The sequence below is a fragment of the Dendropsophus ebraccatus genome, chromosome 14, assembly GCF_027789765.1.
Source record: "Dendropsophus ebraccatus isolate aDenEbr1 chromosome 14, aDenEbr1.pat, whole genome shotgun sequence".
Classification (NCBI taxonomy): domain Eukaryota; kingdom Metazoa; phylum Chordata; class Amphibia; order Anura; family Hylidae; genus Dendropsophus; species Dendropsophus ebraccatus.
Window position 1 is genome coordinate 36057892 of NC_091467.1, and position 144179 is coordinate 36202070.

The following is a 144179-nucleotide window of genomic DNA, read 5'->3' on the forward strand; positions in this document are numbered from 1 at the left end:
AGTTACTCAATGAATAGAATTTATAGCATGTTGTTATGATTTTTGGGGCATTAGTTCACCAGCGTTCAGTTGTATTTACATTCCCCAAATATTTCACGGCTTTGTCCCTTTCTCTACAAAATGTGGCCATGGCCTGAGAAGCAGCATCTCAGGCATTCTCTACATTTATCACTGTACAATGTTTTTTAGCCTTGTGTTGTGAGAAGATAGCGCAATAACAGTGTCTAAAGAGACCCTTCACCCTAAACTACTAGTAATAGCAGGGCTAGCCTACTCCGGCTTGTTAACCTGGCACCACAGCTCAGAACCACAAGTCATTTTTGTATCGCAGTATTAGCCGCATATTGTAGTTTTGTTGTTTGGCTATATGGTGGAATTTAAGCACTTTGTGTGGTACTTCTATGTAGCCACTATAAAGTACAATGGTACCTTGATTTAAGAGTAACTTGGATTAAGAGCGTTTTGCATGAAGAGCTCACAGTTTAACAAAATTGGAACTTGATTTAAGAGCATTGCTTTGGTTTAAGAGCTCCCTGTACTGGGTGGGAGGGGGAGTGGGGGAGGGGCATGGTCTGCACAGGGTGGTCTACAGCACTGTACTCTGACCCAGGAAGTCTCTCTCACCTTTCAAATTATGGCAGATTTGTCAGCCCTTGTGTTTCCCATCCTCTCCATTCCTGCTATAATGTGCCTGCACTCACACTCAGCTATACACACTGCTACTATAATGTGCCTGCACTTAAACTGAGCCATTCAAACTGCTGTATATAAAGTTTCTGTCTCTGTCATATGACAATACAGACCTCTGACAGCAGCTCTGCTTTTACTACGCTACTGCATTATGCAGATCTGCATCGCTTACCTGTATCTACAAACTGCTGCTGTTTTTCAGGTTTATGCACTTACTATACATTATACTTCACATGCTGATTGCTATACTGTACAGTAACTTATAATATCACATATTCAGCTGTTCCTCACTGTTTGTTTCATCAGTTCTACATGTTATTCAGAATTCAAAAACCAACTGTCTGCATTTCAGTGATTTCTTATGGGAAAATTTGCTTTGGTTTAAGAGTGGATTTGGATTACAAGAGCGGTCCCGGAACGAATTATGCTCGTAATCCAAGGCACCACTGTATAAAGTTTTGCACAGTTTGGTGATAATAGCCCTGCAGTGTTATTTAGGCATACTTATGGAAGTTTTATTGGTCCAAAGTATGACCTGTTATTTTGGGCATCATATAGTATATAACTTACAATTGGACAATGTGTTTGTGTGAGAGTACACCATGTGAGCGGGAGGAACACCAACAAGGGCACCAATGATAGGAAGCTAGTTCTTTCACTTCCGGTATGGTATTGTCTCCAGCTCCCCAGTTCCTCTCTTACTCCAGAGACAACACATCATCCTCTGGGGTCAAAGCATGCTTGGCTGGATCTAGCCCCTGAGCAATGCCACAGAAAGACCTGACAGGAAATAAAGGCAGCAGGTGCTGCAACCACACTGATTATGCAATAATCTGCTGTGAAATGGGATGTTCTAAAACAGCTCTGGGCATGGAACTGGCAGGAGTGCTGGTAGAAGGTAGTAGGCAGGGTAAAATTACTGTAATGAAGTACTGAGAGAAAGCAATGTATTTTGGGGATTGTAATACTGAGCAATTGGTCAACCAGGAAGCACAGCTATATCTGTATATACACTACCGTTCAAAAGTTTGGGGTCACATTGAAATGTCCTTATTTTTGAAGGAAAAGCACTGTACTTTTCAATGAAGATAACTTTAAACTAGTCCTAACTTTAAACAAATGCACTCTATACATTGCTAATGTGGTAAATGACTATTCTCGCTGCAAATGTCTGTTTTTTGGTGCAATATCTACATAGGTGTATAGAGGCCCATTTCCAGCAACTATCACTCCAGTGTTCTAATAGTACAATGTGTTTGGTCATTGGCTCAGAAGGCTAATTGATAATTAGAAAACACTTGTGCAATGATGTTCACACATCTGAAAACAGTCTAGCTCGTTACAGAAGCTACAAAACTGACCTTCCTTTGAGCAGATTGTGTTTCTGGAGCATCACATTTGTGGGGTCAATTAAACCCTCAAAATGGCCAGAAAAAGAGAACTTTCATCTGAAACTCGACAGTCTATTCTTGTTCTTAGAAATGAAGGCTATTCCATGCGAGAAATTGCTAAGAAATTGAAGATTTCCTACAACTGTGTGTACTACTCTCTTCAGAGGACAGCACAAACAGGCTCTAACCAGAGTAGAAAAAGAAGTGGGAGGCTGCGTTGCACAACTAAGCAAGAAGATAAGCACATTGGAGTCTCTAGTTTGAGAAACAGACGCCTCACAGGTCCCCAACTGGCATCTTCATTAACCCCTTAACGACATAGGGCGTATATTTACGCCCTGATGCTGTTAGGGACGTTCAGAGCGGGGCCGCGCGGCCACCCTGCTCTGAACCGCGGCGATCCCGGGTGCCGCTTGTAACCCGGGACCGCAGGTATTAGCGGGCACGGTCCGATCGCCGTGCCCGTTAATACAGTAATCAGATGCAGCTGTCAAACATGACAGCTGCATCCGATTACCGGACGCAGCGTCATCCCTGGTGTCTAGTGGGGAGATCGCTCCTCCAGGATGTTATCCCGGAGGAGCGATCTCCGTAACTGCAGTCGGCCGGGGACTGCTCCAAGATGGCGCCGTCCCTGGCTCGGCACTGCAGCAGCCGGAAGTAAACAAGTGCCTATCTCATGGATCTCTCTATGAGAGATCAATGCACTTATACTAGAAGTCCAGGGGGCTTCTAGTATAAGTGTAAAAATAAAAAAAAAAAGTATTGTTATTAGTAAAAATCCCCCTCCCCTAATAAAAGTCAGAATCACCCCCCTTTTCCCAGGTTATTAATAAAAGTAAATAAATAAATAAATAAACAAACATGTTTGCTATAGCCGCATGCGTAATCGCCCGAACTATTAATTAATCACATTCCTGATCTCGCACGATAAACGGCGTCAGCGCAAAAAAATCCCAAAGTGCAAAATTGCGCATTTTTGGTCGCATCAAATCCAGAAAAATTGTAATAAAAAGCAATGAAAAAGTCGTATATGCGCAATCAAGGTACCGATAGAAAGATCACGTCATGGCGCAAAAAATGACACCTTACACAGCCCCATAGACCAAAGGATAAAAGCGCTATAAGCTTGGGAATGAAGCGATTTTAAGTGACGTATATTTGTTGACAATGGTTTGAATTTTTTACAGGCCATCAGATACAATATAAGTTATACATGTTATATATCGTTTTAATCGTAATGACTTGAGGAACATGCATAACAAGTCAGTTTTACCCCAGGGCGAATGGCGTAAAAACACATTTCCCCCAAATAAACAAAATGAAGTTTTTTTTTTCAATTTCACCACACTTTGATTTTTTTTCTGGTTTTGCAGTGTACTTTATGCAAAAATTCAGCCTGTCATTGCAAAGTACAATTAGTGACGCAAAAAATAAGGGCTCATGCGGGTTTCTAGGTGGAAAAATGCAAGTGCTATGGCCTTTTAAGCACAAGGAGGAAAAAACGAAAACGCAAAAATTTAAATTGGTTGAATAGTACCCGCAAAACACCAGTGTCAACATCTACAGTGAAGAGGCGGCTGCGGGATTTTGGGCTTCAGGGCAGAGTGGCAATGAAAAAGCCATATCTGAGACTGGCTAATAAAAGAAAAAGATTAAAATGGGCAAAAGAACACAGACATTGGACAGAGGAAGACTGGAAAAAAGTGTTGTGGACGGCTGAATCCAAGTTTGAGGTGTTTGGATCACAAAGAAGAACGTTTGTGAGACGTAGAACAAATGAAAAGATGCTGGAAGAATGCCTGACGCCATCTGTTAAGCATGGTGGAGGTAATGTGATGGTCTGGGGTTGCTTTGGTGCTGGTAAGGTAGGAGATTTGTACAGGGTAAAAGGGATTCTGAATAAGGAGGACTATCACTCTGCAACGCCATGCCATACCCAGTGGACAGCGCTTGGTTGGAGCCAATTTCATCCTACAACAGGACAATGACCCTAAACACACCTCCAAATTGTGCAAGAACTATTTACAGCAGAAGCAGCAGCTGGTATTCTATCATAGGTAATGGAGGGGCCAGCGCAGTCACCAGATCTGAACCCCATTGAGCTGTTGTGGGAACAGCTTGACCGTATGGTACGCCAGAAGTGCCCATCCAACCAATCCAACTTGTGGGAGCTGCTTCTAGAAGCGTAGGGTGCAATTTTTCCAGCTTACCTCAACAGATTAATAGCTAGAATGCCAAAGGTGTGCAATGCTGTAATTGCTGCAAAAGGAGGATTCTTTGACGAAAGCAAAGTATGATGTAAAAACAATGTTATTTCATATACAAATCATTATTTCTAACCTTGTCAATGTCTTGACTCTATTTTCTAATCATTTCACAACGTATGGTGGTGTGCAGTGTCCCAGAACAGGCTGTCTGTTTCTCACGTCAAGTTTACTTTTACTATAGCCATGCCTGTCCTGGAAACTATATGCACTGCAACTGTTTACTGTGTAGTCCCTATTACTCCTAGGTTCATGTATATCTTGTGTGCATAACTATGTGCAGTGGTATGCAAAGGCTGGTGATCACGTGACCGTGCCCCATAACCATGGTTCCTCCAATGTTCGTCTAGCTTTGGCCAGGGGTACCATGTGACTTCCCCTTGCTGCGCAGTTCCGGCCCCTGCTCCCAAGCAAGGAGGTCGTGTTTGTGTGTTTGCCTCTTCACCTTCAGAAGAGTGGACTCGGTGCTCTGCTGTAGCAGTTCCTGGCTGTCAGCCTGCTCAAGTGCCTGGAGTATCCTCTCATCTGGGTGTCGTTCCTGTTCTCTATCTCCTCATCAACTCAAGATATTCACCGCAAGTACTCTGATCCACCCAGCCTCTTTATTCCTCTATCACTACTACTCCCATCATCCGGCATGCTTCACCTCAGCCTATGCAGCACCACCTTTGCTCTGTCTGTTCAAACCTGCTATATACCCGGTTGCATCCGGAAGAGACTGTTGCTACCAGTTACCTCAGTTACAATAAACTTGTAACCACCGCTGTTACTGAACCCTGGCATTGGTGTCCCTTATCTGGTGCCCCGACTAGGTACAGCGAAGAATCGCGTGCCCGGTGCCCGGCATAGTGCCCCAGACCGGTCCCCAGCTGTGCCACCCTTGTGCCATTACCGTGACAACTCTATACCCTGCAGCTGCCCTGGTTCCTGCCTGCTAGTAACACCTGCACTGCGGAGTGGCCCCCACGGGTCAGGGCATCGCAGGTGAATAAGTGTGACTTTTCATGGAAAACACAAAATTGTTTGGGTGACCCCAAACTTTTGAACGGTAGTGTATATGTTATATATAGTGGTGCCTTGGATTACGAGCATAATTCGTTTATCAACCGTGCTTGTAATCCAAATCACTCTTAAACCAAAGCAAATTTTTCCATATAGACCCCCATATACAAAACCTGCCCCTCCCCCACACCACTTTCCACCCAGTACAGGTAGCTCTTAAACCAAAGCAATGCTCTTAAACCAAGTTACAACTGTGAGCTCTTCTTGCAAAACGCTCTTTATCCAAGTTACTCTTAAACCAGGGTATCACTATATATATATATATATATATATATATATATATATATATATATATACACACACACAGTGGTAACTTGGTTTAAGAGCATTTTGGTTTAAGAGCTCACAGTTTTTAAAAATTGTGACTTGGTTTAAGAGCATTGCTTTGGTTTAAGAGCTACTTGTACTGGGTGGGAGGGGGAGTGGGGGAGGGGCAGGGTCTACAGCTCTGTACTCTGACCCAGAAAGTCTCCCTTACCTTCCAAATCATAGCAGATCCACTTCAGGCTGGGGCTTACATCAGGGGACAGGACTGTGGAGGTATTCTCTCCATAGCTGTAACCCCTCTCTCTCCGGACAGAGAATGCTGCATGTATGTGCCCACATCTGCCCTGCTCATTCCTTCATGCTCCCTGCAGTCTCTGTCCGCCCTCGTGTTTCCCATTCTCTCCATTACTGTACAGAAACTTATAATATCACATATTCTGCTGTATATACAGTGTATATATATCTATATCAGAGTACCCCTTATGGACAGCCCTGCATACAGGACATGTGTTGTATTACAACTCAACTCCAGTAAATATGTAATTCTAAACACAATATGTGGAAAGGTGGCCATATTGGAAAAAGGCAGGCGTGTTCTCCTAATCCTGGACCAGCTCTTTTTATGAGAAAGCATTCACTAGTAAGCGTTGCATCACAGTTGTAGTAGTTTCCACGAGGCCGGAGGTTGGCCATAGCAGTAGAGCCACCTTCAGAGCCAGTGCTCTTTGTATATTACATTGTATCTTTTTACAGGTACTTAAATAAATATTTAATAATAAATATTTAATAGGGTTCATTTCATGAGGATATACTGTAGTAGCAGCAGCTATATAATGGGGATCTGACACAATGGCTGACACTAGACTTCCATCAGCACAAACACAAGATAAATAGACTGTAACCTGCCAGATGTTTCCTGTGTGTTGTCTATGGGCACAACAGTAATGTAATGTAGACAATTTATTTAGGGCAGTCTGTGTTTTATGCGAGCGTGTGCCAAGGACAAAGGCTTGACTCTGGCATTGTAGAGCACGGCCGTAACCCGGCTCTACAACACCAAAGGCAGCAAGACAACCTTTATTCTCTCCCGACTTGAAATACCAGCCCCCACCCCGATACCCAGGATAACACGCCGCCCCCTGCCCAGTTGATCCGTTTTCGACTTCCGCAACCAAAATTCCAATCTATCTGGATACAGCACCACATCTTCCCTCAGCAAACCGCCAGCCACCCGCTTACTAGGGGCCACCAGCTCACCCACCCGCATAGCCCCAAAAAACGCAAGGGAGAACGCCACCCTAAACAAAACGGCTTCAAAGGGCGAGCTGCACACAACATCGAGAACCCCACCCAAACGCTCCAACAACAAAAAGGAAACAGGTCTACGAGAATCCCGCGTCACCCTACCCCTCCCAAAACCTCTAAGCGCTTGTCCAACCACAAAATCCTTAGTGATATCCCTCATCCTCCTCAACTTAAAACCGAACGCCAGCCCTGCCATAACTGTATTCAGCCTTGCCACCGACCAGCCTTCCCCCGACACATGCCCCAACCAGCACAGCAGAGCCACCACCCTCTCTTCCTCACTATCCCCAACACCCAATGACCGCACCCATTTAGACCACAAACCCCAAGCCGCCTCATAAGCTTCCCACGTACTCGACGACAAGGAATTACGAATCAATCCCCCTGCCGCTCGAAGGCCAGACTCCACAGATGCCCCGAGCACACCATCCCCTTGACCTCCGCGTCGGGCACCAGCTGACGAAAACGGTCGAACTGTAACCGAGAGAGAGAGTCAGCTATTGAATTCAGAACACCTGGGACATGAACAGCCACCACCCATGCATTCAACCGCAGGCATTCCAACACCAACTGTTGCAGCAAACGTATCGCCGGAGGCGACGAGGCCGTCAAATTATTGATAGCCATAACCACTGCCATGTTGTCACAATGAAAACGCACTTTCCGGACCCGAAAACTGTCCCCCCACAAGGACACAGCCACCAGAATCGGGAAGAGTTCCAGAAAGGCGAGGTTGCGCAACAACCCCACGCCCTCCCATTCTGGCGGCCATGTGCCTGCGCACCACTGTCAGTGTATAAATCACAGTCCGCATTCTCCACCACACCAGTCAGCATTATGGATCGGCCATTATATCGTTCAAGGAAACTCTCCCAAACAGCCAGATCATCCCTATGTTCCCTGGTCAGACGCACAAAATGGTGCGCAGCTCTCACCCCCGAGGTTGCCCCAGCCAACCTCCGGCAAAAAACCCGACCCATAGGGATGATCCGGCATGCAAAGTTAAGCCTCCCAAGCAACGACTGCAAGTCCCTGAGCATGATCTTTTTGAGGCCACGCGTCCGTCTCACCTCATGCCTCAAGGACACCAACTTGTCCTCCGGCAGCTGACACTCCATCCTTTCAGAATCAAGAGTGATTTCCCAAAAATTCAGGGACGTAGCAGGCCCCTCCGTTTTATTGGGGGCCAGAGAAACCCCAAACAACCCAGCCACCCATTCCACCATACCCAACAGCGTGCGACACACTGGGGAGCCGGCAGGACCTATGCACAAGAAGTCGTTCAGGTAGTGGATAACCGACTTCAACCCCGCTCTGTCCCTCACCACCCACTCAAGGATAGAACTAAAAGTCTCGAAGTAAGCACATGAGATAGCACATCCCATAGGCAAACACCGATCAGCATAGTAAGCCCCATCCCAGTAGCAACCCAGCAAGCCCACGCTGTCCAGATGGACCGGTAACAGCCGAAACGCCGCTTCCACGTCGGTTTTGGCCATAAGCGCCCCTCGTCCATAACATCTCACCCATCTCACGGCTTCATCGAACGATGTATAAACCACGGAGCAAAGCTCCGGGTTAATGCCATCATTAATCGACTTACCCCTGGGATGTGAAAGATGATGGATGAGCCGAAATTTATTCGGCTCTTTCTTGGGCACCACACCCAAGGGAGATACCACAAAACCCGCCACCTGCGGCGCGGCAAAAGGCCCAGCCATCCTACCCAATTCAACCTCCTTCCTCAGCTTGTCAGACACGACCTCTGCATGCAAATAAACAGACTTCAGATTCCTAAGCGTAGGCGGCACCACGTGCTCAGGGGCCGAAATCACAAACCTATCCCGAAAACCCCGTAACAACAAATCTGCCTTGTGCCTATCCGGGAATCTAAGTAGATGCGGGAGCATCGCGGCTAGATTCACCGGCGTCACCCCCTTTTTCAGCACTACCTCCTCCAACCCTCCCCTTGCCCTTTTTAAAACATCTCGCCGACCCGTGGGAAGAGGCATTACATGTCGAGCAGGCATGTTTGAACTTACAACTGGCGCCAATCTTACACTGCCCGTCATTGAACTGCCAACAGAAACCGGACTTCTGTCCGCCCTGCTGGTCACTCTGCAAGGTTGAGGTAGCGGCTTTGCCGGCCGAGCCCGCCCCCGCTTGAAAGGGCTGACCATACCTCACAGGAGCAATGACTCTCAACCATAGCCCTATATCCTTATGATCCCACTTTATGTCTGGCCTAATCGCCCTCCGCTGCCTGAACTGCTCATCATAACGGAGCCAAGCCTGACCTCCGTACACCAGATGAGCTGATAGCATCCATGTAACAAAAAAGGGGCGCCTTTTCCCCAATGACGCTCGCCATAATGGCAAATGCCTGGAGCCAATTCATAAATGTTTGTGGAATAAGCCTCCACCTCCTCTTTTCCTCCTCCTCCTTCTTACTGTCTTCCTTCTTCCCCTTATCAAGATTAAATTTCTCTAAGGGCAAGAGGGAAAAAATTTCGACGTATTCATCATGCCAAATCTTTTCCCTCACTTCCTGTTTCAAATGGGCACCCAGCGCGCCCTCGAAACAGACATATACCTCACCCCGGGCCCTGTCATCTAACCTAACCATATCCCCTGCCAGTTCCTTCTCTGTCTGCACCGAAACGGCCACCCCAGCAACACAGGGGCCATGAGGCCGGACCGCAGAACCTCTTCTCCCTCAAGAACCGCATCATCACTGGCAGCTGGGCTCTGGGAGGAAAGAAGGCCCTGGGGATCAGCCAGGCCATGGGGCTGGTAAAACTGAGGTGGAGGGGCTACACAGGCTTGCACCCCGCGATCCTGCTGCACCACGGACCTCATGGGCAGGGGGATGGGGTGAACGTCAGCCGCCACCTGTATCATCTATATGTCTTGTATCTACTGCATATTGTGACTGTTCATTTCTCCCCCTCCCCATACTCCCTCTTTCTATATACCAGCTCTGACCATTTATAAACTCCCACACATATTTGATACCATATCCATATTTAATTCATTTCACTGTATACCCTATACATTATCTGTTATAACATTGTAGTATATATTCCATTAAGCTGCCACATACAATTTGACCCTATTCAACTGCTTATATAGCTGCACTCACCTTATCTCTCCTGATGTATTCAAAATACCCTTTCCTTCCATTTTACCCCTGTCCAGTTGCTCACCCACTTCTCTATGCTACATCGAATCAGCTCAGCTATATCCTCTATTGAGTTCACTCATAGCCACTCCCCCCTCCCTTTTTTTTTCTTATTTCCAGTGTCCCATCTACACCATATTTTGTCGTCCTCCTCATACTGTCTATCCTCCTCCTTCTCCTCCCATTATTTTTGCTCACAGAAACTTCAATTATTCACTGTCAGACCATTTTCTTACCCACTCCTCTCCACTACTCTGAATCAGCTCTGCTACATCCCCCTGCTTGTTCTCCATTGGTCTCTCCATATCATGTGACCAGACCTCTGAGCACACCACTCAGGGCCCGCCTCCTGTTACTAGGATACGGGACACTCACTCTCTCCATTGGCCAGCAGGAGCAGCTGCTCAGGACTTAATTACACTGTTACTGCTATAAACATTCATTCATTTATTTATTTATGTTTCAAACCCCCTTTTCCTGCCTGTTTATGAATGAATACATGTTTAACCACTCATGCTGTGTAGTGTAAACCACACTCTTTTGGTCCACCTTTGATGCATTATATTACTATTGTTCACTGTTTACTATTGCTTAGCCCCGCCCCCTAGGCGGGATTGGCGCCTTTTTTGGCACATGGCATACATGCAATCTGATGAAGGGAGATGCAACTCCCGAAATGCGTAATTGCTTATTTTATGTACATTTTTACTGATTTTATGTTTTATACTCTACTCGTTGTGAAGGATTTTTTGGCAGCGCCAGGATACCTACCCAGGTACTTTTTTCTTCTGTCTACTGCATCAGGCACATCACCAGGCACCGCCGCTGGGGAGCTGAGTGAGGAGAACGCAGAGGCGGAGGCCGATCCTCCCCTGTGGCTGGGAGGAGGAGGACGGGACACCGCCGCGAGGCCCGGCCGCCGGGTTAGATTCCTCCCAGCCCGGGACCGGCGCCCGGAGGCGGAACGCCGATTACCCGGAACCGGAGGGTCCCTATTGGGGCTCTGGGTGCGCCGCCGGGACCTGGGCACGACAGGCTCCGGACTCAGCCTGACAGGAGGCCGGGACCTGCGTGACGAGCACTGAGGCACCGAAGACGGGGGATCGGGGGCAGAAGGTGCCTCAGCCAACAGACCTTCCAAACGCCGCTGCAGCCATCCTCGGTCGCTGCCGGCAGCAGCCCGAAGCTGCTCCAGGAGAGCATCGATCTCCGCCATGGCCGCTCTGCAGGGGAAGGTAAGGGGAGGTGCGACTTGTCACGGCTCCCGCTCAACTGAGGCCTGAGGCGGGAAACCGGCCCTTTTATTAACTCTTCCCCGCCCCCAGGCCCCCAGCTTGTGACCAGGTCCTGGCTACAAGACCCAGTCATGCCGGCCTGCACGCAGGCTTGCTGCCACGCTCCGGCCCTCCTATAAGACTGCTACTATATAGTATATGCTATTACATTAGGGGAGGGAATGAGTGCAGCACAATCCCCATATTATTGACACCCGTTTATTGGTGCTTTTAAATTCTGTATTCTGTGGGCTGACAGTAATGGCTATTCAGTTTGTATCAGGACCATCTGCAGCGGGCATCATCACCATACAAATGACTGCCGAATAGAGATGAGCGAACCGGGTTCGGGTTCGAGTCGATCCGAACCCGAACGTTCGGTATTTCATTAGCTGGGGCTGCTGAAGTTGGATAAAGCTCTAAGGTTGTCTGGAAAACATGGATACAGCCAATGACTATATCCATGTTTTCCACATAGCCTTAGGGCTTTATCCTACTTCAGCAGCCACCGCTAACCAAATGCCGAAAGTTCGGGTTCGGATCGACTCAAGCATGCTCGAGGTTCACTCATCTCTACTGCCGAACCTCAGAGTCCGCTCACACAGTATACACCTCTATCTGCTTCATACAGTTTTATTGTCTATATCTGCTTCATACTGCTTCAGATAGTTATGAGATAAATAGATATTAGATAGGAAAATATTAGATGTGCAATAGATATGACATGAGTTAGATATTAGATAGATGGCTGGTGCAGGCTTGTTTAGGGCCCAAATATCCAAATCCGACAAAAGGACTGCAGCACTCCACGATTGTGAATACTGCTTGAAAAAGATCCTGAGAGAGGACTGGAATGCCACTATTGTTTTTGCTGTTTTGATAAATTCTCTTCTCACCCTTTGGCTGGGTTCACACTACGTACAAAAAACGGTTGTTTTTTATAACAACGGCCATATTTGCTTCTTTGACTATCTTGTTTTATTCTGGGCTTTGGTTCTCCTTGGCGATGTCCTTGTACAGGTGTACAGCTCTTAAAGAAGCACTCCTATTTTTGTTTGTTTTTTTGTTTTTTTTGACACGGTATACTTACCAGTGAAGATTGGATTCCCCAAGTCACAGGTTGATTTCATCAATATGGCACCATTCAAATCCCACTGGCACCTACTTGACCTCTTTTTTGGCTGGCCCACAGCTAAGGAGGTTGGAAGTTAGACTCTTTAATAAATCTCTATGATCCTGGAGATCCTGACTTTTAGCCTTAAAGCCAAAGAGAAAGAAGAGGCGGTCGCTGAGACCCGAGCAGTGCCATAGCACCAGAATGAAGCTGCGCTGCAGGAAAGCTATTATCACTGGTAAGAATACATGCCTGTCTGCAATAAAAAAATGGAGCACTTCTTTAATAAATCCTGTGGTGTGAATAAAAGTTGGTTTTATTTAAGTCTGCACCAGTTATTATAAATCTCCCTCTTATGTGTTAGAACTACAAGTGCTTAAAGCACCTTATGCTGCAGTAGAGCAGTGACAGACTGGGGACACATGTTATACCATCACTGTATGACACTGCAATAGAGCAGTGACTGACAGGACAGGCTGAAGATACATGTAATACCATCACAATATGCAGTAGAGCTGCAGTAGAGCAGGGATGGTCAGGACAGGCTTGGGACACGTGTAATATTATCACTGTATAATGCTGCAGTAGAGCAGGGATGGTCAGGACAGGCTGGGGACACATGTAATATCACTGTATAATGCTGGAGTAGAGCAGTGACTGACAGGCTTGGGATACATGTAATATAATCACTGTATAACGCTGCAGTAGAGCAGGGACGGACAGGCTGGGGACACATGTAATATCACTGTATAATGCTGCAGTAGAGCAGTGACAGGCTGGGGACACATGTAATATCATCACTGTATAACGCTGCTGTAGAGCAGTGACAGGCTGGGGACACATGTAATCAGGGGCGGTCTTGGCATTTCTGGGGCCCCAAGCGAAGTTATGTCTGGGGCCCCCCCTCGACACGCGTTCCAAAACAATAGACCGCTGTGTGTTGCCCCCAGTAGTATATACCCTTTGTGCGCTACCGCCAGTAATATATACTCCTTGTGTGCTGCCCCCAATAGTATATACCCCTTGTGTCCTGCCCCAAGTAGTATATACCCCTTGTTTCCTTCCCCTAGTAGTATATAGACCCCTGTGTGTTCCCCCAGTTATATATAGCCCCCCGTGTGCTCCCCCAGAAGTATATAGACCTCTTGTGTGCTGCCCCAGTTGTATATAGACCCCCTGTGTGCTGCCCCGAGTTGTATATACCCCCTGTGTGCTGCCCCCAGTTGTATATACCCCTTGTGTGCTCCCCCACTAGTATATAGGCCCCCTGTGTGCTCCCTCGGGTATTTAGCCCCCCTGTGTGCTCCCCCACTTAGATATAGACCCCTGTGTGCTCCTCAAGTAGTATATAAACCCCCTGTGTGGTTCCCCCAGTAGTATACATACCCCTGTGTTCTCCCCCAATTATATATAGACCACCTCTGTGCCTCACAAGTAGTATATAGACCCCCTGTATGTTCCGCCAGTAGTATATAGACCCCCTGTGTGCCCCACCAGTAGTATATAGACCCCTGTGTGCTCCCCCAGTAGTATATAGCCACCCTGTGTGCTCCCCCAGTAGTATATAGCCCCCCTGTGTTCTCCCCCATTAGTATATAGCTCCTCTGTGTGCTCCCCCACTTGGATATAGACCTCCCGTGTGCTCTCCAAGTTGTATATAGACCCCATTCTGCTGCCCCAAGTAGTATATAGACCCCCTGTGTGCTGCCCCCAGTAGTATATAGACCCCTCTGTGAAGCCCCAGTAGTCTATAACTCCCCTGTGTGCTCCCCCCATTTATACAGACCCCCGATGTGCGCTCCCCCAGTTAAACAGACCCCTGTGTGCTCCACCTCCCATATAGTATATAACACAATAAAACAAACACTTATACTCACCTGGGTCCGGGCGTCTCCTCTCCTCTTCACTCTTGTGGCCGCAGGAAGGGTTTTCCCTGCGAAAACAAGAGGCCGCACTCCCCTTGTCCCTGTGCCGATGCTCCAGTGATGTCACTGGAGCGCCGGCACCACAAGGACAAAGCTGCCACTTGTGACCGCAGGGAAAACCCTTCCTGCGACCACAAGAGTGACTGACAGGAAGGGAGCCAATGTCTGCCGCCCTGTCAGTGCTGCTGCATGTAACTATGAGCACTCATTACGAGTGCTCATAGTTACAGTTCATATGGCAGCAGCGAGCGGGGCAGCGGCCCTGTCCAGCGGTCTTGAGCACAAGAGCGGGGCGTGGGGGCCCCCCTGGATGTTGGGGGCCCCAAGCGATCGCTATATCACTGTATAATGCTGCAGTAGAGCAGTGACAGGCTGGGGACACATGTAATATCACTGTATAAAGCTGCAGTAGAGCAGTGACAGGCTGGGGACACATGTAATATCACTGTATAACGCTGCAGTAGAGCAGTGACAGGCTGCGGACACGTGTAATATCATCACTGTATAATGCTGCAGAAGAGCAGTGACAGGCTGGGGACACATGTAATATCATCACTGTATAATGCTGCAGTAGAGCAGTGACAGGCTGGGGACACATGTAATATAATCACTGTATAACGCTGCAGTAGAGCAGTGACTGACAGGCTTGGGATACATGTAATGCCATCACTGTATAATACTGCAATAGAGCAGTGACAGGCTGCGGACACGTGTAATATCATCACTGTATAATGCTGCAGTAGAGCAGTGACAGGCTGGGGACACATGTTATAACATCACTGTATAATACTGCAATAGAGCAGTGACAGGCTGGGGACACATGCAGGGGCGTAGCTAAAGGCTGATGGGCCCTGGTGCAAAATGTTAGCTTGGGGCCCCCCATCTCACCCGATCAGGCAAAGTCATATCTAATGTTATATCCAATTACTCTAATGTGCCACCATGTTCTAATGCATTGTCACTGCCTCCACCTCATGTGCTGCACTACTGCCCCCTATAATTAATGGACTGTACTGTGTCATTGTCTAACCATTGTATTCCAATCTTTGACTCTCCAGCTGAATAACTACAACTCTCATCATCAACTGCCAGTTGGAAACGATGGGGGTTGTAGTGCTGCAACCTGAAGAGCCAAATGCTGCAAAACTCCCATAATAAACTATCAGCAGGGCATGATGAAGTTTGAACTTCTGCAACCTGGAGAAGTCACCTGATATCACTTGCAGTCCTATGTAACACCACAGATAACAGTGATATCCCTCTGAGTACAGATAATGTAGTGGTCACCTGCAGTCCTATGTAACACCACAGATAACACAGTGATATCTCTGAGTACAGATAATGTAGTAGCTGTCACCTGCAGTCCTATGTAACACCACAGATAACACAGTGATATCTCTGAGTACAGAAAATGTAGTAGATGTCACCTGCAGTCCTATGTAACACCACAGATAACACAGTGATATCCCTCTGAGCACAGATAATGTAGTAGTCACCTGCAGTCCTATGTAACACCACAGATAACACAGTGATATCTCTGAGTACAGATAATGTAGTAGATGTCACCTGCAGTCCTATGTAACAGCACAGATAACACAGTGATATCTCTGAGTACAGATAATGTAGTAGTCACCTGCAGTCCTATGTAACAGCACAGATAACACAGTGATATCTCTGAGTACAGATAATGTAGTAGTCACCTGCAGTCCTATGTAACGCCACAGACAACACAGTGATATCTCTGAGTACAGATAATGTAGTAGCTGTCACCTGCAGTCCTATGTAACACCACAGATAACACAGTGATATCTCTGAGTACAGATAATGTAGTAGATGTCACCTGCAGTCCTATGTAACACCACAGATAACACAGTGATATCCCTCTGAGCACAGATAATGTAGTAGTCACCTGCAGTCCTATGTAACACCACAGATAACACAGTGATATCTCCGAGTACAGATAATGTAGTAGCTGTCACCTGCAGTCCTATGTAACAGCACAGACAACACAGTGATATCTCTGAGTACAGATAATGTAGTAGCTGTCACCTGCAGTCCTATGTAACAGCACATATAACACAGTGATATCTCTGAGTACAGATAATGCAGTAGATGTCACCTGCAGTCCTATGTAACACCACAGATAACAGTGATATCTCTGAGTACAGATAATGTAGTAGCTGTCACCTGCAGTCCTATGTAACAGCACAGATAACACAGTGATATCTCTGAGTACAGATAATGCAGTAGATGTCACCTGCAGTCCTATGTAACACCACAGATAACAGTGATATCTCTGAGTACAGATAATGTAGTAGTCACCTGCAGTCCTATGTAACAGCACAGATAACACAGTGATATCTCTGAGTACAGATAATGTAGATATAGACCCCTGTGTAGCCCCCCCATAGTATAGACCCCCTGTGTAGCCCCCCCACAGTATAGACCCCCTGTAAAGCCCCCCACAGTATAGACCCCCTGTGTAGCCCCCCACAGTATAGACCCCCTGTGTAGCCCCCCACAGTATAGACCCCCTGTGTAGCCCCCCCACAGTATAGACCCCCTGTGTAGATCCCCCACAGTACAGACCCCCTGTGTAACCCTCTCATAGTATAGACCCCCTGTGTACCCCCCCTCCCATAGTATAGACCCCTTGTGCAGCCCCCCCCCGTATAGACCCCTTGTGCAGCCCCCCCAGTATAGACTCCTTGTGCAGCCCCCCCCAGTATAGACCCCTTGTGCAGCCCCCCCCAGTATAGACCCCTTGTGCAGCCCCCCCCAGTATAGACCCCTTGTGCAGCCCCCCCCAGTATAGACTCCTTGTGCAGCCCCCCCCCAGTATAGACCCCTTGTGCAGCCCCCCCAGTATAGACCCCTTGTGCAGCCCCCCCCCCAGTACAGATAATGTAGTAGCTGTCACCTGCAGTCCTATGTAACAGCACAGATAACACAGTGATATCTCTGAGTACAGATAATGCAGTAGATGTCACCTGCAGTCCTATGTAACACCACAGATAACAGTGATATCTCTGAGTACAGATAATGTAGTAGTCACCTGCAGTCCTATGTAACAGCACAGATAACACAGTGATATCTCTGAGTACAGATAATGTAGATATAGACCCCTGTGTAGCCCCCCCATAGTATAGACCCCCTGTGTAGCCCCCCCACAGTATAGACCCCCTGTAAAGCCCCCCACAGTATAGACCCCCTGTGTAGCCCCCCACAGTATAGACCCCCTGTGTAGCCCCCCACAGTATAGACCCCCTGTGTAGCCCCCCCACAGTATAGACCCCCTGTGTAGATCCCCCACAGTACAGACCCCCTGTGTAACCCTCTCATAGTATAGACCCCCTGTGTACCCCCCCTCCCATAGTATAGACCCCTTGTGCAGCCCCCCCCCGTATAGACCCCTTGTGCAGCCCCCCCAGTATAGACTCCTTGTGCAGCCCCCCCCAGTATAGACCCCTTGTGCAGCCCCCCCCAGTATAGACCCCTTGTGCAGCCCCCCCCAGTATAGACCCCTTGTGCAGCCCCCCCCAGTATAGACTCCTTGTGCAGCCCCCCCCAGTATAGACCCCTTGTGCAGCCCCCCCAGTATAGACCCCTTGTGCAGCCCCCCCCCCAGTATAGACCCCCTTGTGCAGCCCCCCCCAGTATAGACCCCCTTGTGCAGCCCCCCAGTATAGACCCCCTTGTGCAGCCCCCCCCCCAGTATAGACCCCCTTGTGCAGCCAACCCCCGGTATAGACCCCTTGTGCAGCCCCCCCAGTATAGACCCCTTGTGCAGCACCCCCCCCAGTATAGACCCCTTGTGCAGCCCCCCCCCAGTATAGACCCCTTGTGCAGCCCCCCACATCGCAACATTTATGTAAAAAATGAAAAAATAAATAAATAAACTCCCCTCACCTGGATCCTTGATCTCCCTGCCAGCTTCTCTTCAGTTCAGTGAGCTTCCGGGTTGCCGGCCCTGGCCAGAAGCTCACTGATGCAGGACCGCGGCGCCCGGATTTCTCCTCTATACTGCACGGCGGCTGACATGTGACGTGATGACGTCACATGTCAGCTGCCGAGGAGGAGGAGAAGTCCCGGCGCCGCGGTCCTGCATCAGTGAGCTTCCGGCCAGGGCCGGCAACCCGGAAGCTCACTGAACTTAAAGAGGTCCGGCGGCCGCTGTCATTTAACTGCACGGGGGGACCCTGCCGCGGCCCCCCCGGATTGGGGGAGCACAGGAGGAAGTGGCAAGGGGGGCCGTGCGGGCCCCCCTAGCGTAGGGGCCCGGTCGCCATGGCGACCCCTGCGACCCCTATAGCTACGCCACTGGACACATGTAATATCACTGTATAATGCTGCAGTAAAGCAGTGACAGGCTGGGGACACATGTAATACCATCACTGTATAATGCTGCAGTAGAGCAGTGACAGGCTGGGGACACATGTAATATCATCACTGTATAATACTGCAGTAGAGCAGTGACAGGCTGGGGACACATGTAATATCATCACTGTATAATGCTGCAGTAAAGCAGTGACAGGCTGGGGACACATGTAATACCATCACTGTATAATGCTGCAGTAGAGCAGGGACAGGCTGGGGACACATGTAATATCACTGTATAATGCTGCAGTAAAGCAGTGACAGGCTGGGGACACATGTAATATAATCACTGTATAATACTGCAATAGAGCAGTGACAGGCTGGGGACACATGTAATATAATCACTGTATAATGCTGCAGTAGAGCAGTGACAGGCTGGGGACACATGTAATATCATCACTGTATAATACTGCAATAGAGCAGTGACAGGCTGGGGACACATGTAATAACATCACTGTATAATGCTGCAGTAGAGCAGTGACAGGCTGCTGACACGTGTAATATAATCACTGTATAACGCTGCAGTAGAGCAGTGACAGGCTGGGGACACATGTAATAACATCACTGTATAATGCTGCAGTAGAGCAGTGACAGGCTGGGGACACATGTAATATAATCACTGTATAATACTGCAATAGAGCAGTGACAGGCTGCGGACACGTGTAATATCATCACTGTATAATACTGCAATAGAGCAGTGACAGGCTGGGGACACATGTAATAACATCACTGTATAACGCTGCAATAGAGCAGTGACAGGCTGGGGACACATGTAATAACATCACTGTATAATGCTGCAGTAGAGCAGTGACAGGCTGCTGACACGTGTAATATAATCACTGTATAATGCTGCAATAGAGCAGTGACAGGCTGGGGACACATGTAATAACATCACTGTATAATACTGCAATAGAGCAGTGACAGGCTGGGGACACATGTAATATCATCACTGTATAATACTGCAATAGAGCAGTGACAGGCTGGGGACACATGTAATAACATCACTGTATAATGCTGCAGTAGAGCAGTGACAGGCTGCTGACACGTGTAATATAATCACTGTATAACGCTGCAGTAGAGCAGTGACAGGCTGGGGACACATGTAATAACATCACTGTATAATGCTGCAGTAGAGCAGTGACAGGCTGGGGACACATGTAATGCCATCACTGTATAACACTGTGGCTCAGGCACTAAGACTATAAATACTGAGCAGTGCTCACATTGATCCCTGTAGGTTACTGCACTGAGCTCATTATCTCTGTCCAGGATGGGCTGTGTTATATGGAGTCCATGCTCCATAGGCCCAGCACTAGGGGGGGGGGGGGGGCATGTCTAGCAATGCCTACAATGGGCTGGGCCAGCACAGAGGAGGGAGAGCTGGAGAAACCTGACAGTATTATCAGTCAGGCAGCACAAAGGGAAAAGTCTGCTAGCAGCATGGAAGGCAAGGCTTACTACATGAATAAACCCAAGGTAAATGCATTGCTACGCTGTATCTGCTTACATAGGTCTGCGGCAGGAGACCCTGATACGGGCTCATAATACAAAGCGGGTGTCATTGCAGTGTGATACAGAGGTATGAATGAGAAAGGCATTATCCCTGATAAGAGTGCATGCTCTGTATTACTACCTTCATGAGAGCCCATAAAGACATTGGTGCTGAAATACCACCACTCACTATGTATTACTATGATATGACTAGGATCCTTTCAAACTGAAACCTTTGCAAAGTTATAGCAAGTTAAAGCATAACCCTTTAACCATTACATTATTCGCTTAGCTCTTTGATGTATTGTGATCTAACCCTGTGGTTTTAAATAGGACTGCTGCAGTGTCTGAAAGGGGTTATCTATTAGCAGACCCTTTTCATTCCCCCTCTATGGCTGCACCAAAACGGATAGGTGGAAGGGTCCCGATCTTGACCCCACTCTCTGTTCTGCAAGATCAGCAACATCCATTGAAATGGATGGATACAGGCAACGGTTCATGCTGCCCTGAGTTTTTACATTCTTTGCCTTGGGTTTCCTCCAGTTACATCTAATATTCTCATCCATTTATTGGCTTTCTATGAAACTGACCCTGCAGTGTGCGGGATAGAGAGATTATACCGGGAGGGATTACAGTTTGTGTACAGAGCTGTGCAATTTGTTGGCGTTATTCAAGCAACAGAATAAGAATTGCTATCGGAGGTGGTGATCCCCAGGATCGGCATTAGTTTACTGTCATTTTAGTAAAGTATTAAGTTTGTTAAATGAGAACCACAGAAAAAGAAACTTCTCATACGTGTGATGTTCTTTAGTGGAGTTTGGCTGGAAAAGGGTTAAAGTTACATTATAATGAATAAATACGTAGTATATAATGTAACATTTGGCTTGGTGGTTAGTTTTATTGCAGTTAACTGTATATTGACAGAAGGGGTGATGTTATAAGAAATCCTAGGAGGGGGATAAATTAGAATATATATCTATAAACTGATCAGATATAATATTTGTAACTATTAATGTAGTGTAGGTTCCCCCTGCCACCCAAGAGCTATGAACCATAGAGACATGGACTCTATGAAACTCCTGAAGGTGTCCTCCTAGCACCAGTCCCACTGATGCTTAGTCAGATTGACATCTGGTGAATTTGATCTCTATGTCAGGTACAGCGTCTGCAGTATGGCCAGGGTATTATCCGCTGCAGTTGTCCCGCTGCCATGATGGGAGATGTGGTGTGGACAATGGTTAGGTAGGTGGTACATGTTACAGTAACATCCACATGATACCAGGAAACAAGGTTTCTAGCAGAACATTGCCCATCACACTGCCCCATTTATTTTGTCTTCTTCCCATAGTGCATTCTGGTGCTATCTCTTCCCCAGGTAGGTGACGCACATGTACATGATGGAGAACGTGGTCAATCGCACCAGATACCTTCTTCCCATGCTTGGCTCCCATGCTTCAGTTCTGATGCCCATTGTTGACACTTTTGGGGTATACAGGGGTCACATGGACCTGCGGGCCACATACACAGCAAGCTGCCATGTTCTGTGTGATCTGACTCCTTTCTATCATAGACAGCAAGATGCTTTTTAGCAGTGTGCTCTACAGCAGCTCTTCTGTGGAACTGGACCAGATGGATTATCCTTCACCCACCAACACACATCAGTGAGCCTTGGGCTCCCATAACCCTATTGGCGATCACCACTTGTCAAAGTCGTTTACATCCTTAAACTTGTTAAAGAGGTTGGCGACTTTATATTAAAATAGTTCAGTGTATAGTATTAGTTAGTGTACTCACAGCACTTACTGACAGCAGCTCCCTGTGTACCCCATAGAGATAAACTCAGACTCCCCTGCTCCAGGCTGTGCTGCCCTGCTCTGTGGTGATTCTGTCCATAAGATGGCCAACATAGAGGAGCATGTGACCATGCCCCGCCCCAGGTGTTCATGGTCTCATGCTCCTCCATGTCGGCCGTCTTATGGACAGACTTACTTCAGAGCAGGAAAGCCTGGAGGATGGGAGTCTGGTTTTAGTTCTGAGGTACACAGGGAGCTGCTGTCAGTAAGTGCAGTAAGTTCACTTACTAAGGCCATGTTCACACAACGTATGCGTTGTATAAATCACGGCCGGTGTTGCAATTTGCAACAATGGCCATGATTTATACAACACATACAGTACGTTGTATGGGAATGAATGGCATCCCGGTTGGAGTGTATACACGTAGTATACGCTCCGGCCAGGATTCCTTCCGGCCCCACGACAATTGAATAGCGTCCACAGAAGACATGTCAGTTCACACAATGGAATTGGGGTGTGCCCGCATCTGCATTCACCAGAAGTGAAGATCATCCGGCCAGTACTGCAGTACTGGCTAGGATGATCTTCAGTAACACCAGAGGTTCTGTCACCCGGCACAGAATGGCCGGTGTTATACTTAGTGTGATCATGGCCTAATACTGTACACTGAGCTGTTTTACTATAAAGTGGCCAACCCCTTTAACTTGTTCACTTTCAAGACCTGACCGGTTACTTGCTGCCTAATATATCCCACCCAGGAAGCACTGCCACCAGACCAGATGGTTTTAATGTTATGGCTGCTGCCGTATATATAAAGACATGTGACTTGCCTGGAATCTATCCCATGTATTATCTGACCAGGAAATGACTGCCAGCAGAACTATCTACAATTATACTCATTTTGTGGATTCTTGCGGATATCTGAATTAGCTTTTTCAGGAAGCGATTAAGTAAATCTGAAGAAGTAATTTAAAGCAACAAAACAACATGGCAAAAATATAAGATTCCTCAGCTATTAATACTGAAAGTGTTGCCCATAGCAACCCATCACAACTTGGCTTATATCTGTGGTGGAAATATAAGCTGCTCTGTGATTGGTTGCTGTAGGTAAGAAGGCCTGCGGAGGTGAGATTTTAGTCACAGCTCTGCTTTTATTTTACCAGATCAATATGGGGAATGAAAGCTGAGTTATGATTATAAGTATTATAGGTTGGGTCAAATAAGACATTAGCTCTAACAACCTTTATAATGTATTGATTGTCTAAAGTTGCATAATAATTCAATGAACGTTCCAGACAATGCTTGTGTGTTCAGTGCAGGGCCTAAGGGGGCGGAGCATGACACAGGGATTCAGAGCCATATTGGAGAGTCAATTATTTTGGCTTGCTCCACCCCCTTAGTTCCCGCACTGGAAATGGCATAGTTTATGATACCAGCAGTTGGGACCTTTTAGTTTTTGCAATTTTTCTCCACAGATTTTACCAATTGTTGCTGGGAGAAGTGCTTGGCTGTGCGCTTCACTCCCCAGCTCACTGCAATCTCCGTCTAGTTGCAGGAGCCAGCCCCATAGACTTATAATGCAGTATGTCTCCTCGTGGATGGGGAATGCAGCAAGCTGGGGAGTGAAGTGCACACCCTGCTATATCTTACCATCTGTAGGGTCTGATCACCTAGACATGGACAAATTAATAGAAGAGGAAATTAAGCTGCTACCGACATGGCTGAGACCACTGATCTCTACTAGACAACAAGTGATAACCAAAATTTTTGCATCCTAACAGGCTTTACTAGTCACCGATCCTGTCCATTGTTGCCAGGTCATCCTTCCCTGTTTAAAGAAAAATGGATGTAGGTAGGAAGAGAATTAAAGGGCTATCTAGGTGCCTATTCAGGACTATGCTTTGGTGGCATAATAAAAATATTTTTTTTTCTTTGTCTAAAAAAAATGGGCACTGATATCAGCATCAGAGTTCAATGGGATCTGTGGACTTTATTGGATTTCTTACCACAGCTAATCAGAATTTAGTAGGACTGGTGGTGCCTATTCATTCTCACCACAAGCTCTATTCATCATAGCAGCTGGGGAGGAGAGAAAGATGGAGGTAAGGATTCAGCGCTGATCTCCTGGCATTTCTTTTAGTTTTGGTGGGGGCCCAGGATGAGGTAGTGGGGATTTACTTCTTCAGTTTTGGAGTTTCTGAATGCAGTCTAGTGATGTCTCCAACTCCATTTTACCTTCAAGCTCCAGTCTTGGGTATGTTTTAAGGCTATGACCACACTTTGTAAGATAAAAGCATGAAAAGGTACATGTACATTATATATATATATATATATATATATATATATATATATATATATATATATATATATATATCTCTATATCTATATCTATATCTTTAATTGTTTTAGGCTATGTTCCCACTACAGGATTTTATCAGGAAAAGGTAGCTGTCTATTAACAATGACAACCTCAAATAACGATAAGGATCATTATTTTGCAAAAAAATATGAAATATGAAATTTAAAAAAAAATTAAAAAGCATCTTGTTCTCCTAGTGAAAATGTAGCCTAAGAGTGCAATACAATATGCTCAGAAGACACAAAAAAAACTCACATTCAATTTCTTTTTATGCTTGTAAAATAAAGTTATGTGAACCGTAGACGTTCACAGACATAAAAGTGTATTGGGTATATGGATATTTTATACTTCAAAATATACCTACAGCTGCACCTTGTGGACAGTACCTTGGATTTTTTTTTTTTACGTGTTTTTTTTTTTTTTACCATTTTTTTACCATTTTTACCATTTTTTTACCATTAGGAGCACTGCCAACCCCAATAGCGCTATTTTGTTCTACCCACCAGAAGCCACCCTGATGACTTGTGGTTCAGGCAGCTTGAGAGTGATGAGAGTAAGGGTGCGTTTACACAGAAAGATTTATCTGACAGATTTTGGAAGCCAAAGCTAGGAATGGATTTGAAAAGAGGATAGATCCCAGTCTTTCCTTTCTGACCTGATCCCTGTTTATAGTCTGTTCCTGGTTTTGGCTTCAAAGATCTGTCAGATAAATCTGCCTGTGTAAACGCACCATTATACACTGCGATAGAGAGCAGAACTGGAGCAGTTCTCTTGTAGACATAGTGGGGGAAGTTTATGAAGATTGGCCGTTCATATATCAGTCTGAAACTAAGTTTATTCAAGTAAAATATCAAAAATGTATGAAAAAATGCACAGGAAATTAAGTCTATATCTGCTGAGTAGTCAGAAATGTACTTAAAACGGTAAACACATCGACTCCTGGTAAAACCTACCCACTTTTCTCACTATTTAATCTTCTAACACATCTTCAGGTCTTACGTCTTGTGCATTTGTAAAAGATGCTTTGCAAGCAAGTCAGAACATATCATGGTGTATGGGATATCCCATCTTTAACTTGTACTATCTTCCTTTCCTATGGTCCTGTATTTAACTGCAAAAAGTTCCTTTATAACAAGTGTTAGGAGAAATAAGCAGAGGTTGATGCCTACAAGGAGTAAGGGTGACAGCTGTAATGGTGATGACGAAGCATAATAATATGAAACATGGGGGGGGGGTTCTTACTTTTTAAAAATTGTGCTTCCTTTACATTGTCGAGTGATATGTGCGTTACCTCCAAATCATTGTAATGTTGTGTCTATCATCACTGCAGGAACCTGTATGGTGAGACCTCGTGTTATTGTGCTCACCTGCCAAATGACTCTGTACTTACCACAAGAACAAACAGCAAGTGTTTATATCAAGGCACTTGTTAAAGGTATACTATGACTCTCTCTTATGTTATACTGCAGAGTCTGGGGGAACACAGTTGCTCTTTGTACACACCTGTCACTTTTTTGTTATATATGTGTAGACCTTAGCTAGATAGTAACTTCAGTCAGGCCTGATAAAAGTCTGAAGAGGCTCCAGGTAAACATGTGGAGGCCTACTTTACACTTCCAGTCTTTCAAAAAGTTAAAGAAATACTATCTACAAGCTGCTGATCATGCTTCCTTTAAGTGTCCCTGTCAAAAGTCTGAGTCTGGTTGCTTGGAACCCCACTCCTGCATGCCACAACCTCAAGTTGCAGGAGACATGCTCCATTATAAGTCTATGGGCCTGGGTCTTGCAACTGGACATAGATTGCAGCAAGCCGGGGATTGAACAGCACAGCTACACACTTCTCCAAACTCATTCTAATGATTATGGGGGGTGTGAAGACCCTTACAGATCAGGCCATGATAGAAGTATCTGGGAGTTTGGTATACCTAGGTTTCCCCACCCAAATCTACAGCATTTCACAATTAAAACTTAGTTGCTAGTAATGAGGAAAACTGTCTGGATTTCATGGTGTTCTTGGTTCAGAGAGTAGAACACTTCTGAAAGTCTCCCTTTAAATAAACCCACCATATAGTGCCAAGTAAAATCACCATAAAACTACCATAGGAAGCCAAATAGCTGTATCATATGTTGAACATTCATAGCTAAAATATGCCCAAATTATTAATAATAATGATCTTTATATAGTGGCTACATGTGCCCTAGCGATTTATAATTCCAAGGGTACATAAAAGCACAAAATCAGGCATGACAAAGCAACAAGCTACTTATGCCACAACTAATCTGGATTAGCATCAGAGCATTGGGAAGCTTCCTTGGGCACCATGAGCTGCAACATTGAAGTCTCCAGGATGAAACAATGACACTTTTGCGAACTGATTGGTTTCTTCAGGTTATTCATAAAGAGTGTCTGCGGGCAGCTAAGAAGGTCCCCCATAGGTGCATACGTATTTAGGAACCAGCATTGGACTTGGTTTGGCAGTCAATGGTGGTGTCCAGCCTGCTTCCTTGTAGCTGTTGAGAAATTACCCATTATGCCTTCCTATCCAAGCATGATGATCATGATTGTAATTTTGCCACAGCTATAGGGCTTCAAGTTGGACCCAGTCTTCTTATAAGGGGTCTGACAAATTCTGTTTTAATAGAGCTGCATGGAAACAGTACGAACCTTTGCCTGGGATTATTTTTCCATATGGCTTATATTATAAATGGAAGCTCCTGCTCCAACATACGAGGTGTGGGGAGCTGCCTCAAATATTTGTAAGATTTTTCCAGAAGTTACTGTCTATGAATCTTTAATTCACAATTGGGGTTGCAGCCGCAATGCAGAGTACTAACCACATCACTGCCTGATATAATGGCTTCTCGCACCTGAGACCAGACATGACAGTATGTCGGAACCAGGTTGATGGAGTGAGTACTAACCACTATATGATCACATTATACCTCTGCTCCGTACAAGGCTTTTTTAGGGCTAGAGGTGGCAGAATGATTGTGTAGTGTATATGCCCAGCATAAGAGTAAATCGGACATGTCATAACCAGTATTAGAAGTTGAGCGCTGCAGCCATAATGCAGAGTACTAACCACTATGTGATCACATCATGTACCACTGCTCAGAACAATGGCCTCTTACCCCTATGGTCAGAGATGACAACATGTCACTGTGTAGCCTAGGGTTTCTTTAATTTTTCAGTATATTCCATTGTGGCTATGTTCCTTAGTGAACCGAATACACACCCTTAGTTGTGTGCTTTTTCTGTTACTAGAGCATAATGTACCCTTATTACCTAAAATCTACGAGCAGTTCACAGGAAGAGAGATTTGTCAGAAGCCGAAAATTACAGGAAACTATTTCCAGAAGTAGGTGACAACAATGATTAATGCTTCTATAAACTTATGTGGTGATGTGATTAATATCCTGCATGTAAATACATAATGATAGTGATATTATCCTTGTAATTATAGTCTGTAGTGTGTGTATCTTTTCAGTAGACAATTACAAATTTATTGTAGTCTTCTGGGGTTGAGAAACTTGCTGGATACATCTCACTCAAGTGAATAGCTACTGTAGGACATTCCACTTACATATATCGTAGAGCAGTATCTAGAGCGTAGAACTACAAATCCCAGCAACTGGGAAGAGCAACTACAGCTCTAGAAACCCATCCCCCCCCTCCCAATGTGTACCCTTCTGCAATGTTTTCTCGCAGCTATCACCTGGGGACGGAGGTCTTATATGCAGTCACCAAGCTATCTGCAGGAAACCGCAGGAGCTCCTATGGGAAAACATAGTTGCTCCACCACAGTGGGAGTGACACTTTGTCAAGGCTCTTTATAGGGGTCCCAGATGGGGGATCACATTCAATGACATTGATTTTCCCTAATTAGACAGATATACATTCCCTCTTAGCAAATTATTAATCTATTATATCCACGATATGCTGAGCATTCATATGTTAAGTTTACTACTTTTGCAATCTTTTTCTCTGCAAGATAGTCTGTTAAAGTCATCATAAAGTTGTTCTCTAAACATGTCCTGAAAGTGATGATCAAGGACAATGTTATCTCATGTGATTGAAAAATGTTTCCTATTTCTCATCTTGCTGTGGTTGGAGCGCTGTTTCGTCAGCAGGTTGTTGTGATGGCAACATTTGAAGTTGGCGAAAGCAGAGGAAGGTGTCCCTTAGCTCAGTAGGGCTGGCTGGGTACTTCAGTGACATGCTATGCTGTAGGTCTTAACCTCATATTAATAAATGAATGGACATCCTGAATGTCCTGGGACTGATCACGAGGGTCACCAGGGTCTTAAAGCGACTCCTTACCATTACCATTCACCATTAGGAATGCCTCTGGCAGGATTATTCTAACCATCACCTGTCTGAACACAGCACATGTGCTGGATTGTTAAGGCACATGTGCAGTGTTCAGACAAGTGATGAATAGGAGAAATCCTTCTAGGGGCATTCCTTATGATGAGGAAGATGGGGAGGAGGGATGGTGAAGGGATTGTTTTTTAGGATAAAAATTGTATCACCTAACAGACCACAGGACAGATTTTGGATTTAACTCAGCTATTTGAAGGTACAAGTGGTTGGGGCGGGGTGGAGATTGTGGATACAGTGTCACTATAAAACACTCACCACTGACACCATTGTCTATAAAGGAAGACCTGTATCCACCACTAGTGATTATAGGACCACAAAGCTAATAATACGCATGCATAACACCACTGGTGAAAATCTACATATGGTATCCGCCAACACTAGATAACCAGGGACGTGACTGGACACCATTGAGTCACCTATCACTAGTCGATGGTCATGGCACCTCAGGGTTATTAATAACACAAAACCAGTTAGTTGGAAGCAGTCAGTACTTTACCAGAACCTCTATCATCAAGAGCCAGGACACCCAATGTTTCAATGGCAATCCCTGTGTGTATATGCTGTCATAAGGGATGTATGTGGAAAACATAAAATTTTTTTTTGTATCTGTGGTGTATGTTTACTAGCTTTAGCTCCTAACAATTACAAGGCAGGAGGTTGAAGGAGAGATTTCATTTCATTAAAGGTCATGCTTGTGTATGGGGGTCTGAGCCTCCAAAGTGCGGCTATGTGTTTTTTGTTTGTTTATGCTCTCGGATGAAGACACGCTTAGAGGAACAAAGACAGTAGGTGATATTTGCTTAGCTGGGCTGTTTCTGAACATGCTGACCCTAACGTGCATGACAAGATAAAGCCTTCAGTTTTCCCTTTTACTCATAAAGCACTTTTGCCTTTCTGGCTTGATTCCCATGTAAGAGCCTCTCAGTCCAAATGCCATCTCCCACAATGCTGCACCTGGAACAATGCAGGGGACCAAATTATGTTTAGAAGGCTGATTTTAAAGTGAAAGTCTTTTTTTATCTGTTCTGCAAAATTGAGTGAGGAGAGATGCTGCACATACTAGTTGGTCAGGATGCCAAGGCAACTGTATGGAGCCCAGAGAGTTTTATGCACAAGCCCTGTTCTAACTAATGGGACTCTTTGGGCATTGGTATGGTTGCCTCGATAGCCCAATCACTGAACTTGTGCCATAGTGGACACAGTAAACTTACGGTTTAGATGGTCAGTAATACCGATTAGATGCTGTTTTTTAACATGTCCAATCCTTTTGTTTTTGGGGGACATAGGACGCCGCCAAAGACATCTGGCAGTGGTCTGGCCTCGCTCTCCCCAGTAAGAATACATACATGTTAAGCCAAGCCCAGCATGCATATGGGAAATCTAGCTGGCTCCAGGTTTTTGCGGGCCCTTGGGCGAGAGCCTCCGGGGGCCCCTCATCCATCCACTATCCACAATCACTTCAGACACCACTAACATACACAAACATACATTATTGATACATACACTAAATGACTGACTGACACAAACTGACTGATTGACATGGACACACAGCACTTACAGATCAGTCTTCTCCCTCATCCTCCCTGTCAGGCCGCTCTCCACACTGTAAGGTTTAGGACCTGTGGGTCATGTGATGAGGTCCTTCACCCTTTTCCCTCTCTCTGTGCAGGTCCTGCTCCCTCTCCTTTGGCGTCTGATGTTCAGCCCACTCACTCTGCACTAGAGTGAGCAGGCTGAACATTAGAACACCGGGCCCCTCTCCCTCTCTGTGCCCCTAAAGGTGCTGTGGGCCCCGGCACTTGCCTAGGTAAGCCCTGTGCTAATGCCGGCCCTGACTGTCAACCAGACGTTGTTTTGGCTAATAGCTCTCTCTTCCGATGTCCCAATATACATGAATGTTCCGCGTTTCAATCACTTGATAAAGATGCCTTCCATGACAGGATGGTTCCAAGGAAAACAAGTATTGCTGTTATTACACACCGCATTAGCTCAAAGCCTTGTGATTCCTAGAAAATCAGGGGGGAGTAATAGGCACTAGACCCACACCACCACACCCATCTATTAGTTGTGTATTGTATTGCACATTTGCTCCATTTATATAAATTTGCATCTTTCAGAGGTATGGCAGGGTTCCAAAGACCTCTATGGGTTCTATATTATGGCTCTGTACTATTCAAACATTGTCCTGAACCATACTATGGCCGCGTGCACGAGGCCTTATTCTGAGGTTATAATGGTAACTACAGAGCAGGGTTAACTGTGTCTCAGCTCTTTCTGTAGAAGGCCCTGCACACACCACCCATAGGTCAAGTGTATCCCTTACCTAATATAACTTTGCAATTTGATGGAAAATGTCCAAGAAGGTGACCAGGATCTATGACTGAGCATGACATAAGAATTCCCTATGTGACCCTCTGTTACCACCGGTGTGAGTAGTAAATGCATTTCAAGTAATTGATTGAATAGTTTTCACTTCCCATTTTGACTAATATCTTGAAAATGTTACTATCTGCTTCTTGGCCAGAGATCACAGACAGGATGTTTCTAAAAATATAGGAACGGATCCCCTGTCAATCGACTTCCAAGATTTGGTATCATTGACAGGGTCATGTTTATTCTGCTTATATTCCAGGTACAGTGCCACTCCTGTCTACAGACTCTAGTCATTTTTTGGCAAACCCATGTATTGGCACTTTTATACATGTAGGCCTCTTTTATTCTTATTGTCGACATTGTTATTGCTATGTCATTATTTTATTACCTGTACACAGGATAGGTGTGGCCAGTGCTCCATCCATTCTCTGTACTGCCGCCAAACATTTCTTAGCAAGTGCAAATGTTTTTATTATACTTTTTGTCTATGTTGGTTCAACTCTTGGTTTTAGTAAGAAATGCCAACCAAAATAAGACCCAAAATACTGTATGTGCACAGAACCTACAATGCATGCCCTATTCCCCTTCTTCAGACTCTGGGTATGTAGTTGTCGATCTCCCATATACTGAGAGTGAATGAAAATGGCAATGTTAAGGAGTATGGTGCCCTCTTTATTCTGGTGTTCCCTGGGGCCATAGGACACCACGCCCCCAGATTTTCATTTATTTATTATCATTTACCCTTTGGTCATGATCGATACATAATCTTCTATCAATCTTTTCAACAGGCAGTAATGTGTTTTTGAATGTCACGGGGATCATAGTCCACTGCAGTAGGAGGCTGTCTCAGCAAAACCAGGCAGGTTCCTTATGGAACATTTAGTGATTAGATATTAATGACCAATGTTACCTAATGTAATGATCTGATTTCTCATCAGTTGCATGAATAGTTCAAAGAATCGTGTTCATCTGTAGCTACATACATGGGTGGTGCCACCATTATCCAGGGCAGGAGGGCTCACTCTTTTTCCATAATTCATAGGAAAGATAGCTGGCACAACACTAGGGGTGGCTCTATTCCCTTAAAATTGCTGGGTATGTGGTCATGGAGAGCCCTGTCCATGTCCACCAACCATCCATAGTGACATGAGAACCTGAGTACAGAACATCACAGAATCCTTAGCATCTAAAAAGGCTATGTCTTTGGTGGAGCCACCTGCAAACCCAATAATTTAGCCAGTTTTCCCTTCTTCAGGAACCTGTTTCCCCTCACATGAAGGTAGACCCACTACTAAGGACCTCAGCACCAAAGTGATCTATAAAAATAATAATAATTGTATATGGTAAATTCGGAAATAACACCGCCTGGTTGTTTACAAGCTCTAGGGATACATTTTTTTTGCTTTAGAGGAAGCCAGCTGTGTCTGTTACTGAAAAAAACAATTTGACCTCAGGGTATGCAACAAAGCTCATAATGGAAAGTTAGGGGTCCCAATGGACTGAATAGTCTTTTTCCTCTTTGGGAGATGTCAGTGTAATTATTATGGCAGAGCTGTATTCCCTACTGAGAAGGTGGACCCAGAGCCAGAACACAGAATTTGGCAGTCAGTGGCCTGAACAGCTGCATTTATATAAATCTTATAGGCAATAAATCTTTGTGAAGCAAATCGGAAAAAATGTTGTTCCACCAAAATTTCCAAAAATGTGTCATTTGTGTTGAATGGATGACTGAGGTGATATTTTGTTCCTGGAAGTCGTCCATCACCAGATTGGTAGAGCTGGATGATGACTCAATATTACTAAGTAAATAATTGATTTGGTGGCTCATATCTGGCCTTGGTATTGGTGACCACTCCCCCTAATGTCCTGTTTTCCATTTGGCTCTTCAGTCTGTCACTGCCTCCATTTATCTACTTTAAATATCATCCTTTTCTTCTTTTCCCTTTAAAGTCTTTCATATATAATTATATATAAAAAGTAACATATAATTTAACACCCTTTGGTATAAATAACATAGCAAAATACAAAAACTAACAAGGGAATTGACGTCATGGTGTGTTTATCTTCTTCACATGTTGTGGCATGAATTGTCTATTCATACTGTGTGAGCCCAGTGATAAGGTCCCTGCTGATCTAGGCAAAAACAAAAGGGCGTCAACTTAGAGAAATCTCACTACCAATATACATTCTCTATGTATGGGAGGGGCATTTACATTCCAACAGGAAACTTCTTCAAATATTTTTAGTCCAGCATCTTATAGTTCCCCAGTAATTGGGTACCATTATAAGCAGTTCTAAACCTAAAGGGTATCAGTCATTGAAGGTCTCTAGTGTCTAAACTCCAATCCTAGAGTGTTCTTAGAAGGTCATATACCCAAAATTAGCGGCTTACATTGAACAGCAAACCTGACGGTATTTTGTCTTGATTATAGAATTTGTGTTCAGGAAGTGCTTGATTTTGACTTCTATTTTTCTCCCCTTAGGTCGAGCTTCACGTTCACCTAGATGGAAGCTTCAAACCAGAGACAATCATCCATTTTGCAAAGTAACTAACAACCATATGTTCCTTTTGTAAAATGTTTATTAAAAACTAAAAAAAAATTAACAATGGAAAAAGAAGCTGTTGATATAAGTTTACTTATACAAAGAAATAATATACAGGTTGAAAGAAATAAAAGAAATAAAACAGGTTGAAAATGGGAACGCATATGTCACCTCCTAACTCAAGTCACTAAAATGGCATAGAAATGCCTACTTTTGCTTGTCATTTATGGGCAGTCCTATAAAAGAAAATAGACTTTAGACAGAGACAGGCATGACACAGTATTAGTCCAGCTGTGACCAGTTACTATGCATACACTAGCCAGTATCTAGCAAGCAGTAAGGCCGGGTCTACAATTGTAAGGTGGTCTGGCATCCTTCTTTTACGGAAACCGACGCCACAAAAATGCATCAGTTGTCATTAGTTGTCCTATTGGGTCATATGGCAGAACGCTGAAAAATACATTCTGCTGTATGAGCTGTCCAGCAATCTGGCGGTACAATTAAATCGGCGGATGCGTTGAAATGTTCCATTCAAATGAATGAGATCAGTTCAAAGATTTATTTCCCTCCGGAGCTTTGCTACTGCACCAGAGAGAAACGCCTTACAGGTAAAGGTAGGAGAGCTGTCAGTGTCTGTGGCAGTGCAGTGTCTGTATACACAACACCAGGGCTGTCAGTGTACATAGAGGAGACTGCCACAGTATATACAGGCTCTGTATATACCGTGGCAGTGCAGCAGGTCTATATACAACACCAGGACCAGCACAGTGTAAATGAAGGAGACTGCCACATTATATACAGATTCTGTATATACTGTGGCAGTGCAGCAGGTCTATATACAGCACCAGCGCTAGCTCAGTGTATAAAGACACTGCACTACCACAGTACATACTGACTCATTATATACTAGGGTAGTTTCCTTCATGATTACTGCTGGGCCTGGTGGTTTTCATAGACCTTCGTCAGGTATACCTTGAATACCCTACAGGTTGGCAGCTGCTGATAGGGGTGCCAGCAGCCTGGAGAGCCTGCATCCCGACAGCAATGTCCCTGGCTATGGGAAGAGAGGCAGGAGCGAAGGCAGATGTTGGAGGCAGAATTCAGGAAGGGTGACAGGGAGTGGCAGGTGTGGCTGCGGCAGAGCAGGGTGGGTGACGGCTGGGCGGGTTGCAGCAGCATGTTGTCCTCCTGCAGGGCCCCGTAGCCGACGTGGGTCGGCACCTCCTCAGGGTCCTGCATGTCTTGAGTGGTGGCAGAGTAACCCCCTGCAGGGAAGAGCTGCAGCTCTGGGCCCGCACTCACTGGATGTGTGCATCACCTACTGCAAGCTGGAGGTTAAATTCCCAGCCCTACTGTGATCTTATAGTTGTCCATTTGACTTATGTATTTTTTTTATTATATTTCTCCTAATCTACAATTTTTCTCCATCCAGGAGACGGCAGATCAAGATTCCCGCAGACACTCCGGAAGAACTCCTTAAAATCATATCATACGATGAACCTCTCAGCCTTACAGAATTTCTCGCCAAATTCAATTATTACATGCCTGCCATAGCGTGAGTCACCCACCCGCTCCATCATTACAAATTCTCATTTCTCTTTCAGTCGAGCCCCATGTGAAACCATTTATAACCAGATGTTCCCAGATCCCAGGTCTACGAAGAGCACATGTCCTCAGGCGATTCTTGGTCCGCTTTTCTGTATATTGTAGGGTTATTTATACAGAAGTAAACATAGGCGATGTTAATAAGGTCTGGGCCGGGACAATGCTTTAGCTCTAGGCTTGGTATACATAGCAGCTGCTGCACTTTATGATGTGTAGTACATGGTCTGCATTGTCCTCTATGGCTGTATCAATTTGAATCATATTTGGATCACAAAGTAATGTTAAAGCACTGGCCGTCGATGTTTGGTGGGCGTCCGACCTTCTAGACCAAAGATGTCAAACTGTTGCCCTTCAGCAGTTGCAAAACTACCCTATCATGCCGGACAGCCAAAGCTTTATCATCACCCCATTAAGGGTTCTTTTATAAAGATTTCTCAGGCACCGGTAGCTGCAAACTGGCGAAAGCTGTGTGATCTGGCTTTTCCGCCCTGCTATTTCCGGCCACCAGCTGTATCTCCATCCCTCCCCGCCTCTTTTGACTGTCAATCATGCTGAAGGAGGCAGCAGCCTCAAGATGCAGCAGTGGACAGTTGGGCAGCGGGATGCCAGATCACACAGCAGCACAGATTGTATGTATACACTGCTTGTCTGATTTGGAAACTGATAGCACTGATATATGCATATACATGCTATCAGTTTCTATTTGCTATTTGCCGCACATTTCCTGTTTACACAGGAAGATATGTGGCTGATAACAAGAAATTTCAAAGCTAGCTCAAAAGATACAATCAGCCGAGGATCGGGTGAATTTTCAGTCCTTGGCTAAACGCTGTCACTTTTACACAGTTTAAAGAGAGCATTTTCAGGAACGCTCCTGGCCGATGTTCAGCCCGTGTAAAAGGCCCTTTAGTGTTGCGTCTCCTTCATTGTTTACAGATGCACAATAGCTCCTCCATTCAGTTGACTACACCTCACACTGCCGTTTATTCCATTCACATGAATTCTGATTCTGAGAATATCCGCCCATGATGATAACTGTCGGAGATTCACATTAACCCAATGTATACAGGATTTAGCCAGTAACTTTACACCACGTGCTGGTTATCAGTGAAGGCCGAGCATCTGCCATGTGATGTAGTAATGTAGTGTTTCCCTTGAGGATGTGAAACCTCCAAGATTATTAAGTGCAAACAAGGCCATAGTACAATCTGATCTGTGCAGACCTGTCTGTAAGCCATATTAGGAGTATTTTCTGATGTCTACATGTGCAGTATTTCCCTTGGCTGAGCTCAATCCGTGTGGGGCTAATAATCTTCTTTTATCACTGTTTAGTTTATAATTGTCGCAATCATTTTGATGGATATCCACACTCAGAACAAGCAGAGTTGCAGTATAAGGGTATGTGCACACGGAGCAATTCTCCATAAAAAGCGGGCGGAATCCGCGTGGAATTCCGCCCGTGTAAATGCAACATTGCTCTTTCCATAGAGAACAATGGGATTTCCGACTGCCCGTGCACACAGAGTAAATTTCCGTCCGGAATTCCGCGCGGATTCCGCCGAGAATCCGCATTCCGCCCGAAGAATGTACATGTCAATTCTTTGGGCGGATTCCGCTAGAGGAATCTTATAGAAGTCAATGGGGTTTGAATTCTGCTGGTAATTCCGCTTGCATTCCGCTTGATTTCCGCGCGGATTCCGCTCGAATTCCGCTCAAATTCCGCTCGAATTCCGCCAGAGCAGAATAGGCGAGGAATTTCAATCAGAAATTTTTCAGCTACAATTCCTCGAGAATTGCTCAGTGTGCAAGGGCCCTAAAGCATGGTGGTAGGAAAGAGCAACAGCCTGAGCCACTGATTAGGCGGTGGGTGGATGTTAAGGCCCCCATACACACTGATTGCTGAGGACACTGATTGCAGCAGGACCAGCAAACTATATAATGTGTACTGGGGTCTCCTGACTCACCCCTACAGACAATAATAGGGAGGGAAGGATCATACAAGTTTAAATACAAGCACCCTATCATTTTGTTCTCTAAGGGATAAGCCACCACCAGAGGAGTCTGGCAGCGTTTACACCAAGTCTTAATATAAAACACGTAAACACTCGCTGAACCATGGCTAGCCTTCGAATACCAATTTCCCCGTCAACTAGGTTTAGAGGTTGGCTAAGGACAAATATATTCTTTATATATGGTTGGGAGGTTATATTAAATATAAAAAAAAATAAGTCCTACTGACCTACCTTGATTCCCTGATACCAACCATTTTGGACCCTTGTACCTCTCACCACTTCTTTCTGGGTTCAAGTTGAGTCAGCTCAGCAGGAACTTCTCGCTCAGCCAATCATTAACTGAGGTGGGACACTACTGTGATCAGTGATTGCCAGAGAATACAGACCCTGCTGAGATGACTAGGACGATGCGGTAAATAACAGGGACTGTGTGTGTGTGTGTGTGTGTGTGTGTGTGTGTGTGTGTGTGTGTGTGTGTGTGTGTGGGGGGGGGGTGCTGTTGGTATGGCAGCTGCGAAGGGTCAGGGAAAGTGACTATCCCTTATTCTTAATGTGAAGTCCTTTTAAGTAAGTAACCTGCTGTTCTGCACTTTCTACTTAAGGTGTTGTCTGAAATTAGGAAAATGGTTTCATTTCATGGACTTTCTAATCCCATATAATCCCTTTTTAAAAACTTTTTACCATGCTTCGTATGATAATTGATTGGTTTGTTTTTTCATTTAGAGGTGACAGAGAAGCCATTAAGAGGGTCGCTTATGAGTTTGTAGAAATGAAAGCCAAGGAAGGGGTAGCGTATGTGGAGGTCAGATACAGCCCTCACTTTTTGGCCAACTCCAAAGTGGACCCAATCCCATGGGAACAGGAAGAGTAAGTAATGTGGTTTATGTATGTAGACCCATCCTATAGTGTGTGGGCTAATGTTATGTTACTAGATGACAATATACATTTCTCACATCAACCCATAGGCCCATAGATTCATCTTATATTGGAATCTATTGGGATCCAGTTCATTATCTATATTAATCAGGTTATATATTATAAACTGGGGAAGTATATGTATGCTCTTTGCACTTGTTGCTTTGTTTGGATTTGCGCCCAGGATCTCTGAAGAAAACAAGCAAAGCAACGCTGTAAACCTCTGAGCCTTGGCTGTGCTCATACACACAGATATTAGTACTTAGGGTACTATTAGACGGGCCGATAGGGGTCCGATAATAAATGTAAAGGAGCGTCGATCAGCTAGATCGTCGCTCGTTTACAGGGCCTATTACACGGCCCGATAATCGTTTAACAAGGGCTGCAGGGACATCGTTACTGATGTCCTTGCAGCCCTTACTAAACTGGTATACATTACCTATGCCGGATCCAGGGCTCCTCCTGCTTCTCTTCTCCCCGGGTCCTGCAGTTTCAGAGCGGTCTGTCTTAGCTGACAGGCCACTCAGCCAATCTATGGCCGCGGTGGTCCCGGCCTCCCTGCTGATCGTTGTGTTTATTACACAGCACGATAATCGGCGGGATAGGGCCGATTTGGCCTATTATCGTTCCGTGTAATAGTACCCTTAAATCAGTCGGCTAAGGGTCTTCCAAAAGAGATTGACAGAAAGCTAAAACCATTACAACTAAGCCCACTGGGGCTCCAGTAAAGACATTTGCATTGCACGTACGACATCACTGACTTTTGTTGTAAAGGTGGCATCATCTTATTAGATGATTCTCGCCCTGTATATGCATACAATGTACAGGTAACACAGGCCGATCCATTAAAAAACGTAATTAATAGAAATAAATTAAAGACTTAGGCCAAACTGGTATAGAGCAGGGTGCTGGTTGTCTGGGCAAGGCATCATGATGCCCTTTTGTTATCATTGTCCCGCTCTTATCTCCACAGGGGGGACATCACTCCGGATGATGTGGTTGACCTTGTTAACCAAGGATTACGGGAAGGAGAAAAAGCCTTCAACATCAAAGCCAGGTCTATTCTATGCTGCATGCGGCACATGCCAAGTAATGTATTCCAGCCCCCGCTGCTCTGTTTTATCTTCTATCCTGGTATAGATTGTATTGTACATATAAGAGAAATTCATTGTATGCCAAAATAAGAGAGGAGAGACTTTAGTTTTAAAAGTGCTCTTGTTTATAGTTTTTTTTTCAGATGTGAAATCACATACTATAAATTTCAACTTTTCAGTGGTGACACCTTTATCTAGGAGTCTATGAACAAAAGAACATACATAAAACAGATAAGTACATGTGATACAGATGATATATACACGGTAGAGTAGAATAATAGCAAGGCTATATGGTTATACATGAATATATCATAAAGATGAGCCTCAAGAGTTAATGTAGAGAATCTATCTTGCATGTAGACGGAAACATGTTTAAATCAACATATATAAACATCATTGGGAGACAAAGATCTAGTTCTAATGATGATCTAGCAGAGACATGGCAGATGGTATACCATACAGTATATGGCCGCTATAAATAAAAATATCCAGGTATTTGTATCTTTAGGAGTAAGGTCACATGTAGTCCAACTTATGACATGATTCATCAAGAGTAGCAGGAGATGGTGTCAGTTAGAGGCCATAGGGGCTGTTATAGGAAAATGTTAGGTAGGGTCAGCGAGGAACCTGCGTTGTAGACCATAATAGACAATGTAAATCCAAGGCGATATTGTGGGGTAGCAGTTGGCTGGGCTGCTGGAATGAAAACAAGTAAGGATTGGGTCCAATTGAGTACCATGGTCTGCAGTTAGGGGAATAATATAATTACATGTCTAACGACAGTCAGCTGGAGTGGAGATTGAGAGCATGTAGGCACACAGTAGATGAAGCTGAAAGGTAAAATTAAGTAGGGTAAGAGATGGGGTGATAAGCGGAATGGATGGGAAGCCTAGAGGTAGCAGGATCGGGTAGTTACCAGTCGAAGCGACATTCAGGGCATATGTGTTCAGCGATGCTGGGTCACAAGTTGATGATGTAGCCTCCGGACTGTCAGGACACTTTAAATGGGTTATCCAGCCCTTCAAAAACATGGCCATTTTCTTCCAGAGAGGGCACCACTCTTGTCTCCAATTTGGATGTAGGTTTCGTAACTCAGTTCCATTGAAGTGAATGTAGCTTAATTGCAAACCATACCTGAACTGGAGACAAAAGATCTGTGTTGTCTCTGGAAGAAAGTGGACCATTTCTTGTAGCGCTGGATAACACCTTTAAAGGGGTTATCCAGCACTACAAAAACGTGGCCACTTTCTTCCAGAGACTGCACCGCAATTGTCTCCAGCTTGGGCGGGGTTTTGCTGCTCAGTTCCATTGAAGTGAATGGAGCTCAAGGTGTAGTGCGGCACTCAGCAATTATTCACAGAATAACACACATTACAAAGTTTGTAATGTATGTTATGTCTGTGAATTGCCCCCTTCCCGTGTCCCCCCACCCCCGCACGTCTTCCGGGTCCACATGCGGGGGTGGGGGGGACACGGGAAGGGGGCGATTCACAGACATAACATACATTACAAAGTTGTATAACTTAGTAATGTGTGTTATTCTGTGAATAATTGCTGAGCGCCGCACTACCCCTTTAATTGCAAACCACACCTGAAATGGAGACAAGAGTCGTGCTGTCTCTGAAGAAAGTGGCCATGTTTTTGTAGCACTGGATAACCCCTTTAAATAGGGGCTGACCATGCACACTGGTGTTTGATGCTACAGAGGGCGGAACGTAGCTTCGCCATAGGGTGGGGAGAAGGTGGGAGGACTGGGAGATGCGATTGCTGGGAGTAACTGGGATATGGTCTATGGATATGAAAAGGGATTAAATAGAGTGGCAATGATAGTGGGATGGGTAAAGGTGAGATAGTGGCTAAGTATGGGTAGATATATGTTAGTATAGATAGGTTGAGTGGGGGAGGAATGGAGCTGTGTGAGAGGAGGAGTGGGTATATAGCAGCATCAGAATTTGTTTATGGTACCAATACTACCTGTCGGCCTCTGGTTCAGGGGTGTCATGGTCAAACCTTAGAAAGAGTGGAAATACACAATACTAAATCACTTATAAATCATAATGCAATTGTGATATAACATTAGGAGTATGTTAATTCATATTCTCTATGCAGTCCATTAGGTTCCAAGGTGCCAAGGGTGTGGATCCAGGAGGCTTCCTGTCTCTGGATCCTATTGCCTCCACGGCGTGCCGAGGGGATCTGTTCGGACACTTGATAGTGTAACTGTGAAATGTTATGTTTGGCAGATATGAAATGTGCCAGGATGGGTAGGAGAGTTTTGAGGTACATGATCTTAGATTTATGCTAATGCAATCCCTAATATGTGTTATTTCACCCACATATCCGAGGCTACCGGGGCCTTTGATAAAGTAGACCTAATATGCAGTTATATGCAAGAGCACTTCCACTCGAAAACTACAGTCTCTACTCTCTTATTTTGGCATACAGTGGATCTCTCTTATATGAAGAAGTCCTGTTTCCACTTAGCTATTTCCAAGTGCTATTCTTTCCACTATATTATAGATTGTATTGTAGATGTCAGCAAATGTACAGAACCCTGTATTGGGTACATGTTGTGTAGAGGATCACCTGTCTGGGACTATGTGCATTTGCTATTTCAGTTTGATAAGACAATGTTGAAAGGGTGTGTAGACATTTCCAAATACTTCAATTGCTCCAATGCATCACAAATTATACAACCGGTAACTTTGTTTATATTGTTGTTGCTTAAACATAGACTTTCTACAGTTTTATGTATGCAGCTCCTACGCAGACCTATGTGTCCCCATAGTCACAGACTAGAACCCTGAGGTATAAGAGTAACATACAGTGTGACCTCTCGATTAGAGTACACAGGGATTGTTTCTATACTGCAACCATCAGAGCTGTATACATAAGGATACCAATAACATATAGATGACTAAGAATATTCTGATTATAAATAATGAATAAAAAAGACAGCTGATCAAAATCCCCCAATCACAGGTGATCTGCCTGGTAACTATGGCGACATTTACCTCTAGTCTTGAAGCCTATAGTCTCCCAGGCTACGCATTCTGCATTTAGTAGTCTCTATATAAGGAGATTTGTCTGGATACGTCCTGCTATTCTGGTTCCATATCATCTAGAGTGCTAATGCTTAAAGGTGCAGCAACCACCAACAATAAAGGGCATGTCATCCTATATCCTGTATACATATGATGTGAATATAATTTTTTTATACCTCCCCTTCCCAACACATAGTAAATGAGTTATAAATAAAGGTAAAGCCAAGTGCATAGGCACTATGTATAGATCCCAGCCTGTACACATCCTAAAGGACTGCTGTATGGTGCCACCATGAGATAGTATAATCCCACCTGAAGGCAATATTTGTAGGGAAAACACCTTCTTCATATACAACTTAAGGGAACGTGCCACAATGTAAGTCCCTAGTTCAACATCTGCCTTTAGTGCCTAAAGGGATGTATAAGCACAAAAACTACAACGACTTCCTGGGAAAATATATAGGAGATCTTATAGGAGATCAGGACACTGACACTGCACACCGGCAAAAACTAAAATATCCATAGAAAGTCGCAGAGTTTTTTTTAAAGATTAATTTGATCATTATTAGAGATGAGCACAACTCCAGCGTGCTCAAGTCTGATCATTTGGCCTTTCAATACCACTGGCTGAAGAAGTGGGATGCGGCCCTAGGGAGTCCTGGAAAACATGAATACAACAATAGGCCATAGGCTGCATTTATGTTTTCCCAGACTCCCTAGGGGTGCATCTAACTTCTTCAGTCACTGGTTGCAAATGCTGAACCAGATGAATTATGCATTGGCAAACCCTTGGATACCTGCCCCCTAAACCACAGCACACTAGAAGGGACCTAGATCAGGTGTGCTGCACCATAGTCACTTGGAAAGTAACAAGAACGTACTGAACCTTCCAAAACAATGCCCTTATTCTACCAGATCACCAATCTGGGCCTACCACCAAAACAACCAAAAATCAAACTACTTCCTCTAATCTTCCTTTTGTGTCCAAACCCAGGTTTTATTAATATCATACTATCAGCTTACTATATGACGTCTTTATTCGCCAAGTCTTTGTCAAGTATGCCTGGTGTCATGTCGAAAGATATTTTTAATGACAGGTACTCTTTAAGCTACCCTAATGACCTAGCCCTAACCACTGAGCCTACTTGCTGCCCACATAGCACTACCACTCAGTTGTAATAGCAAGCCTGAACTTTATAGCCCTCTCATAGGTTATTTCAGATAAAGCTTCACACCACATCAATGTTATATTTATTTTATTTTGAATTCTATATTTTTTTACTGAAGACTGAAGGGTACAATAGCATTACATACTGAAAAATCTAGCCTTGTACAAATATGAGGTAAGTTGCTATAATAGCAGCTAAGTAAACAGGTTCAACAGACTACAATGAAAACAAGGCACTTGTGGTAGAAAAATGTATGTTATTACCGTGTCAGATTTCTAGATAATCCTGGCTACGTATTAGGTATATTGCAAATGGAAACAGTCAGGTTGTCAGGATTGGAAGCCAAGTAGCTGATGATTCTTGAAGGAAATAGCATTATTTTACTTGCACAGTACATGTGACAGATGGAACCCAAGGAAGAGGTTAATTGAGACTGTAACATAGGGAGTATAATGGTTGGATAGAGAATTAAGGGAAGGGGGCCTTGGCATTTTTATTGTTTGTTTAAACCCATTCTGTCTGATCGTTCTGCTGTCAGGGGGATAGTTGGGAGACTCCCGTGCAGATTGGAGATTTGGCCACTGAAGTCGGTACATTCAGTCAATGTTTTAGGGCACCAATTATTGGTTATATAATGAACCGGTTAGAGCTTGGTCATGAACCACATACCATCACATTGCCTGGGCACATTCTCATTCAATGTGTGCTGCCCATGATTGTTCAGTACAAAATTACAATACGGCGTGTTGAAAAGTTGTATTTTTATTATACAATGATTAAGCTTTATATACTGACACATTGATATGTCTTTCAATGACTTTAAACCTCAGTGGGATGTTCTGAGAATAGTATAAGATAAAACAGATAGGAACTTGTAGGTGACAGGTAGAGAGCCTGTCTAGTCCATTGTTTGTAATTCGAATCCTGGGGCTGACAATGCACTGACTGACCCGCTCCACCTTGCAGTGTAGAATACAAGGTAAACAACAAGTGCCTAGGTGTCCTTTGTGGGTGATGCTCCATGTCAGCAGCCCTAAAAAACAACAACACTGAGTCATTAGTGCTGTCAAGCGTGACAGTCAACAGGTTTAACTAGCAGTGGGAATTAGTTCTTATGTTATAGTGGAGAATTGAGATCTTAAAGGGGTATTGTTATTTCATGTCATGTGAAGACAGTTTACTGTATATGCACAGCGGTACCTTGGCAACCTGTGCAGGAAAATGCAGCAGTTTTTTTTACAAATGAGAGGGGTTTGCTGCAGTTACCTTTACAGCCAGTTGTCCATCGTGGCATTCTAGTGGTTATCAGAGCCAATTCCCACTTTTATTGTTGGCCTATCCACACACATTCACATTAGTGGGGATTTAGCTGCAGTAACTCAGCACAGCCACTACACAATGTATGGAGCTGTTTGTTCCTAGCTCTGTTCTCTGTATATATGGGCATTATAGCTCTACCAAAAAGTTGATCGTTGGAGGTGTCAGGTGTCGGATTCCCTATATAATGGAACCTTTTGACAATTCTGTCTGTTGACCACCGCCGCATGTTATCACTGCAGCATATATGCCACCTACTATACTCTTACTCTGGAGCACAGTGGCCATACCACCCCAATCCCACATGACGGCCACCATGTTGGCATGTAGCTACAATCTTCTTCCGGCTGTCTATAGCCCCACACAGATGGCCATGATAACATCCTTACATGACGCCAGCCTGTATGCAAGAGCTTGGGTAGGAGAGGTAAGTAGGGGAAGCCCACTAGGTCTTTGATGTAGACATACCCTGTGTGCCCTTCATATAATGCAGCCCCGAGGTGACTCTAGGATGTGATACCTGTTATGTTTAGTCTTAGTAGTAGAGGGTGATGTGTGTTATATTGTTTCCTATACCTATACACTGAATATTTCCTTCTGATCTCCTTACAGACTGGTCCTTAGAGGTAGTGGAGCTATGTAAGAAGTATCAGAATGACACCGTAGTAGCCATTGATCTGGCTGGTGATGAATCTTTGAACCTTGAGGCGGCTCCAGGGCACCGGATGGCATATGAGGTGAGCAGTGCGCAATAGGGTGGATGTTACTATGTGCAATATCCTGAACACATAGCTGTATACAATAGGGTGATACTATGATTTCTTCTATGGTATACAAAAGAACAGAGGATTGGTGTCATTGGACATTAAAAGAACCCCAGAATGAGCTTCTGTGTAATTTTGTATTACTCCCCTCCTCCCCTCACTATAATCTTCCATCAGCATTGTCTGTAACCTGTCAGCAGGTTTTATCAGGGAATTGATAGTGGGAGAGTAGTCTGATAAGTGGAGGAATACGTATTTATTACTGCTACAGCATATATTACAATGTTTCTTATCTCCTATTGATTTTGGTAGAAAATTTAAATGTGTCTTATTGCCTTTTACTGTGTGCTGATGGGACCTGGACAGAATCAAATACTTGTGAATGTCCCAACAATCATATAGTCCTGCTGTGTCCTTAAGATCTATATCCCACCATGGTCATTATATGAGAACTGGTTTTGCAGCTCCTTACATTGGCAATGACCTCCTGACCATAATGATTCTTAGAGGTTCCCTAACATGGCATTTCCGATGGTCAGGCAGTAGACTATGAATGAAATGTTTGGGTGGGTATCTGTCCCATCAGAGGTAGGTAGGCCAATTTAATAGTTGTTTTTTTTTACAGGGATGTCTGTATAAAGGTGAAATAGATCGTTATTAGCTATTGTTCAGTCAGCTCTGATGGTAAGGATGTCATCAATGTAGCGGAACCAAGCTAAGGGTTTAAACCAAGCAGGAACAGAACAAGTCATTTTCCAATTTAACCATGAAAAGGTTGACTTTTTGCAGCACCATTTTACTGTCCACAGCAGTTTCAGATAGATATGGATATTTTTATGCTGAAAGGCAGATAATTATGTGTAAGGATAGACATAGTGAATTGTAGCAAAGACTCAGAAGGGAATACTGTAGTAGTAGGAGACCACTGCTCCATTGACTTTTGCAGTGCCCTCTGCATTTGGGGCTTCACCTCTGTGGTTTGTAGGCATTTCCATACCTCTGTACATTGAGTTCTTTACTATGGCCATATTGTGTTTGTGTATATAGTCAGTGCATGGTATAGGAACAGTAGAGCTCTGTTCTATCACAGACCTGCACTTTGTTCCTTGCTTCAGACCTTGAGCGGTTTCATATTCATAGCCGAGTTGTTTGCAGAAGGAATACTTTGTGATAGGAAGATCCTAGATGACTTGTCAGGACTGGTGTATATATGAAGGGGAGTATACGCCCCTAACACACATCCTCCAGTGATGAATATCTTATAGTTTTACATGACATCCAGATGGCTAGTTTAGGCGTTCTTCGTGATCAGACTGCAGGCAAGGTCTCAATTTGGCTAACTGAAGAAATGTTAAGGTGGCCACATATCAGATGAATGGGCGTTTATAAAATACATGGCCATGTAGAACCCTCCACAATAGTATCTGCTATTTCCAGTGGCCCCCTGCTCTGGTTTATAGTTTTAGGGTCCAAGGGATCTGCTAGGAAGGTGTGGTCGTGATGTGACAACGTCATTAAGGTGTTATTCCTGAGGTGTGGATAGGACTTTATACCACTTCAGGTGTAGTCGGCATCCACCCTTCTAGTGCTGGATCCTCCCTTGTATATAGGAATGCAATAAGGTTACTGTAACATCTCCACCTAGCAGGAACATTACAGTACAGTGAGCCATGAATATAGGCGTGATCGGAAGGAATATGACACTATGGATTAGTAAAGTATACTGTACTCGCAAAAGTACAGTCTATTGGAACGCAGAAAATACATACTGAGAAATCTAGGTTGTTACAGGCAATGTGAGGGTGTCATGTAACTTCTTGGGTAACATCTTTTTACCAAACCTCTGCTAGCTGTTATAGAATAGAAAAAACGCTTCTCTCTCCATGTCACTTCTGGCTATTCCTGCTCACACAGCTGACAGTATGTATCATAGGTGCAGAGGCTGCACTATACTGCATACAGTTTATTTCTGGGGTCCTGGAAGCTAAAGCTTTTCCAGTGGATGGAGCTTTTCACATTATGTACTGTGAGTCTAGCAGAATCTAGAACAGCTGCCGGCCTTCCACGCAGATCATAACCAACGTGACGGGTGGGATCCTCCCATAGTGGAGGCGGTTGTTATCCATTCTGGAGAAAATCCCGGGGCAGCCTGATAACATTGCTATCCAGCTGTTAGAAAACTATAACACCCAGCATGTCCTGACAAGACAGAGCTGAGATCTGTGGGGCTGGTGCTGGCATCTCCCTCAGTGCAGCCTCTATGGACATGTCTGCCCACAGTATACAATACTGCAGCTCTTTACAGAGAATGAACCTCTTCTATGGGCATATCTGCCCACAGTATACAATACTGCAGCTCTTTACAGAGAATGAACCTCTATGGACATATCTGCCCACAGTATACAATACTGCAGCTCTTTAAAGAGAATGAACCTCTTCTATGGACATATCTGCCCACAGTATACAATACTGCAGCTCTTTACAGAGAATGAACCTCTTCTATGGGCATATCTGCCCACAGTATACAATACTGCAGCTCTTTACAGAGAATGAACCTCTTCTATGGACATATCTGCCCACAGTATACAATACTGATCCAATACTGATACCACAACTTATACTCTCACTAAATATTACCAAAAGTCACAGGGTGGAGTATATCAAAATACAGTTTAAAAATTAACTTTTAATAATTTAGAGTTAAAATTTATATCCAAAAATACCAGACAAACATGAAAATAGGTAACCTAGGAAAGTAAATTTCTTACCACTCAACGGTGACTGCTGAGTTGAAGTGTAATGGAGTGGTTGTGGACCATTCAAATCACCGAATTTTTCTTTAATCTCGAATGGATTCCACGCTAGGCGGCTGAGGTCTTCTAGTATATAATAAAAGATAGAAGACAAAACAGGGTGCACACTACTTGGGAGATAGGACAGCCGGTCCCCGACACTATCCTATTACACCCTAAGTGTTCTGTCCCTCCAGACAGAGCTCCCGCCCTAATAAGGGCGACTCCGCCACTCTCACTCCTAGGGTCCCTAGTTAAACCCTAATAATCGCTTGTGGCTGTGTCCCAATGCATTTCATCTCCCGTTGGGGGAATCATCAGGGGATCAGATAAAAATTTCAGTGCCACTTGAACAGAATTTATGAAAGGGTAGAAGCTGCACGTATGGTGCCTGCTACGCGTATGGCGTCCCCCTACTAGTAAGCAAAACATGCTGGCTTAAATATACAAAACTCCGCCCATAGATGGTTGCGGATACACACCTGATGCAAATCTGTCTCCAAATACACATAGCGTTCAATGTCGCTTTTTCACGCTTCCGTATACCGAACCCATCACTTCACTGTCATGTGATACATACTATTTCCGGGTCAAGGTACTAGGTGTAGTCAGTGTCACAGTCAGCGTCACAGTCACGTGGACAGTAGCGTCATAGTCAGCGCCACAGTCACGTGGACAGTAGCGTCATAGTCATGTGCTCGTCATGTGATTAAACACAAGACGTAACAGTCACATGTCTATGAGTCATTCCCTATCCGTCACAGTTGACTCGTATAGGATTGAAACGCATAGTGACGTCACTTGGAACGCAAGATGATACTGGCCATATGCTGTATTTACTTTATACTTTGTAGCGATTCAGTAAGTCGCAGCATAGGTCGGGGTGTGTGATGTTTAAACAATATCAGTAAATATCAGAGTACATAGTTTATTGGATATTATGCTCACCCCAATTAGTAAAAACCAGTGTAAACACTAGGGGGTTAGTAATCAATTAGTTCCTACCCCAGTGTACAATTACAGTACCTATCAGAAACCTTCAATAATTGCTAAATTTCTACCGCAATGTACAGTTACAATGCCAGTGGAAAACCTTAAACTCTGATCAATCATCACAACAACCCAAATCTGATCATAACAAAACTATCAGATACCAAGTGTACCTATATAAAATAGAAAAGAGAGAATCAGAACAAATAAACACCTAGAATGCGACACTATAGACTAACAGGTAGACAGACGTGTGTATTTTAAACAATAATAATACGTGGTAAGTCATGGTTGGTTAGGTCAACATATATGTAGATGTCTAGACATAGCAAAACATAAGAACAGTATTTTCTCACTACTCTTGAGTATTTATAAAAAACAGGCATAACTAATCTGTTCGTTAAGACCTAGCGGGGTGATGGTTTTCAATTTAAATGTATACAATACTGCAGCTCTTTACAGAGAATGAGCCTCTATGGACATATCTGCCCACAGTATACAATACTGCAGCTCTTTACAGAGAATGAACCTCTTCTATGGACATATCTGCCCACAGTATACAATACTGCAGCTCTTTACAGAGAATGAACCTCTTCTATGGACATATCTGCCCACAGTATACAATACTGCAGCTCTTTACAGAGAATGAACCTCTTCTATGGACATATCTGCCCACAGTATACAATACTGCAGCTTTTTACAGAGAATGAGCCTCTATGGACATATCTGCCCACAGTATACAATACTGCAGCTCTTTACAGAGAATGAACCTCTTCTATGGACATATCTGCCCACAGTATACAATACTGCAGTTCTTTACAGAGAATGAGCTAACGCTGGTTCTTTAGATCATCAGCTCTAAGGCTACGTTCACACAGAGCAAAAGGGGCGGATTACGCGAGGAAATATTTCCGCCTGAAATCAACTGACGCTGAATTCCGAGCAGAATATAAGCAGAATGCAAGCAGAATCCCTGCGTATTCAGCTAGGAAAGTGTTCAGCTCGTAATCAGCTCTTGACAAATTCAGCGCGGAATACTCAAGGAATCCGCGCTGAATCCGCATGCATTCAGCGCTGAAATTCAGCGAGTATTTGGCGAGTAAACTAGACTATACCAGAATATATACTAGAATCCTCCTCTCCCCCTTTTTTCCCCATTTCCGCGCTGATTCAGCGAGTAATTTCCGCTTGTATTACGCTTGTATTCCGCGCTGAATACGCTCGTATTCCGCGCTGAAACAGAAAATTAGAGCCCCATTGGTTTGTATAGGCTTCCGCTAGCGGAAGAATGAACATGTTCATTCTTCTGGCGGAAAGCGGATTAGTTCAGTGCGGAAATTCCACTGTGTGAACTGCAGAGCAGAATTTCCATTTAACACAATGGAAATTAGCTCTGCACCTGCTAGCGGAAGCCTATACAAATCAATGGGGCTCTGATTCTCTGTTTCAGCGCGGAATACGCGCATATTCAGCGAGGAATACAAGCGTAATACAAGCGGAAATTACTCGCTGAATCAGCGCGGAAATGGGGAAAAGGGGGGGGGGGAGGAGGATTCTAGTATATGTTCTGGTATAGTCTAGTTTACTCACCAAATACTCGCTGAATTTCAGCGCTGAATGCATGCGGATTCAGCGCGGATTCCTAGAGTATTCCGCGCTGAATTTGTCAAGAGCTGATTACGAGCTGAACACTTTCCTAGCAGAATACACAGGGATTCTGCTTACATTCTGCTTATATTCTGCTCAGAATTCAGCGTCAGTTGATTTCAGGCGGAAATATTTCCTTGCGTAATCCGCTCCTTTTGCTCTGTGTGAACGTAGCCTTATGGTCAGGGCTCTTTGGATCTGCTTTTTCCATTTACTCTGCAGTATTTTTCACTGCAAAGTGGGCCATTCCATCCAGCATCTGTATAGACATCTACCAAAGCAGTAGTGCCACCTAGTGATACATTCTATGCATTACAGTGTGTATCTCGTCTCTTATGGGAGCCTAACCCTTTTATCCAGACCTGGTTACAAGTGACAGATTTTTAGTTTCACCATTTATTATGCACTGTATATACTCCCCATTTATATACAATGGGAAGAACAAGCTGTAAGGTAATACAAATCAAGGAAGTATGCAGAAGTGCAGAAGTGTGTGTATATATATATATATATATATATATATATATATATATATATATATATATATATATACATACAGATCTGCCACTCACATCCATGGGCTGTATCTGGTATGGTGCTGAGCTGCAGTACCAGGTACAACCATAGACAAGAGTGGCACTGTTTCTGAAAAAAAGCAGACCCTACTTAATCTTCCTGCTGAAGTCAGTACTAGACTGAGGTGTTAACATTGTGCCATAGTGCCAGCCTTCATTCAGTCACGAGGTCACTGTCTCAGGATTGGAAGCCATATCTGCTGACACAGGGATATACGACTCTGCTTTAAACTTGTTTTATGGAACGGCTGTAAATTCTCAGTTCTCAATTCTCAGATGATAGGTTCGGGTATTTTACATACATGGGGTGGGGACGTAGTGGAGACAATGATATAACAACTGAATTTATAATGAACTGTAAATAGCTCAGAGGTCATTGGCGGACACTACACTGTAATACAAGTTCAGTGCAGCTATTTATATTGGTCCCTATGCAGAATCAGTAACAGGCCCACCTACTATGTGATTTTATAATCTTGGTTGTCATATGTGGGAGAAGAGTTCCGAGTGTGACTGATAGCTGTGCATCCCCTGACATAAGCCCCTCGGAGACCACTGTGAATAGCTCTGGGTATCTCATATATTCCTGGGTTGGCTTATGTAATGATATGTTGGTAAATGTCTCTTTATTTTCTCTTTGGCTGCAGGAAGCTGTAAGATGTGGAATTCACAGGACGGTCCATGCTGGAGAAGTTGGGCCCCCAAGTGTCGTCAAGGAGGTAAAAAGACACAGAAGAGAACAGGAAGGTGTATGGGACATATCAGATCTCTTACACATCACACTGACACCATAGACGTGATCAGGAGGACAAGGAGGTGTACAGATCAGACCTGATCCTGTCTATGGTGTCACTGTGATGTGTAAGAGGAGGACAGGAAGGTGTATGATATCAAACCTGATCAAGTCTATAGTGTCACTGTGATGTATTGTATAAGAGGAGGACGGGGAGGTAGATGGGGCATATCAGACCTGATAAAGTCTATAACGTTGCTGTGATGTATTGTATTCCAGGCTGTGGAGGTGCTTAAGGCAGAAAGGATTGGACACGGCTACCACACCATAGAAGACCCCCACCTATACAAGGAGCTGCTGAATAACAATATGCATTTTGAGGTGTGTAATATATAGGGCTGTGGAGTCTGTAAGCCGCAGCTCCGACTCCGACTCCTGAATTTGATTAGGACCGACTCCGACGACCGACTCCAACTCCTGCTTCTTCATAAATGGCCAGTCACATACCAGGGGGGTTATTTATCACACTGGCTCAGCAGCTTCTCCCTAATGTCCTACATGATCCTGGAGTGACTTCTGAGTGAATAAAGGAATACTGTATATAAAGCAGACTCTCCTGTGTGTGCAGTGGATGCAGCCAGTCTCCAGCCTCCATGTCCTGAACTACTCACAACTAGACTAGATGGAGCAGGTGGTCTTTTCCTGCTGACAGTCTTCTATGTTACCTGCCATAGTGATATACAGGGGGTCACACATAGTGATATAGAGGTCACACAGTGATATAGAAGGTCACTGTGGGGGCACGCAATAGCACGCACACAGCCTGCTGCAGCCATAGCACACACACACACAGCCTGCTGCAGCCATAGCATACACAAACCCCCACACAGCCTGCTGCAGCTATAGCACACAGCTTGCTGCATCCATAGTGCACACCACACATACATACACACGCACACACACTCTGCTTGCTGCGGCCATAGCACACATACACACAGCCTGTTGCAGCCATAGCGCACATACACACAGCTTGCTGCAGCCATAGCACACATACACACAGCCTGCTGCAGCCATAGCGCACACACACAGCCTGCTGCAGTCATAGCATACACACAAAAACAGGCTGCAGCCATAGCACACACCCTGCTGCAGTCATAGCACACACACAGCCTACTGCAGCCATAGCATACACACAAACAGCCTTCTGCAGCTATAGCACACACACACACACCCTGCTGCAGTCATAGCACACACACAGCCTGCTGCAGTCATAGCATACACACACCAACAGCCTGCTGCAGCTATAGCACACACACACACCCTGCTGCAGTCATAGCACACACACAGCCTACTGCAGCCATAGCATGCGCACACACACACACACACACACACACACACACAGAGCTGCAGCCATAGAACACTGAAGAAAAACACACAATCTTCTCCCAGAGAGAAAACACCACACTGAGAACAGAGGTTACTGCTACACTACTTATGTCTTCTCCTCCTCCTCTATATTACACCGGATATCTTCATATTACACTGCTGATCATATACAGTCATCCAGCATCCAGGAAGAGAACAGCACAGATCTCCCCCCACACATTGGACTCTTCCAGCACAGAAACAAACTGCCAAATAGTGACCGACAACTTTTCCATGACCACCCTTATGTAATAGGGCCAGTGTCCTATTAGAATGTTGCTCATAATATATATTCATGAGCAAAACTTGTAAAATTCATATCAAAATTCAATTCTACATTTTTTTAAAGATTTTTTTTAAAGCTGGAGTCTGAGTCGGTACATTTTTTTCCGACTCCAACTCCAGCCAAAACTAGCTCTGACTCCACGACTCCGACTCCACAGCCCTGGTAATGTATGTACTACAAATTGTGGGCTGCGATCATTAGTACAATAATTCTTAGTAAATAATTTTTTATTTAAAGGGAACCTGTCACCGTGGATTCGGGCACAGAGCCCGCCTGACCCCCCGGTGCAGCCCTCGGATACTTACCCTTTCCGATGAAGATATCAGCGCCTGAAGCCGTGCGCGCGCGCCGCTGAGAAGAGTCCGGCGCCCATAGAGAATGAATGGAGCGGTCATTCTCTATGGGCATCGGACTCATCTCAGTGGCTTCGGACGCTGATATCTTCGGCCCGGGACCGGCTCCAGGAGCGGGACTTGTCGGAAAGGGTAAGTATCCGGGTCCCCGGCGACAGGTTCCTTTTAAGTCCATTGCTTTAATAAAGTTATATTACTTTGTAATATAACTTTATTAAACTAAATGTATATATATTTTTTTATTTATAGATCATTTTAAGTGGCAGCAGTAAAGGCAGGCTCCTTCACGGTCATGCCAGAAACTGCAAGGCTTTCCTGATTTCCACTTTCCTGTACTGATCCAGCTTTTAACATCAGAATGTATTTTCCCTAGAAATATAATATACAGACATATCAATAGGCAATTTTAATTGACATGTATTGGTATTGCATCAGTTTATTGGGCAGTAATACTGTATAGTCACATATCTTTATATATGTGTCACTCTATAGAACCTTGGAATGTTCATTTTCCTTGTGTTTCTATGTTACAGACATGTCCATGGTCCAGTTACCTCACCGGCGCCTGTGACCCAGACTTTACCAAGCATCCTGTGATACAGTAAGTACTGAGACATCATTCTGACCATATATGACCAGAGATTTGTCACAATCACACACGATGGCTGCAATCATGGATGTTATTGACATCACATCCATTGGTCTCTAGTACTATGTGTGGACCGTGCTGTAATCAGGGCCGTATTAACAGCTGCTGCTGCCCTGGGCACTAGACCTAAAGACGCCCCATTTTCACGCACCGATTGACATCATGATTTTCTAGTTTCTGAATATCATAAGGATATCTGATTAGTGTAAGGCCGCGCTCCCACATTTACTGTATGTCACCACATGCAGCTGAAACCAGACCAATAATCAAGGTAACAGCAAATGGCTACTAGGGAAGAAATGACTGGATAACACCGCCACACCAAACTAAAAAAATAAAAACAAAAAAAAGTTGTTTCCTTCCCCCTGCTCCCTGGTGCTGCCCCCCTGCAAGGTGCTGCCCTAGGCACCAGACCATGGGTGCCTAGTGGTAAATACGGCCCTGGCTGTAATATGACAATATGAGGTAATCCAGGATCACACACCACTGCAACTTTACAGACCCTCTGAGGCAAGGGAATCAATATGTTATTAGAGAAGGACTATTGAAGTATACTACATGGTTGGGTGGGAGTTATATGACAACAGGTGAAAATACCAGCACTATCCTGTAGGGAATTCACTAACACTGCTACATACACTTTACATGGTAGTACATACTAGAGCATATAGGTGGAGCCGGGAGCGTAACTAAGATTCATGGTGCCGCATTGCAAAAAACTATACTGGGCCCCATGAATCTTGTATATGTCACTTGTGTGCCAAGGACCTGGCAGAATGAATGTGGGGGCCTCTTGTAATTAGAGGTGCAATGCTGTCTTCAGCCACAAATCAGACTGGCAGGGCAGTAAGCTAATGGCTTCTTGCTCTGTCAGCCAGAGTGCCCCAGTGTTCATCATGAATGCTCACAGTTAAAGGGGAACTCCAGGTAGAGATTTAAAAAAAATATAGCATTATAGCATATAGCATTACTTACCTATCTATTCCAGTTTTGAAACTACCAAAAATCCATTTGTTTTGGGGGGTTTTGTTCTGTTTTGTGTTTCTGCACTTCCTGGTTTATCAGTTGTACACAGTACTACAGGTTACAGAATGCAATGCTTTCCCTCAGCTGTTCATCACAGTCCTCCACTCTGCCCATTCCCCGCCCAAAGCTGTTGCAGAACATCTAGGCTGTGTTCACACATTGCAGTTTCATTTTTCAGTTTGCAGGGTTACTGAATTATTTGCAGTGATTTATGATTTCATTGTGGTCGCACCCACACAGCACGCTGTGTTCTCTACCTGTAACACCACACAGCCCGCTGTATTCTCTACCTGTAACACCACACAGCACACTGTATTCTCTACCTGTAACACCACACAGCACGCTGTATTCTCTACCTGTAACACCACACTGTATTCTCTACCTGTAACACCACACAGCACGCTGTATTCTCTACCTGTAACACCACACAGCACACTGTATTCTCTACCTGTAACACCACACAGCACTGTATTCTCTACCTGTAACACCACACCGTACACTGTATTCTCTACCTGTAACACCACACCGCACACTGTATTCTCTACCTGTAACATCACACAGCTCGCTGTATTCTCTACCTGTAACACCACACAGCACACTGTATTCTCTACCTGTAACACCACACAGAACACTGTATTCTCTACCTGTAACAATGATATTGGAATAAAGTAAAGAACTTTTTGATTTTTTTTTTTCTTTTCATTTCCACACACATATTATGATCAAGCATCTGTTATCTTTGAAGTTGAGCCCCACAATAAGGCTCTGATCCTCTCTGCCGTTTAGCATCATTTACTTGTGTTACTGCATCATTTTTGTGAATACGCTGCAGTACTGCAATGACACTCCAACATGTGTGAACACAGCCCTAATTTCACTGCACACTTCAGTGCAGCAGCTGCTTCTGGCTGGTCAGAGATGGTGAATCACTCAGGGGATTGGGGGATCCAGCCAAGCCTCCTGGGAGATCACACCCTGCCCCCTGTCTGCATCATCAGCCTGATCTCAGCAAACACACACAATGTGAGACAAAGTCATGGAAGATTTGTCTCCTAAGGGGGGATAGCAGAAGGAGCAGGAGACAATGTGGCTTTGCTCAGGGGCCATTTTTGTTTCCACTTCCTGGGTTTCTATCAGCTACCAGTGTGGCAGAACCGTACAGATACGGTAATACATTGTATAGACACATATATTTAACTTTTAATAGAAAACAAGTTTTTCTTATTCGGAGTTCCCCTTTTAAGGGCCAGGGTCCTCTGGGCCCCCTTAGTGCACGGGCCCCATAGCAGTAGTGTAATCTGCCTTTTTGGTAGTTATGCCACTGGGTGGAGCCCTCCTAGTCCAGCCTTCCTCTTAGATAGTGGATAGTAATCTAGTTAAGGTCAGTTAGTTTCTGCCAGCTTTTCAGACTTAGCACATTTAGTTAGTGAGTCTCGAGGAATAAGCAGTGTTCTGTCTTCTCTTTTAAGCCTCAGATCTTTACCCAGAAACGCATAGATATAATATCCAGACTTCGTCTTCCATTCTTAAAGGAATAACAGAAGTGACATCTAAAGCATAGAGGATAAGTTGGGCAAAGACCTCTATGAATTCCTGGTACCTGCAGGGGTCGGGGCATTATGGCTATGACATCACATTTTTCATCAACCTGCATCCCACAGTGGACCCTGCAGCACAAGTAAAATGCCAGCAAGTATCTGAATAATACAGTGTCCAAATACCACCATACTGACATAAATAATACAGCCAAACAATGCCATAATGTGCCCCCAAATGCTTTATAGAACATAAACAATAAGACAAAAATAACAGTGGTGTCAAATACTATTGCTATAGAGGGCATAAATAATACCGTCGGAGACCTGACTGTACTGTTTACTTAAGCAGAAGGCAAAGCGTAACCACAGCCAGCAATATGACACTAAAGCCAGTAGCAGAAGAAGACTGGTATCTGACACGTCGTAGAGGATCGTGTATAAAATTGTGTAATCCGAAGGCATATATAATGTCACCCTTTTTTTCCCCAGATTTATGAAAGACAAAGCAAATTACTCCGTGAACACAGACGACCCCCTGATCTTCAGATCCACTTTGGATGTGGATTATAATATTGCAACTAAACACATGGGATTTACTGAAGAAGAATTTAAGCGAGTGGTAAGTAGGGCTGAATTAAAAGAAACTTGCGTTGCCCTGTTCTGTTAGGTTGTTAACATTTTGTCCTGCTTTTACTTGGTTATCAGAGAATACTGAGTGACAACCAGAAGTAAATACACAATGGAGTTGTCACAGTGAAGTTGGTAATGGACCTTCTCTGGTTTACCATTTTAAGGAAGCCTGGTGACAAATAAACACTTGACAACAGAGGGCGACTCATGATCTTAAAGGGAACCTGTCATTTTAGCTGCCTGAACCATGAATCACCAGAGAATTATTCTCAAACAGAGAGAAGTATCAATCAAGGCTGGTGGGGCAGGGAGAAGCTGCCAGGGACTGCCTTGGTGACTTGTTGGTTCAGGCAGCATGAAAGTAATGACAGGTTGCCATTAATTGACTGAGGATTTTTGGTAACTAGTCATGAGACACCATTGTAACTCTCACTCCTCTCTCTCATTTCAGAACATTAATGCGGCAAAGTCCAGCTTTCTACCCGAGAAGGAAAAGAAAGAACTTGTCTATAAATTACATAAAGCCTATGGCATGGAGGAGACTACATGTCTCTGAGGAGCATGTACTGCAGGACACTGGGAGTTGTTGTCTTTCTTTACAGCCCTCATCTTTGTCCATATTTTAAAGATGGCATTATCTGCATTACAAGGATTAGAACAAGGAATCTGGTTTTCTTTAAGAAGCAGTGCCACTCGTTTGTAAGCTGTGTCTGGTATTGTAACACAGTCCCATTCATTTAAATACTGCAATACCAAATACAGCCATGGATAGGGGTGGCGCTGTTTTAGAGAAAAAAAATAACTTTTTTTTAAATTTTCACAACCTTTTTAAAATGATGGAAAGTTTATGACAGGAGGGGCTGGGAGATTATAACGCCTGGACTTCTTGGAACAGAGTACATTTTCCTAACTGCACTGTTACTAATACCATTTTTACAGTCTGTACAGCCTTAACTTCACTTCCTAACTGTGATGTTGCAAAGCATGGAGAGTTGTCTATACCGCCATACTGGATTAGAACACCATGTGACGGGTCTATAATCATATAAGTACATTGAGTCATACAGGATGCTGTTGTTTCTGCTGCCGCTGCCATCTGCTGGAGGGCAAGAGCTTTCACACTTTGTATGGGAGAATGTATAATAGCAATGTATAATTCTTATAGGACCAACAGTTTATACTCAGTATGGACAGTCTGCAGAGCGGGGGGTGAATTCACACACACATACAAATTCTCCCTTACTGCAAACTGTTGTCTGATCAATTACCTCACAAACCTCAGCGACCTCCACCTGGACAATTATGCAAATGGGAACATCATTTCTGGAATAAATATGCATGACAGTACCTGCTATACCAAAAAGTGGTGCAGAATATTTTGTGATAATTTTCCATTGTTGTTCTATTACTAATGTATTTTATTATTTTATATATGTGCATATTATTCCCTATGTAATTACCGTTCTAAAGTGTCTTCGGATTGTCCTGCTTTTCTACTATGCCACCTGGTATAATAGTAATGATTATGTCCCAGTTATCATACATTTCCAGGAGGATTAACATAGGGCTTAAAGAAGCAGTTCACAAAAAATTATTTGCCCCCCCGCGGTAGGCGCTGACACGTATACTCACTGCAGCTGATCGGTGTCCCGCGGCACGGCTTCGTTCTGGTCCCGCGGCGCCGTTCTAATCCGGTGTGCAATCACTTGAGCCTCTGCTGTGACTCCTCTTCTGTGTCCTGTGATTGAACGCCGGAAGTCACGCGCTTCCACCAAAGAGAAGGCATTGACGCACGTGAGTTACAGCGTACAATCACAGGAGACAGAAGAGGAGTCACAGCAGAGGCTGACGTGAGTGAGTGCCAGATTTGAACGGCGTTGTGGGACCGGAACAAAGCCGCGGGACACCGATTAGCTGTGGTGAGTATACATGCCAGCGCCTACCGGGGAGGAGGGGGGGGGGAATAATAGTTTTTTGTGAACTGCTCCTTTAATGACACAAAGTAGAAAATATTCCAGAATTGTTAAGACAATAGGGGCAAGGGGGACACAGTAAGGCAGGGAGGTGGCCTCCTACCGCACCTGATTTACCATGGTTTAGGCCTGCTTGCACACATAAATCATGGCAGAAATTTACACCTGCTCAGGAGCAGGTGTAGATTTCTGCGCCTGCCACAGATCAGGCTGGATTTTCTTAGGTATGCTTCTCTTAGTGAGTCCAGCGGGGCCTAATTTAAGACTGGCATACGAGTACACAGGTCTTCTCAAATGTCCCCCCATGACCAATCAGGACAACGAGCAGGAAGAGAAGCACTCCTGCATGCCTCCCTCCCCTCCCTGTGTCTTTGTGTGTGGGACAGCCCCATAGACTGTAATAGGGTGTAAAGCAAGTACAAAGAGCATATCTGGAGGACCTGACACATCAGTACATTACATGAACAGCTAAAAGAACTGTGTAATGGTTAATTTCCCTGTGAAAGCGCTGCTGGTAAACTGAACTTTTGCTGCCGGATTTCAGAATGGTTTACAGCCATCTCATATTCAGTGAGACACCCTGTGATCAGGAGACCCTTTTAACAAAACAAAATTGTGGGGTAGGTCCTTTACGGTAAGATTGGGGACACTGTGTGGGCCTGTCACACACTATGGGGGCTGTATAATCAGTCCATATAATACAACAGCAGTTTTCACATTATATTTTCACATATATATTCTCAGTATAACCTTTCCCAGGTCTCTAGTACAAATTGTCTTCTAGCATAATGTAAAACCAAATAACAAAGCCTGCTCTTAAAGGGAAACTATCTGCAGGTTCGAGGTTTAATCCATATGTAAATATGTTATTTGGGGCAAGGCTACCACACCCAGTGCATCGGTCAGCCCCGGCCTTTCCGCTCTGCTGATATTCATTAACTGGGACGGGACGGCCAAGGGCAAATTTGTACACTGGAGGCTGTAGCTTTGCCCCCAGTGCACCAAAACAACATGTTTGCATATAGATTAAACTCTTAATTTCGTGGAAACTGCGCAGAGGATGAAGGTAAGAAACCTCTTCTTCTAACCAGCTGATATTTGCCCTTTAAGAGTTTTCTTGAAAGTCTGCAGCAACGAGATAAGTCTTATGGTAAACAAGAGTGGATTCTGGAGCTAGAGGTGAAAGGAGAAGTCCGGCAACATTTTTTATTAAAGTATTGTATTGCCCCCTAAAAGCTATTCAAATCACCAATATACACTTATTATGGGAGATGCACATAAAGTGCTTTTTCCCTGCACTTACTACTGCATCAAGGCTTAACTTCCTGGATAAAATGGTGATGTCATGACTCTCAGAGTTGTGCGGGCTGTGGCTGCTGGAGAGGATGATGGCAGGGGGACACTGAGGGACACAGGGCACTGGAGGGACACTGAGCATCCCTCTGTTATCATCCTCTCCAGCAGCCACAGCCCGCACAGCTCTGGGAGTCTGGTTGTGACATCACCATTTTATCCAGAAGGTGAAGCCTTGATGCAGTAGTAAGTGCAGGGAAAAAAGCACTTTATAAGCATTTCCCGTAATAAGTGTATATTGGTAATTTGTATATCTTTTGGGGGGCAATACAATACTTAAATAAAAAATTTTGCTTTAACGATCGGACAATATTTTAATAAGGAAAGAAAAGGTACGAAGTCTTAGCCAGGAGGTGTTCATAAGTACCTGGTACACTTTGTCACTAATTTTTACTATATAACTAGCAACTCAATGATATCATGATATTGACTCTGTAGAGCTGTAGGAAATGATAGATCACCTGCTATCTGCACAGAGTTATTGGGATAGCTAGTTCTTGTTTAAAGGGTTTTTCCATCTCATAAAGTAAAGGCATATTGCTAGGATATGACATTTGTTTATGATCAGTGGGGTCCAGACTCTGCCCTTGTAGAGCACTATGAGGAACTTGTCTTAAAATGGTTACCCTATCTTACAAAACTGATGTTTTTTTCCAGCACTCCAGCACTCATGCAAGAACCGCAGTCTCTATAATGTTTACTTCTGCTCATATTTGAAACACATATGTGGTAAACAGCCAGCTAGGATAGGTAGTGGTGTACCTCTTCAGCTCTAGTCACAGGGCCTGAGTGGTACACACATCCAATAATGTTGTGAGGTGCAGGTTTTGTGCGGAGGAACTACAGAGTCCAGAGCGGACTTAATCGGTTGGAACTTTTACTGTAGAAAACGATACACAATAAATTACAGTTCTTTCAACTCACGTGCAAAATGCTTGGAGTACTTGAGACTTTGGAATCACTGCTTAATGCAGGTCTACTGTAGGATATAGCTTTAGTCTCTGAATACTTCTGATAGACTTTACAGGACAGTGGGTTACACTTAAAAGAATGTACCATCAAGTACATCGCTTGGTATTTTTTTCCCTCAACGGATCGGCGCTGGCACAGCCCTTTTTTTTAACTGCTGCTTGGTTCCTGCATACAGCACCGGTCTGTTCCCGAGCAGGGGCCCAACACGGCCCCCAGTGTGGCAATCTTTCCTCCCTTCAAGGGAATTGGGCAGCGGTTCAAAAAAAGGACAGCGTCATTGACATCCCCACATTGGTGCTGATCCATTAAGGTAAAACACCCAAAGCAATGTACCTGATGATACATTCGCTTTTAAGGCGGAGGGGGGCTGTCCAGACTCTCGAGTTCCCAGCTGTAGGGGGCTCTTATCAGTGGCAATAAAACTGTACCTGTATTCACTGCTATTAAGATCCACCTTTTGCTGGTCTAGGGCACAGAGTGACTCAGGCCCCACCTTGTGGGTAAAGCTAGCCATCGAGGAGACCCCTGAGGAAACCTAGCATGTTGCAGCAGAGTTCTCGGTTGACTTGTACTTATCTAACTGCTGACTCTTTAGCTCCTGTCTTCGTTCCTGTCTCTGCTACCAGAGCCGCTCTACAGAGAGGGAGACAGCCTGTTACAAGAGCCGCTCTACAGAGAGGGAGACAGCCTGCTACAAAATCTGCTGTAAATAGGTGACAGTCTGCTGCAAGAGCAGCTATGCATAGAGAGAGGTAGCCTGCAACACAAGCTGCTTTGTACAGAGGGACACAGCTTGCTTTCAGAATACATCATGTTTTCTTTTGCAGACAAGGTTATTATTGATCAGCTCAGACCATAGGATTCTAATGCGCGCTATAAATACTGAGCAGTGCTCACATAGGCATAGTGCTGGATTATACACCTGTGGCAATGGGAATGGATGAAACCTTTGGTTTCAATAAATAAGACCCAAGGTCTAATACTTGTGTCCATGTAGTCTATAATGCTGGCTCATTACCAGGCTGGCTGGAGCAGCAGCACACCCGGCCGGACTGCCCACACAGGACAGACTGAATAGCACATTGACTACCCAGGACTTCAGCTGCAGTACACCACAATCAGAACCAAGCCTGAGCATTATATACTTCTTTTTTATACATTTTATTCTTTTCTCCAGGCCACATTTTCTCCCCCTTTTCATTGGGAATTTCTTCATGTTCCTTTTCAAGGACGGTTATGTGCCAAATCACTATAAAAGTACTGCCTGATACTTAAGATGGCGGATTAGTGTACAAGTAAAAGCTATGGCAGCATTGTAATAACTTAATGGCTCATATCACTTTTATTTGCACAACAAATGATATCAAACATTATAATTTTCCTATCCAGCACACACTAGAGCCATAAAACCTAAGTGCAGATGACGCAATGGTTGGAACAGTTGAGCCATTGTGCCCCCCGCAATCCCATGACCAAATGATCTTGATGAATTTTGATGACTTTCCAGAGTGGGGTCCAAGTTAGGTATGGGCCAATTCCAATCCATTATATTTATGCATTTCTTCTTACAAACCTGGGTAAAATGTCTAGGTACATAAAAGGCATGTCTATCGATGCCAGCAATGGGCCGGGCCAGAATGGGAGGGTTTGCTAGAGAAACCCGGAAGTATTTGTCACGCAGCACAAAGGGAAAAGTCTGCTAGCAGCATGGAAGGCAAGGCTTACTACGTGAATAAACCCAAGGTAAATGCACTGGCTCTTAACTTATATTTACAGACTGTTAAAGTGGAAAGTCCTGTCTGCAATGCAGGATCCCATGCAGTAGCGCTGCAGACAAGAACTACAAAGAGCAATTATTATCCTAGTGATCAGCTAAGGAACAAGGGATCATTCGTTTTCTGATCACTGGGATTATATAGCTCTAAAAAAAAAAAATCAATGCTGGAAATATCAATTATATTACTATCATATTATTATTTTTAAACTGGAACTTTCACATACCTAATGCAGAAGCCTTTTACTATTTCTTAACTCAGTCACTTAAAGCATTGTGATCTAGACACTCTCTGCTCTGGAAGGTCATCAAAATCCATCAAGATCATATAGAGGGGGGGGGGGGGGGCACTAGAGTAACAATGGCACTGAGGTTTTATGGCCTGTATTTTTCCTTAGTATTTTGGACAGTCTTTCTGGATTGAAAAAACAGAAAGGCTATGCTCACACACTGTTTAAATTGAGTGGATGGCCATCATTTAATGGGAAATAATTGCTGTTATTTTAAAACAACGGCCATTGTCCCTCATTCCTGAACAGTCTGCAGTGTGGCTTCCCGGGCATTATCTGCTGCCATGAAGGGGCATTGCAAAGCCCCTATTACCTGTCAGGTCACCGCTCACTTGCTTCTTGTTCCCCGCTCGCTGCTAGCACTATTTTATGCCCCGACAGCAAGTGGGTAAGTGCGGTGGGGGGGGGGGGTTTGCTGGGGAGGGACGATCGTCCAGGTAGCCCATTGGAGATAATGGCAGTCTGCCGTCATTGCTATTGTTGTCTTTCGCTGCATGTTGAAAAACGTTAAAAGATAACAATCAGCCGACATTGTGCATGTCAGATTATCATTGCCTTTTATTACATTAAGCAATTATCATCCGTAATGCCCAATAATCGTCCGATAATCGCTTTGTGTAATAGGGCCTTAAAGGAAAAGTCAGGCGAAAGTATTGTATTGCCATATTGCCGTATAAATTACCAATATACACTTATTACTGGAAATATACATAAAGTGCTTTTTTCCCTGCACTTACTACTGCATCAAGGCTTCACTTCTTGGATTAAATGGTGATGTCACGACCCGACTCCCAGAGCTGTGCGGGCTGTGGCTGCTGGAAAGGATGATGGCAGGGGGACAATGAGGGACAGAGGGCACTGGAGGGACACTGAGCATCCCTCTGCCATCATCCTCTTCAGCAGCCACAACCCGCACAGCTCTAGGAGTCAGGTCGTGACATCACCATTTTATCCACAAGTGGACTGCGTATCTGCAGGAGTTTTTCAGGTTTTTCAGTCTGCTGTGTCAGTGTGTTTTAAAAATTACCTGAAAATACAGTTTGTAAAACCTGCCTTATAAAACACTGTGATAAGATATTAAATACCAATGTTACCTAATACAGCTGTATTAAAGAGTACCTGTCACTAAAAGACAGACATATTAGACAGACTAGACATGTCAAAGGTTATTAACCACTTGCTGTGATCTTTCCCCAACTATATCTTGGCAGACCCGCTCAGATCAATAACATATGACATGTCTGATGACATGTCAAAAGGTAATTTTAGTGACAGTGCCCATTTAATACTTCAGGTTTATTGTATCAGGAATGAAAAAGAGAGCGGCTATCCTGGTGAATCCATACCCATCTATGAAACTCGCCTTATCACATGTAGAAAAGACGCCTAACCCAAGAGGCTGGTTATGCACAAGTTCTGGGATTATTTTTTTTTTAATGTAGTGAAATCTGGCTGTTTTCATTACTGAGAAAAACTATTTGACCTCATAATGGAAAGTTAGGGGTCCCAGTGGACTGATACATCTTTTTCCTCTTCGGGGGCTGTCAGTGTAATTACTATGGCAGAGCTGTATTCCACACTTAGGACCCCGATCCAGAACATGCAATTCAGCAGTCAGCGACCTGAACATCTGTTTCTGTGTAGAAAATAAATCTTCCCTAAAACCTCCACAGAAAAAAAGTTCTTCCATAGCATACAATTTTCAAAAACATGCTGTATATATTGAATAGAAGACTACGATTATATCACGTTCCTGGAAGTCGTCCATCACAACATTCACATTAACCACTTGTCCGGGGTATTTTGTGGAGATATTTGGGGGATGGAGGGTTGGGGGCAGCTAGATAACAACTCAACACGACTATGTACAACATCCCTTTTGTGGCCTATATATGGCTTTAATCTTTCAGTTTTTGGCTATCAATTTCCCTAATGTCCTGTTTTCCATCTGGGTCTTTGGGATCCTCAATCCGACACTGTCTCCAGTCATTTTACTGCAAGTAATCCTCCTGTTCTTTTTCCTGCAAATCTTTCAAATGTATTTCTCTTCTGACAATGTCCACAATAAAATTGTTACTTCCTTGTTCTCCTTGCCGATGATGGTCATCTTCTCATAAGTTTACACCACCAACAAAGCGGGGGAGGTTCTGGAAATCATTAAAGCAGGCGTATAGAGAAAGTGATGCCTCATGGGAAAATGTATGTAAATTAGTTTCTCTAGTGTCTCTTTAGTGACACCTATAGGTAGCTATGCTGTAAGTCAATATCCAACCTGAAAGGGGACTCATAATAGCAGCGGAATCAGTTTCTCTAAGAAAAACAGACACACGAGCTGCTTGTAGGTATCGCTATAGCTAACCAATACCCTGCTCTGTACTGATGAGAGGTAAGGACTAATATCCCTGGTCAAGACTCTATTATGGGTCAGACATTGTGGAGTCTTCATTGTAGTATATGCTATTAGGGTTTGAAGCATATACAGTAATGTTCAGCTTATATCTGGTCTTTTAAAAAGACTCTTTTTGTGTTATTTTCTCTTTCTTTAGGTTGAGCTTCATGTTCACCTGGATGGAAGCTTCAGACCAGAGACAATCCTCCATTTTGCAAAGTAATTCTCTGACAATGATGTGTACATACTATGTAATTATTTTATATATTTACCTCTCCAATCTCCTGGCAAATCTGTTAAATACATACTTACATACCCCATAGATTATCAGTTCTTAGAACATTCTCATTCCTTCTGGAATACATGTTTAACAGGATGCTTGCATCCATCTAGGTACAAGCCATGATGATATACCCTTTTCCAAAAGAGCTGGTTATTTGGAAGCTGATACAAGCAGCTATATCCTAGTCTAGCAAATTAACCATTTATAAGCACCCATAAAATCAATTACTGTTTGCAGTTGGTATTTTATGTACAATAAAGACGGACCATAGGATTGCTATTCATTCTTAGCAAAATAGTTGGGCGTTGTGGCATGGCAATGGCATGGAAGGATACACCAGGCCCCTTATATACCCCTTCTGTCCAATTCCACATTTTAATGCACCACTGAAGGTGTTATTTGGTGGGGTCCTCATAGTGTACAGCTTTCCTATTGACTTAAGCTTTAGCTTTCCTAGTTTTTTATTATATTTCTAATAATCTAACTTTTTCTCCATCAAGGAAACGGCAGATCAAGATCCCCGCAGACACGGTGGAGGAACTCCTTAACATCACATCATACGATAAACCTCTCAGTCTTACAGAATTTTTGGCGAAATTCAAATTTTTTATGCCTGCTATAGCGTGAGTTACCCGCCCGCTCTGCCAATTTTTACTTTACCATTGGAATCTCATGTGTAGCCATTTATAGCCCAGATGGTCACTAAAGAGTACACATCCCCAGGTGATTTTGTTGTTCTGTGTATTCTTGAGTTAAGGATACAGAAGAAAATCTCGGGGCTGGGACAAGGTTTTACTAGAGCAGGTTAATGCACATGCAAACTGTAGGGATCCTGAGGTTCAAGTCCCTATGGGTCCTAACAGTAGGCCTTCAATGTTTTTAGGAGAGCAGGCCCTGTGTTTGGTATTCGGTATCATTTCCCTTTATACTAGAGAGGCTAGAATCCCTTAAAAACTTTTACCCACGCTCCATATGAGAATTGGTTTGTTTCTTCCTTTAGAGGTGACAAAGAAGCCATTAAGAGGGTCGCCTATGAATTTTTGAAAATGAAAGCCAAAGAAGGGGTGGCATATGTAGAGGTCAGATACAGTCCTCACCTTCTGGCCAACTCCAAAGTGGACCCAATCCAATGGGGACAGAAAGAGTGAGTTTTTCTTTTATGTGTATGTGGACCCTTCCTGAAGTGTTTGGTCTTTTTGTGTTTCTTCTCTTTTTTTAGGTTAAGCATCATGTTCACCAGGATGGTAGCTTCAGACCAGAGACAATTCTCCATTTCCTATAGTGTGTGGATTTGTGTTATAACTAGTGATGAGCGAGTACTAGAATGCTCGGGTGCTCATTACCCGAGACGAATATCTCCCGATACTCGAGTGCTCGTTTCGAGTAACGAACCCCATTGAAGTCAATAGGAAACTTGAGCATTTTTGCAGGAGACCCAAGTTCGGTAGAGGGAAAGTCGTGTGAAAACCTGTCAACCTCAGAAAATGATGGAAACACCACAGAAATGGACAGGAAACAGCAGGGGCAGCATGTATGGATGCCTCTGAGGCTGCCTAATCGCACCATTATGCCTAATTCTGGGCAACAGCTCTGGGATACAATCTGTTGGTGGCTGCACCTATACACACTCTGTGACACCCCCTTTACACTGAGCAAGCAGTAGTGAACTTAGATTTGCCTTGCGTAAGAAATACAGAAATCAGAAAATATAGTAGAGGGCCCACTACTTTTTAGGGGGCTGTGAGATACAATCTGGGGATGGCTGCACCTATATACACTCTGTGACACCCCCTTTACACTAAATAAGCAGTAGTGAACTTAGATTTGCCTTGCGTAAGAAATACAGAAATCAGAAAATCTAGTAGAGGGCCCAATAAAATAGTACTAGGTACTTTTTAGGGGTCTGTATGCAACACCTAATGTCTCCTTTCTGCCAGCAGCCGATCACCACAATGTGCTGCTGAAATCGTGGTAGCTGCACTGCAGTCTGTAGCAGCCAGCAGTCTGTAGAAATACAATATAAAAACAATTTGAAGCCCTTACAAGGGCTGTTTGGTTGTTTTGCTAGTATTCCCTGCCTACTGGAACGCTAATTCCCTCCCTAAAGCAGCTCTGTCCCTAATGTCTTCCAGCATACATGTGAGCCGAGCCTCGGCGGCTGAGATTTTTATATGGCAGGGTCATCTGATCTGGCCAACCAATCGCTGCTACATGTATTGGTCCCACGTGATCGCAGGATGTACCAAAGAGTGTCCTTCATGTTTATTGGCTGAGAAAAAGCGCAGAAACTTACAGGAAACGAATGATGAGATTTTCTCAAGTATCGCGAGATGCTCGTCCGAGTAACGAGTACCATCAAGTACCCTAATACTCGAACGAGTACCAAGCTCGGACGAGCATGTTCGCTCATCACTAGTTATAACCATCTACTAGATGACAGTATAAACCTACTATAGATAGCACACAACTTCTTGTCCCATGCCCACTTTTTATTGGAAACTAGTTCATATATTCATTCTAATATATGCAAGGTAACACTGCAAACCTCTCATACACGCTCTTGCAGTATTTGTTGCACTGATTAATACTTACATCCAAAGGGTGTTCTTTAGGGCCTTCCGAAAGAAACTGTCAGAAGGTTGAGACTAGTTACAGCTTTGCCCATCAGGTCTCCAATTAAGACATTAGCACCAATGTAATGTACAATCACAAACCTTTGTTCTAAAGGTGGCACCATCTTGCAAGATGTTCACATTTTGTCCCTATATATGTATGCAATGAAGCCCTCCTCCAGAAGAAGAAAGTGATCTCCCCAGTGGCAGGTAACTTCACTGTAAGTCTGTAGGTGAATGTCCAACTAAACATGACGAAGAGTTATAACCAGACCAGAAGGAAGAGAACACCATCTATAGACAGCTGCTCAGGGCTCTGTCCCCCATCTACATAGAGCAGGGTGCTGGTTGTTTGAGTGAGGGACTCAAGTGATGCCCTTTTGTTATCATTGTCCCACTCTTGTCTCCACAGGGGGGACATCACTCCGGATGATGTGGTTGACCTTGTTAACCAAGGATTACGGGAAGGAGAAAAAGCCTTCAACATTAAAGCCAGGTCTATTCTATGCTGCATGCGGCACATGCCAAGTAATGTATTCCAGCCCCCAATGCTGTTTTATCTTCTATCCTGGCATAGATTGTATTGTAGATGTCAGCAGTGGCATAGCCATTGGGGTTGACTGGGACCATAAATCAGGGGTGCCCATGAGACCCCCTTACCTCTTTAGGGTGGGTTCAGACTGAGGAATTCTCGCGGAAAATGTCTGCGGAATTACGTCAGCTGTCCGCCCGCACATCTGGGCGCCTTTCCGCCGGCCCCATAGACACCATTCTATGGGCCGGCGTATTCCGCTATACGCTGAAAGAAGTGTCATGTCACTTCTTTCAGCGGATCGCGGAATACGCCGGCCCATAGAATGGTGTCTATGGAGCCAGCGGAAAAGTGCCTGCCCGTGCGGGCGGACAGCTGACGGAATTCCGCTGACATTTTCCGCGAGAATTCCTCAGTCTGAACCCACCCTTAAAGGGGTTGGCCACTTTATAGTAAGATTGCTCAGTGTACAGTATTAGTAAGTGTACTCACTGCACTTACTGTGGGCCCTGTGTACCTCATAGAGCTAACATTAGATTCCCCTCCTCCAGGCTGTGCTGCCCGGCTCTGTGGTGTTTTGGTCCATAAGATTGCTTACATGGAGGAGCATGTGACCAGGCCCCGCCCCCCAGTGTCCACCACTGAGCCTGTATATGTCTATGGAGGACACAGGGGACAGGGCATGGTCACATGCTCCTCCATGTCGGTCATTTTATGGACTGAAACAAAACAGAGCAGGGCAGCACAGCCTGGGGGAGGGGAGTCTGATTTTAGCTCTATGAGGTACACAGGGAGCTGCTGTCAGTATATACAGTGAGCACACTTACTAATACTTTGTACTGACCTATTTTACTATAAGGGTGCGTTCACACCTACAGGATCTGCAGCAGATTTGATGCTGTGTTCAGTTATTTAAATGAAATCTGCTGCAGAAAATCAGCTGCAGATCCTGTAGGTGTGAACACACCATAAAGTGGCCAACCCCTTTAAGGTTGACTGCTTATGACTGACCTGATAAATTTCAGCTTTAAAGCTCAGCAGTATATGGAGATCTGTGCAGCATTACTGACAGGAGCAGAGATGTCACACAGGTTAGAGGTCAGAGAAGTAAAGTTGTAAAAGAGGCTGCACTAACAGAAGCAGATGAGATAAGAACTGTTCATTAACCCCTTCCTCTTAGTCTGGTATCTGCCTATGCTGTTCCCCAACGAGGGTTAAAAATAAATCATTTTAACTTATTATATAGATTGCTTTTACCTTATCTCTATGGGCAGGACCCACACTCTCATCATGAACCAAAGGGTTGTATATACAAAATACACATATACCTGTATATCCTTAAGCTACACCCCTGAATGTCAGCAAATGTACAAGAGCCCTGTCTCTTCTGTATGATATGATTACTTGTGGGGCCAGCTAAGTTTTTAAGGGGGTTTGCCTTGTGTGCCGTTTATTCAATCCAGTCCTCCTTGACCCCATGATGTGACATCACGTTTGGTTACATTGGTTACACATTGTTTCCTTGTGATGACCTTACAGACTGGTCCTTAGAGGTGGTGGAGCTCTGTAAGAAGTATCAGAATGACACCGTAGTAGCCATTGATCTGGCTGGTGATGAATCTCTGAACCTTGAGGCGGCTCCTGGGCACAGGATGGCATTTGAGGTGAGCAACATTGTAGCACAGTGTAGCTCAGAGAGAGGTCTGCTGTTTGCCCCTCCTACTGATTTTGGCCTAGCTGGAAGTCTTATTTGATCCTAGTCTAGGGCTATGGGGTCCTTGTACATCTTACCCCCACAGACAAAACTTTGTTTCCTCTATTAGGCAGATAGTTATGGTTCTTTCCCTTCCAGTTAGCAGAACGAGATGTTTACTCCATGCTAGCCGACACTAAACTCTCTCCTCACTTCTTCACTTTCTTTACAGTTTCTGAGTTAGATTTACAGTATGGCAGCATAAATCAGTGCAAAACATTAAAGGGCTAAATCACTTAAAGAAAACTTTTCATATGTTGCTGCCCTTGGTGAGAACATACCAAACAGCCTATTCTTTCATTTCTGCGCTCTTCCAGTCTCCTTCACCGTCATCTTTGTAATGCTGAGTAATTATTTCTTCACTTCCAAGACAGACTATGTGTGACAGCCCACTCAGCCAATCAGTCTGTGTCGATGTTACATCTCGGTCAGTCATTGGCTGAGCGGGCAGTCACTGCCAGGAAAGTCCAGGCGGGATCGCTCAGCTGCGACCAGAAGATGAAGTAGGAGGATGCAGGCAGCATGAAACGGTAAGAAAAGCCCTTTTGGTATGTTCTCACCAGGGGCAGAAGTGACCGTTACAGTCCAGAAACGCGTTGCTCTTTATGCTTTATTAAATGTTTTTATTATATAGCAGCACCACTCCTGATCTTTTTATTTTTTGTATTTCTGAAATCCCTATGGTGGTTTATATGAACTCATTGAATTGCATCAGAGGCTGCAGCTATTTAGAGATTTCTCTCTCCCAATGTGAATGGTGTTGTGCTCTGTGCAAAACCCACCCAGGTGTGCGCGTCTCCTGTTGTTAGGTTTAACACTGTTCTCATAAACATTTTCTCTGCACATGAGCGCTTTCTCTTTGAGTATGGGGGGTGAACAGGGACATTCCTTTTTTAGTGGGCACATCTTTACCTACATAAGGCCCTGCACATTCTTGCTTAAAAAGCATATTAAGAAAAAGTGTTATAGCACATCAATTTAACCCATTACAATATATTTTAAAAAATTTTCCAACATTAGTAAATGTCTGTCTTCTCTTTGGTTGCAGGAAGCTGTAAGATGTGGAATTCACAGGACGGTCCATGCTGGAGAAGTTGGGCCCCCGAGTGTCGTTAGGGAGGTAAAAAGACACAGAGGAGGACAGGGAGGTGGATGGGACATATCAGAACTGACAATGTCTGTGATGTCACAGTGATGTATTGTATTCCAGGCTGTGGAGGTGCTAAAGGCAGAAAGGATTGGACACGGCTACCACACCATAGAGGACCCGCACCTATACAAGGAGCTGCTAAATAACAAGATGCATTTTGAGGTGTGTATTGTAGTAATGATCACAAACTGTATTACAGTATATATATATATATATATATATATATATATATATGTATGCATATAAACATACAGAAGCGGCACCACATAGGAGCTCTCTATAGCTATAGCTGTCACTGATTATTTTGTTCCTGAGCCACTAATGACTGCCGTACATGTGTTGCATCCTCTCTGAATGAGGTTTTTAAAGGGGTAGTGCGGCGCTAAAAAATTATTCACAGAATAACACACATTACAAAGTTATACAACTTTGTAATGTATGTTATGTCTGTGAATCGCCCCCTTCCCCGTGTCCCACCACCCTCGCCCGTGTACCCTGAAGTGTGTGGTGCATTATACATTACCTGATCCGTGTCGAGCCCGTCCGCACCACACACTTCCGGGTACACGGGCGGGGGGGGGGTGGTACACGGGGAAGGGGGCGATTCACAGACATAACATACATTACAAAGTTGTATAACTTTGTAATGTGTGTTATTCTGTGAATAATTTTTTAGCGCCGCACTAACCCTTTAAGCAGCAACAGCATACATGATAGTTCTATGCCTAAGCTGCTGCAGAACCTCACAATATCTACCATAGCTGGAACAGACCTGTATAAAAAGGATGACGTTATTGTAATAGACATTGCTAAATAGAGCTTTTTAGATCAGTCAGCAGCTGGTACAATGAACTGGAGAAATTAGTAATGTCCGTGCTCCACCGCTTTATCTCCGTATAATTATCAGATGCTGACATCAGAATGTGGAGTTTATCCAGGTACTATGTACAGCCAAGTCAACAGGAAACTGTTTTGTGTTTATACAGTGATTTTGTATTATATGATATAGCTTTAGCTGCCTGGGCATGATGGAAATTGTAGTTTTGCAACAGCTGAAGGGCCAAAGGTTTCCCATCCCTGCTGTATGTCATATACACTATTGTACAGGTATGTATAGATAGTTGGTGGTATAAGGTTTACATTATACAGAGCCATGTGGATTAACTGGATCTGTGTGCAATCTATACATATGGACAAGCACATACAGGCATTGGGGAGCCCACTGTGTAGCAATATGTGCATCAAATCTAGCTAATCCACATACCCCTCCCCATAATCTACAGATCTATGCAATAGTATTTATGGTGTATACAGTGACACATACAGACAAAAAACAGAAGGTGCAACAGCAACCGACAGGTGCAGGGGCTCACCGTATATACTCCTTGCAGCGTACACACGGTTAACACCTGCTCTTTAGATATTAAAAAGTGAGGATCTTAGCAAACTATTTGATCAAACAGAGTGTACCATGTCGCCATGTTAAGGCGTCCTCGAGACATGGTCCCTACTCTAGCATTTTCACACTAGCATTGGCCTCTCCTGGGCTGAATAAGCCTACAACCGGGCAGATAGGAGCCAAATGATCTCTTTTATAGCACCCTTGGGACATGAGTGGAGTGCAGGGCAACAGCAGGTAGCCACACCCCCCACATTCAACAGAAAAAATAAAAATTTGGCAGCACATCTATGACTCTGTTCACACTGCAGGTTGCACGCTGCTTGTGGCTTAAGTACAGACAAAAAAACAGAAGATGCAACAGCAACCGACAGGTGCAGGGGCTCACCGTATATAATCTTCCCAGCGTACACACTTTTTAGTATCTACAGAGCAGGTATTTACCGTGTGTTATAGATGTGCGGCCAATTTTCTTTTTTCTGAATGTGGGTGGGGGTGTGGCTACCTCCTGTTGGCTTGCACTCCACCCATGTCCCAAGGGTGCTATAAAAGAGATCATTTGTGTCTGCCCAGTTGTAGGCTTATTCAGCCCAGGAGAGGCCATTGCTAGTGTGAAAATTCTAGAGTCCATGTCTAGAGACCATGTCTCGAGGACGCCTTAACGGGGCGACATGGTACACTCTGTTTGATCAAATAGTTTGCCAAGATCCTCACTTTTTAATATCTACAGAGCAGGTGTTTACCGTGTGTACGCTGGGAGGAGTATATACGGTGAGCCCCTGCACCTGTCGGTTGCTGTTGCACCTTCTGTTTTTTTGTCTGTACTACGGCCACAAGCAGCGTGCAACCTGCAGTGTGAACAGTCATAGATGTGCTGCCAATTTTTTCTGTACAGAGACACATACAACATTACATTGAGGGGGTGGTGGTGTAGATGTGTTGGGATGACTACTCAAATAATATAATCAGGGAGCTAACCTCTTCAATAATTGCATAATGGGATGCTACCTCTGTTTACCTAGAAACCACATCCACAGACCAAAAACAGAAAAATAGGTGCACCCACAAATTATCATATAGAAAAAACTGGACAAAAACATCTAAAACCACTTAAACCTATGAAGGGTGAAATGTACAAAGCAGCAGACATGATTAGCTTACTTCCACACCAGAGAGCTACTAATATATTAGTCCAGCTTATATATCATGTAAACCGGAAATACCCAAATTCATAACCAGATTAATTACCCTTTCGGCTGGAGTGAGACCGTTATTGACGGTGACGGTCTCACTCCAGCCAAAAGGGAAATGAATCTGATTATGAATTGGATTATAAGTGACAATATTGGTGATTAATATTTTTGTTTATGCTACTATAGTTGGTTTATATTGGGAACTAGAACTTCATTTGTTGGTGTTCTCTCTATATGTGAATTTTTTGATTTTTTTTGTGATGTCTTCAAATTTCATTACATGAATTATTGGTTTTATGCATGTGTACTTTATTGAGTGAAAATTAGGATTTGCATCCACTTTCAATAGTAATTTATTTTTGACATTATTCTTTTGCTTTTGGACCCTGGAATAATATATGAGTAGCTCTTTGGTGTGGAAGTAAGCTAATCATGTCTGCTTCTTTGTACATTTCACCCTTCATAGGTTTAAGTGTTTTTAGATGTTTTTGTCCAGTTTTTTCTATATTATGAATTATTGTTGAATAAAATGTATACACTTTTTTGATAATTTGTGGGTGCACCTATTTTGTGTTTACTCTGTTGTTGATCTGTGGATGTGTTGGGATGCACATTTCACAGTGACTTTATTAACCCCTCAAGTAATGGCGCTCGTATAAAACAAACCTTATTTCGATACATTACTATGTATAAATCAGCAAATTTTGTAGACTGGTGGCATTTGTGTGCATGGCTGCTTTTGGGTCTGGCCCTGGCAGTAACTGCATTATAGTAGTTCACTAATATTATAACCTCATGTGTTCTACATTACAGGCATGTCTATGGTGCAGTTACCTGACCGGTGCCTGTGACCCAGACTTTACCAAGCATCCTGTGATACAGTAAGCCTTCAAATCTCATCATAGACATATACTGTATGTGCAGTGTCCAAGTTACCATGTTTCAGCTGTTGATGTCTGAATGTTGTGAGTCTAACATGTATTTAGGATATTCAAGTAAGAACAATGGATTATCCAGGATTAGAAAAACATGGTTGTTTTTCTCCAGAAAGAGCACCTCTCTCATCTTCAGTTTGTGTGTGGTATTGCAGCTTTATTTCATTGAGGTGAATGTAGCTGAGCCGTTATAATACACACAACCTGAGGACAGGTGTGGTGCTATTTTTGGAGGAAAGCAGCCATGGTTTTTTTTTTTTTAAATCCTGGATAACCTCTTTATTACATTGCTGTTTACTGCCACCACTGGTAAGCTACACTTGAAAAGGATGCATGGAGCTATGGTCACATGACCCTTTTTTTTAGACCAGTTTCTGCTAAAATCTCCCAGGTTAGAACTAAGCCCAACCATTTCTCCTAAAACACACTAAAGGGGAAGGGCATAAGGCAGGGGCGACAAGGTAGAAAAAGGGGGAGGAATAATGCTGGGGTCACAAGGGAGGAGGGGGAGGCAAGGCAGGGCCACTTAGGAACAGGCAAGGGAACCAGGGCCAGTGTCACAAGAAGCTTTAGGGGGAGCCAAGGTAGGTGCTACAAGCAGTGGCATAGCTACCATGGAGGCAGTAAACCAAAAGTTCGCAGCACTCGGGTAACTGGTATGTAGGTGCCAGCTGTCCCACCTCGGTCCAACCGGTGCAGCAGATAATCCAAGTATCAAACGACTGCAGCACTCCAAAATTGTGATCCGTGAAAAAATGTATTGGCTCATAACAACAAACAGCGACGTTTCAGACCCGTCAATGGGGTCCTTTCTCAATCAAGTGAATACTACATTCGGTGTATAGTATATATCTGCACTCAATTGCACACAATAAATGAATCAATCAATGTGAAAAAAAAACATAATAAACTCAAGTGAAGCTTTACATTCATGTGTATATAAGGTTACATAAAATCAATGTAACATAAAAATAGTGACCGTGAAACATGATAAGTAAATATATATAAAATAGTAAGAAATATTACATATGTAAGAAATTAAATCAAATTGAAACAAAGGGGTAACTATTCACCCAATCAGTCAGCTAATTAAATAACGAAGTAAGTGCATAGGGGCAAACATGTGGGATGATCCATATTGTGTGCGTGCCCTTTGGGAGCTCTTGCCATGGTGTCCCCCAAAACAGCAGTGCTGGGGAGGCTGAGGGCTGGGATCTGGGCCTTGCTAGCAGTGTGTGCTTTAGCTGCAGTCTGCTGCCCCCCAGTCTGCTGTATGGGTGATGAATTATTCTGGTTAAGAGGGCGCGTCCATGCCGGAATTCCAAACAAAAATAGGAAAGAATCTAAAAAATCTTGATCTTTCTGGAACAGAAAAAAAAAAAAATCTTGATCTTTCTGGAACAGAAAAAAAAAAAAATCCTGAAAGGTGTCCGTCACTAATGTAATCCTATGGGTCTGGAAATCTGTCCGGATCTCCTGAAGGGGCCTAAGCTAGTTAGCCTGGCCTCTGGCCTCTAGCTAGGCCATGGTTTTCCAGCTAAAGCTTAGTAAGAAGCAAGATAACCAAGCCCCTGGCTTTGCTAGTAAATCTAAATCCAGTTCTAGGCTGGGTTCAAACTACGTATATTTCAGTCAGTATTGTGGTCCTCATATTGCAACCAAAACCAGGAGTGGATTAAAAACACAGAAAGGCTCTGTTCACACAATGTTGAAATTGAGTGGATGGCCGCCATACAGTATAACAGTATATAAGTAAATAAGTGCCATTATTTCAATACAACAGCCGTTGTTTTAAAATAACAGCAAATATTTGCCATTAAATGGCGGCCATCCACTCAATTTCAACAGTGTGTGAACAGAGCCTTTCTGTGTTTTTAATCCACTCCTGGTTTTGGTTGCAATATGAGGACCACAATACTGACTGAAATATACGTAGTGTGAACCCAGCCCTAACTGTTAAATTATAACCTCCCAACTCTAGGTTGTTGTTATGATCACGGTATTATGTGGTTTTAACTACTACAACCCTCAGTTCATGCTAAGAGTGCCCAAATAATGGCATACTAAATAGTACAGCCACTGTTGAGTATCAAAGTGCTGCAAATAAATAGCACCAATAAGTTTCTGACTGATAGCACTATACAGCGCCAATATACAGTAATGCCATAATGCATCCACTGAGTGCCAAAGCCAGACCATAGAGTGCCTCAATAATGCTACATAGAAAGTGCTTCCACCTCTTTGTGAACTAACATTCAATTCATGATCTATAATGTATAGTGGACATTTATTTGCGAAGACCACCTCTACAAATTTGAGGCAATTCTGGGTATGATCTCACTGTGTCTTGGAGGATTATGTAGAATGCTGTACGATCTGTTGGCATGTATAAAACATTCTCTACCACTCAGGTCACCCATTGTCTCGTTCCCTAGATTTATGAAGGACAAAGCAAATTATTCCCTGAGCTCAGACAGCCCGCTGATTCTGAGATCCACTCTGAATACAGATTATGATATTGCAGCTAAATATATGGGGCTCACCGAAGACGAGTTCAAGAGAGTGGTAAGTGTGGTTCTAGTTATAAACCATTCACAGGTAGCTATAAATCTGCTTCTGGGAATACTGGGTGACAACCATCATTGCTGACATTACATTCCTGGTTCCCCACAGTTGTCAGAGACTCTCAAGAAAAGCTGGAGTTGTTAATAAAAGTGACCCAGCCCTACAAGTAGTCACCCGACAACAGAGGGTGCTCATGATCTTTATTTACCGAGGATTTCTTGTACTTATTGCAGGACGCCATTGTAACTCTCATTCCTCTCTCTCTGATTTCAGAACATTAATGCAGCACAGTCCAGCTTTCTACCCGAGAAGGAAAAGGAAGAACTTGTCAACGAGTTATATGAAGCCTACGACATGGTGGGGACTAAAGGGCATTAAAGGGGAACTCCAGGTAGAGGTTAAAAAAAATGAAACTTCTGCAGATGCATAACGCATTACTTACCTGTCTATCCCAGTTTTGAAACTACCAGAAATTCATTAGTTTGGGGGTGTTTGCTCTGTTTTGTGTTTCTGTTCTTCCTGGTTTGGCATTTCCCAGAATGCAATGCTTTCCCTCATGTGGTCATCACAGCCCCCACCCATTACAATCAGTAAAATTAGTGCAGCAGCTGCTTCTGGCTGGTCAGAGATGGTGAATCAGTCAGGGGATTGGGTTATCCAGCCAAGCCTCCTGTGACATCACGTCCAGCCCCCTGTCTGCATCATTAGCCTCATCTCAGCAAACACACACAGTGTGAGACAGAGGCATGGAAGATTTGTCTCCTAAGGGGGATAGCAGCAGGAGCAGGAGACAATGTGAATTGGCACATAGGCCATTTTTTTCCCTTCCTGGATTTCTATCAGCTACCAGTGTGGCAGAACCGTACAAATACGGTAATACATTGTATAGACACATCTATATAAATTTTAATGTACTTTTAATAGAAACAAGTTTTTCTTATCCGGAGTTCCCCTTTAAGCAAGAAGCACCACATGACACAACATATCAGAGAAAAACAAAGGAGGAATGTATTAAAGATTGGTATTTTATATAAAATAAATTAGAATGCATAAGAAAGGTGCAGGCATAGTCATTGATCGTCTGAGCGCTACAGTATGTTGTAAATTTCTACTATAATTCATGCCAGTTTAAGTACTTATTTAAGTCAGGGAAAGACCACACCTCCTTTGCTAAGCCTTGCCCACTTTTTTTTTTTTTAAAGGGTACTCCAGAGAAAAATATATTTTCTCCCAAATCAACGGGTGTCCAAAAGTTAGAGTTTTGTATAACTTATATGTTTTATAACTTATATATTTAAAAATCATCTGCTGTATGTCCTACAGGAAGTGATGTTTTCTTTTCAGTCTGGCACAGAGCTCTCTGCTGCCACCTCTGTCTGTGACAGGAACTGTCCAGGGCAGGAGAGGTTTTCTATAGGGATTTGCTACTGTTCTGGACAGTTCCTGTCACAAACAGAGGTGGCAGCAGAGAGCACTGTGTCAGACTGAAAAGTATACACCAGTTCCTGCAGGACAAATGGCAGCTGTATGTCACACTTACACACTTGTCTCTGCCCAGACCTTTAGGTGTGCAGCCACTGACAGCCAGTCACTGTGGCCTTGTTCATGGTGCTGTGAATGAGAAACCTGGACTACTAGAGATACAGGTGCAAGTATAGAGGCCTCATGGTGGGCATGTGAACCATACATGCAGCAACACACTGCCTCAACTGCTGGGGAGATGATCTGTCACATATGACAGTTTGTTAACCCTCGACAGTTACAGATCAGTGATTTATGAAGAACATCCTTCCCTTATTGCAGAGCTCCAACTGGTATTTGTAGGCAGGATGCTATAAAATAGGGGGGGTGAAACAACAACCATTTATATATATAATCATTGATATGATGTACACATACAGGGGGAGATTTATCAAACATGGTGTAAAGTGAACTGGCTCAGTTGCCCCTAGCAACCAATCAGATTCCACCTTTCATTCCGCAGAGAACCTTTGGAATATAAAAGGTGGAATCTGATTAATTGCTAGGGGCAGCTGAGTCACTTTCACTTTACACCATGTTTGATAAATCTCCCCCATAGTTTCCTATACTCATTCTGCCTACTGTAGCCCTCCCCTCTCCAATGTGGGCAAGAGGTGTAAACATGTGGAATTTAGAAATCTAGCTATACAAACAACTCTCCATCTTTTATTCCCATATATAAAGTTACCCTATTTTATATCACATGTAACATATTATAAGGCTTTTATTTTTCTAGGATCTCTAATTCTTACAGCATGAACCTACTACTGAGCTTTGTTGGTGTACTATATCTTCTACTGTTGTGTCTCAAATCAGAGGTGACATTGTCCACAAATAACCTCATGAAGAAACCTGCAGGAATAGTTCATCTAGTGGCCTTGTACTGCAGTATAGACAGTTTATTACTTCCTGCCATATGAATGTACACCGAAATCTGTAATACAAATTATCATGGTTGTAAACAGACCTACAAAGATCAAGTATATTACTATAATCAAGCTTTCAATTAAACTAGCTGTGATTGGTTGCTATGGGCAAAGACAGTTTTGATTTTAGGAAAATTGATAAATCTGCTAAATGTCGACAATAAAAAACTTCCCACAACACATCTTAAAGGACAACTCCGGCGAAAATTTTTTTTGGCTTATTTAACACACATTACAAAGTTATATAACTTTGTAATGTGGTTAAATACCCGGTCTGGCTCCCATCCTCGTCACCGGAGGGATGGTGAGTATGGTGTCTGTGTGTGTCTGTGTTTTTTTTTTTTTGGGGGGTCCCGCCGGAGTTGTCCTTTAAATAAGTATATGATGATGGTCTACACGCGCTTATTGGCTCTGGTCTGCTAACAGTAATACCATGAACAGTGATAACATGAACATGAAAGTGGAAACATCCACTATAAGGGTGAGTTCACACCTACAGGATCTGCAGCAGATTTGATGCTGTGTTCAGTTATTTAAATGAAATCTGCTGCAGAAAATCAGCTGCAGATCCTGTAGGTCTGAAAGCACCATTAACAAGTGACCCAATGGATTAGACACATAGGTTTACTCTGTCGTTACCCAAACCATATCTGAGGTTTAGGGGCCATGACTAATATTTCATATATTTGTTTATAGAAGTACTGGTGAAGGACTATGCTTCCACTTCACAAATTCTTCTTTTTATTAGACATCTTTATCCTGATTAAAGTGATTCATTCCTTGTTCTATGAAAAGCAGGATCCAGACTGTTCTGACAGGGAATAGGTGGAGCAATATGTCTGCACCTCAGTCCATTTGTTTTACAGAAGGCTATTAGAGCCCTATAACGTGAACCAAGTCATAGTCTAAATTTATTGCATATCGTACTATACACTGTATGAATGTGTTTTTATTTTACTTGGCTTGGTGTCTTCATGCACCTTCAGACAGAGAAACCCCATTCTGGGAACAGTACTTCATTACATAGTGGCTCTTGTCCCTTAAAAATAAAAATAAATACAATTTTTCCACAGCATAAATCACTAGTATCTTATGTCACAGTTATAAGCTCAAGTATCTACGCCTAGTTTCGCACTACCTTTTAAAAAAAGAAAAAAGCTTGACTGCCAAACTTGCTGCACTCACTCACCTAGTTATGGGCATCAGTTTCTCTGTTCTGTTTTATTTCTCTATAAGATTCCACATTTACATGAACTGAATCCAGGAGCCATTGCCTTTCTGTTTCTGTCACCTCCCAGTGCAGGGTCATCTCCTGAAATATTGAGCTACAGGACACCTGATAACAGAGGGCACAATATACAGAATAACATTCATACACACACATATATTACTGGCCACAGAGTAACTCCTACCTCCTTAAAGTGCAATCTATTAAATAACCGAACGCTTGTTAAGTTCTCTTGTCCTATTTTAGCTTGGAAAGTAGAGATTCCGAAAGTTGTAGCACCTAGGACAGACATGAGACTTGAGCTCAACTATGTTCATCTTCAGCTTGTGATAAAAGAGGACGTTATGGTACTCACCATAGAACAACATAAGCCGGACAGATTCTTCACCAAACCCTCTGCCACGAAATCTGGGCTCTGGAGTGACAAAGAAAAAGAATCAGCCACAAGACCGGGCATCATTATAGGTACTGAAACACAATGTGAGGCCACTACATAAAGAAAAAACTATAAATTCTATAATTCTTAACAGTTCTGTTTATCAGTTATATCTGTTTCTGGGGAGTTGATCACCACCCTTATGGAGAGTTACACATAAAAAGAACCAATCACGGGCGAAAATCAAAATTTTTTTTTCCTTATCGGATGTATATTATAATTTTATGAATATTTGTAAATACAAATCAATCATTTTCATTGCCGCGTTTTTTAATTACAGACGTTTTCCTTTCCTGTCTCGCGCCGGCTCTTTTCAAAAGAGCCGTCTCAAGACAGGAAGCTCCCGTCATGCTCCCGTGGAACGCAAGTAATGAAATCAAGATGGCGGCGCCCGGCCTTGCTGCAGCGGACAAGAGGATTAGGTAAAGTATAAGATACAGACTGCAAAGGCAGTCTGTATCTTCATTTTGGCGGCAGGAAGGCCGGGCGCCGCCATCTTGATTACGTCACTTGCGTTCCACCGCTGGAAAGCAAGTGACGTAATCAAGATGGCTGCGCCGTACAGGACTCATGGGGCCCCGTACAGTTTTTTGCTATGGGGCTCCATGAATCCTAGCTACACCCCTGGTACTGCGGCAAAATATATCACTAAGAGCCGCACATCTTCCTGTGTGAACCGGAGATGCAGCTGATAGCAATACATTTAAATGGCCGCAAAAAATATACGGTGATCGTTTGTGTGGCTCAGCCACTCAATTCGTTGCACCATCGATCAAAGTCAGGCCAACCACTTCTTTCACAGAAGAGGCTGGACCGACTTAGAAAGGCATTGCTTGACTACAGCTGGTATACTAGTACTGATTTTGTGATCCCTGGCACGGATTTCTAGTAGTCAAGGTTGAGTTTTTTCATCATAGTAAGAATTTTGTTTACTGGCCATAGCAACCAATAAAAGCTCAGCTTTGATTTTAATAGATCTCATTCTTTTTTGAAAGCTGAGCTCCTCTGGTTTCTGTGGGCAACAAAAGACAGTCTTACTAAAGCCCTCTTAATAAATCATCATCTAAGTCCAAGATCTATCATTCAGTTGACAGTTATCCCATATATATATGAACATCTGGCTGGGGAGGGGTAAGCTGCAGCCAAAATTCACTCTCTTAGAACAAAGATATCGGGTAGTGAAATACACTTCATACTGATGGCGGGTTTGGTTGACCAAATTATAAAAAGTTAAAAAGGTTGTCCGGGCAAAAATAACTTGTCCCCTTTCCTATGGATATCAAAGTAAGAGACTGGTGGGGGTCCGACCTCTGCATCCCCCACCGATCTTTGTATCGGCCGCGGGGCTCCTTTGTTATTAATACATAACATGCCGTACCCATGGCTGTATTTATAAAAAAGGAGCCAGGAGCCGATACGGAGATCAACAGAGGGTATGAAGGTCAGACCCCCTGCAACCTCTTACTTGTCCACTATCTTGTGGAAAGGGGACACATTAGTTTTGTCTGGACAACCTCTTTAAAGCTCTATTTATTACCGATTCAAATGATAGGGCATGTTCACAAGGCTTGCATCATAAACAAGAGGTCACCTTTAAAAACCCCACAACTATTATATTCAGTTAGGCATCACTCCTTTACCACACGGTTATGCAATTAAACTCCCATTGTTCTGGGTCTGGTGATCTGGGGTCTGTTCTGCCACACAATACTATCCATGAATAGTGTTGATGTTTCTCCAGAGTGACTGTGGAAGCTAGTAGTTAAGACTATCTGGTGATATAGTATACATACTTTCCAACAACACTATTACCTGCAATCATGATCTCTATCTCTGCTAATAATGGGTTTTCAAGATCAACCAAGAAGAGATTGACATCTCCCACCATGCACTCGTCTTCTGGACATCCAAGATCCCACTGTCCTCTGTCCAGTATGATGAAGGTACACTCTAAAAAATAAAACTAGATTAGGTTACAATCTCCAACTACAACAGCTGATAGATTAACCACTTCATGACCGGGCCAGTTACCCCTTCCATGATGAGACAGGCTTGAAAGCTATAAAAAAAATATAAAAATAAAATTATTGTTTAGTTATTTAAATAATTTAATTTAATAGTATTTTTTCTCCCCAGCAAAACAATAGGGCTTTGTGTCATCTGTTAGTTTTTGTGATAACAGGGGAAAATGTGAAATAAAAATATAAAAGTGCCTTTCTCCTCTCTCTGGAGATTTCAGACGGCTCCCATCTCCTCTTGCTTAAGAATTTCTCCATAAGGATATTTAGTAATGTCCTTGCAGATTCACTTGCAGACGAGACGAATGCTTTAAGTTAAAGAGGTTGTCCAAGAAAATTAACCCACGGCTCTAGTCATAACACAGAAGCTGGGGGCTGACATGGAGATCGGGAGGGGGGGGGGGGTTACAGAAGTCGGACCCCCCACGACCTCCTACTTTTCCCCTATCCTGTGAATAGGGGATAAGTGATTTTTTTCTTGGACAACCTCTTTAACCCCTTAAGGACCGGGCCTAAAATGGCCTTAAGGACCGAGCCAAATTTTATGAATATGACCTGTGTCACTTTATTCATTAATAACTTCGGGATGCTTTTACCTATCCGGCTGATTCTGAGATTGTTTTCTCGTGACATATTGTACTTTACATTTCTGGTAAATTGGAGTCGATACTTATAACAAATCTTTATAAAAAAAGACCAAAATAACATGAAAAATTGTGAAAAAATGCATTTTTCCAACTTTGAAACCTTTCTGCTTATACAGAAAATGGTTATGCCACATAAATTATATATTAAATAGCATTAGCAACATGTCTACTTTATGTTGGCGGCATTTATTAAACTATCTTTCTTTTTTTTTAGACAATAGGAAGCTGAATACATTAGCAGCAAATTTCCAAATTTTCAGTAAAATTTCAAAATCAGATATTTTTAGGGACCTGTTCAGGTTTAAAGTTTATTTGAGGGGACTGTATGTTAGAAAGCCCCACAAAGCACCCCATTTCTGAAACTGCACCCCCCAAACTCTGAAAAAGCACATCCAGAAAGTTTTTTTAACCCTTTAGGGGAGTCACAGAAATAAAAGCTAAGTGCGTAAGAAATTTGAAAATTTAAATTTTCTGTGCAGAGATTTTATTGTAATCCAATATTTTTCATAATTGTAAACCTATTACCAGAGAAATGCACCCCAATATTGATTGCCCCATTTCTGCAGTTTATAGAAATACCCCATATGTGGCCCTATTGCGCTATTTGACACAACCACAAGCCTCAGATATAAGGGAGCGCCTAGTGAATTTCAATGCCTCCATTTTATTTGGTCATTTTTGACTGTACCACTTCAGGTTGGCAGAGGCTCTGGGGTGCCAAAACCTAAAAAACAAGCCTAAAAGGGACACCATTTACAAAACTACACCCCTCGAGCAATGTAACAAGGGGTGCGGTGAGGATCTGGACCCCACAGGTGCTTCACAGATTTTCAGAGCAATATGGCGTGAAAAAAGAGAAAAATGTTTTTTACACTAAAATGTTGTTTTAGCCTTCAATTTTTCATTTTCACAAAGGAATAAAAGGAATAACAACCCAAAAAACGTGTAGCGCAGTTTCTCCCGAGTACGGAAATACCCCACATGTGGACATAAAGTGCCAAGCGGGCGCAGCACGAGCCTCCAAAGGGAAGGAGCGCCAATTGGCTTTTGGAAGCTGGATTTCACTGGAATGGATTTCAAGGGCCACGTCGCATTTACAGAGGCCTTGTGCTGCCAAAACACTGGAAACCCCCCACAAGTGACCCCATTATGAAAACTACACCCCTCAAGGAATCTAACAAGGGGTGCAGTGAGCATATGGACCCCACTGGTGACGGGCACAAATATGGAACAATGTGACGTAAAAGGGAAAATTTTCATTTTTTCACTTTCACGGCACAAATGTGCCCGTCATCAGGGGGTCCATATCCTCACTGCACCCCTTGTTAGGTTCCTTAAGGGGTGTAGTTTCCAGAATGGGGTCACTTGTGGGGGGTTTCCAGTGTGTTGGCAGCTCGAGGGCTCTGTAAATGCGACATGGTGTTCATCATCCATTCTGGCCAAATCCATCCTCCAAAATCCAAATGGCGCTCCTTACCTTTGGAGGCTTGCCCTGCACCCACATGGCGCTTTATGTCCACATGTGGGGTATTTACGGACTCGGGGGGAAATTACTCTACACATTTTGTGTGTTGTTTTCTCTTTTAACCCCTTGTGAAAATGAAAAAATCAAGGCTAGACCAACATTATAGTGTAAAAAATGTAATATTTCATTTTCACGCCACATTGTTCCACATTTGTGCTTGTCACCAGTGGGGTCCATATGCTCACTGCACCCCTTGTTACATTCCTTGAGGGGTGTAGTTTCCATAATGGGGTCACTTGTGGGGTGTTTTCACTGGCTTGGCAGCACAGGGAGTTTGTAAATGCAACATGGCCCTCAAAATCCATTCTACCCAAATCCATCCCCAAAAAGCTAAATGGCGCTCCTTCCCATTGGAGGCTCGTCTTGCGGCCGTATAGCGCCTTAAGTCCACATGTGGGGTATTTCCGTACTCAGGGGAAATTTCTCTATTTTTTGTTTTGTTTCTTCTCTTTTAACCCCTTTTGCAAATGAGAAATGTCAAGACTAGATCATTGATGTTGTGTACAAATTACATTTTTTACACTTAAACATTGGCCTAGCCGTGAATTTTTCATTTTCACAAGGGTTTAAAAGAGAAATAAAAACACGTGTAGAGCAGTTTGTCCCGAGTATGGAAATACCCCACACGTGGACATAAAGCGCCATGCGGCCGCAAGACGGGCCTCCGAAGGAAAGGTGCGCTATTTAGCTTTTGGAGGCTGGATTTGGCTGGAATGGATTTCGAGGGCCATGTCACATTTACAAAGACCCTATGCTGCCAGGACAGTGGTAAACCCCCACAAGTGACTCCATTCTGGAAACTACACCCCTCAAGGAATCTAACAAGGGATGCAGTGAGCATATGGACCCCACTGGTGATGGGCACAAATGTGGAACAATGTGACGTGAAAGTGAAAATTTTTTTTCATTTTCACAGCACAAATGTGCCCGTCATTAAGGGGTCCATATCCTCACTGCACCCCTTGTTAGATTTCTTGAGAGGTGCAGTTTCCAGAATGGGGTCACTTGTGGGGGGTTTCCAGTGTCTTGGCAACACAGGGCCTTAGTAAATGTGACATGGCATTCCCCATCCATTCTAGCCAAATGGCGCTCCTTCCCTTCGGAGGCTTACCCTGCACCCGCATGGCGCTTTATGTCCACATGTGGGGTATTTCCTGCTTGCAGGAAATTGTGCTACACAATTCGTGTCTTTTTTATCTTTTAACCCCTTGTGAAAATGAAAAAATAAAGACTAGATTAATGATTTAGTGTAAAAATTTTAATTTTTTTTTACACCTAATGTTGGTCTAGCCTTGATTTTTTTTCATTTCCACAAGGGGTTAAAAGAGAAAATAAACACAAAATGGGTAGGGTACTTTCCCCTGAGTACGAAAATTCCCCACATGTATATATAATGTGCCATATGGGCACAGGGCAAGCCACCAAAGGGACAGAGCGCCATTTAGAGGCTGGAATGGAGGATGGAGGCCATGTCACATTAACAAAGCTCCTGTGCTGCCAGAACAGTAGAAACCCCCCACATGTGACCAAGGGGTGTAGTGAGCATATGGTGACGGGCACATATGTTGAACATGTGCTGTGAAGATGAAAAATACAATTTTTTTCACTTTCACAGCACTAATGTGCCCATCACCAGGGGGCCATATCCCCGCTGCCCCCCTTGTTAGATTCCTTATGGGGTGTAGTTTTCAGAATGGGGTCACTTGTGGGGGGTTTCTACTGTCCTGGAAGCACAGAAGCTTTGAAAATGCAACATGGCAAGTCTCTAATGGGAATGGTGGCCATGCCTATTTAGTTGGGGAAAAGGGACAATTTTAATTTATTTGGGGGTATTAGGCCAATTATTAGTTTATAAGGTTGAAAAGGACAGGAGTCCATGAAATTCAACCTGTGTTGATCCAGAGGAAGGCAAAAAACCCTCGTGAGGCAGAAAACAGTAGCCTCATCACAGGGGAAAAATTCCTTCCCGACTTCATAATGGCAATCAGAATAATCCCTGGATCAACGTGACCCCTGAAATAAGAATAAGGGACAGAATTTAGAAAATTTAGATCTCCAATGATGTGTGGTACGCCTTGAAGCAATCCTTTATGCAGAGGCCGGGGTGATCAGGACAGGTGTCACACTGGTAAGTGGTGTCCTTCCTGATCCCCCTTTTGTGGCACACTCTGCACTTCTTTTGGGATCTCCCCTTTTTTCCAGTGTGTGGGACTTCACCTGGAAAATGTTGTCCCTGTACGATACGGGGTCCTTCACATCCAGAAGCGCTGGGCCCCTCTCTATGGCTGCCGAATATCAGGGCTTTGATTACTGCTTCCTGGAAATCAAGGAATTTCCCCGGGTGGCCGGCATATCGGTACAACACAAAAGCGTTGTACATCGCTGTCTGTACCAGATATACGGCCACCTTTTTATACCACGTTCTGGTTTTTCTTGTGGCGTTATATGGCTTGAGGACTTGATCTGAGAGATCAACTCCTCCCATATACTGATTGTAGTCAAGAACACAATCAGGTTTGTTCACCACGTTTGTAGTACCACGTACAGTGACAGGGGTGGTGCTATTCCTGTGAATTGTGGTCAAAATAAGGACATCGCGCTTGTCCTTATATTTGACCAACAACATATTGTCACAGGCATAGGCCTTGCTCTCCCCCCTTGGCATTGCTTGTCTAACAGGGTGACTTGGGAAGCCCCTTTGATTTTTTCGGATCGTGCCGCAAGCTACAGTAGCTCGGGCAGCGAGGGACCGAAACAGGGGAATGCTGGTATAAAAGTTATCAACGTACAGGTGATAACCTTTATCCAGCAGTGGGAAGATCAGTTCCCAAACGATCTTCCCACTAACTTTGAGGATGGGGGGGCATTCTGGGGGCTGGATTTGGGTGTCCCTACCCTCATATACTCTAAATCTGTAAGTGTACCCTGAGGTACTCTCACAGAGTTTGTATAGTTTCACGCCATACCGTGATCTTTTATTGGGAAGGTACTGACGGAAATGGAGTCTTCCTTTGAAGCTCAGGAGGGACTCATCTACTGAGATGTATTTCTCTGGGATATACATCTCAGTAAATTTGGCTGAGAAGTGCTCTATGACCGGCCGTACTTTGTACAGTCGGTCATATGAGGGGTCATCTCGTGGGGGGCACCTTGCATTGTCATTGTAATGCAAAAATTTTAGGAGGGCTTCAAATCGAAACCGTCCCATGGCCATACTGTAAAGTGGGGTATTATATATAATATCCCCACTCCAGTAATGCCGAATTGTGTTTTTTTTTACTAGGCCCATGTGCAGCAGGAGCCCCCAAAATTTTGACATTTCGGCTGCATCAACAGGGGTCCACGCCATGGGCCTAGCAAAAGAAGAGGAGGGGTTCTGGGCTAGAAATTGGTGCGCGTACAAGTTTGTTTGCGCCACCATCAAATTTACAAGGTCATCAGAGAAATAGAGCTTGAAAAAGTCTATTTCTCTGAGACCTGTGAGGTTAATTTGGATTCCCGCCGTTGCCATAAAGCCAGGAATCTGGGGCTGATAATTTTGGGGGTCTGGGGTCCAGATGGGGTCACCTGTCTGGGGGGCGGGGGGCAAGATGGGGTCACCTGTCTGGGAGGCAGGGGGCAGGATGGGGTCACCTGTCTGGGGGGCGGGGGGCAGGATGGGACGAAGTGTCAGGGGGGCGGGGGGTGGGGTGGGACGACGTGTCTGGCGGGCAGCCCGAGGTGTCCTCCTTGGACGCTTAGGTCGATAGTCATCATCACTGGATGATGATGATGATGATAATGATGATGAGGATGAATGGAGGAAAGAAGGATCCCCCCATTCATCCTCACTGGCCGTTTCGGTGTCGGAGGCAATAAATGCGTATGCCTCCTCCGCCGAAAACACTCTCTGTGACATTATTATACGGGGATTGGTGTATGGGGGGTATGTAAATGTGATGTAGTGTAGTGGTGTAGTGTAAAACTTTATTTCAAGTAGTGTAATGTGTAATGTGGGGTAGTGTAGTGTAATGTAGTGTTTTATACGTGTTTTTCACAGTAAGGGAGGAAAAAAAACCTACGCCAAAAAAGGAGTTGCTGATAAATGCTGCACTTATGTGCGGTAGGCGGTAGGATATAGAAAAAAAGGGGGGGGGGATTAAGGGGCAAAAAAAAACCTACGCCAAAAAAGAGGAGTTGCTGATCAGCGGCGCACTTACGTGCGATGCTAATCAGCACTCAGCGGTGGAAGGGTGCTAAAAAAAAAAAAAAAAAAAAAATAAAAAAAAAGGAAAAAAATAAATAAATGGGGGAAAAAAAAAACGACCTCTTCACCCCAAAGCCACTGAATAGTGTATTATACACACTAATCAGCCACTAGGGGGCAGTACAAGGTACCTGGCCAAAGATCGACGAAAAAAGCCGACGTGAGCCGAGTGGAGCCGAGAACCAGGACCAAGAACCACGAGGACGCCGCGGGACCGCAGATCTTCCGTCCGGACGCCGGGATCCGGTGAGTATGGTGCCTGCACACCACACACAACTTCTCTGCACCTCTCAGCTACCTAGCTGAGGGGTATAGAGAAAAGTAATAATATTTATTTTTACTGTAATCGCCGCCATTGGCCGGCCGGGGCTGGCCGGCCAATAGCGGCGATCTGGGGGATGGCACCGTGGCCTCCTCCTCTGTACACACTAATGGTGATTGGTGCTGTCTCGGACAGCACCAATCACCATTGAATTCCGGGTCCCCGATGACCCGGGAACCGGAAAATCACTGTAGTTGGCTGATTTGAATAAATCAGCCAATTACAGCGATCGTCAGCACGGGGGGTGTAATCCACCCCCCGTGCTGACAAGCTACGATGGCCTGCTGTATGTTACAGCAGCCATCATTACCCGATCGCCGTGTGTTTACACACAGCGATCGGGTAAACCGCGGGCGTAAATGTACGCCCGTTTGCGTTAAGGCACGGGTTTTGGGGGCGTACACTTACGCCCGCGGTCGTTAAGGGGTTAAAGCCTTATTCACAGTATGTTTACACCTTCCAAGGCAGGCATACATTGGTATCCTGTCAAAATGGGTTACAAAGGTATCTGAGGCCACACTAGCCAGGAATTCAGCCAACTCTGTCTCCTATTATGTTGGAAGAAAAGAAAGTGTAGTAGTAGGGAGATCAACTGAAACAACTTGTGCCTCTCCGTGCTCACATACATCAACCCACTGTTTTGACAGAAGGCAATTTATGTGCCTTGGCACTATAGTATCTAATGATTATAGTATATAATCATTATGGGGTGTGTTCACACTATAATGCCAAGGCACATAAATGGCATATGGCATAATGTGACCAAGGATCAAGCCCATGGTAAGGGAACCAGTATGAGTGTTTACTGAGGCCTTACACTTACTGTCATTATCTTCTCTCCAGCTGCGTTGCATGTTATATTCCTGATCCAGTGTTAGTGGCTCAGAGGCCGTCAGTTTCTGTAGCTCTTCTGACTTCATCCATTCATGATATCTGAGAGCAGAAAATGCAACATTCTAGATTCACAGGGACAGCATAGCATGGTTGTTGAGAAAATTCACAGACAGGAGCAAGGTGTAAGGATTGTGGCTTATATACAAGGCTATATGGTGGTATTAGAGCTATATTGGCCTCTGGTTACAAGTAAGGCTTTGTTTGCATATATGACTGGACAACTCTGCTTTATGTTCTAGCTTCTACAATGTCACACATATTAACCATTTATATGATCATTACATGTGTCATTATTACATTAGCGCAGGCTAATTCTCCAGTTTCATGCCAATTTCCATTCTATATTGTGGTTTGCTGAAACTTCCCACTTCCTTAGAGTTAAGGCCCTTTTACACAGGCCGATTATTGTTAATGAGTGCTCCTAGGAAGACTAATTTTTCCGATTATCGGTGTGTGTGTAAAAGGTTCAGCGCTCGTCGGCTGAATTGATCTTTTGCGCAGCCAGTAAAATCATTGTTCTAAGCCGCACGTCTCGCATGTCTTAACAAGGGATGTGCAGCCGATAATCAAGCATTTAAAGGGCTGCACTATTAATTGTGCCTTGTAAAGGCACTAGGAATAAATGAGAATAATGCCCCCCCCCCTCCTCTCCCCCTGAAGAGCTGGAACTGGAAAGACCACCTTCATTTTCAGAAGTTCTAATACGTTTTTTTTTATGAAGAACGCCCAGCAGAGTCTTTGGTGGAAGGTCTGTAACTGTGAACTTCTGAGGGGATGGGCCCGTTCACACTGAGCAAAAGTGGGGGAATTTCAAGCAGAGCCCGCACCGGGGACACTGCTTGAAATTCCACCTGTCACATTGTTTTAATTGGATTTCTTATGCGCCTCCGCTCAAAGAATTGATATGTTAATTCTTTGGGCGGGGAGTGGAGGTGCACTAGAAATCCCACTGAATCAACGGGACAGGCGGAATTTCAAGCAGCGTCTGTGGTGCAGGCTCCGCTTGAAATTCTGTCACTTTTCCTCAATGTGAATGGGCCTTTAGGGTAAAAAATATTTTGAAGCCCGGGATACTGACTTTAGGCTCCCGTTTTTTTTTGGGAGATTATCGGCCACGCCTAAAGAAGAGAAGAAATCTCGCCAACCAAATGTGAGCCATTATTTGTTGGAGCCAGGGTTGCTGGTACTAAGGAGAATATTCCATCCTCAGCATGGTACACCCTCAACCCTTGTTTCCTGCATCATTTTCTATCTTGTTCCCAGCATGGTTAACTGTTTCATTGCTGGCCCTCAGCCTTGCAACCCCTCTTATTCCTGGCCCCCAGTATGGCTCCCCCTCTCATTCCTGGCCCCCAGTATGGCTCCCCCTCTCATTCCTGGTCCTCAGTATGGCTCCCCCTCTTATTCATGGTCCTCAGTATGGCTCCCCTCTCATTCCTGGTCCTCAGTATGGCTCCCCTCTTATTCCTGGTCCTCAGTATAGCTCCCCCTCTTATTCCTGGCCCCCAGTATGGCTCCCCCTCTCATTCCTGTCTTCAGTATGTCTTTCATTCCTGGTCCTCAATATGGCTCCCCCTTATTCCTGGTCCTCAATATGGCACCCCCTATCATTCTCAGTCCCCAGTATGGCTCCCCGTCATTCCTGGTCCCCAGAATGGCTCTCCCCAGTCATTCCTGGCCCTCAAAACGGCATCCCCTCATATTACTGGTCCTAAATATGACTCCCCCTCTTGTCCCCTCAGCCTTGCTTCCCTCTCATTCCTGTTCATTGGCATAGTTCCACCTTTTATTTCTAATCCTTACCATAACTCCTTCCTCATTTCTGGCTCCACCACAGGGCTTACCTGTCCCTACATTCCATGTTTCACAGAACACGGGAATAAGCCTTAAAGGGGTACTCCGGCCCAGGGGTATTTTTCAGTTATGGCCAGGGATGGGGTGGTTATGGACGGTGGAGGTCACTCACCTACCCCCTTCCAGCGCCGGGTCCCGGATCGCGCCACCTGGTAAACCTGTCCTGCGGCCGCTTCCTGGTGTGAGCTGTCGAATGAGACGTGACGTCTCAAGGCAGCTGAGCCATTCATCGGCCGAGGCGGGACTTTGCTACAGCGAATGGCTGAGCTGCCTTGAGACGTCACGTCTCATGCGGCAGCTCACACCATGAAGCGGCCGCAGGACAGGTGTATCGGGCGTCGCGATCCGGGACCCGGTGCTGGAACGGGGTAGGTAAGTCACCTCCGCCGTCCATAACCACCCCATCCCCGGCCATAACTGAAAAATACCCCCGGGACGGAGTACCCCTTTAAGGGTATATGCACACAGAGTAATTCTGAAGGAAAACTCGCCGCTCATCCCCACACGCTCCAGCTTCCCTCACCGGCTCCATTATATGCTAGACGATTCCATCGTTTGCCCAAAGAAACAACATGTCAATTTTTTGGGCGGACAGCGGAATCCGCTTGAGCATATAATTGAGAGGGAAGCGGGTGCGTGCTGCGTGTTCTGCATAGAGCTTCCCACGAGAATTACTCCATGTGCATACACCCTAAGGGTATGTTCACACTGAGGAATCCGCGCAGAGAAGTTCCCACAGATTTCAATGCTCACCCCCGCCCATGCCATAAACTCCATTTTTTTGGAGTCCGCTGAAAGAATGAATCGGTTCATTCTTTGGATGGATGTCCGAATCCGCCGGTGCATAGAATGGAGTCTATAGCACGGGTGGAGATCCGCGTGGCTGTGAGCAGGCCTGAGTGGCAGAAACCAAAGGAACTTCTCAGCGCAGATTCCTCAGTGTGAACATACTCTTAGGCTGTCCGTGATATACGGTCTACCAGCAGTAACCGTATGTCACGGACTGAACTCTTGAACACTGATATCATGATGTAATATCATGCAGGGGAGCCCTGAAACAGCTTTTTGCTACAGTACTGACACAGCTTTGTCGGTTCAGCAGCACAGATAAGCTGTGTCGGAGCTCCTGGCATCATAATACATCATAATGCCAGCAAGAGTTCAGTCCCTGACATACACGGACCCTTCTAGATGGGAAATGGTCTCCTCACACAGGTGGTCTTTGGGAGGTTTCACTGTATTTGTCAGTCTGAATGATTCCAATGGGAAGAGTTTTCCAGTTTACTATGTAGAGAACCAGAGGCCTCTAATACACCAGCTGTCATCCATACACTCTCCATTACTGCACAGACGTTTATTATGGCAGCTCCACGTCACCCCCTGGTACCTGGGTACATGGTGAGGCTCATAGGGCACCAGCAGCACCCCCTGCCCCCTCAGCACTGTGTCCTCATTCACACGCATAGCTCTGTAAGACACAAATAACATGAGGTGTCAGTTACTACCGCGCCATGGGGACGATGACGTCACACAGTGATATTACGTCAACAGTTCACGCTGCGCCCTCACCTGACAGGCTCACCTACCCGGCTTCCTCTCCCTCACCCCGCCTCCACCCGGCAAACAAGCCCGGAAGCGTCAGACTTGTATTGGACGATGACGTAACTGTGTCTCATTGGCTGATTACGCACATGATCTGCTGGTAAGCCGCGCATGTGATTCATAGACCCGGAACACAGCGAGAGCAGCGGTAACCAGGGGCAGCGGGGGGGTAATAGGCGGCGGGCTGATGTGGGCTTTATTTATAATGGGTGTACGTGTTGCTCTGATGTCGCTTTTCGGCAGTATTACGGCAGGGTGTTGTTGCTGAATGCGGGGACTGTGTATTGTGGACACATTAGGGCATGATGGCATATGTAGTTCTCTTCTCTGTCATTCCCGCATATACTGACACCATGTCATAGATCTCTTACCCATCAGCTCTGGTTCTTAGGCTGTGTTTACACAGAACAGATTTTTGAAGCCAAAGCCAGGGACAGACTGTAAACAGGTAACAGGTCATAAAGGAAAGACTGAGATGTCTCCTCTTTTCACATCCATTCCTGGCTTTGGCTTCAAAAATCTGTCAGATAAATCTGTGTAAACACACCATTAGTAGTCATTAGTAGTATCTTCTATTAGGAGGCTGGGTGATAATTGTTACTCCGTCATTAAAACCCTGCCAGCATCTGACACCCAGCTTTTCCTGTATGATAGCTGTGCCCGGTCTCCTATAGGGTAGCTGTGCCCGGTCTCCTATAGGATAGCTGTGCCCGGTCTCCTATAGGATAGCTGTGCCCGGTCTCCTATAGGATAGCTGTGCCCGGTCTCCTATAGGATAGCTGTGCCCGGTCTCCTATAGGATAGCTGTGCCCGGTCACCTATAGGATAGCTGCAGATCTGCTACGTATCTGCTGTGTATTTGCTGCGTATCTGCTGCGTATACGGTGTGTGTGTTTTTACCTTACAGGTAAGTACTGGTCTAGAGAAGTTGGGTGACACCCTGTGAGGACTGCAATATTATCACCCACCTTTCTTGACCATTGGCCATCACACGAGGATGTGGTATTAAACACGTGGCAGCCGCACAGAATGTACCCCAAATATTCTCATTATTGTAAAGATAAAGTTTCATACTCATAGTATTTTTAGCACCATGTCTTGTGCATCGCCATATAGTGATATGTCAGGTGGCATATTCTCCCCTAAAATCAGTGCTTTTAAGGGACAGTATAGCATCCAGTGGTAAACTCCACCAGTGATCTGCTCTGTCTTCATATGTGATCATCCACTGTATTTAGTATGTATAGTATGGTCCATGGCAGGACAGGTGTGAGGATCCAGGTAGCCAGTGGTTCTAGAAATGTGCTGCAGACTATAGTTCCTTCTCCTCTATAACCCCAGATCTTGGGTTCTTTTATCTTCAGCTTTTAAGGTTCAGTGGTTGAAGTGAACCAAACCTAGATCACCATAGGATTCTAAATCCGCACTGTCAAATCTGCTGCAGATCCACAGCAAAAAATCCGCTGTGATCCGGTATGTTTGACGCTACCCTTAGATGGATTGACAGGCGTCCTCCTACTATAGCCATCTGGATTTCCTTAGTTAATTCTGCTGTTTCCTATGAGAGGGTGAAATTTGAGCATAGACGGTGTCCTACCAAATTTGATAAGGTATGGGAACTATGGTGCGATTCGCCACTTCCGTTATTTCACCCGAAGAGGTGCCTGACTGATTTTACCTTGCCTCTTCTTACCGTGCCAAATATGTGCTGCTGTGCCTTTTATGCCCTGTATTTGTTTTATTGTTAATGTGCATCGGTAATGTATTTTGATACTGATATTATATTTTTTGAATAAAACTGAGTTAAAAAAAAGGCGTCTGGGCTTATATGATGGAATAATGCATTGTCTGCTAGCACAGATCAGCATATGGGATGGCCACTATTGTAATGTTATTGTAAATGTAAAATTGTGTGAGGGTGAATAATTTTCCCTAAGCTTATTCACATTTCTTTTCTAGATTCCCCTGCCCCTTCTCCCCTTCTTCATCCCTACCCATTCCAGCCATGGCAGGTGACATCACAGATACAGGGGAGCTCTATTCTCCATTCGTAAGTATTGCTGTTATGCCTATGAAAATGTTATAATAACTCAAATGAAGTGGAAAGAAAGGTTTGTGTTGTTCATGTCATTCAGTTCCTTTTCACAATCCTCAACTGCTGCCTGATCACTAAACCTTATGGGGAAATACACTCACCGGCCACTTTATTAGGTACACCTATCCAACTGCACGTTACCACTTAATTTCTAATCAGCCAATCACATTTAGGCATGTAGACATGGTCAAGACAATCTCCTGCAGTTCAAACCGAGCATCAGTATGGGGAAGAAAGCTGATTTGAGGGCCTTTGACACGGTTGACACGTGGCACGGTTGTTGGTGCCAGTAGGGCTGGTCTGAGTATTTCCGAAACTGCTGATCTACTGGGATTTTTACACACAACTATCTCTAGGGTTTACAGAGAATGGTCCGAAAAAGAAAAAACATCCAGTGAGCGGCAGTTCTGTGGGCGGAAATGCCTTGTGGATGCCAGAGGTCAGAGGAGAATGGGCAGACTGGTTCGAGCTGATAGAAAGGCAACAGTGACTCAAATAGCCAACCGTTACAACCAAGGTAGGCAGAAGAGCATCTCTGAACGCACAGTACGTCGAACTTTGAGGCAGATGGGCTACAGCAGCAGAAGACCACACCGGGTGCCACTCCTTTCAGGTAACAACAGGAAACTGAGGCTACAATTTGCACAAGTTCATCGAAATTGGACAGTAGAAGATTGGAAAAACGTTGCCTGGTCTGATGAGTCTCGATTTCTGCTGCGAGATTCAGGTGGTAGGGTCAGAATTTGGCGTCAACAACATGAAAGCATGGATCCATCCTGCCTTGTATCAACGGTTTAGGCTGGTGGTGGTGGTGTCATGGTGTGGGGAATATTTTCTTGGCACTCTTTGGGCCCCTTGGTACCAATTGAGCATCGTTGCAACGCCACAGCCTACCTGAGTATTGTTGCTGATCATGTCCATCCCTTTATGACCACAATGTACCCAACATCTGATGGCTACTTTCAGCAGGATAATGCGCCATGTCATAAAGCTAGAATCATCTCAGACTGGTTTCTTGAACATGACAATGAGTTCCCTGTACTCAAATGGCCTCCACAGTCACCAGATCTCAATCCAAAAGAGCATCTTTGGGATGTGGTAAAACGGGAGATTCGCATCATGGATGTGCAGCCGACAAATCTGCGGCAACTGTGTGATGCCATCATGTCAATATGGACCAAAATCTCTGAGGAATGCTTCCAGCACCTTGTTGTATCTATGCCACGAAGAATTGAGGCAGTTCTGAAGGCAAAAGGGGTCCAACCCGTTACTAGCATGGTGTACCTAATAAAGTGGCCGGTGAGTGTATATAATCTGTGTGCCATGTAATGTGGCATTGGTCCTAGTCCTAGACTTGATGAGCATACAATTCCTGTGTAGTGTGATTTATAATAAAATGTATAGAGGGAGTCCTGGAGTATTTCTTGTCGCCCTGAGAAGTGATGAGTTATATAATAACCAATATCCCAAATGTGTTTATTTTAAAATGGCCACATTATATGCGTTTAGACTGAAGTCTGCGTTGCAAACATCCCAGGTGATCGTTCATTTGACTATTAAGTCAATGAGGGTTCACTGCATCCATTATCTTTTAAGTGTAGGATTAGAAAAACATGGCTGCTTGTTTTTTCTTCTTGAAACAGAACAATACCCATCCATGTGTTGTATGCGGTATTTCATTTCGGTACAGCTGAACTGTAATACTTGACACCACCCCTGGACAGATGGGTAGCTGTGTCCATCTATGTTGTTCTAATACTGGACACCCCCCTTTAAAATGTCTCATTAGATCCCTTTGAGTAAAGATCTGTACCTAAGGACACTAGGAGATTTATCAAGCAACCAATCAAACGCAGCTTTCATTTCTCATATAAGGGTATGTTCACACTGAGTAAATCAGGCGGAATTCTACGGCAGGGCTCTCCGCTGCGGAATCCCGCCTGTCTCAGTGTGCCATAGCCTGTCTAAGGGAGGGCTTGCACACCTCCGCTGCCACCACTCTCCAATTAAAGAATGGATATGTCCATTCTTCAAGCGGAGAGCGACAGCAGCAGAGGCGTGCGATAGCTCTCCCATAGACACACTATGTGACACTGAAGCAGGCGGGATTTCGCCGTGGAGTTACGCTTAATTTACTCAATATGAACATACCCTTACACTGCGAAAATGAAATCTGAGCTGTGATTAGTTGCACTGTGCACCAAAGAGGATCTTCCTATAAGACAGAGTGTGATAAATCGGTCCCAGAGTCCCAAGACTTAGGCCAGAGTAACACGTCTGTGATATATGGTCCGTAAGCTGGCTGTATATCACTGATGTGTGAATCTGGGCTTAGTCACATTCACAATTTTTTTGAGAACTTGGTCAGATGGGACACACATGTCTTTATGGCTTGCAGCATTACAAATCTTCTAAGCCATGCAGTACTTTCTTTACACTTCCTCAGTTGGTTTTAAGCCATTTGCTAGCTCAGCTCCAGACTAAAGCCAGAGGTTGAGCAACACAGCTGACAGAGACAATACTATATCGGTAACCTTGCTGACAATATCCTGCTGGCCTTAGAAGCAGCTGACTGACATTGTGTGCTGTTCTGTAGCTTATTATCTACAAGTACACCCAGATCCTTCTTCATAAGCGACTCTCCCAGTGTAACTCCCCCTAGGACATATGATGCATGCAGGTTATTAGTACCCAGGTGCATAACTTTACATTTATCCGCATTGGACATCTACTTGGCAAATGAGGTTCAAACACTCAGTGTGTCCAAGTCCTTTTGTAACATCTTCCCTAGACTGTACTGTATTATCACCAGAGATAGTCAGAGGGAGGAGCGCTGGAGAGCAGAAGAGGTAGGACCATTACTGCTCTCCGGATAACCCCTTTGAATGTACCATCCTTAGGGTGAAAAAAAACAAAAATGAAATTGTTCAGGTTGCATTTTTAAAACTTGATTTCTCTGCAGGTCGGACTGATATACATGTTTAACCTAATTGTTGGCACCGGCGCCCTTACAATGCCTAAGGCCTTTGCGCATGCTGGTTGGTTGGTGAGCCTTATTCTTATCATCTTCTTGGCCTTCATGAGGTGAGTACACAAGATGGCAGCACCATTCTGCACCCTCAGTTCTTTAGCCACTCCAAGCATGAGTTTGTGGGGCCATTGTATGTGTATTCTCGCTGCGTGTTTGGTGTGATTTTTACATGCGAGTTTTGATTTTCACTTGATTTTCACAGGCAAGTTCAACACCACAAAAAACGCAGCTACTTTCATGCGAGTTTGATGCGAGTTCTGTGAGAGTTTTACGCAGCGAGTCTGTACGTGTGAACAGACCCTAAAAGGGGCTTTCCTGTCTTAACTAGATGTATGCAGATATAAGCCCAGATTTGTCATGTAAGATATAGACTGGTATATAAACTGCCCACGGCAACCAATCACAGCTCCTCTTTCATTTTATCAGAGCTAAAAGCTGAGCTGTGATTGGTTGCTGTGGGCTTTTTTTTTTTTACAAGGGGATGTTTTACACTCTTTGATAAATCTACCCCATAGTGAATATAAAATATATATATATAATATATATATATATATATAAAATATACTATAGCTATATGTACATATATAAGACAGCCAGACAACCGCTTTTAGAGCAGTGCTGTGGTCCATAACCTAGATGTCACTGTCAAAATTGAGAGCAGCATTTTAATGGCTTTACTGCATATTGTTGGTGGTGTATTGAATTGCATCACGGACAGCTGATTTGTTGTCAAGGCATCCCGAGGCATTTGCTATGGGAAGCTGTACCACAAGAGCGCTGATGTAATGGTACTGAAGTGATCTGTATGAGTAAATAAGTGATTGTTGATACGAGTCCCCCAGAGGAACTACAAAAATGAATGCAGAAATGTTTTTAGAACTCTAAATAGCTCCATCCCATAATAAAAGGTAACCCCTTTTTCCCTTTTGTTCACCCTTTTTTAGTTAAAAATAAGATACAAACATATTTGGTATTACAATTATGTGGTGAAGATGTTAATCTAAAAAAAAAGCCATAAGAGAGATTGCCCTTTGACCCTGCATTGGAACAGGAACACCAACTTCAGCTAACCCTCAGTGTTTCCTGTTCCTTTGCATGTTTAGGCTATGTTCACACTAAGTAAGTTCTTTAGTAATCACGGCCGTTGTAACAACAAAACAACCACTGCTTCCTGCCGCTAATTCCGAATGTAGCTGGAATTAGTCGCTACGGAGATATAGCTGGGGAGTGGATCGCTCTGCTGGTGGAAATGAGGGAAAAAAAATGTAAATGCAAATGTTTCAATTTCATTTGTCTTTAAAGGGTTAAACAATGCCTTCTTTCATGTATGTCCTATTCTGTTGTATCTGATAATATGGTGGTACTCCTCTGTTTTAGTTATATGACGACAACCTTTGTTGTAGAAGCTATGGCAGCTGCCAATGCCCAGTTGCGCTGGAAGAGATGGGAGAAGGAGGTGGTGAGTTCAGTCTCTGTGATATAATGTAATGTATTTGTTCTGAGGTACTAATTTCAATGTATGTTACCAAGTGTAAGAGCTTCAAATGCTGAGGCCTCGTTCACACTAGAATTGTGGCACAGACAGAAGCCGAATTTCTGTGTTGGATATGGAAATCCTTAAACATCATCAGAGCCGGCGGGCTTAACTGACTTATAATGAGATCCATGGTCTTGATTAGAGATGAGCGAACCTCGAGCATGCTTGAGTCGATCCGAACCCGAACTTTCGGCATTTGATTAGCGGTGGCTGCTGAACTTGGATAAAGCCCTAAGGCTATGTGGAAATCATGGATATAGTCATTGGCTGTATCCATGTTTTCCAGACAACCTTAGGGCTTTATCCAAGTTCAGCAGCCACCGCTAATCAAATACCGAACGTTCGGGTTCGGATCGACTCGAACCCGAACCCGGTTCGCTCATCTCTAGTCTTGATGTTATACTTCCTGCCAGATATGCATGAATCTCCTATGGAGACACCTGACAGACGTCTGACTACAGCCTATTCTATTTGCACAGAATTTGCTAGTGATAGACAAGGATACCTATACATTACACCTACAGGAGCTTTTAGGGCATCCTATTAAAAATCTTTAGGTGTTATTATGGAGTTGATCACCTTTTACAGTTAAAATGGATTATACTCTTCTGTTAACAAGATCTGTCTATGGCAATTTCTGTCCATTCATCCAAAAGAGAATTTTTGAAGTCAGACGAGAGATTTTTTTATTTGAATTTTTTTTCTTTATTTTATGTTTAAATTATTTTTTGAAACCCTCTGCTGACTGTTTCCAAACAGTTTGAAATTTATTTGTGTTTTTAACCTAGTTCTAATAATTTGTGTCATCCTATGTGTTCGAGCTATAGTCTAATTTTTTTTATTGTTTTATTTCTTCCAGAGTCCAAAGACAAAGTCTGGAACAAGGCGGTTACTTTTTTTTGGTCTTCTTACAATTTGTGAATTAGGGTTCTTGCAAAATCATCAGGAATACCAAATGATCATAAGATAATAATAATAATAATAATACCAGGATATGGAAATATCTGACAATAGAACAATGACATGATAGACAAATTTTCTATCTATCTATCTATCTATCTATCTATCTATCTATCTATCTATCTAATCTTTGTGTGTTTGTGTGTGAAAATACCAAGGATTTTCTATTTTTCAGGAAGCAGAGTCTTCTGAAAACTCTGATAATGAATCTCTATCTCCTGATGGGTATGAAAATTCCGAAATCCGACCTATCCTTTCAGTGCGTGAGTATCTGTCTGGCGAATGTTGTTCGAATGATGTTCACCTCCTTTTCTTTATAAAATTATATATTTTTGCCTATTTATTTAGAACTCCGTGGTTTGTCCAACCCATATGAAATTGTGGAGAGGGTGGAAATGGGACAGATGGCTTCGATGTTCTTTAATAAAGGTATGAAGCATGGCTGCATTTTTTATGATGCAAATAGAACAATTCTTTTAAATTGTACTGAATCTTTCATCTCAAAGAAAACAAAAAAGACTGTACCTGCCAGCCCTTGCCTCCCAATCCACATTGGCCTGTGGAACAATCCGGCAATACCAAAAAGGCCTCCCTAAATCTCTGCTGGGACAGTAATTAAAAGTGGGAAAAAGCAGGACCGTCTGCTGCTCCTCAAATACAGAGACAAAAGACATGTCCTTATCCTACAGGAACTGCTGTTTAGCCAATGGCTGACCGAGCTGGGACACCGCTGAGCGGGCAGTTTCTATAGGGTTGAGATGTCACAGGCAACAAGAGATAGACAGCACCAACAGGGCACCAGGACTTGTGTTGTGCTACTGGGATACAGTGGTTAGTACCTACCAAAAGTGATCCAAGGAAGGACAACTGGTAAACTGGTGGTAAGGTCATGGGTGCCCTAATTTGTTTGATCCTACAGAAGATCAACTGTGGCACAAAATACAGAAGAAATTACACAGAAAGATGTCTGTACACAGATTACTGCGTATGGGGCTGTGTATCTGCTGACTGGTCCCTGGCTTATGGTTGGTTCCCACTACTTTGGGTCCAGGCATTCTTGTGGATCTTACTTTAACATGTACCACATCCCTAAACATTGTATAGAGTAAGTCACTTCATGGCAGTGGTATCCCCTAATGGTAATGGCCCTGTTACACTGCACTGATTGTCATAAAATGGTTTAAGATACATTACAGAGAGGTCAAGGTTTCAATTGGCCTCCAAATTCTCGAGGTCCCAATCTCAGAGTATCTGTGGAATTTGCTGTTAAAAAGTCAGATCCACATACGTCTATCATACAACTTATAGGACTTAACACATTACTGTCACTTGTAACTTTTGACATGTCATGCAGGTATGTCAATAATTTTGATTGGTCGAGGTTGCAGCACAGTTCATTCCCTGGCCCATTGCAGGAGAAGGGCTAAGACTATGAAGTCCATCTCCTGCTATGAGACAGATTGAATGCTGACCCAGGGAGTGAAAATACTATTGGGTGCTTCACCCATCTATAGCCATGAAAACGTTTTTACAAATGACATTACCACTTTAATATTTTTTGCTGACATCTTGGTGCAGATACCAGAAGACACATCTGGACGTTTTGTGGCGTCCAGGCTGCAATAGCTCAGAGTTTTTTTGTAGGCATAATGAGGACCTAATCAGTATTAGGCAGCTGGTCTTATTGTTATGGCTTAATAAACTGAAATTTACTGCTAATTTATCTGCTGTCATTTTTCTTTGGGCCAAAAGATGGTGCTACGTTTCTGTAAATGTACAAAAATAGTAGCATAAAATGAAATTACTGAGCAATGGAAACAACACAAATGTGAAGCATCTAAACTGCTGATATGTCCTTATAGCACACAGCATGCAGAGGATGAAGGTAAATCTCTTGCCTTCATCCTTGGCGCTCTTTTCATGTACTTTGTAGTTTAATCCTCAAGCTAATAATGCAGTTTAGTCCACTGGGGGATACTGGGTTAGGGTGGTGCTTTGCAGTGACATCACCCCGGCACTTATCACTGCAGAGCTCCAGATGAATAATTATTAGGAGGGCTAGGTCAGCCTTGGGCGGAGGGTGGCAGTCCTGCCCCTAGTGCACCAAACCGCCTCATTAGCATATGGATTCAACTACATGAAAACGACTCCGAAGATAAATTTACCTTCAGCGTCTTGTGCGATACAGGGGACATATCAGCAGGTTAGATGCTTTAGTTTCCCTTTTAATGTTTAATGTTAATCATTTATTATTTTATGTTCTGTTTAGTCTATATTACACTTGGCATAGAATGTCAGGACCATGTGGCATATAACTGGAATCCTATGGCTTCTTCTAGTTTGTACTACAGTCCTCATTGTAGGAGTTTCAGGGTTGGAGGTTCCTGTGTTTGTTAACTGGAGGGAGCAGTTCCTTCTCAGGGCCAATTGATTTTAGTGCAGATTCTATTGTGGAGGGCAGTGTGATCTCAGATATTAACACATTCCTGAACCTCAAATCTTTATTTTTGGCTTATGTTTTCTTCCTCCTCACCTTTTAAAACTTGTAACATTTTTACTAGTACCTACTAGTACCTTAATTTATCATATAAAAATATTTGTAGGGTAAAAGTGAAAAAAATGCAATTCGGAGTTTACCAACCAGTACAGCTGACATGGTAAAAACAATTCCAAAGAGACCAATTTTGTTTACACTGGGGGACATTTACGCCCCGTACGCTGGTCTTAGAGCCCCGCACCCTTTTTCCTGACCAGATTTCCATGCCTCTTAGTAAACCCATGATAAATCCATGCCTCCTCCCTTCCTCACTGTGCCAGGGGATACAGCAGGCATACGCCAGGGGCACAATTACAGTTCCCCATTATGTTTGTTTCACTTAAAAAACAAACAAACAACTTTTAAAGTAAAAATATCTGCATTACCATGTTCTGACCCCTACAACCTTTTTCCTTTTTTTTCTTACAGAGCTGTATGAGGGCTATTATCTGTAGTAACACTTTTGCATAGATGGGACTTTTTCTTTTTTAGGAGAACAAGCCTAGAAGTCAGTGTGCAGCACCTTCATTTCCACCTCCATGTCACATGACCTAGATGGACTTTCATTGGAAGTCTATGGGGTCCGTCTAAGTCATGTGACTCTGAGGTCTAAGTGGCAGGCACTGAATGGGGAGAGTAGAACACAGCAGCGCATTCAACTTCCCACTTGTTCAACTGATCAGTCAGGGTTTTATTTAATGACAGTTACTCTTCAAATAGGCGCTGTCATTTCTGTAAACTTTGAATAAATAAATGGTACAAGCAAGCATAAGAAACTTTGTAATATATCTTACCAGACAAAAATGTGTTGTCCTGTTAAGAAGCATCATCTGTGCACTCATGGGGCAGGGCTAGAGCTCTGAGACCAGTCCTACCCATGCGTTTCAAGACAGCAGACGATATATTGTCAAGCTAAAACATGCTAAAGTTGTAGAATTGGTGATGCCACCATGTTAGTAAGCTGTATGTCTTGGGGTGTTAGTTTTAATAAAAAGTCTCTGAAACCGGAATACCCCTTTTAAGTTCTATAGAATGTGATGTATAAAAAAAAGTTTTAAAAAGTAGCAACATTTTTTTTCATAGAATAGATGTTTTTTTAAATCTGCCATTCATTTCACCTTCTCTGTTAAAAAAAAAAAAACAACTCACAACTATAACACACAGCTTCAGTACTTTAGTGCGGTATTTTATTGTCAGCGTAATGCAGATACCTTACCTTGCCATGCTGTAGCCTTGCTATCCCCAAAACCTGATGATAGGTTCTCTTTAAAGCTCTTGAAATTTATGTATTAAAAACAAAAACTGATCAGTCCTGCTAGGCCGCAAAAACTTGCCCTTGAGGGGTTAATAAAACAATAGCATTACCCATTATACTAAATGCTATCCTCTTTAGACGCATTATTACATATCAGCTGAATCATATTATACATCATACACCGTTAATCTGAGATGTCTGTAGCTGTATCAGGGCAGCAGATGGCTCCTCGTCACCAGTGTCACATAGGGGGTCCAGTCGTTCCATTACCTACCAGAACACACCATGTTGGGAAATTCTTTGCGTGAAATATTCGAGTACTTCCGATTGTTGGAAATGCTGTATGTCTTCCCTGAATGTAATCCAATTCTTTTTAAGGTTATACACACTGTTATACATCAGCCATATCATTGTGGTATACCATTGGGATTACATTTAAAATAAAACTCCATGGAGATATATAATGTGTTAATATAATCACTAATAGTATTGGCTTCAGCATGTTGTTTTTTTTTTTTTTTTTTTTTGCATGATTTGCCCCTGACATGAAGCTTTGTAGTACAGTGCAATGTGGGCACCACTCCTGCGGTCCTATCACACATAGCCAGTGATCTCGTATATGGAGATATCAAGAGGTGCACATATTGATCGCTCAGCAATAAATATATCCACAGAAGACAAAGACAATGGCACTTACCTCTTCTTCTCTTGATCCTTGTTTTAATGCATGTGAAACTTAGGTGCAGGAACGCCATTTCCATTTAGGTTTTCCATGCACCATAGTGCATCGTGGTGCCAGCCACATGATGTAAAAGAAAGCATGATTTATCAGAGCAGGCCACCTCCCTGTATCTCCCCATGATTTAGTTCCTGATGCTTATAAGCCTCAAAGGTGGACCAGAGACAGCATGGACAATCTAACCAGTCTCTAGTTACGCAGCCTTATGTGCAGCAAGCAGTGATTTAGTATATGTTCTGACCGTTTGTATGATACACACACAAAATCCACATAGGTTGTATTAAATGTTTTGCAAGCCAACGTATGTGTAATTGTAATGGCCACAGCTACTGTTAAAGCCTTTTCCGTAGATCTTTAAAGGGAAACAGTCACTAGGTTTATGGTGCCTTAAATGAGGGCAGCATAAACTAGTGACAGATGTTGAACAGGTGGGTGTATTACCCACATCATTCTGTTCAGCTGTTCTCCTAATATGCAGGAGAATAGGATTCTTGCCACACCCCTCTCCCTGCCCTCAAGCTGTTGATTGACAGTTGACTGCCTATATACAGCATGGATAGATAACTGCCAGTCAGCAGCTGGTGGGTGGAGTTCTCTGCTTCTCATGAATATTGAGGACTACTGAGCTCATGTACATAGTAGAGAGGATTACTTTGTGTCCATGTAAATAAGAAATATATCTCTGATGAGCTGCACAGAACATTATAAGTGATACATTATTCTGTCCAGCTGCTCTGTAACTAGTTTGTTACCCTTAGGCCTGGTTCACATCACAATTTTGCTATCCGTTTAATGTATTTGTTCTATGAAAAAAAAAAAAAAACGGATGGTAAAAATGGACGTTGTTGTATGTCATCTGTTTTGATCCGTTTTCCATTGACTTGTATGATAAAGAAAAAAAACGGATAATTTTTCGTTTACATTTTAAAATGAACACAAAACCATGGTTGACCACATTTTTCTGTATGTTTTGCAAAACAGATACAGTGAGATGGATTGCAAAATCGTGATGTGACCTAGCCTAAGATAGGACGGCATAAACCTGCTGACAGAGTCTCTTTAAGACCTCATGCCACCGACCCTCTTGTCTGGGAATTGCTGGTGAACTTTGGAAACGAGGGGCTCTAGAAAGCTAGATGCTTCGTCTATGCAAAATTGGTTTCTTTGACTGGCGATAGTCTTGAATAGCTTGCATATCTTTATCCTCTGATGTTCAGAGTGTATATATATATAGAAGACATGAACCGCAGTTTTTAATCATTTAGATAATTTTATTCCGACAAATGAAACTTTCCATAAAGCTTTACAAACTGTAACGTCAGCAGAGTCCGCCCCTGCCAAAGTCCTATCACTTACCCCTACTGCTACTGCTGCCTTGTTCCACTCCGTGCCCTGCTCTCCTTCCCTGGGTCAGTGCAAATACTCCGTCCCCCTTCTCTGGGAATTACTACATGTTTTAGGCCACTTTCAGCATCCTGTGCCTGAGCAGTGCTGTGGTTCCATTACGCCCATGGCGAAGGTGGGTGCTGTGTCTGTTCCTGATACATGTGTGAACACTGTCTGCCTAACTCCACCTCTGCCTGACCGACTCTCCTGCATCTTATTTACTAATTTAAATTGCTGACCCAGAATCTATGCCACCTATCTATCTCCTGTATATGACTGCCCCAGTTTGACCTATGTGTATCGTACTGACTGCCGGACCCAGATCACTGTCTATGCTTCTTTCTCTAATTCTGGTGGCAAGCATCGGTACCACCTGGCGCGCTGGGCCATCCCTCTCCCTGGGGCCATGATTTGGATGCAGCTTGGTATCTTCTAGCAGTAGAAGTCCAGCTTCTGCATCCATAAGCAGGATAGAGGGTGAAAATCTTGTCCTTGACCGAGGGCCAAAGACAACCTGGTGGGTAGAACAGAAGGCCCACAAAGAAAAATGTATACTTTTAATTTAAATTTATCTTTATAACATGACAAACGGGGTCATTCAACAATCTAAATGTTACATGTTAACCCCTCAACTCACATTGTGCTACGGCAAACATGTTATCAGGTTAAACACTCGCTGGTTAATGTGCAGGCATTGGCAGATTGTGGCCTCGTGCCCTCTTATTGAACAGTAATTCCATTAACTTGAAGACTTCATTCTCTCTTTTCTTACAGTTGGTGTAAACCTGTTTTATTTGTGCATCATTGTATATCTGTATGGGGACTTGGCTATATATGCAACAGCCGTACCTCTGTCTCTTGTTCAGGTCACATGGTAAGTACGTATAGCAAGAGAAATGTCCTCATAAAAGTGAAAAACACTGCAAATAAATGTAATTTTATGCAGTTTTAAGGACTGGGGCTGGAAAGTAGACAAAATTTTTCATTTTAAGACCCTATTGTGAAAAGAGGTTATCCAGCAGTGGAAAAACATGGCCGCTTTCTTCCAGAGACAGCACAACTCTTGTCTCCTGTTCACTTTAATGGAACTGAGTTGCAAAGCCCCACCCAAACTGGAGACAAGAGTTGTGTTGACTCAGGAAGACAGTGGCTAGGTTTGTCTTACACTGGATAACTCTGTTTAAATCTTACCCTCCTTGAAGTTCGCTGGACCGGACACAGCGTGCATTCCATTTGACCCTGAAAGTTTGGGTATCCATGGATGGCCGGTCATGCACCAGTTGGATCAGAATGTGGGTCATGCTCCGTACCACCAGGCATGGTCATCTCTATGGATACCCAAACTTATGGCTAATGGAATACACACCTGCCCCGGGTCCAGAGTTTTTTGTGACAGATGCACTTTAAACAGTCTAAAATCGTAGACTGTAATCTACTATTATGTTCCCATAGCGGAGGGGATGCTGTCATTTTCTTACCTTCATCCTCAGCATGGTTGTTAAATCCTGTGTTTTAATAACAGGCTATATAGGTGGTTGGGTGCAGTGAGTGAGGGACCAAACCATCCACCTGTCCACCGTTCTATATTGATATTCACCACCTCAGTATTCATGAAGCATGGGGCGGGCATGTGGATAAGTGTATGTAGGGCTGTAGCACCAGCCCAAATGCCCCAAACTTCCTAATATGCAGTGCACATGACTGCTAAGGCCAGTTATGCACAATATGCCATTGTTTATACAAAGGTATTTGTCACATAGACTGCAATACAATGTTATTTTCTGTCTTCCTTCAGTTTTACTGGGAATGAATCATGTGGAACTCAAGCAGGAGAAAAAAATGATACTGACCCCTGCTGGGGAACCATCAGACGGATTGATGCTTACAGAATCTACCTGGCAAGTTATTTTTCCAACTTTAATAGCGCGTAACATGAAGTACAATTTCTATAGCCTAAAAAAAAACCTATTTCCGAAAGGACCTCTATGGCTGCCAAAGTTTTACAGAAGAAGCTCCCAGATTTCCTCAAAGTGGTAAATGCAATCAGTTTTTGCAATCCAGTGTTGGATATTGGATACCTCAAGAGGAGGCAGTGTTTGGAAGAACTGGGTTCCTGGGTGAAGATGTCCATGTAGAAAGCAAAGCTTTGTCAGAAGAAGGAGTTATAGAAGACTTAGAAGTAAAGTAGTATTGTGCAGATACTGCTTGGATCTGATCAATTGGGCCCCTAGGGATTAGACACTTGTCACCTATCCTCCAGATAGGCAATACGTGTTATTTGTGGGGAGACCTCTTTAAATCTCGCCTACTGCAGCTTTTATTTTTCCAGTTTGACTATTTTTACCTACGTCTTCCAGAATTGTACAATAAACCAGACATTTGGCAGTCAGGTCTCATAACAGAATTGGCTTTTATGCAGTAATTATGCATACACAATTGATTAAGTACAGTTCTGACTCCATTTGCCAGACATACATACAATGCATCTGTTTAGTTGTGTATTACACAACACTTATTCCAGAGAGAGCTAATGAAAAGTGGACATATGGAATATGAGATCGGTAATTCAGTACTCACAGGATATTGGTATACTAAGCCAGAAAGGTATTGTCTTATCCGTGCTCCCAGGAACCTCAGCAGACTGCTGAAACTGCTACAGGAGACTAGTAATATCAATGGGGGCTTCCAAGTGGGAACCCATGCACTATAACCTCTGTATGCCCTAATAGGATGACACCTTTTAAATAGGGCTTATAAGATAACATGGAATTGCACTGGTGTCATTTCATTAATATATTTTTTTTTATTTTTAGGCCGTATTCACTTTGTTCCTTGGACCCTTTACCTTCTTTAATGTGCAAAAGACAAAATACCTCCAGATTTTGACTTCCCTTATGAGATGGATCGGTAAGTGGCAGTGTGTGTGTCACACTATTAAGCTTAAACAGTCAGCATGTGCGTTATTTCTTCCTGTCATAGTTGCCGTTAATGGATAAGGCTGTTATGTTTAATGCCAAGCTGTAGGACCTGAAGATAAAGTAGAATGAGAAGTGGTATATTGTGATTGCTAATAGGAGTTCTGGGAAGCCTGTAGGGATCTATTTGAGAAGAGGGCACAGCTTATGAGCCAAATCAGGGATGGGGAACCTTCGCCCTCCAGCTGGTGCAAAACGACAATTCCCATCATGCCCGGACAGCCAAAGCTGTAGTTGTGAGTGCAGAGATGGGATTGGAAGTGTCATTAGTGGCTGCGGTGAGCGGGAATCCCATAAAGAAGCCAGGAGGACTCCGGGGGAGCATGGGCAGGTAAGTAAAACATCAGTCTCCCCAGCCAATCTTTGGCTGCGGCGGACCAGCACATTGATTGGCTGAGTGGACTGTCAGTGAGCTCGGACCTAAAGGAGAAGACAGGAACACGCAAGAGGAACAGGAGCGGGTAAGCAGAGTGTTGTTATTGTTATAATAATAAAGTATTTAAAGAAAATTGCCACTATATTCAAGCAGCAGAATTAATATCCGCTGCAAGAGTGCAGGGCTATAGAGCCTAATGGTAACTGGTATCACAGCAGATGTGCTGCATTATGCACAGCAGGAAATCCGCTCAGGTGTCCTCCTGGCTTGTTTCTAGGTTTCCGGCTCACTGCAACCACTGATGACACTTCCAAACCCATCTCTGCAGTTACAGGCCGCTCAGCCAACCACCGACCTAGATGGTGCAGCACCATGGTCAGACTGATTCGGCAGATAATCGCACCGTAAAAGGCCCTGTTCATACACGTTCATATTTTTTGTTTTTTAAGTGGACATGGGTTTGCAGTCCAGTTATATCCAGCTTTTTTTTTTTTTTTCGTCTTATCCGAGGAAACATGTTAAAAATGTTTTACCTGGCAGTAGAGATGAGTGCACAAACCTGAATGATCAGCATGTGAATCCTGCTGCCTGGAGAAGGTGGCTGTAGCCCAAAGACTGCCTGGAAAACATGGAAAATAGAGCCATAGCCGCCTTCTGGCAGTGGGATTCAAACGGTGATCATTCGGGTTTGTGCGAACCAGAACTTTCAGCAAGTTTGCCCATCTTTATCTGACAGTAACCTCATCACAATACCAAGGCAGTCCACAGTAAAACATATGTGGTTTTCAGAAGCATTTTTTGCTACTTTACCAAACTGCAATAAAATGGTATATTCTCCACCATTGGATGTGTCTGTTAATACAGTCATGTGACTGAGCTATACTCCTTGTAACACGGCATTGGCAAGGGGTGCATTGTACCTTAAAAAAAATCATCCTAATGATGTCAATTCAAATTTCTAAATTGAGCTGCCCAAGCTAAATAAAAAAAAAACTAACTTTGATTGATGAGAAGTCCCTATCCCTTTCTGAGAAATATTGTGTAAACTCTTTCTGATCCATTTCATATGCTATAAAAATCCATTTCCTCGCAGCCTATCAGCTCTGAGTGCCCGCAGGCGAAAGGAGATTAAAATCCTCAAGCAAATCCATAAACCAGATCACGTTTAAATGTCACAAAACAAATCCTCCCACCACCCCACCCACATGGAGCACGCATGCCTAAGAAAACAGGCTGTAACTCCCGCTACTCGTAACCCTTTATGGCTCACACTGATACAGAGGGGGCTGTGTCCTTGCAGCACTATGGGGAGGAGAGGTGCTAGTGTCAGGGGCCTCCTTCTACCAGTGATTTATGGAGCGGGTAATGAGTTTTCACAGCTTTACTGCCACTTTGTTCTCATCTGAGTCAGTCTCATAAATCGTGAAGACAACAGTTTAACTCTTGACTACCCAACTGCTCACAGTAATATTTAAGGGGCAAGGCCTTAGACTGTGGCATATAATACAATGTTATTTGGCTTTTTTTTATCACATAACCTCAATGATTATATATTTCACTGCAGCTTTCATCATCATGATTGTAATGGCACTCATCCGTATTGGTGAAGGCAAAGGAGAAGGTAAACCCCCTCTGGCAGAGGCCTCTGGAATCCGAAATCTTTTCGGGGTGTGCGTGTACTCCTTTATGTGCCAGCATTCACTGCCCTCATTGATCACCCCTGTGTCCAGAAAGAAACACCTGACAGGACTGGTTTTGCTAGACTACATCCTTGTCCTGTCTTTCTACAGCCTTCTTTGTTTCACCGCTATATTCTGCTTCTCGTCTGGGAGTCTGATGGATATGTATACCCTGAACTTCAGCGGGTGCAGTCCTTTTGTGCCTGCAGTGATTGGCTACTTCCTTGGATTGTTTCCCGTGTTCACCATCAGCACCAATTTCCCTATCATTGCTGTCACACTGCGAAACAACTGGAAGACGCTATTCCATCGGGAAGGTGGCACATACCCCTGGTTCGTGGACCGTATAGTGTTTCCTCTCATAACCCTAGTACCTCCTATCATTGTGGCATTTTGCACAAACCACCTAGAAATCCTTGTGAGCGTCACCGGTGCCTATGCAGGAAATGGTATCCAGTATGTTATCCCAGCATTTCTGGTGTTTTGCAGTCGCAAAGACTCTGCCCTGGTGTACGGACCTGATAGCAGCAATAAACACCGGTCTCCTTTTAAACAAGTGGGCTGGGTATGGTTTGTTCTGCTGTGGGCACTCTCCTGCTTTATATATGTCACTGCCAACATAATTCTGACTGATGTTAACCTGTAATTATTACAAGGCGTGATCGTCATGGGTGGTTATGTGCAGGACACATGAGCGGCCCTTGTTCAATGACATACTGCCACACGTTCTCCGGGGCTGGCCCCGTTGTCACTGGACATATTCTGCGCTATTATTAAAGCCACAGTCAAGACTGGACATTAATAACGTATTGAAAAAATTATAATCACTTCAGATAATCAATGTTGTGTACAAAAAAAACTGTTTAACAGTGCCTTGTCTTCTTTCTGGCATATAAAGGGTTCATTGACAGGAAGACATTGCCTGTCCATGCCTATATTGCAGCGGCATGTGAAAGAATCAACTCTTGCTTTTTAAAAAAAAATATATACAGCTGATGGGAATGCAGGCACACCTTGTGCCTTTGACCAACCTTGTTATAGTCACGTAAGATTCTTGTATATGGGGTGGTCTTGTGCCTGTGGAGCTCCGGACTCCTGCACCGCCTTGCTGCTCTATGAATACAGGCCTGCTGCATTAAGGACTTACTACACTGTGCACAGTGGTTAGCCGGTTGTTTGTAACCTAATAAAATGAAGACATTGGATGCTCAAATTGTGTGTTTATTGAAGGACTTCCTTTAGAGAAAAATAAAAAACCTGCTATGCTTACACAGCACGTGCCCTGGGCATACTGATTACAGATGCTTCTGGAGCTGATTAGATTCTTCGCCACCCAAACCCCCCCCCCCTTCCCATCTCTCGCAAAGAGCAGAGGTGATTTATGAGTACATTACTCCCAGCCGTGATGAAATCTGTATAGGGAACAGTTTTGCTTGTTTTGTACGGAATATATACTGTTGTGCTTTTTGTTTTGAAGTGCACGGTAATATGTTACAGGGGGCACCACTCCTGTCCTCCGGTTGTGTGTGGTGAATTTTAGCTTCATTCAAAGAAACAAAGAAGCCATTTTTTTTTTTTTTTTTTTTTTTTTTAAGTTTGTTTTCATTTAAATAGGTTATCTGATCACCATAGGAATTTCACTGAATCTGTAAATATATTGTAATAAAGCCTGTACTACTGTTTCCAACCATGTAAGGTAGCAGCATTACTGCTACCCCAAAAAATGGACTTTAAAATTTCTACACTTTATGTGAATTACCTTTTTATCAAGGCATCAGGGAGGTCCTTAGGGCTGAAAGCGACTCTGTACCCACAATCTGAACCCCCCCAAACCGCTTGTACCTTTTAGATAGCTGCTTTTAATCCAAAATCTTTCCTGGGGTCCGTTCGGCAGGTGATGCAGTTATTGTCTTAAAAAACATCTTTTAAACTTGCAGCCCCGTGCCCAAAGGCCGGGGCTTAGATTGTCTATGCATTAGGCTGGCACAACCTCTCTGTCCCTCCTCCCCGCCCTCCTCATCATTAGGAATGCTCCAGGCAGATTGTCTCTTATTCCTCAGCTGTGTGAATACTGAACATGGGCTGGATTGTTAAGACACCTGTGCAGTGTTCAGTGGCATTCCTAATGATGAAGAGGGCAGGGAGGAGGGACGGAGGGGTGGTGCAAAGTTAGGGCACAGATACTCCCGTTTGTCACGGGCTGCAAGTTTAAAAGTTGTTCTTTAGGACAATAACTGCATCACCTGCCGAACGGACCGCAGAACAGATCTTGGATTAAAAGCAGCTATCCGAAGGTACAAGTGGTGAGGGGGGGGGGGTGTCAGATTGTGGGTCCAGAGTCGCTTGAAGTAGTTACAGATGGTGCAAAGAATCGTCTGTACTCCGGCCCAGTGATGATGTTGGTGCTCGGGGAAAGGCCTCTCTCTAACGCTGACGGCTCTTCCACTGAGAATCGCACCCAGAGAAGCATAACTACAGCTATTTCTCCATTTCGCCATCCATGACTACTACTACTACCACCTTTATGCCCAGAGAAAGGTAATATATATATATATATATATATATATATATATATATATTACAAGGTCTCTTTTTGGGGGGTAGCAGTAACACTGCTAGCGATTACTTATATGTCTGGAAGTAGTAGTACAGGCTTTATTACTCTATATTTACAGGTTCAGTGACCTTTCTATAGTTATTAGTTGCCATTAAAAGAAAAACCAGTCAACTATGCATAACAAATATTCATCACATAGTGTTTGTTTATGTTTTCTAGTTATGTTCATACAGGTGAGTTAAAGTGCGGAAAATTTTTACCCTGCTTGCTGCCAACGCGTGTGATAGCAGGTAAGAGCTGGGGGCCGCGGGGAGCTGCGAGCGGGCTGCCCTTGTGATCACTAGATCGTCCAGGCAGCCCATAGAAGATAGCAATGGTCTGCTGCTGCCGCTTCTGTTCCACGGAGTGACGGCAGCAGATCGTTGCTTATTTAGTCGTTTGTTTTACAACATGTTGTCTTCTATTACACGGGACGCTTAACGGCCCCTATTGGCCGTTATGATTGGCCGATAATTGTTTCGTGTAATAGGGCCTTAAGTTATGAAAAAAGATTAAAATAATTAAATTTGTTTAGTCTGGAGGAGAGACGTTTAAGGCAAAACGTGATCACCTTTTTACCCTGGAATGAGCATTTTGTTCACTAAGGTACAGATAGGCCTTACCTTTAGCCATAGATAAAGGAAAAGGCCTATATTATGGTGCGTTTACACAGACAGATTTATCTGACAGATATTTAAAGCCAAAGCCAGGAATGGATTTGAAAAGAGGAGTAATCTTAGTCTTTCCTTTATGACCTGTTCCCTGTTTATAGTCTGTTCCTGGTTTTGGCTTAAAAAATCTGTCAGATAAATCTCTCTGTGTAAACGCACCATTAGATGTTGTTGGGTACCTTTACCAATGCCTTAAAGAGGATGTACCACCCGGTACATCCTCTTTAACCTAAACCCACGGATCGATCGGCGCTGACACGGGGAAGCTGGTGCCGCGGTCCGTTTTTCGGACCACCGCCCGGTTCCCATGCTTGGCGCCGTTCGATCCAGCCGTACCGGCCGGTGCTGAAGCAATGGAGGTAGGCCGGCCCGCCCCCAGTGGGAGGGAATTCCCTCCCCTGTATGACGCCGCTCCATTTATTCTAAGCGAGCCGCGTGATGTAAATGACAGAGCCACGCAGCTGCTTCATTACAGCGCGGCGCATATCTGTACAGTTCCCGAGCTTCCAGCATCTAATTAAAGATGCTGCCCGGGTGGGGGAGACTCCATTACAGGCATTCCTCGTCGAACGTGGGAATACAGCCTAAGGCTATGTTCACACTACGTAAGAGTACGGCCAATGTTGCCATCGGCAACAACGGCAGTGCTTTGTACGGTGTGGAACACTGCCTTATCTGCTATGGGATCCCGTCCAGAGCGCATACACATACTATACTCTCCGGCCGGGATCCCATACGGCGCCGCAAAGAACTGACATGTCAGTTTACTGCGGCCGCAATTCAGTGAATTGCGGCCGCAGAAAGACCTGTCAGTTCACACAATGAAGCAAGCGGCTCCGGCCGCAAGCTTTACTGTGTGCTGTGTGAAGTTCTGATGCGGGCTGCTGCCAGAAAGATCATCTTTGCAGAAACCGGACGTTCTGTGACCTGGCTGGGTCACGGAACAACCGGTCTCTCATGTAGTGTGAACATAGCCATAGGGGGACATTTATCATAAAGATGTCCCTGCAGCTTCGGCACTACAGAGATTTATGTAGAGCAGTGCTTCTCAATTCCAGTCCTCAGTCCTCAGGCCTCACCTACATGTCATGTTTTAAAGATTTCCTTAGAATTCCACAGGTGATATCAGAGCATCAGGTATTAGCACAGGTTTTCTTTGTATGGGATAGCTTCAAAACATGACCTGTTGGTGAGGCCTGAAGAGTGGAATTGAGAAGCACTGATGTAGAGGCTCAGAGCTGGAGTAGGTTTCCTGCTCATTTTTACGGAAAAAAAAAAACATGAATCGTGCGGACTCTGAGTCCGCGCCCCTCGTACCACCCCCTCCCCCTTCCCGGGCGGAAAATGGCCATTTGTGAATAATTTATTTTCAAAATGGCCATTTGCGAATAAATTTCTTATTAGAATTAGAATATACAACACATGGGGGGAGCTGGCTGTCTGTACAGCTGTGTGTGCGGCCTCTGCACAGTGAACAGTGATTGCTATCAGACCTTCACCAATAACCTTGTTACAGATTCATGGTTATCTGCTGCTCTGAGAGAGATTGTAAGTGGTACCTCACCTGTCACAAAGCATGCATCCACACATGAGTACAACTATGTGATAAATTAGTCGCACATAAGTACCACTTACAGCTCTCTTCAGTTCAAGAGCCTTGTTACAAAACATGTGCTTAACCCTGAAACAACCCCATGTACATGAATACAAGGGACTATCACTTGTATACGGCATAGCTTTATGTCACATCTCTTTGCAGCTACAAATAGAAATATGGCAGAGTTTTCCCATGTTGTTTAATTTTCAGGCCGTCTGCCATTTCCAGCATGGGGAGAGATGCCAGGAGGCCATTTTATGGGTTGATGATGTCGCCACAAATGAGTAAAAGATGAGACAAATTCAATAAAAAGCCATGGCTGTGAATAATAAGATCATGGAGACCACTGATGTAATGTAACTATTACTAAAGCTTAATATATGTGTTTGGCAAACTTGGTAAAACATAGAAGATTGTCAGCAGAAAAAGACCAATTGGTCCATCTAGTCTGCCCTTGTAGTATTTCCCCTCTTATTAACTTAGGGATAGATACATGTTTATCCCGGGCAGGTTTACATTCTGTTATTGTAGATTGACCAACCACATCTGCTGCAAGTTTGTTCCAAGCATCTACTACTCTTTCAGTAAAGTAGTATTTCCTCACGTTGCTTCTGATCTTTCCCTCAACTAACCTCTCACTGTGTCCTCTTGTTTTTAAAGGGAACCTGTCACCCAGCATTGCGGCGCAGAGCCTGCCCGACCCCCCGGTGGAGCCCCGGATACTTAACCTTTGCTGCAAGTCCTGCTCTTGGACCTGGCCCCCAGACGGAGATATCAGTGCCAGAAGGTGAGCGTGCGCTGTATGTTAATTACCTGAGATGAGTCCGATGCCCATAGAGAATGACTGGAGCAGTCATCCTCTATGGGCTTCGAAATCATCTCTGGAGCACACTGCTTCCGACGGGGAGATCTCCGTCCGGCGTCCGGGTCCAGGAACGGGACATGCAGCAAAGGGTAAGTATCATGGGCTCCACCGGGCGGTCGGGCGGGTTCTGCGATGCAATGCCGGGTGACAGGTTTCCTTTAAGGGTTTTTTTTTTTTCTAAAAACACTTCCCTCTTGAACCTTATAAAGTCCTTTAAAGGGGTTATCCAGCGCTACAAAAACATGGCCACATTCTTCCGGAGACAGCACCACTCTTGTCTCCAGCTTGGGTGGGGTTTTGCTGCTTAGTTCCATTGAAGTGAATGGAGCTTAATTGCAAATTGCACCTGAACTGGAGACAAGAGTCTGGAAGAAAGTGGCCATGTTTTTGTAGCACTGGATAACCCCTTTAACATATTTAAAGGTTTCAATCATGTCTTATCTTTCTCACGCAAATCTGGGAAATAAGGAATTGACTATTACGCAGACTATGTACATTTAGTAAATGTATTCATATAAAGGCCTTTGTGTGTTGATTAGTTAATCCAGTTACAGAAAATGCAGCCGTTTTTTTCCTCCTTCGTTCTCTTCAGTAGGGAAAATACTGTATCTTCTCAATGTGCCATGAACATAAGACTGATGAATGTTCCTGCCATTAAACAGCTTGATATATATACCCAGACTGCATGAAGACTGCTAGAACCATCTGACCTCACTTATTTACACATAGTACACATGGATATGCACATATAACAACAGCACACACAGCCCTAGACTCTGCTGTTGAATATGCCCCTATTAAGTTAGTAGAGGCTATGTATGTACACTGTTACCCCACTGGCTGCACAAAAACTGGTCTATATAGACAGTAATTTAGTGACCATCATATCTAAATCATGCCACCATTGCATAACAGAATAATAGCACCACATGGTGTTCAACTCTGAGGAGTATGATCATGCAGCAGACCATGTAATTGAATATAATTCTAATTGAAAGCTGTCCCAGGAAAAATAACTTAAAGGGATACTCCAGCATTTTTTTTCTTATAAATCATCTGGTGTCAGAAAGTGACAGAGATTTGTAATTTACTTCTAATAAGAAATTTACAGTCTTGTAGTACTTATTAGCTGCTGTATGTTCTACAGGAAGTGGTGTATTCTTTCCAGACACAGTTTTCTCTGCTGTAACCTCTGTCTATGACAGGAACTGTCGAGAGCAGTAGCAAACCCCCATAGGAAAACTCTCCTGCTCTCCAGATTAAAAAGAATGCACCACTTCCTGCAGGACATACAGCAGCTGATAAGTACTGTAAGACTGGAGATTTCACCCCTAGTATTCACTGTGTAGGCATCCCCCTTCTGTAGTGTAAAAATAAAAACACCCAAACTTACCTGGCTCCGGTGTAGTCCCCCAGCGTCTTTTCTTCCCGAGCACTGGGCCACAGTCAGTATTGCCACTTGAGCACTGGGCCACAAGAGAAAAGAGCATCCTCTTGATTTTAGTACACTGTTAAACATTGCAAGTAGTGAAGGGTTTAGAGCCCTATTACACCAACAGATTATTTTACAGATTTTTTGAGCCAAAACCAGGAATAGACTATAAACAACCAACAGGTAATAAAGGAAAGACTAAGATTTCTCCTCTTTTCAAATCCATTCCTGGTTTTGGCTTAAAACACTTGTCAGATAATCTGCTGGTGTTATAGGGCCCTGTTTGATGCATAAGCTTTGCAAGGAGCTATGTTCAAAGGGGTAGTCCGGCGGGGGGGCATTTTTTTCCTGACACCAGGGAGTAAGTGGCTGAGGGAAACGACGTCCACTCACCTCCCCGATTCCAGCGGCGGGTCCCGCATTGCGGCGCTCTGGTCCCTGGTTTCCCCGGAGTACCCCTTTAAATGAAAGAAGAAGCAGCACAGCAAGGCAGGGGTACACCGAGCGCTAAACTGCTGACATAAGAGGGAAGACTTAGGGCCCTATTACACCAACAGATTATCTGACAGATTTTTTGAAGCCAAAGCCAGGAATGGATTTGAAAAAAAAGAGAAATTTTAGTCTTTCCTTCATTACCCGTTCTCTGTTTATAGTCCATTCTTGGCTTTGGCTCAAAAAAATCTGTCCGATAATCTGTTTAAGGCAGTGCTTTGACACTTCTAGATGAGGTAGACAGACTCGCAGATTGGGAGCTCTTTCCCTCTCTTCTGTACATAGAAGCAGCTACCAGCCCCCCCCCCCCCCCCCCACACACACACACACTTCCTGTGTTCAGTCTTGCTCTCTCTGTTACTAGAGATGGATTTCCACTAACAGGCAGTGCACAGCGGATTGCTGGGACATCAAGTGGTTTATTTTCTAGAGTAAGGAATAATAAAAACAGCTTTGATGGTTTTTGGCTTCACTTCTGATCTCCCCCAATAACTTGATAGTAACAACAGGTTGGGTACTTAGCTATTTATCCTAATGACCGGTCAGGATGTGATGTACTTTATTCTTGTACAGGTTATGGAGTTATGTGGAGAGTGATCATCCTGTAGAACACCTGTGTATAGTCAATGTTACTTATTGTCCAGATTTTATTTTTTCATTTTCTTTAGTGCATCCTGCAGTGAACGCACAGATGGCCAGAACTGCTGATGCAGTAGCGGAGATTAAGCTTGGCGCCGAGCCTCCTCACCTGATATGGACCTGGCAAGCACTTTTAAAACAGGGTTGTCAGGTTGCCAATGTTGAGTGACAAAGCTACTGCTGTTATAACTGTGTGACATCACGCAGACCTGCTGTCACCCACCCAGAGTTGGAAAACAGATCTACAATGTGTTAAATGAATCACTATTACACTTGCTAAGATATTTTTGGGATCGCTATCAGTAATTATAATACATGATGGATATGGTGTGTTAGGTTTTGTTCTTTTTCTTTATCTTAAATGTCTCATTTGGACGTCTGATAGTCTGTAATGTATATTTTACTCAATATTTCAAGTAGGCTGAAATTAGGATTGGAAATTGCTCTTTGCCTATTATATTGTAGGGTAGACAAGTATTAAAAACAGCCCTGGTTCATTGTGCCATTTAGTGCAGTATGTTGTCCAATGTCATTTGCTGTACTGCTCAAATAATTCAAATACTACCCTCATAGTGTCATACTGTCTACAAATAAGCAAAATTATTTTATTTGTGTAAAAAGTTGTTATAAAGTACAAAATATAAACAGTATATATATACTGACAATCAAAATTAGAGAACAATGTAATGTAATGTAATCTGCATTGATCAACATTTGAAAGATTCTTGGTAAGGAGTGCACTATGTCGCTAAAAAAAAATGTGCTGATCATAATCAGAGAACAGCAATGACTGTAGCAAAGAGACAACTAAATTTTCCGAAGGTTACAACAGTCACCAATCAGTAGGAAGTGCACAGGCTTTTGCTTTGAATGACTTCAGCACCATCTGCGGCCATGACTGTTGTGGGTGTCTTGGCCGAAACCAAGGATTTTCCAGGGGTTTTCTTCGTTATCAGTAGGCCAAGCCATCTCGCAATGGCATATTAAGGAAGTGTATTCACAAGGTCCCCAAAGTCACGGCCGCAGCAGTTTTCCAGGGGTTTTCTATTGGGTTTAGATCAGGACTCTGTTCTAACCATTTCATTGTTTCAGTGTTTTCAGTCTTAAGGAACCGCTTTACTTGTTTATTCACATAGGACTACGCAATGACTTTTGTCTAATGTTGATTGGTTGAAAAATATGAATCTGAGGCCTTCCATCAACTATCTGATAAACACTGCGACAGAAGACTGCTGGACAATCCCACGGGTATATAAATGAAAGAGCTTGCTAATATATATGAGGAGCCAACGGTGAAACCTGTTTCCAGACACTTTGTCAAACATTATATGGATGACCCCACTAATCTGATGGTCCTGGGCATTGACGACAACGGCCTTGAAGTTCGAGGTGGGAATGTGATGAAACTTCTTCTTCTACAAATTGAGACCAAATGGATTGTCACTCTCAGAATAATGACCCCTAGAGGCCTCAACGAAAAATCTGGATTTTGTGCATTTTTGTAAATCTGGTCTGTATCTATTTTAATAGTTGATCCTGTGTCTTTTATTTATTTTTATGTTTTTCACGTGAATAATGGTGGGGTACCCTTTGCATTTTTGGCTTGGCACCTGGGCTAATGTGAGATATTACACCAGCACTTCATCGGGCGGATTGTCATAGAAAATGTTTTTTTCAGCCACCCTATATAGTATTTTTTTTTTGCACTCATAGGGGGAGATTTAAAGCATGGATATGCATATAGTATAAAATATATATATATATATATATATATATATATATATATATATATATATATATTAAACACAAAAATTAAGGATAAAACATTTTTTCTTTCAAAAATGCTTGATATTGTTTTACTCTTTTACTTAATTTATTCACACACCTTTTAACATCGCTATTAACCCCATTAAGGACAGAGCCATTTTTTTGTTTTTACACTTTGTTTTTTACTCCTCTATTTTAAAGGACCAAGCAATTACCGAGGAGGGTGAGGGGGAGTTTTTCGTTATGCCATTCACCCTGTAATAATACTGACATGTTACTGTATCTGTGTTCTTTAAGTCAGTATGATTACAACGATAGGCAATATATATAACCTTTATGTTATGTGACATGTTATGTGACATGCCAATTTAATTTTTGCATTTTAGTTTTTTCCTCTTCTTAATTTTTTCTCCTTCTAAAAGCCATAGTGGTTTTATTTTTCAAACTGCAGGGTTATTTGAGGCCTTATTTGGTACAATGTGCGATCTTCAATGGTACTATATTTGTGTAAATGGGATGTTTTGATCGATCTTCATTATTTTTTTCTGATATACTGCATATATAATGGAACAAAATATTTGCAATTCTTTTGATTCTTTCCTTTATCCAGTTCACCGTTTTTTTTAATTTAAATAATGTAGTTCAAACAAAGAAGCAGTAGTGGCAACTCACCAGTTTAGGTGCGTGTGCAGATTCCTATTATCTAACGCATGGACAAAAACATCGGGGGGACCCCAGAAAGATGCAGGTATTTTTAAAAATACTTTTTAAGTCCCTCTAGGAGACGATCACATGCAATCATTAGATTGCATACACTAGTCAATGCTTGGCCATTGCATAGCATTGATCAGTGTTATCTGCGATCTTCACAGAGTCTGCCACAGGGGTACAGAGGTAAGAGACACCTGGCAGTCAGAGGAAATGATCGGGACCTGCACTCCTGTCATTGACAGTTAAATGCTGCAATTGCAGCTTTGAAGGTGTTAACCCCTAGTCGCACAAGGACGTTACCGTACGTCCTGGCGTGGCTAGGGGAGTTCAGAGGGGGGTCGCACAACCCGCAGCAATCCCGGGTGCACCATGCAGGCCGGTTTAACAGGCCAGAGTATACCCCCAGCCCAGACTATACCCGGGGTTAAAATGGCTACTTTATACCCTGGGTATATTTTGGCCTAGGCTATTTTATACCCCGGGGTATATTTTGGCCTAGGCCAATTCGTACCCCCCAGGCCATTTTATACCTCCATGAAATCAGCAGCACAGAGTGATAGACACAAGAATTACTTCACCATTACTTCACCATTTTATTGGGGATTCGGCTTTGTCTGCTGAGATAAGTGAGAACCTGCTGATGGAAATCTTAAAAGTTTAAATACATTGGGGCAGATTTATCATTGTGTTTGCACTATTGTTTTATAGTTATTTTTTGCTAATAAGGAGATTTGTGCAAAATCTGTGCAAGATTTATTAAGGGTTTTGCGCTATTTTCCATCAGGGAGGGGGCGGGTTTTCTAGTAACTACTTTTATCATGTGCAAATTTTCAGTTTTTGCGCAAAATCCTCCCCTAGCATAGCTTTTTAGCAAAGCTGTGTTAGGCTGGGTTCACACTGCATTTTTGCAGTCTGTTTTTTTCCATCTACTTTTTGCAAAAAACGGATGAAAAATGGTTGAAGAATACAGATGCATTTGTGTGCCTCCGTTTTGATCCGTTTTTTCCATTGACTTCCATAAGAAAAAAAAAAAGAGGGAACAAAATGCATCAGCTTTTTTAGTATACACAAAAATATAGCCCACCACATTTTTATGTACGCTAAAAAAAAGATACATTTTAAATCCGTTTTTTTTTTACTAAAATGGATGAAAAAAAAACAGACAGCAAAAAATGCTGTGTGAATCCAGCCTTAGATATAAAAGATGTATCGAGGCACTTGCATCTAATAATGATTTTTGCGCAACAACCGTAAAATTTTGCGCAGCCCATACAAAGCACCGCCTACTCAAAAAAAAATGTGTAAATGATAAATGCCCTGCATAGACTTTTATTCAACCAGAAAAACTTGGCTGTTCATAATATAAGGAAATCATAACATCCTAAAACTTTAACTTTACATTGGTCAATTATCGGGTGAATATGAATCAGTCACCTGATCAGCACATGACGTGTCATACACCGATCAGCGCTAAGTGCAAGCGCTATGGCCTTTTAAACACGAGGAGGAAAAAACAAAAACGCAAAAACGAAAATTAGCCTGGTCCTGAAGGGGTTAAGGGGATAAACAAATAAAACAAAATACAAATAAAAAGTGAAGTATAAAACAAATAAAAGTGAAGTATATGCTCCAGCCCGCAGCCCCGGCCGCCCGATCGCCCCCCCCCCCCCGCAGCACCGATCGCACGCCCCCCCCCCCCCCGCAGCAGGGGGGGCGTGCAAGCGATCGGTTCTGCGGGGGGGCGTGCGATCGGTGTTGCGGGGGGCGATCGGGCGGCCGGGGCTGCGGGCGGCTGGCTGGAGCATATACTTCACCTGGTCCCCGCTCCGGCTTGCTGAAGACATCGGAAACCGCCGGAGCCGGGATCAGGTGAAGTATCAGCTCCGGCGGCCGGGGGGTTAATGGGGTGAGCTGCAGACAAACTCGCAGCAGGGATGTACATCCCTGTTGCGTGTTTGTCTGCCATTAAAAGTATAGGGCCGGGATCTGCAGCGAGTCTCGCTGCAAATACGCAGCAAGGGGACTTGCTGCAGACCCGCCAAGTGGGTTTGTAACCTAAAAGTACAGGGCCGGGATCTGCAGCGAGAAAAAATAAATGTATCTATACTGCTCTATTATGATCATTATAACACTTTAATTTTTTTTTGTCTATGGGGCTATTTGTGCCATGATCTGTACTTTTTATCGGTATCTTGCTTGCTTATAGGCGACTTTTTGATAATTTTTTATTAAAATTTTTCTAAATGTGAGGTGAATAAAAATCTGCAATTAAGCGCTTCGACGGGTTTTTGCAGTTACGCCGTTTACTGTGTGAGATCAGAAATAGTTTCGGGGATTCCACATGTGACAATAGCAAGTAGCATGTTTTATTACTTTTTCTAGTTTATATTTTTTATTTAGAAAATGGGAAAAGGAGGATGGTTTAAAATTTTCTAATGGGATGAGATTTTTTATTATTGAAAAAACTTTTTTTTTTTTTTACACTAATTAGTCCCCAAGGGGGCTCCTATAAACAGTATTGAGATTGCCCATAGGGATCAATGTAGTTCATATGTACTGCATCGATCGATGTTATCAGTGCTCGACTGCTAGTGATGTATCGCCGCTGAAGACCGGGATGGTAAGTATGACAGATCTATCATGCGATCGTGGGAAACTGGTCTTGTTGCTAGACCTTCACTGAAGGCTATTTAACAGCATTTAAATGCTGCTGTCAGTTTTGACAGCGGAATTTAAATAGCTAATTAGTCTGTGCGGCCACTTGCTGATAGCAGCTCGGAGCAGCACTGTACAGAGAGGGCTCACTTCGCTATAACATATCTGATGATGTGTAAGAAGCCATTCTTCGTAACAGGTACTCATTAACTAAATGTGAAGCCAAAAGCAGTTTTTTGTCTGTTTTGTCTACAGACCCCCTAAATAATTGATTAGGTCACTTGTCATACTTAACACGGTAAATAACAAAAGGTTGGTTTTCAACAGATTCACTATGAGTCCTGGTATGAAAAAAGGCAACTAATTCATATGTCATTAAAGGGAACCAATCACCCCGAAAATCAATGTAAAGACAAGGATATGTGCTGATAGATCACCCAGCACACTTCCCAAATATGCCCCTGTAACCTCTGTGCCCCCCTCAATGAGACAGTAATCTTACTTTGTTCTTGTCAAGCGCTGTATGTAAATTTTTGCTAACTAGTCCGGGTGGGCGTATGTAGTCCTGGTGGGCGTATGTAGTCACGGTCCGTGGGCGTATCTACTCACGGTCCGGGGGCGTATGTAGTCGCGGTCTTCGGCTGTAATCACGCCCAGAGGGGCGTGATTCGGCGGCTTGCGGTCCAGTGACGTCATCCGGCGGCTTGCGTTCCGCGTCGCGGCCGCGCCGGCGTGTTCGGGAACCCGCGCATGCGCAGTACGGCGGGAGACGACGCTGACGTACTGCGCATGCGCGGGTTCCCGAACACGTCGGCGCGGCCGCGACGCGGAACGCAAGCTGCCGGATGACGTCACTGGACCGCAAGCCGCCGAATCACGCCCCTCTGGGCGTGATTACAGCCGAAGACCGCGACTACATACGCCCCCGGACCGTGAGTAGATACGCCCACGGACCGTGACTACATACGCCCACCAGGACTACATACGCCCACCCGGACTAGTTAGCAAAAATTTACATACAGCGCGTGACAAGAACAAAGTAAGATTACTGTCTCATTGAGGGGGGCACAGAGGTTACAGGGGCATATTTGGGAAGTGTGCTGGGTGATCTATCAGCACATATCCTTGTCTTTACATTGATTTTCGGGGTGATTGGTTCCCTTTAAAGAAAGAGCATGTCAGCTAATGGCTGCTTTGGAAGATTTTCCTTTTTGGTTCTGGAAATTAATTTTTATTTGCTAGTAAATATTTCTGTTTCCAATCTTAAATAGGAACACCTCCAGTAAAAAATAATAATAATAAACTGTCTAGAGCAGCACGAAATCCCCTTAGAAAACTTCACCCTTCTCCACTGGAAAGAATACATCACTTTCTGCAGGACGTACAGCAATGAGAACAATGTGGACACCTTTACCTGTAGCAGTCTGTAGTTTCCCTTTAATGAGTAAGTAATAATTACAGAATAATTAAAGCCACTACTGTCTTGATTTTTTTTTTTTTTTTTGAAGCGAGCATCTTTAGTTTTCATCTTTAGTCTTAATGTAGCTTACTATTATTTGTGTCTTAAGATGTGCCATCTTGAACTCTAACTGGTGCTTTGTACTTAAGATGCCAGTTGTCTCTTCTTTGTACCCGCACACATGTGGTAGCAGCAGGCAATGCTTAGCAGAGAGCTGCTAACGTCCTGAGGAAGCGGAATTATATCAGGCCCATTTCTCTTCATATGTGTCTCAGTGACAGGGAATCACAGACAGGTTCCTGCTGCTTTCTGAGTCCCACATTCAATCTCTGTCATACACCGTCTCAAAACTATTTCCATCCCTCGCTCTATCTTTGTCACCATCTGTCCTGCTTCACCTTCCCCTTAGTTTATTCCTGTGTGCTTGTCTAGTGGAGCGTGGAATACAGATAGTTGGAGCTCATACTCTTCTACACCAATGGTTGCTTCATTCAGTCCTTGGAAAACACAGGTCTTCAATCTTTCCATGATGTTCTGCCTCTACAGTAGTGGCTTTAATTAATTTGTAATTATTACTTACTCATTAAGGGAAACTACAGACTGCTACAGGTATAAGGTGTCAACATTGTTCTCATTGCTGTATGTCCTGCAGAAAGTGGTGTATTCTTTCCAGTCTGGAGAGCGGGAGAAATTTTCTATGGGGATTTTGTGCTGCTCTGGACAGTTCCTGACATGGACAGAGGTGGCAGCAAAGAGCACTGTGTCGGAGTGGAAAGAATACACCACTTCCTGCAGGACATACAGCAACTGAGAAGAACTGGAAGACTTTTTTTTATAGAAGTAAAGTACAAATATCTGGCACCAGTTGGTTTGGAAGAAAAAATTTGGGGGGGAACAACCCCTTTAAATGTTTATGCACTTTAGTGGCTTGTTGAGTAGATGTAGAAAGTTTGCATAATGGTGCTTAAAGGTCTGTGAACCCTCCAATAGCTGCATGTTGGATTACCAGCAACATTGTGTGACTTTTGGTATCCTCATGGCTTATGGGGACATGGTTTTGGCTGCATTCATGATTGCCAATGTGGGAATGCGGTATTAGACTTGATCATTCGTTTAATTAGAAAATTTATCCAATATGACATATCTGTGAGCGGTAAAAGTATGTGAACCTTTAGGCTAAGTTCCATATTTGCAGTTTTTCGTATATGTTTGTTGCATTACTTTGTTTTCATAAGTCGATTATGATTATGTGAGCTCAGCCATTTTGTGTATATTGGGCCTGAAGAAGAACACAGAATCTATACTTACCCATCCTTGTGCACTCCCCCTTCAGTCTCCAGTTTCTCCCATGTTCCAGGGTCGTAATGACCAGAGATAAGGGAATGTACAATAGGAACATTCCTATCAGGATTCTGCTTATCAGGCTGTGGGCTTTAAAGTCTGCTCCACTCCCTGCCGCTCCTCCCCGGGTGCTGGGAAAAGATGGATCCAATCCTGGGAAACTTCTGGAAATCCGTCTGGATCCGTTTTTCTAAAAAAAAGATTAAAATGGATGCATTTTTTCTCTTTTTTAGTGTACACAAAAATCTAGTTGACCACATTTTTGCGTGTATAATAAAAATAACCATTTAAAAATGTATACGTTACACGGACTTCAAAAACGCAGTGTGAACCTAGACTAACACAGCATATATTAACAGAAAAATATAACTCAGTATTTATGCCTTTACTTTAGAAGTTTTTAGAAATAAATGAAAGCAGAATAACACTTCAACTCATACTACACAAAAACACACAGCTCCATTGGTTGCCACGTCACTGCTGCCTCAACTCTGCTACGTCACTGCTGCCTCAACTCTGTTACATCACTACCTTACTACTTCAACTCTGCTATGTCACTGCTTTACTACCTCAACTCTGCTATGTCACTGCTGCCTCAACTTAGCTATGTCACTGCCATACTACCTCAACTCTGCTACGTTACTGCCGCCTCAACTCTGCTGTCACTGCCGCCTCAACTCTGCTATGTCACAGCCTTACTATCTCAACTCTGCTATGTCACTACTTTACTACCTCAACTCTGCTACGTCACTACCTTACTACCTCAACTCTGCTACGTTATTACCTTACTGCCTCAAATCTGCTGTCACTACCTTATAACTCAACTCTGCTACATCACTGCCTCCTCAATTTTGCTACGTCATTACCTTACTACCTCAACTCTGCTATGTCACTACTTTACTACCTCAACTCTGCTACATCACTGCAGCCTCAACTCTGCTACATCACTACCTCTGCAACTCTGTTAAGTAACTACCACTGCAACTCTGCTACGTCATTACCTCTGCAACTCTTCTACATCACTACCACTGCAACTCTGCTATGTGACTGCCGCCTCATTTCTGCTATGTGACTGCCACCTCAACTCTGCTACATCACTGCCGCCTCAACTCTGCTACGTCACTGCCGCCTCAACTCTGCTACCTCACTAATTTACTACCTCAACTCTGCTATGTCACTACCTTACTACCTCAACTCTGTTACGTCACTATCTTACTATCTCAACTCTGCTAAGCCACTGCCACCTCAACTCTGCTACGTCACTACCTTACTACCTCAACTCTGACATGTCACTACTTTACTACTTCAACTTTGCTGTGTCACTACCTTACTACCTCAACTCTACTACATCACTACCTTACTACCTCAACTCTGCTATGTCACTATCTCAACTGTGCTACCTCTGTTATCCATTAAAAGGAATTAAGTATTTTACCCTCTTAATATATTTTTTGGCCATTCTTAGAGCCAAAATTTCTTCACTAAGTTGTTCCACTAAGTTGGATAGTTTACTCTTCTGGTTGGTAATTCCAGCTTCTCCTCACCTGTTAAGGGATAAAAATTAACCCAAACATCTCCCATTGACTTTAATGGGGTTCAAGTTTGAATCGAACCTCAAACCGAACACTAGAGATGATCAAACAGTGGAAAATCTTAGGTTCTATAGAACTCGAACCTTGTCGAACCTTCCACATTGGATTCCCGATGCCTTCCCGGCCCGTGGGGAAGGAGAAGACAGCCCGGGTACCGCCTGGAATTCCGTGATACAGCCTATGACCTAGGAAGGAACAGAAGTGCATGCTCTGCCTCTTCATCTCTGTCACCCCTAAAGCGGTGGCTGGGATTTATAATGGAGCCCTATGGAACTTCCGGTACAGCGATTACCAGAAGTTCCATAAGGCTCCATTATAATTCCGTCAATTTCTACTTTAGCAGAGAGATGGAGATAAAGTGGCAGATTGCGCACTCCTGCGCACGTCTGCCCATTCATTGTAATGATTGGCGGTGGTCTCAGCACCCGACCCCTTACTGACACAAACCTTTGACATGTGGCTTTACCATGTCAGAAGTTTGTTTAAATTATAGGTACCCTTTAACCCCTTAACGACATCGGGCGTACCCATACGCCCCCGTTGCCTGGGCTTTAACGGAGCGGTCGGGGAAGATGGCCTGCTATAAATCATAGCAGGCCATCTTAGCTTCACGGCACGGGGGGTGGTTAACACCCCCCGTGCTTACGATCGCCGCTATAGGCTGATCAATTCAGATCAGCCAATAGCGGCGATCGGAACCTTTCCGGGTCATCGGTGGCAGAGGACGGCACCGACCGCCATTACTGTAAAAAGTAATGGTGGTCACCGTGCCACCGGCCCGATCGCCGTGAACGGCCGGCCGGCCGGCCGTTCACGGCGATCGGGCCGGTGGCACGGCGATCAGAGTCCCACAATATAGTAAATACCTGCCCTGGACCCCTCAGCTAGGTAGCCGAGGGGTCCAGAGCAGGTATTTGTACATTACTCACCTGTCCCGGGCTCCTGATCGGCGTCTTCCGGGTTCGTGGCGTCCTCGTCTTCGTTCGGGTCTTCGGCTTCCTCCGTGACGTCACGTTCGGCTTCTCTCGGCTATTTTCGGCTCCAGCGTCGGCTTCTTCCGTATTTTGCGCTCTGCTGCCCTCTAGCGGCTGATATGTGTAATACACTTATCAGCAGCTACAGGGATGTTCAGAATATAGAAAAAGTTTGTGTTTTTTTTTCAATTTTTTTTTTTTCTATTTTCCACACCCTATCGCCGCTGAGTGTTGATCAGCATCGCACGAAAGTGCGCTGCTAATCAGCAACTCCTCCTTTTTGTCGTAGGGTGTTTTTTTTCTATATTCTACTGCCACGGTCTGCTTATAAGTGCCGCACATAAGTGCGGCATTTATCAGCAACTCCTTTGTTGGCGTAGGTTTTTTTTTATACTTACTGTAAAAAAACACGTAAAAAAACACTACATTACACCACACTACATTGAATAAAGTTTGACACTACACCACTACATACCCCATATACTAGTCCCCGTATAAAGATGGCCCCTAGGGTATTTTCGGTGTCGGACGCATACGTTATTGCCTCCGACACCGAAACAGCCAGTAAGGATGAATGGGGGGATCCTTCTTTCCTCCATTCATCCTCATCATCCTCATCATCCAGTGACGTGTCTGGGGGTAGCGTAGCGTACGCTGCCCCCCAGACACGTCTTTTCCGCCAGTACCGTCCCAATAAGAGATGGCGGTATGGTGTGAAATTCTACAAACTGTGTGAGCGTACCTCAGGGTACACTTACAGATTTAGGGTACGTGCACACTGCGGAATGGCAAAGGATAACTCTTTGTGCATTCCACAGCTGGCACCCGCCGGCGTACTGATGCAGGCGTGTGTCTCCACCCGTGTCATAGACTCCATGTTATGCATGGGCGGATTCCATCGTCCGTCCAAAGAATGAACACGTTGGACGGAGAGCGGAATCCGCCCGTGCATAGAATGGAGTCTATGACACGGACGGAGACGTGCGCCTGCATCAGTCCGCCGGCGGGTGCCAACTGCGGAATACACGAAGGGTTATCTGTCGCGATTCCGCAGTGTGCACGTACCCTTAGAGTGTATGTAGGAAGGGACACCCGAATGCAGCCCCAGATGCCCCCAGATGCCCCCCCCCATCCTCGGAACAAGTGGGAAGATCGTCCGGGAACTGATCTTCCCACTGCTGGATAAAGGTCACCACCGGTACGGGGATAACCTTTATACCAGCACCCCCTCTTCTGGTCCCTCGCTGCCCGAGATACTGTAGCTTGCGGCATGATCCGAACATATCAGAAGCAGTAATAGAGCCCTAATATTTAGCAGCCATGGAGCAGACCCAGCGCTTCTGGATATGAAGGACGCCGTATCGCACCAGGACAACATTTTCCAGGTGACGTCCCCCACACTGGAGAACGGGAGACCCCAGAAGAAGTACAGAGTGTGGCGTAACAGGGGGATCAGGAAGGACACCATTTTCCTGTGTGACACCTGTCCTGATCACCCCGGCCTCTGCATACTGGATCGCTCCAAGGCGCACCACACGTCACTGGGGTTCTACATTATCTAAATTCTGTCCCTTATTCCTATTTCAGGGGTCACCCTGATCCAGGGTTATTCTGATCGCCATTATGGAGTCGGGAAGGAATTTTTCCCCTGTGATGAGGCTACTGTTGTCTGCCTCACGAGGGGTTTTTGCCTTCCTCTGGATCAACACAGATTGGGTTTGATGGACACCTGTCATTTTCAACCTTATAAACTAATAGTTGGCCTAATACCCCCAAATAAATTAGAATTGTCCCTTTTCCCCAGCTAAGTAGGTATGGCCACCATTCCCATTAGAGGATGCCATGATACAATTACAAAGCCTCTGTGCGGCCAGGACAGTAGAAACCCCCCACAAGTGACCCCATTCTGGAAACTACACCCCATAAGGAATCTAACAAGGGGGGCAGCGGGGATATGGCCCCCTGGTGACGGCCACATTTGGGACGTGAATATGAAAAAAATTGTATTTTTTATTTTCTCGGCACATGTTCTACGTAAGTGCCCGTCACCAGTGGGGTCCATATCCTCACTGCACCCCTTGTTAGATTCCTTATGGGGTGTAGTTCCCAGAATGGGGTCACTTGTCGGGGGTTTCTACTGTCCTGGCAGCACAGGAGCTTTGTAATTGCGACATGGCCTCTATCCTCCATTCCAGCCTCTAAATGGCGCTCTGTCCCTTTGGTGACTTGCCCTGTGCCCATATGGCACATTATGTCCACATGTGGGGTATTTTCGTACTCAGGGGAAACTACCCTACACGTTTTGTGTTCATTTTCTTTTTTAACCCCTTGTGGAAATGGAAAAAAATCAAGGCTAGACCAACATTTAGTGTAATTTTTGTAAAATTTTTACTCTAAATCATTAATCTTGTCATGATTTTTTCATTTTCACAAGGGGTTAAAAGATAAAAAAAAACATTTAATGTGTAGCGCAATTTCCCCTGAGTACGGAAATACCCCACATGTGTACATAAAGCGTCATTCGGGTGCAGGGTAAGCCTCCGAAGGGACGGAGCGCCATTTGGTTTTTGAAGGCTGGATTTGGATGGAATGGATTTCGAGGGGCCATGTTGCATTCAAAAGGCCCCTGTGTTGCCAAGACAGTTGAAACCCCCCACAAGTGACCCCATTATGGAAACTACACCCCTCAGGGAATGTAACAAGGGGTGTAGTGAGCATATGGACCCCACTGGTGACGGGCACAAATGTGGAACAATGTGGCGTGAAAATGAAATATTACATTTTTTACACTATAATGTTGGTTTAGCCTTGAATTTATCATTTTCACAAGGGGTTAAAAGAGGAAAAAAAAACAAAATGTGTAGAGCAATTTCCCCCGAGTCCGTAAATACCCCACATGTGGACATAAAGCGCCATGTGGGCGCAGGGCAAGCCTCCCAAGGGAAGGAGCGCCATTTGGATTTTGGAGGTTGGATTTGGCTAGAATGGATGATGAAAGCCATGTCGCATTTACAGAGCCCTCGTGCTGCCAAAACACTGGAAACCCCCCACAAGTGACCCCATTCTGGAAACTGCACCCCTCAAGGAATCTAACAAGGGGTGCAGTGAGGATATGGATCCCTTGATGAATAACTTTTTTTTCCATCTACTCTTGGCAAGTTTTTATATTTTTTAATGGCATTCACTTTGTGGGTTTAAGAACATAATGGTTGTATAGCCTGGGTGCTTGTAGCAGCTGAAGACACCAGCAACATTACTAATCCCGGTTCACACTGCAAATCTATCTACCTATGGCAGCTGCATGAGGCATCAGCATTTGCTATGTATATATACGTATGCGTGATGTGAAGGTGTGGAACAAATGGGATCTATTTCTTTATATCTTTTTTTTTTCTGTGATAGTAGCGTGATAATTTTTTGGTAAATTTCTAAAGATTTCTAAAGTACCCCAGAAGAGTTAATACCCATTTGACTCGAAAAGGTTACAAACCAGGAGTCTGGACTCCACCAGTTCACAGTTAAACAGATAAAATGTGTAAAATCGAGCAATGTGTAAAATGTGTTAAATCGAGGAAAAATTGAGGAAATACAAGACAATATTTGCCCTCCTCACACCAATACCAAGTTGTATAATACTTTGAGAGTTCAAAAAGAACCCCAAAACAACCAGTAAGTAACAAAAGACCTTTCTCACCTTAGCTAATGTTAATGTTCAATAACATCTTGCCAGTCCACCATCAGGAATACAATGGACAGCAGTGGTATGCGTGGCAAGATTGCAAAGAGAAAGCTACTGCTTTCCAAAAAGAAAATTGCTGCCCATCTGCAGTTTGCTAAAGATCATCTGGACAAGCCAGAAGGCTTGGGAGGTACACAAATCGCATAACTCACCTGCTTAGTTTTTTCTTGCCAGTCACCTCAGACAGGCCAAAGGGGTGGGAAGCCATGATACTGTGATGTGAGAATAACCGTTTAAGCTACTAAAATGGGACGGCGTTGAGAAAGCTCAGCATATTGACATAGCTACCAGCCCTGGTCAGGGAGCACGTGTTGTAGACACTCCCTGTGCTGGAAGTACGAGCCCAGGCGCACACTGAGCTCCCTGTTGTGTGCGCTGGGACACCCACAGGGATCCAAGCATCAGCCAGGGAAGAAGAGGAGAAGACAGCCGTGATGGGGGAGTGTGTTGATAGGTGAGTTGTGTTGTTGTTGTTGTTGTTGTTGTTTTTTTTAAATTATGCTTTGCAAAGAGAGGCAGTCTATAAGGGGACAACACGGGGGGGGGCTATCTACAAGGGGGAAACATGGGGGGGCATCTATAAGGGGGATAACACAGGGGGATCTATAAGGGGGACTACAGAGGGAGGCCATATACTATAGGGAATGCACAGAGGGGGGCATCTACTAAAGGGGGACTACACTGAGGGGGGCTCTCTAGGAGAGGCCCATAGGGCCATCTATATGGAAGACTGAACAAGGGGCCATCTATAAGTTGGCTACACAGAGGGGGGGCATATACTATAGGGAGGATCGCCTATAGTCAGGCCTACCCATTAAATGAGGATGTAAAGGGGCAAATACAGATGTGCAGTTTGTATAGAGATGAAGATGGTGCCAGAGTCAGGAGCCTAATATGTCTGGTAGATTCGTGGCTCGGAGAAGTTCTCATAATGGCCGATGAAGAAGATGAAAACGACTCTTATCAGAGAAGACGTTCCCTGTGAGTCACTTGATATAACTGCACTGTAATTTATATGGTGTATAGAACCTGTGTCGAACTAGGACTACCTCTATATGACTGTACAAGGTGATAGTGATCTGTGTACAGTGGATATATATATATATATATATATATACACTCACCGGCCACTTTATTAGGTACACCTGTCCAACTGCACGTTACCACTTAATTTCTAATCAGCCAATCACATGGCGGCAACTCAATGCATTTAGGCATGTAGACATGGTCAAGACAATCTCCTGCAGTTTAAACCGAGCATCAGTATGGGGAAGAAAGGTGATTTGAGTGCCTTTGAACGTGGCATGGTTGTTGGTGCCAGAAGGGCTGGTCTGAGTATTTCAGAAACTGCTGATCTACTGGGATTTTCAAGCACAACCATCTCTCTAGGGTTTACAGAAAATGGTCCGAAAAAGAAAAAACATCCAGTGAGCGGCAGTTCTGTGGGCAGAAATGCCTTGTTGATGCCAGAGGTCAGAGGAGAATGGGCAGACTGGTTCGAGCTAATAGAAAGGCAACAGTGACTCAAATAGCCAACCATTACAACCAAGGTAGGCAGAAGAGCATCTATGAACGCACAGTACGTCGAACTTTGAGGCAGATGGGCTACAGCAGCAGAAGACCACACCGGGTGCCACTCCTTTCAGCTAAGAACAGGAAACTGAGGCTACAATTTGCACAAGCTCATCGAAATTGGACAGTAGAAGATTGGAAAAATGTTGCCTGGTCTGATGAGTCTCGATTTCTGCTTGAACATAACAATGAGTTCACTGTACTCAAATGGCCTCCACAGTCACCAGATCTCAATCCAATAGAGCATCTTTGGGATGTGGTGGAACGGGAGATTCGCATCATGGATGTGCAGCCGACAAATCTGCGGCAACTGTGTGATGCCATCATGTCAATATGGACCAAAATCTCTGAGGAATGCTTCCAGCACCTTGTTGAATCTATGCCACGAAGAATTGAGGCAGTTCTGAAGGCAAAAGGGGGTCCAACCCGTTACTAGCATGGTGTACCTAATAAAGTGGCCGGTGAGTGTATATATACAGTGGTTTGCAATAAGTTAGAATATCAACAAAAAGTGTTTTTTTTTCCCAGTATTTCAATTTAAAAAGTGACCTCCTATATTCTATAGAGTCATTACATACAGAGTGAACTTTTTAAAGCTTTTATTTATGTTAAAGTTAATGATTATGCATTTCAAAAAAAATGTTTTTTAACACAGAAATGTCAACCAAATGAAAAGTCTGTACAGTAAATGCCCCCAATACTTGGTCGGGGCACCTTTTGCATGAATGACGGCATCAATGTGGCATGGAGGCGATCAGCTGAGGGCACTGCAGAGGTGTTATTGAAGCCCAGGTTGCTTTGATAGTGGCCTTCAGCTCGTCTGCATTGTTGGGTCTGGTGTCTTTCATTTTCCTCTTGACAATACCCCATAAATTCTCTATGGGGTTAAGGTCCAGCGAGTTTGCTGGCCAATCAAGCACAGTGATGCTGTGGTTAGTAAACCAGGTGTTGGTACTTTTGGCAGTGAGAAGTGCTCTAAAATTTCCTGGTGGACGGCAGTGTTGACTTTGGTGTAGATGAAACACAGTGAACCTACACCAGCAGATGAAATGGCTCCCCAAACCATCACTGATTGTGGAAACTTCACACTAGACCTCAAGCCACTTGGATTGTGCCTCTCCACTCTTCCTCCAGACTCTGGGACCTTGATTTCCAAATGAAATTCAAAATTTACTTTCATCTGAAATCAGCCCCTTGGACCACTGATCAACAGTCCAGTTCTTCTTTTCCTTGGCCCAGATAAGACGCTTCTGGCTTTGTTTATTGGTCAGGAGTGGCTAGACACATGGAATACAACACTTGTAGCCCATGTACTGCAGACATCTGTATGTGGTGGCTTTTGAAGCACTGACTCCAGCAGCAGTCCATCCTTTGTGAATCTCTCCCAAATTGTTGAATGACCTTTTCTTTAACCCTTAGGCGACCCTGGACGTACCCGTACGTCCAGGACCACCCACAGGTGTTCAGAGCGGGGCCACGTGGCGGCTGCGCTCTGAGCCGCGGCGGTCCTGGGTGCCGCATGTAGCCCGGGACCGCAGCTATTAGCAGGCATGGTCTTATCGCTGTGCCCGCTAATTAGATAATCGGATGCAGCTGTCAGAGATGTCAGAAGTGTGAATCACTCCCCTTTTCCCATGTTATGAATAAAAATCCCGATCTCGTACGGTAAACGGCATAATCCCAAAGTGCAAAATTGCGCATTTTGGTCGCATCAAATACAGAAAAATTGTAATAAAAAGCGATTAAAAAGTCGCATATGCGCAATCAAGGTACCGATAGAAAAGACACATCATGGCGCAAAAAATGACACCTCTCACAGCCCCATAGACCAAAGGATAAAAGCGCTATAAGCCTGGGAATAGAGCGATTTCAAGGAACATATACTGTATTTGCGGCTGTATTTGTTAACAATGGTTTGAATTTTTTACAAGCCATCACATAATATAAAGGTTATACATGTTACATATCGTTGTAATCGTAACGACTACATGTCCGTTTTACCCCAGGGTGAATGGCGTAAAAAAAAAATACCCTCTAATTAAAAGAAATGTTTTTTTTTTTTTTTTTCCAATTTTACCGCAGATTGAATTTTTTTCTATTTTGGCAGTGTACTTTATGAAAAATTTCAGCCTGTCATTGCAAAGTACAATTAGTGACGCAAAAAATAAGGGCTCATGTGGGTTTCTAGGTAAAAAAAATGCAAGTGCTATGGCCTTTTAAGCACAAGGAGGAAAAAACAAAAACGCAAAAATTTAAATTGGCACGGTCCTCTAAGGGTTAAAATCATGTTAAGACTGCGGTTCTCCCGGTTGCTTGTGCACCTTTTTCTACCACAATTTTTCCTTCCACTCAACTTTCCAGTAATATGCTTTGATACAGCACTCTGAGAACAGCCAGCTTCTTTAGCAATTAACTTTTGTGGCTTACCCTCCTTTTGGAGTGTGTGAATGACTGCCTTCTGGATATCTGTCAAGTCAGCAGTCTTCCCCATGATTGTGTTGCATACTGAACCAGACTAAGGGACCTTTTAATTTTTCTAATTTTATGAAATAGTGACTTTTGGGTTTTTCTTGGCTGTAATACATAATCATCAACTTTAACAGAAATAAACGCTTGAAAAAGTTCACTCTGAATCTATAGAATATATGAGGACATTTTTTTTAATTGAATTACTGGGAAAAAATTTTTTTGTTAATATTCTAATTTATTGCAATAGCATCGCTTGCTCGAGGAAGGGGGGGCCCAAGTTGACTTCCTGCACCAGGGCCCAAGAGACATTAGCTACGCCCCTGTGGGTGGTTATGGTAGTAGAGACATCAGGGGTAGTAATAGTGACAGCAGGGGTAATAGTGGTAGTGACAGCACAGGTAGTTGTAGTAGTGACAGCCTGAGTGGTGGTAGTAGTAGTAGTGCCCTCAGAGGTGGTGATGATAGTAGTAGTGGTAGTAGTGACAGCGGGATTAGTAGTAGTAATGACAGCAGGGTAGAGTGGATGTGGAGCTCCCAGTGCCTGGATTCCTCCACTGGATGCCGCTGCTTGGTCCCATCCATTCCTTCTTTGGTGTACCACTGTCCTCCATAGACTGACAGCACACAGACAGGGGGCATGATTTGTATTGGCTTACTGCCTTAACCCTTAGAGGACCAGGCCAATTTAAATTTTTATATAACCAAAGAAAAACAAAATTGAGTAATGTAGCAATATTTTTATTCAGATCATGTTAAAATACAAAAACGCCAAAAAAATGAATCAACACTATAAAACAGGGTGGCAATCCTGGAGAGATTTCACATATTACATAATTGTACAGGAGCAATTCATAATAAAGAACACTGGGACCGGGTATAAAGTGCTAAGTACAAAAACTGTCACATGGGGAACCAACCCCTATATCTATTATAAAGACCCTTCCCACCCCATATATGAACCGCTCATATTACCAGGGAGTCACAAAGTCCGCTCACTCTCCAGGACGCCACCACCCCGACGAGTGTTTCGTGTCCTTTCAATTTTTGCGTTTTCGTTTTTCCCTCCTTGTGCTTTAAAGGCCATAGCACTTGCATTTTTTCACCTAAGAACCCATATGAGCCCTTATTTTTTGCGCCACTAATTGTACTTTGCAATAACAGGCAGAATTTTTTTTATAAAGTACACTGCGAAACCAGAAAAAAATTCAAAGTGTGGTGAAATTGAAAAAAAAAAGCATTTCTTTTATTTGTTTTTTTTTTTTTGGTTTTTACACTGTTTGCCCTGGGGTAAAACTGACTTGTTATATATGTTCCTCAAGTTGTTACGATTATAACGATATGTAACATGTTTAACTTTCATTGTATCTGATGACCTGTAAAAAATTCAAACCATTGTTAACAAATATATGTTCCTTAAAATCGCTCCATTCCCAGGCTTATAGCGCTTTTATCCTTTGGTCTATGGGGCTGTGTGACGTGTCATTTTTTGCGCCATGATGTGTTCTTTGTATCGATACCGTGATTGCGCATATGCGACTTTTCCATCGCTTTTTATTACAATTTTTCTGGATTTGATGTGACCAATTTTGCCCTTTGGGATTTTTTTGTTCTTACGCCATTTACTGTGCAAGATCAGTAATGTGATTAATAGTTTGGGAGATTATGCATGTGGCAATAACAAATGTTTATTTTTATTTATAACATGGGAAAAGGGGGGTGATTCTGACTTTTATTAGGGGAGGGGGCTTTTTATTAATAACAACACTTTTATTTTTTTCTTTTACACTTATACCCATGGGGGACTTCTAGTATATGCACATTGATATCTCATACAGATCTATGCTGCATAGATATGCAGCATAGATCGATGAGATAGGCACATTGATTGCTTCCGGCTGCTGCAGCCGGAAGCAATCGAGTGCTGAGCCAGGATCAGCGCCATCACGGCGCAGACCCTGGACGGAGTAAGATGTATGGATCGCATCTAGACACCAGGGATGGCTGCATTCAAAGTTGACAGCTGCATCCGATTACTTTATTAGCGGCGGACCGTGCCCACTAATAGCCGCGGTGTCGGGCTACGAGCGGCACCCGGGACCACTGTGGTTCAGAGCGTGGCCGCCGCGTGGCCCAATGTGAATACATGGAGGCGGCCCTGGACGTATGGGTACGTCCAGGGTCGCCTAAGGGTTAAAAGCTCAGTCCCATACTGTTTATTGCTGCTGGTTGTATGTAGAGATACCTCATGTACGTGGGCAGCTCCCTCCTAGGGCACACCTTGTGCC

The 144179-nt window shown here is 43.8% G+C and overlaps 4 protein-coding genes across 12 annotated transcripts; 3 read left to right on the forward strand and 1 right to left on the reverse strand.

Annotated features, from left to right (window-relative positions):
• The first annotated feature begins 20250 nt into the window (after positions 1-20250).
• On the forward strand, positions 20251-60082 carry LOC138771631 (adenosine deaminase). Its single transcript, XM_069951471.1, has 11 exons — positions 20251-20329; positions 33738-33799; positions 35231-35353; positions 38139-38282; positions 39304-39419; positions 45567-45691; positions 52370-52441; positions 52735-52836; positions 55053-55120; positions 58222-58351; positions 58814-60082. The coding sequence occupies exons 1-11, from the start codon at positions 20294-20296 to the stop codon at positions 58916-58918; spliced, it is 1083 nt and encodes a 360-aa protein (XP_069807572.1). The 5' UTR covers positions 20251-20293; the 3' UTR covers positions 58919-60082.
• Positions 60083-60401: 319 nt separating this feature from the next.
• LOC138772289 (adenosine deaminase-like) lies at positions 60402-80963 on the forward strand. Of its 5 annotated transcripts, none has more exons than XM_069952581.1 (11): positions 60402-60849; positions 67271-67332; positions 67897-68019; positions 68397-68540; positions 70421-70536; positions 72080-72204; positions 73342-73413; positions 73504-73605; positions 76849-76916; positions 79406-79535; positions 79809-80962. In XM_069952581.1, exons 1-11 carry the CDS (start codon positions 60820-60822, stop codon positions 79911-79913), a joined length of 1077 nt encoding a protein of 358 aa, XP_069808682.1. In that variant the 5' UTR covers positions 60402-60819; the 3' UTR covers positions 79914-80962. The 5 variants fall into 5 exon arrangements, with proteins under 5 accessions (XP_069808682.1, XP_069808684.1, XP_069808683.1 ...); XM_069952583.1 differs by lacking the exon at positions 60402-60849 and adding an exon at positions 60865-60969 and having other exon boundaries at positions 67271-67364; XM_069952582.1 differs by lacking the exon at positions 60402-60849 and adding an exon at positions 60977-61401.
• A 605-nt stretch (positions 80964-81568) lies between these two features.
• NAT9 (N-acetyltransferase 9) lies at positions 81569-96825 on the reverse strand. Of its 4 annotated transcripts, none has more exons than XR_011359672.1 (8): positions 96540-96676; positions 93228-93337; positions 85459-85596; positions 83566-83625; positions 83395-83489; positions 83172-83318; positions 82941-83021; positions 81569-81990 (listed from the first exon to the last, which is right to left on the reverse strand). XR_011359672.1 is itself a non-coding variant. In XM_069951677.1 (8 exons), the coding sequence occupies exons 2-7, from the start codon at positions 96614-96616 to the stop codon at positions 83172-83174; spliced, it is 627 nt and encodes a 208-aa protein (XP_069807778.1). In that variant the 5' UTR covers positions 96617-96620; positions 96722-96825; the 3' UTR covers positions 82701-83021. The 4 variants fall into 4 exon arrangements, 3 of the variants coding, with proteins under 3 accessions (XP_069807778.1, XP_069807779.1, XP_069807777.1); XM_069951677.1 differs by lacking the exon at positions 81569-81990 and adding an exon at positions 96722-96825 and having other exon boundaries at positions 82701-83021; positions 96540-96620; XM_069951678.1 differs by lacking the exon at positions 81569-81990 and adding an exon at positions 96739-96748 and having other exon boundaries at positions 82701-83021; positions 96540-96620.
• On the forward strand, positions 96670-116536 carry TMEM104 (transmembrane protein 104). 2 transcript variants are annotated; one of them, XM_069951674.1, is made up of 10 exons: positions 96670-96902; positions 98714-98804; positions 101812-101933; positions 103258-103336; positions 104553-104640; positions 104726-104806; positions 111068-111167; positions 112089-112191; positions 113107-113200; positions 115209-116536. In XM_069951674.1, exons 2-10 carry the CDS (start codon positions 98760-98762, stop codon positions 115967-115969), a joined length of 1473 nt encoding a protein of 490 aa, XP_069807775.1. In that variant the 5' UTR covers positions 96670-96902; positions 98714-98759; the 3' UTR covers positions 115970-116536. The 2 variants fall into 2 exon arrangements, with proteins under 2 accessions (XP_069807775.1, XP_069807776.1); XM_069951675.1 differs by having other exon boundaries at positions 96670-96854.
• Positions 116537-144179: the final 27643 nt, after the last annotated feature.

What these genes read in the sequence shown, in the direction of transcription:
- NAT9 (XM_069951676.1), bottom strand. Translation starts at nt 96,640, where the DNA reads ATGTTATTTGTGTCTTACAGAGCTATGCGTGTGAATGAGGACACAGTG. An exon ending in GAGCCTCACCATGTACCCAG is followed by an intron (nt 93,338 to 96,539) that starts GTACCAGGGGGT and finishes TTCTGCTCTCAG; the next exon opens with ATATCATGAATGGATGAAGT. An exon ending in CTGGAGAGAAGATAATGACA is followed by an intron (nt 85,597 to 93,227) that starts GTAAGTGTAAGG and finishes TTTATTTTTTAG; the next exon opens with AGTGTACCTTCATCATACTG.
- TMEM104 (XM_069951674.1), top strand. Translation starts at nt 98,760, where the DNA reads ATGGCAGGTGACATCACAGATACAGGGGAGCTCTATTCTCCATTC. An exon ending in ATCTTCTTGGCCTTCATGAG is followed by an intron (nt 101,934 to 103,257) that starts GTGAGTACACAA and finishes CCTCTGTTTTAG; the next exon opens with TTATATGACGACAACCTTTG. An exon ending in ATGCTTACAGAATCTACCTG is followed by an intron (nt 112,192 to 113,106) that starts GCAAGTTATTTT and finishes TTTTATTTTTAG; the next exon opens with GCCGTATTCACTTTGTTCCT.
- LOC138771631 (XM_069951471.1), top strand. Translation starts at nt 20,294, where the DNA reads ATGGAAGGCAAGGCTTACTACATGAATAAACCCAAG. An exon ending in ATAACAATATGCATTTTGAG is followed by an intron (nt 52,837 to 55,052) that starts GTGTGTAATATA and finishes TCTATGTTACAG; the next exon opens with ACATGTCCATGGTCCAGTTA. An exon ending in AAGAAGAATTTAAGCGAGTG is followed by an intron (nt 58,352 to 58,813) that starts GTAAGTAGGGCT and finishes CTCTCATTTCAG; the next exon opens with AACATTAATGCGGCAAAGTC.
- LOC138772289 (XM_069952580.1), top strand. Translation starts at nt 64,368, where the DNA reads ATGGAAGGCAAGGCTTACTACGTGAATAAACCCAAG. An exon ending in ACCAAGCATCCTGTGATACA is followed by an intron (nt 76,917 to 79,405) that starts GTAAGCCTTCAA and finishes CTCGTTCCCTAG; the next exon opens with ATTTATGAAGGACAAAGCAA. An exon ending in AAGACGAGTTCAAGAGAGTG is followed by an intron (nt 79,536 to 79,808) that starts GTAAGTGTGGTT and finishes CTCTGATTTCAG; the next exon opens with AACATTAATGCAGCACAGTC.